General features: G+C 35.9%; 1 protein-coding gene and 4 pseudogenes across 1 annotated transcript; 1 reads left to right on the top strand and 4 right to left on the bottom strand.

Moving 5' to 3' along the window:
• The first annotated feature begins 56,988 nt into the window (after nt 1-56,988).
• On the top strand, nt 56,989-94,189 carry LOC149794341 (rRNA 2'-O-methyltransferase fibrillarin-like). Its single transcript, XM_089968490.1, has 10 exons — nt 56,989-57,084; nt 65,805-65,999; nt 67,633-67,665; nt 73,110-73,157; nt 74,259-74,353; nt 74,794-74,964; nt 78,274-78,406; nt 83,838-83,950; nt 90,137-90,282; nt 92,392-94,189. Exons 1-10 carry the CDS (start codon nt 57,072-57,074, stop codon nt 92,414-92,416), a joined length of 972 nt encoding a protein of 323 aa, XP_089824616.1. The 5' UTR covers nt 56,989-57,071; the 3' UTR covers nt 92,417-94,189.
• An 11,196-nt stretch (nt 94,190-105,385) lies between these two features.
• LOC149794340 (histone-binding protein RBBP4 pseudogene) lies at nt 105,386-106,683 on the bottom strand (annotated as a pseudogene).
• A 10,720-nt stretch (nt 106,684-117,403) lies between these two features.
• Nucleotides 117,404-118,817, bottom strand: LOC149794339 (histone-binding protein RBBP4 pseudogene; annotated as a pseudogene).
• Nucleotides 118,818-129,424: 10,607 nt separating this feature from the next.
• LOC149794338 (histone-binding protein RBBP4 pseudogene) lies at nt 129,425-130,726 on the bottom strand (annotated as a pseudogene).
• Nucleotides 130,727-141,463: 10,737 nt separating this feature from the next.
• LOC149794337 (histone-binding protein RBBP4 pseudogene) lies at nt 141,464-142,765 on the bottom strand (annotated as a pseudogene).
• Nucleotides 142,766-144,179: the final 1,414 nt, after the last annotated feature.

Here is a 144,179-nt window from a genome sequence, read left to right as displayed (position 1 = left end):
TAAGAGTAGCATCTCCATTACCAGTCTTCTGAGAGTAGCATGCCCATTACCATTCTTCTAATAGTAGCATGTCCATTACCAGTCTTCTAAGAGTAGCATCTCCATTACCAGTCTTCTGAGAGTAGCATGCCCATTACCAGTCTTCTAATAGTAGCATGTCCATTACCAGTCTTCTAAGAGTAGCATGTCCATTACCAGTCTTCTAAGAGTAGCATGTCTATTACCAGTCTTCTGAGAGTAGCATGTCCATTACCAGTCTTCTAAGAGTAGCATGTCCATTACCAGTCTTTTGAGAATAGCATGCCCATTACCAGTCTTTTGAGTGTAGCATGTCCATTACCAGTCTTCTAAGAGTAGCATGTCAATTACCAGTCTTGTAAGAGTAGCATGCCCATTACCAGTCTTCTAAGAGTAGCATGTCCATTACCAGTCTTCTAAGAGCAGCATGCCCATTGCCAGTCCTGTAAGAGTAGCATGCCCATTACCAGTCCTGTAAGGTCTCGCTGGATAGTTTCCTATTTTGACACACCCCCTAAATGCCTATGACTTTCATATTAATATTTAAATTCCGTTTCAATTCTATATACATTCAACAAGCGACAAATCCGAGAAAATCATTTGCTGAATCTTTATTTGTCTTTTGGAAAGGTCAAAATCAACATCTCAATCACTAATAGTTTCTAAACCAATACAAACATTCAGGTTATAAAATACCATTTGATGAATAAGCCAGCATGCCATCGTCAAGAAAAAGCCTTATTACGATAATAAATTGTGTCATAGATATACACGAGAACTAATGTACAGTATAGCAGTATATTCAAGTTTATTCAGCCTAGGACATAAATCGTTTATAAGCCTAACGAAGCCTAATATATTGTGTATAGCATTAATGTGAACAACGTTTATACAGTAAAAGCATTTACAAGGTATTGATTCGTTAAGAAAAGAACATTTATCAAACAGTAAACAAAGACAGAGGTAACAAACATATTATGCTATCTCTTATCTAATAAAACACCCCAAACAGTAATGCAATAGCTGGAGTACTATCATTTGATTGGGAATACTTATGTTGCTAATGTAGAACAAATGCAAAAGTACAGAGGTAGATTAGATCTGTTAGGAAGGTCACGCCACAAACAACAAATAAAGATGAAGCGATATTCTTTTTCATTACTAGTTTGAGTATAAAATGCACAAAACATCTCGTCTCTGTATATGTTTCAATAAGGACATAATTCTACAGTAAGATTATGTTATATTATTCCAAAACTAGTAAGAACTATTCTAAATTTGTAATTTATAATTTCACACAGGCATGGATCCAATTCAAAACTGTTTTTATACGAAACACAATAAGTAAATTTTACCAAAAGCGGAAGGGACCCCCTCCGTGATTGTGTACACTCGTCATACAATCATTTTTTAAAATTAGACTAAGAAGTATTACGTAATGATACTGATTCAGCCTTAGCTACGACAGTCCTATTCATCTAGCATGCATTTGATTTAGTAGGCTCAGTTTTGACCGATATAAGTTACCCAGAAGTCGGCATAATTTTTCATCAGAAAGTTAGGAATTACGAATTAATAAAATCCCTGACCATAGTTTTATCATTCGTATTTCTCGTATTATATGAAATGATATTCTACCATGCACTCCACATAATGCATCCAAATATGTGTATATCTTAACTTTCAAGATATTTCTAAATAATTTAAATTGTGCATTTTCCGACTGCTTTGCTGGGCGAAATCCCCATACTGCAATATCATCAATTACTACAGAAGTTACTAACGAACCAAATACGTAAAAAAAAATTGTGATTGGTAGAGAAATATAAAAATACAACTTTTGCAAAGAATATGAACCATGTTTGGTTAAGCGGTTTGTTGTATGATCCAATATCCAAAACATTTATTTACAAAACATAAAACCAAGATATTAAAAAATCGACCACCACCAATAATTAATGCCCTTAATAACAAACAATTAGTTTTGTGTATCCCCTATTCAAAGATCATTGGTTAGATCTATCAGCATTCGCTTGTAAAGCGAATCTATCAAATTAAGTTATAAAATTGTTAGCCATTAATTGTAGAAAATCTTTAGATTCACTAAATGTTACGGATTAACAATACACAAGGATAAAGGTAAATTTTAATAGAAGGAGGCAAAGAGCAAAATAAAACATTCCAGTGATAGATATATCAGTTTATCAACATAGCAAATAAAAAGAAACTTTAAATGAAAGTTTTATTGAAATGAAACTTTTCAAGACAAGGTTGAACCCAATTTTCAATAACAACCAAACTACCACCACGACTACTACAAATAAGCATCGAAATTATCATTATTATCGGGTTTTGTCGTTGTAGTAGAAGTATTATTAACGGCAGCAGTATATTCAAACAACTGGTGTTCTGTCACTACTACAACTACTGCTGCTATTAAATCAGCGTATTAATTACATCATACTAATTATGACAAACGTTAACGCAGTAGTAGTAGAAGTAGTAGTAGTAGAAGTAGCAGTAGTAGTAGTAGTAGTAGTTGGAAAGAAGGGGGAGCTCATGTGCATAGCTCACAAACAGGGACCTATAAGGAGAAATGTTCACATTGTTACATTTTAGTGAATTTCGCGATTTTTGCACTAGATCCTAACAATGTTTTCACTCACTACATTTCTGCCATGTCAACATTTCAATATTGTACACTAGGTGGCTAAAATTAAACTTGGCAGAAATTTCTCCATCTTATATATCTGTTTATCTGATAGATGGACGAAGAAGTCCGTCTTTAATAAGATTACTGAGTGTACAGTTTAGCCTGACCAGCAAGTTTGTTACAGCAGCTTTAGAAAGCACATATGGTATGTGGGAGGCAGCTTCCCTGATTGTGTCAGTGAATCAGATAATATGGAAGTTTTGTCATCCTAATTTCCTTTATAAAAATTGGAGACTTGTTCCGTGAACAAAATTAGTATTTGTGCATTTTTTCCTTTGACTTAATACGAAGTGAGTAATGACGAAGATGAAACGATGTTTTTAAGAGAAGATTAAAACAATTAGCATCTAACGTGCAAATAAAATTGTGGATTGATTTCCAAATGTTTAAATATGCACTTGAACAAATGCACGCTTGTGAATAATCAAACACATTGTACATTGGTTTTAAAGGAGCTAAATGTTCTAGTAAATATAAAGCTTGGATAGGTGACACGTACAAATCATTATTTTGCATGCGTATACTTACATGAAATAACAATGAAATAATGAAGGAATGCATAATAAAATAATGAAGAATACAACAATAAAAGCTCGCAATACAAGGGATGCTGGTATATTTTTTCCCATCAGGATCTCTTTCTCTCCTCACACCATTATCAATAATGCAACTGGGGTTTTCTTGGTGGTTATTTTTGCAGCTTCAACATAATTTTAACACATTAGTAACATGTTTATAAATATAATCATATTTTTGGAATTGATACTAGTAGATTAAAATAAATTAATAAGATAAATTAATTAACAAATAAAGAAGCCAAAAGGTATATTAAAAAAATAAATAAACAGCAAATGATCGTTTAAATTTATGGAGACTTTCAGTTTCAATCCATTATTAACCTAGTTTACTTTTTCGATGCAAAGATTTCGCCATAATTTATTTAATTTTATTGGCACATCTGTAAATGTTTATAAATGACATATGATTGTGTTGCCAAACATACATAAAAATAAATCAAGCAATTGTTACAAGTATAAAAAATATATTGCTTTTATATTAATGCTTTCCCTGATAAATATTCACCGTGAGAGTTAATCATTAGGAAGCACGAGAAAGACAGGCAAGTAATATTGTCCATTTCCCTCAAAAAACTTTGATTAGGTCCATAAAGTCTTCTCTCGTTAATTTGAAAATTGTCTTTCCTGTAAAAAGCTATTGATAAAACCAACAGTCTGATAAATAATTATGAATTTGAGGAGATCGTATCTATTGTAATAAATCTAGGGTATTCGCCATTTCTATTTGCATCTCCATTGTACAGATTTTAGTGATATCTTGTTTCATTATGGGAAGTCTGTCTTGGGGAAATATTCCTCAGCCCGAGTAATAAGCCAGTACTTAGGGGCAAACGTCACAGAGTGCAGTGTTGATGAGATTTCATGATGGCATGGTTCAGTTTCGGAATGTGTTCAGGTAGGAGCTGGATAAGTGGGCCTTTAGCCAAGATGTTCCTATGTACATCTAAAGGTGTTGATTGAATGTTGTTGTTGTTGTTGTTGTAGGGTTTAACGCCATTTTTCAGCACACGATAGGCTATATACGTGGCGGCCAGTATTAATGGTGGAAGAAGAACCCGGGAAATCCCCGGAAAGAACCACCGACCCTCGAGAAGCTACTGGCAAGCTTTCTCACATACCCACATTGGCCGAATCCGAGACTCGAACCCACGTAGACAGAGGTGAGATGGCAGTAATCCGTAACGGAGTGCGCTTTAGACCACTCGGCCACTCGGGGCCCCTGATTGAATGTGTATCATCATGTGAAATATTTGTGATAGGGACTGATATTTTGTACAATGGAATAACGTAGAAAGGACTGCTCCATTATCTGGAGACGCTGTTTATTGTTGTTATAGTTATCATAACTATGGCGGAGAGATATAGGTGACATCAGGTTCATTATCATGATTCGACTGTTCCAGTGATAGAGTATGAAGATAGTTCCCTGTATTGGTACTGGAGTGGTGATTTGTATTTTATGATATTTCTGTACTGGCGCTACATTCCGGAAATCGAACAAGGAGAAACCATACAGTTATGAGGTTGCCATGCAATTGTGACGTTGTGATGCAAATGTGAAGTTGTGATATTTGTGGTTTTTCACTGACTGGAAGAAAATTATTTATGGGCCTGATCTTGGTGCGTTGTTGGAACTTTCAGTAGACAAAGGTTGTTATCGAGAAGTCCTTGGATATAAGGGGAAAATAGCGACTTATAATAGAATTTTACGCGAGTGTTGTATTTGCTTGGTACGAATACCTCTGAGCAGATTACGCTATCATACCGTCATTTAATCGCAAAACTTGGATGAAGGGAAACTCAGATTTATATTTCATGGGATGGAATTAATTCGTATATATAGCAGGGGATCAGAAAGTGAAGTTTCACAAATCATCGTTGGAAACAACAAAAGTTCATCCATGAAAACGATGAGTCTAGGAAAGGATCGTGGTAGCTCGCCTGTGACTGGTTGGATAACGTTTGATCTAGCTTCTGTAGGATCGTCTGGCGAATATATGTTTATCTCTCTCTCTCTCTCTATCTATCTATCTAAACATCTACCTATACACATTTTTGTCTGTACGTTCCTCCATCCATCAATCTAACCATCTGCATATCGACCTATTACAGAACGATAGATTTAATATGGATGAAAACTACCGAAAATATAAACCTACTTTTTATCACCCGAAATAATGTGATAAAAATAGTGAATATAAATTGTAAAACTCCGCTAACTATCTAACTAACTAACTAACTAACTAAAAAATAAATAAATAATACAGGGACTATATTGGTCGTATTCATATATCTTCCCTAACTTATTGGAGTTGGAAGATCAACTAATAATATTTGTTTTTAAACAGTTTTCTTTAAATAGCAAAAGGTTTAGAAAATGCCATAATTTAAACGTAAGTTTATGCAAATGAGAGAGGATGAGAATGATGTTCGAATTATCAAGATCTGAGGAAAAAAGGCAACGCCCATAAAGGTTGTAGCTCTTAACGACGTATTTAATGATTAACGCTTATTGTCAAAATCTGATGTCTGAACCGTCAATATTTGAGACGGATGTGAAGGCCCAGCAAGTTCGTAGCTACTAATAACGTATGGCGTGTTTATCATGTTCTTACAAAAAATAGAACAAGTAACAAAGTTCTAAATAATCAAATAAAGAGCAGATACGTGTAGCTATAACACCAAGACTTAGAATTATTTTGCCTAATTATCCAGTCTAATGGAAACAAGATAGAGACGACTCGGGTCCTGACAACTGCTTTCTTCCCAGTCAAGACAAAGATGAATATAATTGTTTACGTACTTTACGCAACCATCAAATCAAAGAAAGTAAAGAAAAACTAAGAAACGAGCGCAACCTTTTATAATAACGAAATAATGAGATTCATAGTTTTCCTTACATTTTTTACCTTGAGTGCTATTCCTAGTTTTTTCTTGAGGTAGTCTTCTACCTTGCAAATTACTTTGACGTCTGCCAAAAGAACGGTACATTCTCAGTAACAGTCATCCTAAAATATTTTAGCAATTTTGTGAACATTTAACTTTAGGTGGCACCATATAATAACTATCGTGACGACGTGTTGTAAAATGCTATGCATACATACATGCGTGATAATTCGTATTCCAGACAACACAGGATCCATGAATTGGATATTGTCTCATAAACGCCTTTGTAGTCAGTCAATAACACACACAGATTTTATTTTGGCTTTGTACAGTTGCGAATCACTACTGTATCGATTAGCAGCTGATCGTGTGTCCCTTGCAACTTTTTTTATTTTCATTAACGTTTTTTGACTGTGGTGGTTGTGTTGTTCCTAATGTTGCTACTGCTGATAATACTATTTTCTTATTGTTGGGTTTGTTGTTGTCGTCGTCGTTCCAATAATGACCCAATCGTTGGATAATGTGGTTATCTGATGCATTATCTGATGTGTGTTGCACATTGATTTCATGTTCAAATACAAAGTACACTGAACGAAAAGACGTTGAAGCTAACAATATCACTTATTTCAGCTGTCTCTCTTTCTCTCTCAGAAAGTACACGTATTAAAAAAGAACGAAGATGCAAATAATCGGAGTCATTTTCAAGATTATATAGGTTTTGGAAAGAATTGTCCATTATTTGTTTCCCGTGCTGATTTTATTAAAAGAGGACGAATAAAACGGAATGGGACAAAGACGACGAATACATATCCATTCTGGGTTTTTTACATAAGCTAAAGCAGCAGGGAGGGTGAACAGTCCACTTGCTTGAAAGTCCATTTATGAAAAATAAAACTTCATACGAAAATAAAATGAAAAATACAAGGTCAATTACACAAAACCGAAGCCTCTAACCAAAACGGAGAGTTTCTCTAACTGGGTTAGCTAACTTATTACTTCATTTGAGTCATTCGTGTTTTTTCAACATTTTCCATGATCGACACACATTATTACAGCAGTATTTCTTGTCATAAACAAATGAAGAACTATTTTTTTAAAATGTTTCTTGCGGCATGTGCATATTTCATCCCAGATAATAATTTTTGGAATATATTTCCCTCCCATTCGATCAGGAGTCCATTTATCACTCTTCCACCGAAATAAGCTATGTTAAGTATGAGATTTAACTCCTCGTTCGTTCATTTCACTGGCGAGTCTAGGTGTAGGTGTAAAAACAACTATATCAACATAGCTTGAAGAACTCTGATGAAATACTCTAATGAAATAACTCAGTGGCACGTGTTGTTTTACCTGATGGTGCTGATGATAATTTTGATATTCTATTTTTTTTGTAATAAATATTTTTGATTTCAACCTCGGCAGATTCAGAATAATTATCTTTTCTTATTGTAATCTCCATTCGCCCCATGATGCATAAGCACCTATATGTAATTGTTCTAACAATCCTGCGTGTTTTTTATTGATATAAAATGAATCTGTAGCGACCCTAACCGCTGTATCAGAAAATATATTAATCATCGATAATAAATTGATCGAAACATACGCGAGCATTGAAGATCTTAAATGAGCAAACTGCGGTGACACCGCTCCGGTGGCCTAGTGGCTAGAGCGTCCGTCTCGGAAGCGGAAGGTCGTGGGTTCGAACCTCAGCCGAGTCATACCAAAGACTTACAAAAATGGTACTAACAGCTGCCTCACTAGGCGCTAAGCTCAGCATTAAGAGGTTAGAGTTAGGACTGGTCGGCCTGGTGTCAAGATAATGTGACATTCATTTATTTCAAATTTCAGTCTTCCTATCAGTTCAAAGACAGCAAAATTACCGTGTTCAATTCAGTTTATAACGTCTCAAAGTTTATTTATTTAGGCTTTCACTCCATCAGCGCTGCCATGTATTGTCAGTCTTCAAATTCGTTTCAGAAAGAAATTAGTTGTGAACTTTAGTTTCAAATACTGTAGTATCCTTAATTTTGGAAAGGTACTAATTTTCATGGATTTTGTTGATGCCTTTCACCAAAATTGTTATGACTCAAGAAAAAGTTAGTCATATATGATTAAATAAGCCCCTTCTTGTTTACTGTTTTTCATTTCTAGAGATCAACAACACTATTTGATAAATCTGTAATCCGGGTAAAATATTAGCTTCTATACGTATCTATTTTATTGTCACTCTTGCTAAAATAAAATATAGAACTTTATATATATATATATATATATATATATATATATATATATATATATATATATATATATATATATATATATATATATATACGGTAACCGGTAGCCATAATTTCAAACGACTGCCTTAACATGTTGGGATATACGTAAGGATAGAGACAAGGAAAAAACTCATACGGTATTTAATTACTGAAAATGAAAGAAAGAATAAGAAATGATACAATAATTGAAACTTAGATTAAATACTTATTCACATCGATTCATCAATAAGTGAAGCCGTTGTCGAAAAGTTTAATCCTCGGAAAAGAACCTCTAGTTTAATCAATGGATGTTAAATCCCACTGAAAACATGACTGTAAACTACTAAAACTATTACTTGAGGCACAATTACTATTGAAACAGTATGTGTATACATCAATTACTGTAGAGTATTGAAGCCCACACTTCACTGATTTTCGAACAAAACCATTAAACCAACATCACCACACTCAGGGGGACTGGACTGGTCGCACAGATGTTTGTCAGGTACATAAGCTAAATTTGTTGCAATAAACAAGTCCAGACAATTAGGTCTGATCTTTCACCTACTTTCGTGTAAGTCGCAAATTATCCATCGATCATCATCCGGCCTCATTGATGATCTAGTAAATAGAGTGGTATGCTCAAACAAAGGCGTGTTTCCATTGATTTCAATTTGGCTAGTATCTGCGTACTTTGATGGGCTCTGAACAGAGGTGTTTTGTTCATATATAGAATGATGACATAATCCAAAATGACGTGAGCTAACTAGATTTATATCACTCTTAAGCCACTGTGTTAACGCCATGGCAGCCTGAAAGCAGTTGGTGGTGCAGTGTTGTGAACAATGTTTGAAGGAAGAGATCATACACATGTCCTTTAATAACTGATTAGTTGCTAGGTGTTTGTTGGCTGCGTCGGCTCCCTTGGATGCTGAGTGCAAGTGGTTTATATTAAAAGGTTTTCATTTGTTCTCATACAAGTGACTGTACCGTTTTAGGCCTTTAAGTTACCCGTTTGTTTCCTTATATTTTTGTTCTTATTTTGGAGGTACTTGTTGAGGTCAATTCACAAAATGAAATACTTACAAATATTCAAATTTTGACAAGCAAATCTACTAGTTCAAATACCACAAAAATTGAGACCCACGAAAATAAATAATACTAGAGTAATTGAAATCTATTTTCAGTTGTTCGTCCATTTGCCTATTTCGTCAATACTAAATTACAAAAAACCAATGATGTTGACCTCTTCTCGACCAACATATCCCTTTGCGACTGTTTTATATTATTCAGCCTCATCGAACTTATTTTTTGTAAATCTCAGTGAGCGCAGTATCTTGTGTCATTGTGATGTTATGCAGTTGGCAAATCGTTTAATCCCGACAGCAATATGTTTATATCGGTAAGAAGAAGGAATACGTTACGTATTTGATATGTGTAAATATGTAAATTTGTTTTAGGCTAAATTTATTTTACAAGGTCAGTGTACAACAAAGCAACAGAAAACAGATGCAGGTCATGAAAAAAGTAAATTTAAAGGCAAATTACGCAGACTCTGTATATGAGGTAGTTGTTTCATATGAACAGAGGAATGGCAAACTTGGACCTGAAATAATGGATTCTTTGTCGGGTTTTTAATATCACTGAAAGTTTGTCTAGCGTAGCATGTTCTCTACAAGTTTTCATACCGTTTTAAATAGTTCTTATCAGTTTCGACGTAACCTATTTGACAACAGAGTCGAAGTTCGTCAGTAGCTTTGCTACGATTCTGTAAGTACAGTCGCTTAAAAATAAATTATACTAAACTATTGCTTGAGGCACAATTGCTAATGAAACACTTTTATTGTTGGCAAAGACCCTGTTGTAAACTTTATAATGGTCACGTAAACGGAACTAATAGGATAGGAGTTGTATCGTGGTCAGTAGATAGGGCATTATATAATAGGCAGTTGACAGTAGCGATGAGAATTAGACACAACATGGAGGGGGCACAAGAAATGTGGGAAAAGAAGATAATTCCAAATTGGGCAGATGGGGAAAATGAAAAGAACGAGAAAACGTCAGAGAAAGGTACGTTTAATTGCACAGTATGCATTTTTTCACCGCATATAAAAATAAAAGAAATAATATGCTATTACTTTCCATAAGCCATCTGCCATTATGGCCTAAAGAAATATAGTTATATCATAAAAATGAAAAAGTTATAGCAATAGATGGTGGTAACGTGAGTGGGGTTACTAGGGGTAGGCAATTGTTTCCAGGTGCCGTGTCAAAGGGGTGCGTTCGGGAACTTTTTTCTGGTGCTACGGGATACCCACGCCAAATCGTAGGCACAGCATACAAAACAAAATATGAGTATTTTATATTTATTCTTATCTGATGTGAGCTAGTGTTCATTTTTGGGTTGATCATGAACATTTTTTGAAAAGGTTATTGCAAAAAGACGAACTGAATATGCATCTGATAAATAATGGTAGTCGTCTAGACGGTGAACATTAGGTCTGCCCGACAAGTGTCCACTTCGTCTATAAATGGTATCATGCTTGACACCTTTGCCTGCCATACAGCGATACGTTAATTATTTTACCCAAATGCCGGTTGCAGAATTAGTGATTTATCAATGCTTATATTGTCACAAAATACATGTCATTCATGTCGTGTGTGTCACTGGCAGCAAAAGGTTTGTGCGACATGTTTGTTATCAGGGATCATCTCATTTAGAAAAGAGAGCGTTAATGTATCCATGACTTTGATTGCCTTTGCCGCTTTCAAAGAGGAACCGGTGCAGCTTTTGCTCTAATCTGACGTAGAAAACAGATTTATATTGACTACTCTCACAAACAAAAAAGGTTAATATTTGGTTCATGTGTTTATGTGGTTGTTTTGGTGGTTTATGGCACAGGAACACGTGTTACTGCTGAGGCAGTGTATCTTGCCCAAGGACGCAAAAGGTAGCTGACCAAGGCTGGCTGGATGGTAAGATTCGAACGCGCACCCTTTCTGTCGACAGTCTGGCACGCTAACCATTGAGCCGTCGTAGGTACCTTGTATTTACATGTACGCAAAAGAGTTAAATTTAAGTATATTTTATGGCTATAATGATGAAGCAACTGGGATTGGGCAACACGTTGTTCAACTTATGTACTGCTGTTTCCCTCCATAAAGGCACTTACTATAATGAGAATAATGAGAGAGAGAGAGAGAGAGAGAGAGAGAGAGAGAGAGAGAGAGACTGAAACCATCCCATAACTAAACCTCTTAGTAAATAGTAATGCGCCCCCGTGGGCCGTAACTCACTAACTGAATGATGTCGCTCGATACACGCTGATTTTTGTCGGTTAAGAGAACTTACAACTTAATTATATAAATGAATTAACGGACTTTACGTCTTGTCTTAACTACATTACTTGACATAGGCATAGTAAAAATAATCCTTAGCATACATATACATATAATTTAAGACAGATATATAATTCTTACAATTCGTATCAAAGGATTGCATGAAATTTCTACAATACATGATTTATGTTACATCTGCGCAAGGTCATCTGAACAAATTCATGTAATACACGAGTCATATAACATTCGAGACAACTGCATACAAACCCATCGCTTCCAAACTCACGGAGAATCAATGAACGAATTTTAAAACGAAAACATTCAACAAATACAGTAATTAAAAACTTACATCGATGAACATATTTCCCGAAACTGGATACCTTTTCTATGAAGCCGAATCTCTCTTTACGTGTTCCTCAACATTCGCGACAATCCCATCCAATGGAAAATTTATTTAACTTCCTCGGAGTCCCTCAGAGTTCCCTTTCGGCTGAAAAACTTGGACTGGCTTATTTCGCGAGGAAGATTACTTGAAACCGTGGATTCAGTCTGGTAACACTCCCTCGTTTAGCTTAGTCTTTCAGAATTAACTCTCTCAAACCACCAAAATTTTAACACTCCCATCAAAGCCAGAATAATTATTTCTAGCCAGACTATTAATAATTATTCCTGGGCAACATCATTTTATAACACATATTTCAAATGGCAAAAATTATCTCTTGATTGTCTCTACTTTGTCATTTCCTCTACATGACCTTAAAGGAGACTAGAAATCAAAATTTTCCTTTTACGTATGTAATTCTCTACAGATTTTAATTCGACTGCAATGTTTATAAATTAAATATCGTAAGCGGGTAGTGATTATATTGCGTGGAAGATACCACGATTCCGTAAATTGCCGAGTTTTTCCGAGTTTTGATGAGACGACAGATCACGTGGTACCGTGACGCTATACTAGCCAGTCCTCGAATACAAACATAAACATTGGCGAGCGAGGCAGACAGGAGACCACATTTGGGTTGCACATTCAAAAGTTGAATCTGCAATCTGATATAATAGTTTATGTACTGTACTGGTAAGTGCTAAAAGAAATTTGTTAGGCACAGGCCCCGGGCTGGTGACTTAAACAAACTAAAGTCCTGAATGAAATTCCACAAGCCCGGACAGTTCATACCTGTCAACTCTCAAGCCGAGAGAAAAACCTCCCGATTTTGGGGGTATTTCCTCTTCTACCTCCCGATCTCGTAATATCTCTCAATTTTGCGCAGCGAAGTCCCGATTATTACATTATGTCTGTCAATTTTCATTTGTCAGAAGAAAAAAACCCAACCCCAAACCATTTTTAAATATAACATATGCAATCCACAGTCCAAACTGCCACACTGCAGACATCGTAGCAATATGACTGAAAAATTGTTAAAGCTACGTTAAAAATTCAAATCACATGCACACACATCTAAACCGACACTGGACGAAATAATTAATATCATACAACAGTTTTTTTTTCTTTCTTTTTTTCTTCTTCAGTAGATAGAACGTGAAGATTAAACATTATTCAAGTAAATTTCAGATTTTTTAAACAACTACAACAGTACTATAGTATTAAAAAAATTAAAAGAATAAAATTGTCACCAATTAGCTTAAATAAATGATCACTTTGAAATTTTCTCTGCAAACAAAATCGCATCTCCATTTCCGCCAAAGAATCTCGGCCAGTTAACACCTGACATTGCTCTACCGTATATGAAAAGTTTAATTATCATGATTAAATTACAAGGAATAAAACAAAATGTACCATGCATTATATGTGGCCCGAAAGAACTAATTCTGAATAAATATTTTATTCAGCAAACAGTGTTACATGCATTAAGACTTAAACCTAAGGAAATAAGGTGGGACATAAAACGTGAGAAAAACGGTTGCCACAAGTACGGTAACTTGTGACTGCAGATTTGAACTGTTAAAATTAAGTCAATGGCATCGTAAGTAACAACAAAATAGGCATCGTTTATTTGGTAATCAATTGCTGGTGCTTACGCATACACACACTGTTGAACATGGTTTCTTTGAAGTATGTCCGAAGGGCAGTCTTTTTCACAAGATCAATGCAAGGATAAGGATAATGTTCATTAGTCACACCGGCTTTATTGTTTGCGTACTTAAATCAAAACTTTAGCTATTTTGCAATTTAGCCAGAACGGACCAGAATATGCAAAAGGGGCTTGTCATGGGGGAATAATAAGGCGTATCGCAGGGAGAAAAGGCACGTCAAATGGGCGGTCGCACATTGGGGCAAGGGGGGTGGGTCAATAGTCCCCCCCCCCACACGTTCTATTGTCAGACAGTTAATGTGAAACTTTGACCTCTTTTTTTTTAATCGCTGCTTTTTAAACTGCCCGAGGAATAGTTTTATATCAGTTCCAATTATTACAGATTACCGTTTATGCATGCTACATGTATACAATGCATTTTTTAAAAAATTTTTAATTTTTATAAGATTACTGAAAATTGTGTTTTCTCGAAACACGACAGGTTTAGAATCTTATTTTTAGAAAAGTTTCCATGTGATTAAAATCAAATCTAAATTTCACCTAGGACAGTGGTGATTTGATTTAGATTGTGCCGTGTTAAGGCATGTATGTCAACATCTTGAAAATACATTTATTCATTTCACCAACGCAATCAAAGTTTCCTCAGGCAAACAATTTTTGTTTCGACAAGCCTGACGGGCACCTCACTTTGAATACAGGATGGGCCGGAACTTAAACCAGAAGGGGCCCAGGGTGTCGGGCTATCAGATTTGTTTTTAGCACTGCTGTTTATAGATAAAAGATGTGTGGATTGATTGTTGCATTTTGTGGTCACTTACTCGTCCTTCTGCCTGTTTTCGTAACTCACACATTTAACACTTTTCCCAGGATTTAAAATGTTCAAAGGTATGTCTGGAACAGCGCCAACTTTTAGTCTAGGCCTAGCATTTGCGTATCTTTGAGCTGCTATTTTTTCATGATCCCTCCCGTAACATTCCTTTGAGAAATGTAACGAGCACATAGTGCTGTATGGTGTTGCTTTGAAATCGACTCGTTTGTAATAATGTACCCATTCTTTCATTATGCCTTTATCTTTCGGAAAAGAATTTTTTTATTTTTTTATGTCAACAGGCTTTTCTTAATGTTCTATTACACCCGTAAGCAACGCAAAACGGTATTGTCTTTTACTCTGGCAACTCCCACTTGGGCTGCTGGAGTCGCTACTATGACGTCACATCCCGAAAGTAACCGAACAGGCGCGGAAATTTTGCATACGAGGTCACGGAAATTCAGCTCCTAGAAGATAGGCCAATATTTAAATATTGGCATTACGGTCGCAGATGATACTTCAGAATAAGGTTTTCTGCGATAGTACTTTTATTATTATTCTATATTTCCATTGGTTTCTGGTCTCCTTTAAGTTAACATCTCTGTCTGACCTTTACCTAGCGGGTCCTAATTATAATCCAATTATTCCTTCAAATAAGAAAGGTTGACCATCGCAATTATTTATTTATGGCGAGCCTAGCCCATACATCAATCTTAAAGGAAAAGGTGTCATATTGACCACGACAGAGTGTACGGTGGAAATATCTACAAAAATTTGGTACCATTGCAATGATTTTTTTAACGAGGTTTTCCTTTATAACACTATAGTTACTTCTAATTCTTGCATGGTGGTTATAGTATGTATAGTGCAGACGTTCACAAAATTTTAACTTACTAATTTCCCGATAGTGGTTTTCAAATATTTAAATTCAGGTAATACTCGATAGTTATAAGATTGATATACACAATGTAATTATTTAAGATTTTAATCAATATTTATGAACTATAAAAGCGGGATCCAACAACAGTCGTTTACTTTTCTTTGTTTTCAATACAGATATTATTTTCATCAGTATACCTTCAAATTTTCAGCCTCTTGGCGGGGGTGGGGAGAGAGAGAATTTAACCTACATAAGGGAGGTAACCCATTATGAGGAGCCTGTTAATGTATCATTGGCATCGTTAGGGCACTATCAAATATATAATAAAGTTGTTGTTTTATTAGACGAGTGGTCTTTTAAAATAGTCTTTCTTCGCACATGATCAACTATATATGTTTTGATTTAGAAATGCATGATGCTTATATCAGTTCGATGAGCGGTACTTCACTTTTACAACATATCATGCGTTGTATACGAAAAGGTCGCTTCAGTGGTTGCACAAAAAAAAAAAAAGGAGAAACCGTAATGTCATTAGCCACCGTTTTAGAGCCAAATGGATGTGTATGGTTGGAAAAGACCTTGGCAGGTTATCCTATTCAGGTCTGTCAAAATATGAAATTCTGCATAATATGAAGTAATATTAACAAACAAGTTATTGATATAGACACTTCTTTTAAGACAGATTTCTGCTTTCTACTGATACATGTTTATAATGTTTTCTAGATATTCCAAGAATTCCACGCAGTATATCCGTGTCATCTACTAATTGGACTACCGGTGGTGTACTGTGCGTCTGTTTTTTTCCACCTTTTTTTGTAACAGTCTTCTTTGTTTGCTCGTTCACACCCCCTTTCTCTCTCCATCCTCTGTGAATCCAATGAGAATGTTTCCTTTATTTAAAACAAAATAATATTTATCAATGTTGATCGCAAAGAGCGACATGTGAATCGCCATGAGTAGCTGCACATGGATTTTAAAGTATATCATGTCGACTACGTTTCTCATTTGCGTACCACATATTTTGTTTATCTCATATTTTCATTCTAGCAATATTACTGGAACGTCATCAGCAGGTCTCGGACAGGACTGCCACCAGGTTACGTTATACTGCAATCGTCATTTCTTGGATATCTGTTATATCGGCCTTGGGTCTTGGCATTGTAGCAACATGTACGTACCTCTTTCGCAGAATTAATGTTCATCGCGTCGAATATTACAAAAGGACATAACAACTGCCAATTTATCCTTGTCAGTCCTTTATTAGTTCAGTATTACTCCTCCCCATCTTTCTTATAGGTACGGACGACTTTTTTTGTCGATGAGACTACAATATTCGGTAACGGGATGCATGTGTTTGCCACCCATGAAATTATTTAACGGCGTATGTTGATCCCTTAGTGGAAATAATACGACACTGTGAATGCTGTTTGTGAATAATTATAACAACTAGATAGAAAAGACCCTAATGTGATAAGATGAAGAAGTAAATTTGATTAATTTTTTAAAGTGTCTTTCAATGATGATTTTTTGAAAATGTTAATTTTCGTCCATCTCTGTATAAAACTTTAGCGGAACATGTGTATGAAAAATTAGAGGCAGTATCCCAGTCATTTGTAACGCTGTCGTTTCTATCTGAATGTTTCCATCAAATCAGAAAGATACACCTGAAACGTTACTAGCATAAACTGGACATTATTCAACGATTTTCATAAATTTAATATTAAATCATTACCCATTTGAGATTTTGTTTATCACATAGTTTTTATTTTAATGGAAATAGAAAGAAAGAAATTGAAATAATTTCGTTCAATCTGACTCAGAGGTGCAGCTTTCATTTGTTTCACGTGAAACAAAAATAGTCACAAGTCACTTGTCGATTTCCTTGTAAGCTTTACAGTCCATTACAATTCAAAAGCCTATTTTCTTTACAAATTACAATTAAAAGAGCGATCGTCCTTCCTAATGAGAAGAACATTTGACTCAGCATTATTTTTCAACACAGAATGTATATGGCAATGATATAATAATGTACTTTAATATGCAAAATATTAAACTGTGCAAACTATATATATATATATATATATATATATATATATATATATATATATATATATATATATATATATATATATGTAATGTTGTTTTCCAAATTGAAAATAACGCGAAACCTAGAATGCTTCATAAAAACGTACATGCAAGAAAGTTAGTTGAAAAATAGCCTTGTTTATAAAAAAAAATTCCACTGTGCTGTCTTAAATCATTGTATTTTATCTTTGATAGAATGAATAATGCATTGTTTCAGAATAAGTTTAACAATGAGTTTATTGCAATTTTTATTTTTAGTTTTTGCCTGGGAAAACGAGAGTCAGTCTTTGTTTAGCTTTGGGGTAAGTTATATGCATAATGTGGTCCAGACGATTTTTTTTATGTACAATGTACAATGACATCTTGCATGTAATTAAGATTACCTTTAATGGCCTAGGTAAATTCAATAAAACAAACAAACCAAAAACAAAACACGCAAATGTTTGCAATTGCAGTTTTAGAGGATATGTTGTATTGTCCATACGTGGATCGGTTAGTACGATTGCTTGTAATCTGGGATCTATCTAAAGTGTTAGGAGATCAATCGGATTTGTTATAATGTTGCAGATCCCTGATGTAGTCGCAGTGGGGGGGGGGGGGATCGGGAAATGTGAGATATGGGTATTCACAATGGATTCCGCCTCTAGCTTACTTTGCATTCATAGAAGCGAATGTCACAAATTATCTATCCTATAGCTACTTCACGTGTTTATGCGTGTGTGGTGCGGACAATCAAGACCAGGAGAGAGAGAGAGAGAGAGAGAGAGAGAGAGAGAGAGAGAGAGAGAGAGAGAAAGGGGGGAGGGGACCACTTATAAATTTAGTCCTTATGTTTTGAAGTTTTAAACAAACACACTTAAACAAATTAAATTGCCTCGTAGATAGTTTAGGACATGAGATTAATAACTAATAATTACATACAACGCCCATTAACTAATATTATATAATTTGGTCTCTTCTGGTCAATTAATAGCTATGAATTTTAGCAAGGATATATCCACATTTGGTTTGATTAATAATATAATTGAACCCGATAATTTTGAGCATGAATTCATCGGCAAACTTTCGTTTTGAAAAATATTTGTTTTTTCATTTAAACAATCAGTATATGATCGAAGAAGCCACGAGCATTTTTAGAGCTTTCATAACGATTTGGGCACAATACATTTTACAATGTGTGGGGATTAATTTTATCAATTAAACGTCACATTTACATATTTTGCGACAAACGTTTAAAAAAAATGATTACACGAAATGCGAATCAGTTATGATTCTCGGGAAAGAACACGAATATAAATATAATTGGCCTTATTAAACAATTAAACTGTCGCTCCTTGGCTTGAGGCAGTGCTCGCACAGGCTATGATAGCTTACTGAAGTGTTTGGCAATATTTACTACAGCAATATAATTTCGGTGGGGACATTTTTCTAACAGTTTCTGAAATTGTTTCACCGGAAAAAATAGTATAGAACCTTAATCGTCAAGCTGCTCATCTTCTTCGAGGAATCAACTTAAAATGCAAACTGCGGATAAGTAATATTGTATGACTCAGCTTTCCATTATTAGAACCAACGTAAACTATTTGTCAAATTTGAAGAGTAACTATCTTAAAGTAAATGTTTTTCAAAATGAAGAGTAATTCTGCTCACTGTTAAAACAGTGGTTCCCAAACCCTCCGGGTCGCGACCATAATCATAATGTTTTTCTTTCATGGTGGCAAAGCTAACAAAAATGTGGAAACGGGGTTGAGGTACAGAAAAAAAATATTTGGTGGCGGTCAAAAAGTTTTGGAACCACTGTTCTACCAGGTTTGCCTTCGACATTTAGCGTGACGGACTGGCGACTGAAACGTTGTGGCTTCAAATCCTACAGTAGGATTAATTATGGTACAGTAATATGTCGTTGGACAGGGCACTTTATATCAGTTTCCTAGGCACTAAATTACCTACCTGTTTTGCCGTATCGTAAAACATCAAAACCGCCACCACACTTTCTATTCCAGCTTGATGCTCTACTTGACAGCTTCTCTTCGGTGGTAATCTTATGGCGGTTTTATGGCAGCGGCATATACTCCGACGAGAAAGAAAGAAAGTACGTTCAATTTTTACACAGGCATACGTCTAATGTTTTGAAAAGGCACATATATCTGTATGTTCTGTATCGCTTATAAAAAGCAGCATTCAACTTGGTGGTAAATATGATTCAATAGGACACAGTAGGATACAGTGCATTGGTCTAGTTTGGTTTTACGACATCTAATTATTCTTTATGGACGTGTTGGCCATATCAGAATTTCTACATTTAGAGTCTCCATTGTATTCGATATATATTGTAATAAATGTAGGGTAAGCGTCATTTTATATTTACGACTCCATTTTATAAATTTATTAGATAATTTGTGAGTCTTTGTTTGATTATGGGAAGTAGGTTTTGTGGAAATATTTATCAACCCGAGTAATGAGCCAGTTTCTAGGGGCAAACGTCATAGAGTGGAGTATTGATGAGATTTTATAATGGTATGGTTTAGTTTCGTAGTAGAGTTAAAGTCAGAGCCAGGTAAGTGGGCATGAACTAAGTAGTTCCTATTTAAATCTAATGTTGTTGATTGGTTATGTATTTGCGTATGAAATATTTCTGATCTGGACTTATATTTTGCACAATGGAATAATTGAAAAGGGGTTGTCACATTACTTCGAGACGCCTTTTATTGTTGGAATGATGGTAAATAAAGTGTAAGGTCGCATGTGAAAAGAGGCTCAAAATCGTTGTACGACTGACTCAGGAACAGAGTGGTGTTTGAGTTGTGATTTGTATTTTATGGTATTTAAGTACTGACGTTAAGTTACGGAAATATAACAAGGAGAAACCATACATTTGTGAGGTTGCCATGCAATTGTGAAGTTGTGATGCAAATCTTAAGTGCGATATTTTGTGGTCATTGGTTGATTAGAGGAAAATTATTGATATCCTTGTCGCGTTATGAGAACTTCCAGTGGAAAGCAATTATTGTCGAGAAGTCTTTGGAAATAAAGGGAAAACAAGGAACTTATAGACAAGCCCACGCGGGTGTTTGATTCTCTCGGTAAAGAGTCTCTCTTGCGTATATATATATACATCGCAAAGGGCGTGACTGTATAAAGTACATCGTCCCTGTGTCGTATTGGTTATTATTTTCTTTTCTCATTTAGGCCGAATGTTTCTAGCAATTGCTTTCTTTTCTGTTGTGCATTGTGTTGCTGTCAACCGTATTAATGGTACTGGTGATGAAATTCTAAGATGATAATTATTTAAAAAAAAAGCTTTCATTATTTTTTTTCAGAGCATGTGGAGTACTTGGTGTCCTATTTTTAATATCGTTTGGTTTTCTGGCGGGTAAATCCATTTACGCCCTTGTTGTTCACGAAACTATGGAAGGGGTATGTTTATAAATTTCTCCACTTTTTAAAGATCTATTTGTTGCCAGAGTTTGCTTTTTCTAATCTGTGATTAGTAAGTAGACTGACAGAAATAAGAAATACTGATGTTTATGCAAATAGTTGTATTTATAACAGACAATTCAACAAACCAAATTTTAGCTATACTCTTTATTGGACACTATTAAAGTCCATTATAGTCTGATAATACAAACCCGTTTGTTTGTACCCCCTACCGATTTAAATAAAGGAAACCTTTAATGTGATAAAAAGTGCAAGGAACTTAGTTCATTCATTGATTTATAGTTTCTAACTTGACTCTGAGTAGAGTGGCCCTAACACCGTCATCTTATGTGCGTTTCATGTTTAACGGAAGTTTTCAGTGTAATAGACGGACATTCTCTGATCCATTTCCAATTTCTGGACAAGTCCATTTTCAGCAAAGGGGTGTATGACGACTACAGACGTACCTATATAAGTCGTCTAATTCCGATATTTACAATGTTGAATCAAGCAAAGGAAAATAATGACAACTACAAATTTGCTTTTCATGTGGATTTAACAAGCGGTTTAATTTCTATGTTCATATATGCAGAGGGATATGATTCCAAATTCTCAATCTTATGTAATTTACGCAATTATTCAGCAGTTACCAAACAGGATGAACTACGTCATTATGTTGTCTGATGGAAATAAACATGCCTATAGTGTACGCAGTATGACGCTGTGTTAGTATGGAAAGTCGGTTAAGCATGAAATGGTGCAAGGGGATGCCAGCATTAGTGCCATTTTTGGTCACAGTCAGGTTAGAAATCATACATCAATGATTTAATTGACTTAGTTCTGTGCACTTTTTATCACATTAAACTTTCTCGTTTTTAAATCGTTTGGGGTGGGGGTACAAAAAAACGGGGATGTAGAGTCAGACTATTGTAATAAACATAGTTGTGTGGGGTTTCTTTTTGCCAGTTGACGTTAGGACAGATTAGTACATATCGGATACCCAGATTCTGTATCATAATTCCTTTAGTTTGTGCACGTGAGGCCAGTGTGGCTGTCTCAGATCGTTCAATCAGACTCTCGCGTGATTAGGTGAGATTTCCACCAAACGTTTGGCTGACAGATTTCAAGTCTCAAATACGAGTCCAGTTGAAGGATACTTGTGATATGCGTGTTGTGTATGCGTTAGAGGGTTAGCTTACTGTGATACCTTAATAACTTGATCTAACTGTGATTCATTCACGCAACGAACCCTTTACCGTGAAGCACTTTCTGATACTGTCTCGATCTTCAAATTAAATGCGAGCTTTTTGATATAGTAAATCTGTCTTGTATTTTAAATTTTTTGAAGGAAGTTAACAATTATTCCAAGATGTATTGTGAGCAACCTATTTCCTTTGCGTGTTTTTAACCAACATTTGTACTGTCAATCACATTAATTGTCTCTTATTAACTTATTACCTTTTATACACACCATTTACATTCCTCGTTGATTGGAGACATTTATCTAATATCTTCACAGTTTCATCGTTTTGTTTTTGTTTTTTAATTGCAAGTTAATAAGGAACTATTGATCATAAAATAATCATTTATCATTATAGCCTTTTTGTGGCGCCACTGTACTGAGATCAATCAATCAATCAACCAACCAACCAACCAACCAACCAATCAACCAGTCAACTAGTCAATCAATCAATCAACCAATCAATCAATCAATCAATCAGTTGGATGACCCATTCACTGGGCTACTGAGGTCATAGTCGTTTCTTTATTTTCCTAAATTGTAAGTTTTACGAAAAAATACGTTTGTGTCTATCGGAAAAGAAATTATCCGTAGACTTTTATGAGATGGATTTTCTCGTAAACTCTTGGTTAAGCTGTCCCATGATATTCGTCAACCTCTTGTTATGAATAATGATGATTATTTAAGAAATGTCCTTGCCCATGGTGAGAGAGAGAGAGAGAAGAAAAGAGTTATGGGCTCTCTTGAAAGAGGGTGCCACTCATAACGGTGTAAATACCGCTACATGATGGGGAATCTTGGCCTGCGAGGGTAGGGGATCGAGCTGTAAAGACAAAAGTCTGTTTGAGCTTCTGGCCAGCAAAAAAAACTTTATTGAAATACTCAACATATAAAATTATATTCCAATATCAAACTACAACAAGCTCAATTTGCGGATATAAGAAATACATATAAAACTACGTTATTCTTTCACTTATCAACATCATACATTGTATAATATCTGCCGTTTAGAATATAATACAGATACTTAAATATCGAATAAATTCACGATAGCTAAAGAATCTAAAATTCAATATTTCAGACTAATACCGTAATTGAAATATATTTTACTGAATTTATTCTAAAATGTCAACATCTTAAGCTCTATTATTTAAAGAGTATTTTATTTCTAAATTAACTATTACTGAGTATGAAGTTGGTAGCGAATATTGCTTTTACTATAATCAATAATATAATTATAAGTTAATACAAGTTCTTCAAACAATTAAACTTTCCAATACATTATATTAAAGAATAGTAAAGAAATATTAAAATAATCTAATGTTTAAACATACTGATGTTAGGTTAACATCTTAACACTAAAAATTCTTATAACACAAAAAAGTCTTATACTCTGAAAAATTGTACATAGATCATAATCTCACCTGTAAAGATAAAAGTCTGTTTGAGCTTCTGGCCAGCAAAACTGGTGTCAGCCCGTGGCTGGGGCTTTATATGCCAGTTTCTTAAGACAAAGCCAAATATAGCACGCGCCTAGCTCTTTGCGATGGCCAGAATCTCAGAGTGAGGCTTCGTAGTCTCTTGCAGATTATTGTCTAGGTCTATGTACATTATTACGTAGGTACTTCTGCAAGATCAGCGCATTTGCCCTCTAGATAATCTAAGGAATCTGTCTAGTTCATCTATTTACGTAACCTAGTGAATGTACTTTTTGCTGAGTCTGAGATACAGGCAATGTGTGTATAAGACGGTTCGTACCTGATCATAAGAGCGTAATCATTGTTAAATAGTATATAATTGTAATAACGAATAAATGGATTCAATCTCAATCTATTTAAATAGAAATTTACTTTTAATATAATGTATCAACTTACTTTTAATACAATTTGGAGAAAATTTCAATCTTATTACTTGTACTGAAAAAATTCTGTCCTAATATAAGTGCCGAACAATTCTCACATTTAAAGTTAGCCTAGCGACATGGCAATCTTGACAACCTCAGGCAAACTTTATCTTGTAAGTAAATACTTGTGCTCTTTAACTCTTTCAACTTTCCTAGCACACGATTAAGCACAAGCGGGTCAGACGATTAAGCCTCGGTCTGCTACTGTGGTGTGTCTCTGGCTAATGCACTGAACTGCAATGACCTAGACGACATGATATAGCTTTCCTATGTTCCTGTGCCGTAAAACACCAAACCAAAACAACATATAGGTCATAATGGCGATACATAAATTTGCATTTAGCATAAACATTCATAAAATCCTCTGAAGAGTGGGGTGAGGTGTTATTTTGTACTTATCATGATAGCCCAAGTTACCTTTGATTCTCTTCTTTTTGGTTTAGTTAACGTTGACAGGAACGTTAGCAATAGTAGATGGGATCATTTGCTGCATACTTGGGTTCACAAAGATTTACCTCGGCTTTAAACTGGAAAGCAGAGCTCTAAGAACAGACAGTGAGTAGTTACTATAAATACATTGTAACGGGTTGATTGTAATGAGCACACTCATATTCACGCAATACATAGATGATCTCAAATGAGTAACAATTTAATATTGAATTTATGAAAGGAGTTGAATAATGTGCAGCTTTTGTGAGCCTTGGCACGCGAAAGCTGGAATTTAAAAAAAAAAATGAGTTTCATAAATTTAATGTTAAATCGCTACCCATGTGAGATTCTTTTTACCACGTAGTTTTATTTCAGTATAAACTATTTAGATTGAAAGAAGAACGAATAATTACGTTCATTCTGACAGATGCTGTACCTTTCATTTGTTGTGCGAAAAAAATAGTCCCTAACAAAGTTGAAATAGTAAAAGTATATTACACATTTTTGATAACTATAAATCAAATAATAAGCGTCCATCCAAACAAACAGAACATTTTACAAAAGACAAAACATTTGTCAACACAAAATGTCTAATGCGTGTGATGTCACATTGTTTGATACGGTGCACAGTACCGGTTTTGATTTGGCCTATACAACACAGTGACAGTGTTTACGTTGAAATTTGACATCACAACTAAACATTACATTGTTGCGAAATTTTTGTGAAAAGAAGATTTCTGGATTCATAAATACACATATTTACTGTAATCCATTTGTGACCGGATATTTGCAGCAGTGATTTAGAACATTAGAGTGTACAGAAGACATAAACAAATCTCTTTTTGAATCAGACTTAATTCACATATTTACCGCGTAAATATGTTGTGGTTGGATAAAGTTCTGTCAGTTGGGGAGACGGGTTTATGTCTACATTCTCCTGTGAACAAAGATGAGTATATTTACTTCAGTAAGTTCACATTTAAACCAAGTTTGTATATAGGGTAGATTCCATGCTACAGATATACCACCCATCCATTCCAACCCCCATCTTCGTTATCATCTAAGCAATACTGTAGCTTTACTTGTTGTTATTGTTCTTGTCTTGTGGGTTTTGTCATTTGTCATGTTATAATATGTTATACATGACATAACAAACCCCAGTGGGGGTAAACTGGCAGTATTTAAACAGACGAGACCATTTTTTCCTATTCCATTTAGCGAGTCGAATCAAAATATGGCGGCCAAAAGTGTTCAATGAAAACAAAAAATTCCAGAAGACGGGGTTAAAAAAGTTTTTCCACGATCGTAGCCAATCATTGAAGAGTACTGCACACTAATTTCGTGGGCTTATTTGGACCAATCAAAACCACACAAAGTTATATGCTCCCATGTATAATATAAAAATATGAAACTACATACACTGTAGGCAAAGTGTACCGATTATGTGATAATTACATGCAGCACACCATCATTGGATGCAGTAGCGCAACGGTAACATCATTTCTTTGCACTGTCGATGCCCCAGTCGTAATATTTCGCAATATGTCGGGTATTTCAATTGGGTAACATTTTTGTATACATTCTCTGCGAGTCAGCAATTTCAATCACGTGATTTGAATCGCAGCATATCAGTGCTTCTCGATAAGTTTTTTGAAGCAATGCGGACTCAGCGATGTAAAAAAATTCCAAGGTCACTGAAGGCATTTTATCAGTTTTAGATTTGTTATCAGTAGCTTTTTTGTGTCTAGTATTTGACCAATTATATGTTTCGTATGATCAAACTTCAAATGAGGTACAAGGAATAACATTATCTATCTTGAGATTTCTTTCATCAATGCCATCTAGATTTGTGAAGTTAATAATCTCCTATAGATGGAATACAGAACGTAGTTTATGACTTTATATTTAAATCATCGCTGCAAAATAGTAGCTATTGTCAAATGAATTATTTGAAGAAAAACAATTTCGTTGTAGTGCGTTTGTTCGTTGTAAGTATTATTTAGATGTTTTGTTTGTCTCTCACAAAGCTGTAAAACATGCATTTATACAAGACTTTTCTCCATATAATTTGTATAAAAGAATTGAAAAATTAATTTGTAGTACTAAAATTATATAATTTCATAAGTCGTTTTTAAAATAAAAAGAGTTTAATCGAAACAAGATGTTGAAGAGTTTGCAACTAACATATAATTATGAGTACGGTAATCGGCCATTTTGTTGCAAAATGGTGGCAGGTGGTTAGATAAAAACCGAAGAAACTCCTAAAGTGGCAAATAATCACAACATGTTTAAAAAGAAAGAATAGCGTAAAGCTGAATTTAGACAACTGGACAAAAGTGCTTAAGAAAAAACAATTGAACAAGAGCAAGACAAAACTATGTTTGCTAGAGAAGTTAAGATGATAGATGTAGTTAAAACAAAATGTATTACCTGATAGGTGGTATACATACATGATGTATTAGGATTCTGATACCTTGAAAGAGCTAATTTTTTATATAAAAAATATTCCCTTAACAGCAGCCAAATAAACCCCCAAACAAACGGTCAAAAAGAACATTTAAATCCATTTCCTGAAATGGTGCGATAGAGGCAGAATTTTCAGTAGTAAAGAGAGAGAGAGAGAGAGAGAGAGAGAGAGAGAGAGAGAGAGAGAGAGAGAGAGATGATGACGATGATATTCTGTTATTCCTCCATTTTCTGAAGAGTTTAGGACAAAGTATAGAAATGCAATCAAATACATAGAATCACAAAAATAGTGGATTCGTTACTTATGAAGTCCTCTGAATTATTTCCAATAGCAAACGAACAAAAATAGTTCCTAATCGCTTTGCAATCCAGTACAAGCATTTCTTTCCTTATATTCTGTGTGAGTTCTCTATTGAATCGAATATATTATATCCTTTGTCTTAATGAAATACTTGGTAGATAGTCTGATCATATTTATCCATGCCTCAAGTTCTAAACGTTCTGATATGTCATTTAAACCACCAAGTAGTATAATCAGTATAACATCATCGATCTGATCACAGAAATCACGGTGCATCACTGGAGGCATATACGAAAATAGACTTTCCATCAAGTGGTTTCTGTCGTCTAAGGTTAAGGCACAATTCATCGAAATGTGCAAAATACGGTCATGACTCATTTTGCCACATAGGGGACACAGTCCAGGTCATGCTTGCATTCATACAATACGAATTAATGTCCCATATTCCATTTTTCTGCTTGAGTCAGTGTAAGTTGTTTTCGATAAATGATGCATTTTTAGCCCTGGATTAATTTTTAAAAATCTTCTGAATCCCTCTGATGGATTTCTGATACTCATTGCATGTTTTCTCTCCTTAAATATCTGTATTCTTGTCCCAATTAAGTTTTTCCATGTTATCTTGTGTGGAAATCTTCCAGTGAAAATAAAGGCAGATTTTTCAGTAGTAAATAGCAAGAGAGAGAGAGAGAGAGAGAGAGAGAGAGAGAGAGAGAGAGAGAGTAAAGAAGCACTTTTGGCAATACAATTGTAAATAGTAAATTCAGCTTGTACAGTTAGTTTCATCATGCTTTTGAATATGCTTAAGATGTCAATAGATCCATCAACAAGTATGGATTTTTAAGAAGCCATACAATTGATTATTCTGATTTCCTTTGAGTTAATGTACGACTGATTACCTGATAGCACAAAATGAATACTATCATACAAAATGTCTGTTCATGGCAAAATCAACAAAAGGGTAATTATTCAGTACACTGCTCCAAATTGCCACGATATAGTTCTTCATATATGTACTTCCGATGACAGCACCAGTTTGAATACTTCCTCCAACGTAAGAAAATATCATGTCCGTTTATATTTAAGAATGACGTTCTTGAAAGTACCAAGGTATATCTTTCTCACACTAACTTGCATATTTCTTCCAGCGGAAGAAAATACCGACTGGATTATTAATACGAATGGTATTCTTTCTGCAAATTAGCGTCTTTAAAGGTATTCAGTGTTGCCTAAGTCACATCACATATATCCAAATTGAACTAATATAAATGTCTGGAAAATATGACATTTAAAAATAGATATCTATTGTTCGCCAAGTATTGATTTAGTTATTCCACTCTCTGATTGTATGTTTGTTCATCGTTTGTTAACACTAGTGGCTTAAAGTAAGGTGTCAAGAATCTTAATGACTCGGCTTGTCGGACCGTCGTCGCCAAAAAGGAAAACAAATTTTGAAAACTGAGGTTCTGTGTAATGATATCAATGTGAGAATTCATTCGTCATTTCCCGAATGTTTTTACTTTACTTTTTATCGTAGCGCTTACTTGTTAATACCGCATCTGTCGAAGCTCGGGCTTCGCTCTTGAACCCGAGGTAGAGCTACATCACTTGTAGTTCAGAGCCAGTTGTCCACTTTTTAAAGGTCATGGTCGATTGCTCTAGGCCGTAAACGTCAAACCATTTCTTTTTTATTTGGCAGAGAATGTTTTGAGAGCATCTAATAAAAGTCAGTTTTACGTGGACTGTCATCTTTAGGTAACTACCCAGTTTCAACCTTCGGAGCTGTGACTATTTGTCATTTAATGATATCAATACCTTATGGCTGTAAGATACAAACTGACCTTTTGTCTGCAAGGTTAAATGGCGTAGCTTTGTTCTTGAGTTATACTAATTTACTCTTCGGTTATCACCATGAATATTGTTAATATCTTAAAGATATCTCATATATTTTTGCTTTATAATCAAGTGGGTTAATTTTACCAGCAGATGGACGCATAATCAAATACATAGATAGTTGAAAATGAACTTTACAGAATTTTGAGTTAAACATTTCCAAAATCTTTTTTAATGCAACATGTTTCATACAAAATGTTTTACTTGTTTATAGCTAGCGATCATAATGAAACAAATATAAAAAGTAAATGTAAAATATCTAAATAAAAATAAATAATTTTGTGACTTTTTTGTCTCTTATCAGGCGCCATTACTCTAACTGGATCCGTGTTGACCTTCCTGAGTTTAATCTCAATAGAAGTTTATCATTTTAACGAAAGGCTCTGGTACCTTGACGATATCTTCGGGCTGACTTGTAGTCTATTTTTCTTAGGCTACGGATTGTGGTGAGTATTTATACAGTAAACAAAAACAACGCCGTGGATGTATGATAGCGTGCAGGTCAGTTTACTACAAATGCATATGCAATAAATGACCTACTTGTTTTAATGTGCCGTAAAATATCATGACAAACCAACGATAAGGGCTTCTAGCATGCACAGTTAATATAAACTCTAGTTTCTACCTGTATAATTTGAACAGCGTATTGAATGGATATCGTAAATACAACAAAAGATAATTAAGAGTGCACATGGAACACTGCTGAGGATTAATTATTCCTTTATGACCGCTGGGTGTCTAATCAAACTTTTTAAAACTTATCTTCCAAACGAAATCAGGTTAGATTAGATTTTCGACAGAATCTCTAGTGTTGAATCAGAAGTTAAGTTGCGGAAATCTCGACTGCTTTATGACTACTCTATCCTTATAACAGTATCTGAAAACAACGTGTTTGAAACCAGTCTAAATTTCAGGCACCTTAAAAAGACTACTGATGTCAGCAAATGTGTTGTCTCTTATGACCTAGTCATGTTTTTGCTTCTGTGCCAAAGCTACAGTCCATTAGCGGGCAAGACCATCCCACTGTCAACTACCTCTGAATATGTAGACAGTTACACATACTTATGACAAAGGTCATATATATCACCCAGAATGCAAAACGCACGGTGCAGCATAGAGGTTGACAGACATTTGACAGCAGTAAGCACGTCTATACGGTCAGGTACTTTACACACGCTCATCCGAACTCTGGTTTATCCGAAGGTTTTTTCGTATTAAAAAGGGAGTCCATATAAACGAAGCTCTGCCGTATTAATTTTCAAACCAGAAGAATTTTGAATTTTCGGAAGTCTCTTTTCTTTCTACGTGTATCTATAAAAAAAATAATATCTGTACCTAATTTATATACATCTAGCAGCAGGGAAGTTCTACAGACCAGACGGTTCCGCCAAAATAAAGCCTCCTACGAGAACTTTCTCCGTAGAAGCCTCAGAAAGCAGAAATAAAGCTTCCTACGAAAATTAATTTGCGTAAATTCGTCACCGAGTGCAATTTTTGTGTGCAAAATCAATGACTCTGGACAAGGAAAAAACGAAGATTTTGGGGGTGGGGTGGGGTGGGAAATTTATTTGGTGTCGTGGACGTTGTCACGGATGGGCTGCAAATCCTAATTTTACCTCGCATTAAAATAATATACTTGAAAATAATATGAGTCGAAAAGCTAGTAGAGTTGGAGAGCCTCATTCTGCTAGATTAGCGCGAGAAGAATTAGCGGCAGTAAAGAAGCTTATCCCGGTAAAACAATTATTTAAGAAAAAAGTTCGCGATTACGAGGATACGCAATATGGAATTGCCGAGATATCATCGAAATTGTTAAGTCCAGTCACTGGAGTAATCGAACAGGTCCCATACGGTGACAAAAAGAAAGATAAGGAACTTAGGAAGCGTGGGCTTATTCCTATGACGAGAGATATCGAGCAACACACTCGATTAGTACCAGAACAGCTGGGCCAAATTCGTCAAGAACAAACACAAGCGCGGCAAGAAAAAGCACAAGAGCGAGTGCGAGCACAAACACAAAAGCTACAGGGGCAATTGCAGAAGGCACGAACACAAGCACAAGTACGAGCACAAACACAAGCACTGCGAGAACAATTGAAGCAAGAACAAGCACAATTGCCTCAAGAACAACCACAGCAAGAAGAAGAAGAAGAGGAGGAGGAGGAAAGCAGTAGAGAACCTCGGGAAATAATAAAAGATAAATTTACTGATGATGGTTGGAGAACAATGGAAAAGCAATTTGAAATATCTGGTAATGATCTTATTGAACTTGGTGCATTTGCTGAAGATTCATTTAATGTTAGACATAAGTTTTTAACGAAGGATGGATTAAATAAAATTAAAACGCGAGATTCTTGGATCAGGAATCTATACCGAGCTAGATTTAATATACACAGGATACCTAAGGGCGACGCATTTTTTAATGAATTTAGTAAATCGGCACGGGATAGATTTACGTATAATATTAGTCGACCTCGGAGGGTGGAAGAAAAACCTGAATCTTTGAAACCAAAGAAAACACCCCAAATAAAATCCCCTGATACATCTCAGGTACTTCCCCCAACAGATAAAGGAACCAATATCTCAGGAACTTTTCCTCGCACACATTTCGACGAAAGTTCCTCCGATTTTTTCAACAAGGGCGAGGATACTTTAATCGATATTGCCAGATTTGGCTTCGATGATAGAGGCAAATACCTGAAATCGGGACGCGTTGATAAATTTACTAAAGAAAATTGGGCTCCCGCGGTATATTTTGCTTCAAAGAAAAAATCCATCAATCTTGATGACCCGGGTTACCAAGATTTTATTAGAAAAATAATACAAAAAAGGGAAGAAGAAAAAGAGGAAGAGGAGGAAGACCTATTAGGGTGGGATAGTAATTCATCGCCACCTCCACAAGATCCTAAAACAGGAAGCGGATATACCATTTGCCCTGACAGTGTTGTCAACGATGTATCTCGCCTCGAAGTATTAATCGGGGGAAAACGAGCCGGAAATAACTCTCGTGAAATAATCAACGAGGCTTCAGATATTTGTCAGCGATTATTCCGCGGTGGTGTCATAGACTCTCACATTTACAAGGAGCTCATTGATGAACTCATCGATTAAAACAACATAATTGAAATAACATGATTGTTCACAAACATCAACGCAGACCCAAACAGGTCCGCATAGTAAACTCTCGATTGCCCGTGTACAAATATATTCACGGCAACGGACTCGGCGATATTATTGGAAGTCTCGTTACGCGAGTAATACCTAAAATCGGACCAACGGTCAAGCAATTCGCGTCAAAAGCAATAGGAAAGATCGGCGAGACTGCCATCTCTGGTATCGGTAATTTGGCCAGCAAGGGCTTCAATGTTGTCAAAAATAAAATATTAAATTTAACTCGTAAAAAACAACCCGTCAAATTACCTAGCACCAGAGAAATGCCACCCGAAGTCAGCAAAGCCATAAATGACGCGGCAAATAAAAAAATAAACGACCTAGCACAGGAAGTTGCTAAGACAAATCTAGCGCAGGAAGTTGCCAACACAAGTTTCATTTCAGGCGGTGGTCTTCGTTTTAGATGATATTCTTAATAATAAATGTTCGCACAAGTGTCAAACGAAGTGTTCGACATGGACGAGCCTGTAGGTAGGGACACATCCGTGCGAGATTTCCAGTATTTCTCGTACGACGTAGTTGACCCAAATACTCCTAATCGCAAGGAAATTCAAGTCCACGATACAACAAGATATTTTCTTCCATCTGAGGCGTATATCGAATTTGTTGGGAAAGTTGTAAAAAACGATAATACCAACTTTGACACCGATTTTAAGGTAGGATTTGTCAACAACGGTATCATGGCGTTATTCAAGAGCGCCACTTACATGATCGATGGAAGAGAGATCGAATCAATCACGAACAACGTTGATATAGCAACGACGATCATAGGCCTAGCCAGATACTCGGATGATTTTACCAGATCGGCCGGCCCTAGTATGATGTTTGCCAAGGATAATTCTGATGAAGCTGATCATAATCAGTATAATATTGGTATACCGACAAATACCGCTAATACTGCCGCCGCCGATACTTCACCTATAGTGATCGCCCCCAATAACAATTACAATCTTGGATTTCACACGCGAAGGAAAATGTTAATTGGGGATGATCGAAGATTTTCCTGTGCAATTCCGCTATCTCACATTTTTGGATTTTGCAGGCATTTCAGAAAAGTTATTTACGGGGCAAAACATACGATAACTTTCGTTCGAGACTCCCCCGCGGGCGATAACAGAGCCATCTGGCGAGAAACAGGCGCGGGTGCAGGTGATGACGGTAAAATTGTCCTTGAAAAAATTACCTTGTGGATGCCATCGATAGTTCCATCAATGCTCGAGGAAGAAAAATTATTATCATTCATGAATCAAGGCGGAAAGTCCGTCATGTCCTGGCTGACAACGATGACCGATTCCGTCGATAATGTTAATATTAACGGAATATTTACCTGGAGAATTGCGTCACAACAGGGCTTCTCGGCACCTAGACACATCTTTGTTGCTCTCCAAAACGCAAATAGATACGATCAAGAACACAGTCATATGATATTCGATCAATTCGCGGCAACAAACGTATCATTGAGAATAAACGGCCAACAGGAACCATCCGAGGAAATATCAATTGATTTTGCCAACTATTCTACGGCACGCGCGTATCATCGATTGCTAAGTTTCATGGGTCGCGATCAAAATATCGATACCGGATTGCAAATATCACAGTTGGATTTTAATACTCACTATCCTATCTATTACTTTTCCCTGGAACATCTCGATTTGGTAAAACAATCTGTCGTTGATATCCATTTCAAAGCCAGAATTAACACAGGTGGAAATGCAAGAGCCATCGCGGTTATTCTCAGCGATAGAACAATGATCCTGGAAGGCATCAGCGGCAGAATGAGAGTCATCGATGCTCCTGTCGAGAAAATGTAACAAATTCCAAATTTAGATTAAGCGATTATTAATATGCCATACGAACACGTCAGTGTAACTCTGACCCCGGGTCAGATGAAAAAACTCCAATCAGCGATATCAAAGCGATGCGGTATGAAATTAACCCTGAAAAATGATCAAATTCAGGGTGGGCCTAACAAACTATCGCTAACTAAAGGTCAACGTGAACGTTTCTCCAAGGCCAAATCAGCAAATTCCGGTGTTCATGTGAGCCTTTCCATAGGCGCCATCAGAGACATGGTCAAAACAGGTGGATTTCTTCCTTTCCTATTGCCTCTAGCGAAACTTGCTCTTCCGGCGATTGGAAAGGCATTAGGATTAGGCGCGCTCGGAGGTGTGGGTTCTGAATTAGGCTCTACAATAATGCGAAAAATTACCGGAGGAAGATACCGTAAAAAAAAGGGAAACGGCCTTTATCTGAGACGACCCCCGTACGGATCCGGCCTAAGTCGAGCCTACCAGCCTCAAATTTAGATTTAATCAGCGAAGCAAAGAAAAAAAAAATAAAATTTTTCAGAGGCGTATTTATGCGAGATCAACTACCAGAAAAACTAAACCCTACCGAGACAGGAATAATTAATCTTGATGCAAATACCGGCCCTGGCACACACTGGGTTGCCTACGCGATTAATCCTCGCGAAGTTGCTTACTTTGACTCGTATGGATTAGCACCACCAAACGAATTTATCAATTACGTGTCTTCGCTGAAACTTCCGGTTTGGTATTCGACGCTTCCAACACAAACATTAGCTGATCCACCGATATGCGGTCCAGAGTCAATTAATGTTCTTGACGCAATTTCAAAATCATCCGGTTCTTATCACAAAATTGTATTTGAATACGCCGTAGATAAATATCATGGTTGACATTTACGGTAGATCCCTCTTTAGGAAGGAAAAAACAGAAGTAGGCGACATCGATGTATCAAAATTTGCAACCAAGAGTGATATTAATAATCTTCTATCGCTGTCAGAGGTAGATCCTGGCGAAGTTGCTGTTTTTCAAAATGCCGAAGGGCGATTACACACCAGCAACGTCAAAATAACTGATATAATCAAGCGAGAAGAATACCGCGATCACATTAGTCAATTTACTCGCCAATCGGAGATGGTATTAAAATCTATCGCTGATATTAACGATATCATCGCGGAGTTTCCCCCAAAGGCCGATCTCGTGGATATGAAAAAAAAAAATAGCGAGTTATCAGCGGCGTTGCTCCTAAAGGCCGATAAGGCACCAAACGATGATTTCCAGGACAAAATAACAAAAAGATTTAACAACCTAAATCGCGAACTTAAAAAGTTCGATGAAGTATCAACTAAATTTAGCAAAAAAATCGACGAGGATATAAAAAAATTCATCGATGAGTCCTCAACTACACACAATGATCTCATCGAGAGAATAAAATCCATCAACGAGGAAATTACCAAAATAAATACCGCGATGGGCCAGAAAATCGATAAAAAATCAATCGACGAAATCAATGATAGAATAAAATCCATCAACGATGAAATTACTAGTATTCATGGCGAAATTAACGAAGTACATATCTCGTTGGGTCAGAAAACAACAATCGACGATCTCAACAAAAAAATCAGAGAGGAAATTAGTAAACTCAGCGATGTTGTTGCTCCCGAATTTGCCAAGGGGTTTCACGCGATGCGTGAATCGACAGATGAGAAAATAAAAAAAATCAACGATGAAATTAACGTGGTACGTGAATTAGCGCGTCAAAAGGTCGATACATCAGTGTATGACGGAGAAATTCTAGATTTAAACGCGAAACTTACCGAAACAACATTAACCCATAATGACTCTGTAACAAATCTTATCTACGTGAGGGAAGCTATTCAAAATATCGAAGATACAATAACATCAGCGAATCTTCCAAAACTGGGGCGCCTTTATGTGCCAGATCAGGTGGTAACAAAAAATCTACCCTGCAATGTACCATTTGTGTTTAGGATATATAATCTTACCTGGACACCTGTGAATAACGAAATTACTTTTGCCGCGCCAATTACTGGTGTATATCGAGTATATATTATCTCCGAGATAAAATTTAAGGTACGACCAGTACAAGAAAGACAACTAAATTCTGGTTATAAATTCCATGAATTTTACCCCGGATTTTTTTATTATTTCATTAAAAGAAGATAGCAACACATTTTTCATGTTAGAACCACCAGATAGATCTTTCACAGAACAAACTGCCTATTTTGTAATTTTCGAATACATATCCGGGATAAACACAATTGGCATTCCGTAATTGTTATCGTAGATACTAATAAATGACTGCATCGGATTACCGCTACAATCAGGCGCGGTCATGGCAGGATTCGCTAAAAAAAACTCCTCGACGATTATCAAATAAAAATAAAAAAATACCAGCGTAGATTAGTTACCATTGACGTTGCCGTGTACGCGGTATCCGCGGTAGTTGCCGGTGCGGGAATAATTTTATCCGCGGTAACAACAATCGCGCCGATCGTAGCAACGATCATAATATCATCGACAACGACAATCGCTGGTGTTCTCAATATCATCGCGAAAAAAATCTCCTCGTGCACGAGTGAAAAGTTATCCTTGTACAAGAATAAATTATCCCAGGTCAACGGCGCGTATTCGAAATTATCATCGCTGCTTTCTGAGAGTCTCAACGATGGCGTTATCTCCGATCTAGAATTTTCTTCGATGATAAGCATTTACTCGGAGATTGAACAAATGAATATTAATAATGTCCGAACTAGCCCAGATCGTGACAAACACGACACCGCCGACAACAACGCTAATATCGTTAAGTTCAACCAAGCCAGAATTTAGCATTAATTTTTCAACACCAATCAGCGTCAAGGAAATGGCGTTAACACAACTACGCGTCTACAACAGCTGGCCCAATGTTAGATCGACGTCATTCGGTAAAATGTTATCAAATAATTCGCTTGTTTTTGCCAATAAAAACCTCCCTGATGGAACGCCCGATTGGATCGTCGTTGGCATACCAACAGGCAGTTACGAAATTGAGCAACTAGATAAGGAATTTACCAGTAGAATATCAAATATAACCGGCGATGCTACTCCAGGAATAAAAATATCCTCGCACGATCCAACGTTGTCGTCGATAATCGAAGTAAAATCGCCATATATCGTTGATATTTACCAGTCATCGATTAGAACAGTTCTAGGTTGGCCCGAAATCGCACCTCTTGCAAAACCAGAAAAACCAGATTTTATTATTCCAGGTTGGCACGAGGAAGCTCCTCCAGAACTACCGGAACCAAAAAAATCAGATTTTACCACCGACGAAGGATGGTACGGAGATATCAAACACAAGCCTCTGATCGGTAGCGCCATCAACCTCATGAATAACCACAAATTTAACCTGGTAATGTTCGCTTTTACTTTTATTAACGAAAGAATTCTCTCATGGTTGCCTCTTCCTAAAATTTCCCCAGATAAAAAAATTAAAAGGATAATAAAACCCATAGACGGCAGGATAATAGCCCCCATAGACCCCCCCCCGTGTGAAAATCTTCGACGCTACCAACATTAACAGGATAATAGCCCCCATAGACGGTATCTTGGTAAGAAGAACCCTCGACGAATTTATTCAAGAACATATAATACAATTAAATTTATTGCGGGGATCCTTTCATGAATGCATTTTAAATAAATCAGGTTCATGTAGCGAAATTATCAAACGTGTGAAGATTTTAAATCAACTTGCAAATGATATTGAATATTATCACGGTATGTTCATTCAGGCGATAGCCGATGATATATCAATTGCCGATTATGTTCTTCCTATTAGCAAATTCGAGTTGATCAGAAATTCAGGAGAAAAACAAAAATTCATGAGAGTATTTGAATTAACCAAGGAAACGCTACCAAATTTCAAATTTCCCAATTATGATGTTGATGAAATGAGAAAATCCGTCACTGATACCATCGATGATTTATTTCCGAAATTACATGCCGCGTGGATTAAAAAAGTACAATCAGAATCGATTCTCAAATACAATAATGACCCGACCAAAGGTGGAAGGCATATATCGCCGGGTATCGTTAATATAACGGAAGTTATCGCGATTTATCTTCACGCGGATGTTGTCGAGGGCAGCTATAATGTTGATTCGTCAGTGTCAAATCAGGCGCAGCAGGGTTTTATCTTGTATTCGTTTTCGCCTAGCGCATCTCCTGGATATTTGATAATAAAAGAACCAGTGAATCCGTTTTATCTGCGATGTCATAATCGGTTGTTGTCGAGGATAAATTTCAAACTAACGGATCAGAACGGAAATTTACTTGATATACGCGGGGAAACGATAAGTATCAATCTCCTGGTAAGATCGTGAGAGTCAAAGACTCTTGAATCTGTCTGCCAGGGAAAAATGGCCCCAAAAAATAAATAAAATCCAGGGAAATTTTCAAAATTAATATATTTTTTTAATTTTTGTTTTTTTTTGTTTGGGAAAATCTTCAGGAAGATTCAAGAATCTCCGATTCTAACTTTACTTTCATCGACAAGCCTTTTCAGCTGCCTGACGCGCGAGCTTGTAATTTTTTTCGATTCGTATGCATCTGATAAAATCAACCTAGCTTTCTCAACCAACGTCGATAATTTAACGAAATCCTCGATTTGATCATCGCTGACTGTCGCAAGTGATTGATACATCGCAATCTGGATCTTTTTTATTAATTTGTATTCTGATGGCAGCGTGTATTTGTATTCGAGTTTCCCTTGAACAATCGTCTCGAATTCGGATCGAATTTTATTCGTGTCCAACTCCGAGGGAAGATTTATTTTTTTCTTCAGGTCATCGATGGCTTCGATGATATTGTTTATATTTTCCTCATTCATTATATAACAATCCTGTAATTCAATTATTCTTCAAAATCCTCGTCCTCACTCTCCGAATCGAATATTATTGGTATATAATAAAACTCGATCCACTCGCCGAATTTATATGAGAACGTCGCGTTGATTATTCTTTCTGCAGCACGCATGACTGAGGTTGAATTAATACTAAAATGTTTTGCAGCGGCGCTCATTGACTCAAATACAATCTCCTTGCCTGTTTCTCGATTTACCGATTTAACCGCCTTAGGTGGTCGCCGTCCGCCACCGGTATTACCAAATCTTGAATTTTCACTCGGAGTCACTGCTCGGAGATTGGAAAGTTTATTGTTAAGTTTATTTCCATCGATGTGATCGATAACAAGTCCAATTTCTACTGATCCGTTGTAACATTCGAATATAAATTTGTGACATGAATAACTCGTGCATCTTCGTTTTTTGTTTTTGTTGATGGTAAATTTGAGATATCCAAATCTATCAACTTTACCGACATTTTTCCTCGTTCTGATATGTCTGACGGTACCATCCGATGATGCTTCGTATCCCTCGATGGTTGGGTGTGATTTAAACTCGTGTGTGATTGTCATTGCAGGAATCGTCGATTTCAGATTCATTATATAATATTTATCTGTCTAAATCATAATTTGTCTTGAATCGATTAATATAATCCTCTTCGCATGTTATCACCGAGGAAGATTTCTTTTCGTAATATCGTCGTAACTCCCGATAATTTTTCCCTCCACAGGACAAACACAACCGTGTCTTTCCTCGAGTGCCAACTTCACAAACTAAACATCGCTGTGGTCCTTTGCTGCCACGTCGAATCGCGTATATGTGAGCGCCACAATAATCACCTCTGCAGGATTTATCACATGATTTTGTTGATCCGATTGGTATCCATTTGCATTGCATTATATAATTTAAACATTTGTCTAAAATATAATAATGGATGCATTTGATCTTGATGAAGCAGAATATATTATACCCGAGGTTGATCGGGCCAAGAGAGAATTTTTCGATGATGGAGCGATTCACACTTGGTCGACATGGAAAACTAACTCTATTGATGCCACGATGAATCTGGAACGGGCGAAGAAAATAATCGAGCACATAAAAAACTCGCATAACGAAGAGCGATTTATCTTCGGGATAAAATTTATCGCACAAATGCCTGACGATACTTGGATTATTCGCGATAAACGAGATCCCGTGCGTGGCGGTAAGAAAAATGTCGTTCTTGATAAAAATTCGAAGCCAGGATTGTTATTGGGAATTGACGGTCCTTATTATGCTAGGGCGTACCCTTCTAGTGCTGTTGTTTATGGTATTTATCGGCTGAATAATAATCCTGACATGAAAAATCTACCCGCGATGAAAGACTCTACGATGATAAATTGCGTTGCCGAGCGCGTTATCGAGCATATGAAAAACGCTCGACGTGGATCTGGCCTGACCCAGTTGAGGTTGAGTAAAATTAACGCGTGGGCGAAGACAGTTACTGATGGTGCATCGGTGGATGATGTAGCTGTGTTGAGCAAGAAACTTAAATTTCCAATCACGGTGAAAACATTATCGGGAGAAATATTATACTCATCGCCGTATAGATCTCGAGGAGTACCAATCGAGATTGTTGATCATAATTCACATGCATGGTCGCAATCGGTAATGATATTTCCGCGGGATCGTGTTGTTAAATTTTATCCCGTGAAAAATTCTGCAAAGGACAATTCCGATGCCATGTTCAGATATATCAAAATATTAGCCGCGTCTGATCCAATATCGATTTGGTTATTCTCGAGCGAAGAAAAATATGATCAGTTTATCTTGCCGCGCGGAGATATTTACCGTGATGAAAAATTACACGAATCGATGAAAAATATCGCGGTGAAATATTCGTCAAATCCCGATCAGCTACTGACAAATTGTTTTACGATTCCATCTGTTGCCGCTCACGCCGCCAGAGAGAGAAACTCATGGAAACCTACGAGAAACGAATATCTCGCTGATATTCAACTTAGCTGTATCGAATACGGCCATGGCGGATTGTGGAATACCAAGTATTATTTCGAAGACATGATCTCCATTGACATGAGCGCGTGCTATCCTGGAAGTTTCCTCGGATATGGCGATTGTGCGGATTATTTTGCTAAATTTGGTCATCCCACCAACGAGATGACAAGGGTAGCGATTAACGGACCGTTGCCAGATTTTGTTATGACAGGATTCGCTTATGTTACTTCGTTCGAGTTTGCTGAAAATTTACATAAAATCTGTTATATTTGGTTTGGTCGGCATTTATCGCAGCGTCGTTGGGTCCCTACGGTGTTGTTGAGATATATGCTGGATTCGTCAATGTTAATATCGTTGACGGTGAGCGAGGCGATTATATCATACAGGAAACAAACCGAGGTGTGGTTGCCGACGGATTGTGAAAACGCGAAAGATATTGGAAGAAAAATAATTGGCAAATTTACTCAAGGAGGATCCGTTGATCATAAACACAGGCACGCTAGGTTGTTTATCAACGACGCCGAGATGGACTTTATTATCGCCGATACAGTGTCACGAGGGATATTCTGCAACAGAGAGAATATTATCATTGATGGAACAAAGTTAGGTACGGTAATTAGCTACCTCGACGGAGAATCAGCGCAATATACTCATTTGAGGTCATCGATGCTCGCTTATGTGAGTATAAATTTACTGTCGATGATAAATAAATTTTCTGATATCGCGGTAAGGGTCGCAACGGATTCGTTTTATATCGATAAGAAATACCAGTATAGGCTAGAAAATTTAATCGCCGATGGTTCTTGGGGAACTTGGAGGATAAAAAACGAGGATATCCTAGATTATTGCGAAGACGCCGATGTCGAAGATTGCGATAAATTTCATCGGGATAAATGTGAAGAATCTTCGACGGCTGCATCCGCATTTGACCCGATTTCACGTAGTAAATTCGTCTACATGAATGGTCCTGGTGGTAGCGGTAAAACAACGCGAGCGATAAATTTATTTGCAAATTCTGACATGATTGTGTTGACTCCGACACATAGATTAGCGCGAGAAATAAAGCAACGCGGGGTTGGTTCTTGCACGTATCATAGTTATTTCAAGTACAGCGGTGGATTGTGGGATTCGGCTCGCATGGGAAACAAATACATCAACAAGATAATTATATTTGATGAAATTTGCACAGTAAATCTTGTCACGCTAAAATCGATCTTGACCTGGCTGGAGGGGAAAAATACCGCCGTGATAATGTGCGGCGATCACGGCCAACCTGATCCGATTGATGGTGAATCGCCTCATGAGTGGCTCAGAAACTTCGTTGACTATTATGAGGAAATCGACGCCGATTATAGATCCGATGATATTTTACTGACCGAATTTAAAAAATTAATTCGATTACAACCGAATAAAATTCAATGTGATGTGATGAGAAGAATAATCGACGAGACTCCGATGGATATTTTTCTAAATTTGTGGCGTCCCGATCATCTGATTGTTGCTAGTAGGAAAATTGTTCGTGATACTATCCAGGAGATGTTATTCAAGTTGCATTGCGAGAAATTTCCAACGTTGCAGGTGCCGTTGTGTTACAGACCCGCTGATACCAGAAAACAAAATATTAGTGTTACTTTACCCTGCGGAGAGGAAAAGATCTTGGTCTTGAATGATATTATTCTTGTTGATATTAATCTTGTCAATGACGCGATAAACGCAGAAAGATCGCCATGGAAACTAGGATATGCAACAACGATACATTCGTCGCAGGGATTGACTGTATGCGGCCAGGTCTGGATCGTCGATGATAGAATTTCCTGGTCAAATTTAGTGTATCTGGCCGTGTCGAGAGTAAGAAAATTATCTCAGTTAGGTAGAATTCGAGTAAATCACATTAATGACGCTGGCGGTAGTTGAGTATCTTTCGGTATTATTTGTAATTCTTCCTTGGTAAATCCGCGTTGTGGCGCTAGCGAATCTAAGATGTAAATTGCTGGTCTCCCTGACGATCTTGTTACGGCGGATATTTTGTGTGTTGTAACGCTCCAGTTTGGATCGGTTGCTCTTTTTCTTCCTCCTTCAGCCTCGCCTTCTTTATATAAATACCTGACCGTGACGCTACCTAGCACAGGCGGAATTGTGGAATCTCGCTTTAGGGGTATATTCGATTTTGTAATTGCAATTGCAGGTTTCATTGCTATTGTTCTAGTTGTCTCGTTATTTAGCGCGTTAATCACATGAGGCAATCTCGATACCCAATCGTGAGATCGATTATCTTGGATGAATTCACGCGCGTACTGATATCCGAATAATCTTTCCGCGAGTGTTTTATTGAATCTTTCGACGATAGCTTGATTGTGATGAACACCTACAATACCGCGACGGATTTTAACATTATTCTTTTTCATCAGTGAAGTAACCGCGCCAAGAAATTCTCGACCTGGATCAACCTGGAGAAGCTTCGGCCATGTCAACGGGGATCGGGAATAAATTTCGCTATAAGCCTTAGCGATCTCCGTTGCTGTTTTATTCGATAATGGCTCGGCTTCTTTATACCTGCTAGCAATATCAACGACTGTCAGGACATATTTGTATGTGACTCCGTCGACGGTATCGTAAGGAAGAAACATAAGATCAGCCTGATGAACTTCATTAGGTACGCTGACAGAGAAACTCGCGTACGGTATTTTTTTAGGCGGAGGAAGATATATTTGCCAGACTGCCTGTTTCGATAGCCACGATTCAGCAACGGATTGTTTTACTTTAGCGGCCTTGGCAAGTTTGGCTATTGCTGATTTTCCTCGCCAAAAACCTCGCGGAGAATAATATATCTGCTCCATTATTATTTACCGGCACCGAATACTAATTTACCTTTCATTGCGCCTTTTATCAACCAAGTTACCAATTTCTCCTTGAAACTTTTGTCTGGAATCGCGTCTATTGCGTGAATTAGCCTAATATCAGCAAGATGTCTTTGTTGTAAATCCCCGCTACGATACGCAAGATCGTGATAGTAGCACGCGTTATCGATGGCGTTTACTGGTTCTTCATCTTGTTTGGGTTGGCCATTATCATCGAGTCTTATATCGAGCCTTGTTCCGGGTCCGCAGTAATTGTATCCTGGTAGATGCTTCTCTCCGGGATATTTCGCCCAAGGCAGCCCGGGTAGATTTTTCAAGGAGGCGGTAATGTCTCCTCCGGTTCTATTTTTTTTTGTTTTACAAATTTGAACTTGCGTGTGCTACAAACTTCGCATTCGCCCTTGATTGCGTTCCTGTTGTTGCGTGTGACGATTTCGATTGGATTTAGCGTAGCCGTGTGCGTGTGACACTTAACACAATATAGATCCATGTATTCTAGTAACATGAATGTAATTGATTTTTCCGCCACGAAGCAACGCGAGCAAATAAAACATAACGCTGTATTACCAAATTCGATTAGGATGATAATTATTGGCCCGTCTGGTTCTGGAAAGACGCAATTGTTGCTAAATTTGATAATGAGATGGCTAAAATGGGATAAGTTGTATTTGGTTGCGCCGTCCGTTGATGATCAGCGATGTTATCAGGTGCTAAAAGAATTTAGCGACAATACCGACGAAGGCACAATCGAATTTATCACAGACATCAATGAAGCTCCATCCGTGGAAAATCTAGATGGCGATGTTAACAATCTTGTCGTATTCGATGATGTCATGCTGGACAAGCAAACCAACCCGGCTAGGATATTCTCGCGTGGCAGACATAAGAACACCGATGTGATTTACGTGACGCAGCGATATACGCAAATTCCTAAGGTAATTAGAGATAATTGCAATATCTTGTCGGTTTTCAATGGCGTCGATACTCACACGCTGAGAAATATTCATCAGACCTGGTGCAACGGCGACATGGACATAAACAAATTCAAAAATTTCTTCAGCCGCGCTCAGGCAACACCGCACGGTTTTATCACGATCAATCTTCATGATCCGCGTAGTAGATATCGAATCGGTCTTGATCAAATTTATTCATGAGATCCGCAGCCCAATCTTGCAAAATCGCACCGACACCAAATAAATTCCCCCCCCCCCTAAAATCTTCGTTTTTTCCTTGTCCAGAATCATTGATTTTGCACACAAAAATTGCACTCGGTGACGAATTTACGCAAATTAATTTTCGTAGGAAGCTTTATTTCTGCTTTCTGAGGCTTCTACGGAGAAAGTTCTCGTAGGAGGCTTTATTTTGGCGGAACCGTCTGGTCTGTAGAACTTCCCTGCTGCTTACATCTGGATTTTATCTCAAGGATACCATTTGATTTGCCATCGAATTAGCAAATCTCTGCAGTTGCAAGGCATAAAATAAATGTACTCGTATTCTGATTTTGGATTTAGAAAATAAACGCATAATAAAATAAATTCACCGCATACAGAGCGACCTATTTGATCACAGGAGTATGTGACCTCCCTCGTGGCAAGCTGACTGATATTGCAGGAAATTATAAATTATCAAGATTGGAAGCCGCCGTTCTTTGTAAACTTTACTTGATAATAAAACTAACTATATCACTATTTCTCTTTGACAGCAGACTTGTCGACCTTTTTCTAATTTTTTTTTTTTTACAGCAGATAGGGCAGATACGCCATTCTTTTAGAAAGGCTATGGAAGGGATATATTGACGTAATTAGCATTCTTCACAACTAAAGTTTACTACTGTCAGTATGGTCATTTGCCGGGGAATGGGATGTGGGTGTGGGCACTACATGATCCATTCCTCCAGCTCATGTGCTATGATCTAACGGACTGCTAGCATGCTACTCCTGGTCACTTCAGTCCAAATTGCAACAAGCGGACAATATTGCCTCGTTTAATGATGGTTAAGTAGCAACAGCTTCGGTGTTGTGGAGGATAAGCGCCATTTTATAGGCTATACATGGCAACCAGATATACTTTTGGTGGAGGAAGAACCCGAGAGGATCCACCAACCCATGTGAAGTTATTGGAAAGTTTTCTCTTATATCCACGTTGATCAAGCCGAGACTCAAACTAAGGAGGATAGAGGCGGTGAGGTGAGGGCCTTAGACCCTCAATAGACGGTCAACACACATACATGTACGCAGAGATCAGATGATTATTTTTAACACACGCATTCAATATGTATTAAGGGTTGTAATTCTCTTTCAGAAACGTGCTAGTCACCAAATCGGCAACAATGGTCTCTATGAGTTGCACATTTCACGTTTGACAAGCACTGCTGATGCTACGCTAAATCCAAATCGATTGAAAAAGGGTATAATTTACGAGATATTGACTTGGGTATACCAAACTACATGACAGTCAGTGCATCACATACCATGAATAATGCTGACATAAATGTAGACAAACCGACACAAAGATCAGAAAGTGTGTTGATAAAAAAATGAAGATAACAGCTTTACAACAAAGAAATTGACAAGTCGAGAGACAGAGGCAGGCAAAAAGACATGACCATAGATTGGTAGGTAAGTATGTAGCTAGGTAGGTAAGTTGGTTGAATCATTCATTCGTTGATATGAAGTCTACAGACAAGTGGATGAGCAGGCTTACATGCAGATAGTTCTAACGACTTAAGATAAATTGCATGACATGTACATATTGTTGCACGAAAGAAGGCTGACAGCTCACTAGGTAGCTTAGTATGTGCTATATAGGTAGGTGAAATTAAAGGATGCGGGTTGCCATATTTGCCCAAGTATAGCTTTTCATGTTAATATTTACTTCATTTATATTTCAGGGTTCTTTGGATCGTGTTCAGAGCGTAGCGGCAGGCTAAATTGGAAATACTCGAACAAAACTTATTGTTCTAAAATCACAAAAATATATACAGATTTAGATGCTTTTATATCTTTTAAAGACAATTGTTTCATACTTCCTGTTTGAAGGCTAGTTACAATGACAGAAAAGTGATAAGACAAGCGTGATTATGCTAGACTGATTTTTGTATAATATATTGTTTTAAAGACAAAATTATGCTTTTGGAAATCAAAACGGTAGCCATGTGTACAGTGTTATGTATATTTAATTTGTACTGCGTGCTTAACCTTTGTCCATGATTGAGGATAGCGTTTTGGTGTATACCTGTTTTCTGTTATGTTTGTATATTATAAATAGGTTGCCTACCGATTTGAGTTCAAAGTCTATTTTATTACATAGAATGTCCCGGAAGAGATCTCACCCACATCCTGCTCATTTTATTGTGAATTAGGTTTTTATATAAGGATGTTGTTAACAAAATTATTCATTTCTATCTTAAGAACAGTCTGGTGTAATCATTTTTAGTTGTGTTGAGATATAATTTGAGAGGAATCGGGTATTTAATTTTTTAAAAAATTACTAAGTGCTTTTTAACTTTTGGACTAAAACGCTGCTTTGGAATTATTGATGAATCATTCAAAGACATTCTAGATTATATTATTTTGATACATAAAGACCATTGGTACATCAGCTTGTTCAAGACTATTGGTACATAAGCATATTTAGGACTTGGAGTTCATTCGGAATATTTTAAACGTTTGGACTCAAGACAGAACAGATTATTTGGGAATTAAACTCACATTACTGAATTTCTTTTTAAATGTTCACCTTGTATAATAAGGAAATACATTTTTTTATTTTACTTTATTTGCTTGTTTTGCTTCTTCCTGTCACCTTGTTTCAGACCATGTAGTCATAACAACAGTCGCAATCACTAAATTGTTGTCGCCTGTGCATTTCTTTAATGTTACTGCAAAATCCATTAAAGTAGTCACCAAAGCATTGCGGACACCTGTGTTCAAAAGTATATTAAAGAACAATCTTATTTTGAAAATTCAATAATAATGTTTCATTTCGAGCATGACCACTTTCTTTAACCACTATGATTTGTTTGTAACGGAAGACTGTATATTGGGGAAATGAGGAAATGATTCAGTCATTGAATAAAAGAAAAAAAACGAAAAAACGCTTATATTGATGTTTTTTGTTGCTCAGTACTTTGTTTATACATGTGCTGAAATCTATGTAGGAAGAAAACATTTGTTTTTAATACCATTCAATATATCTAGTTAGTTTTACTCAATATATGCTTTAGAGAGCTCCATGTAATGGTTACAGGTTTGATGTGATTACCATAAAATATGTTAAAGCTTATTTCGTCAGATCCTAGGTGCAATGTTAAATTTTAAATCTTAAACTCGATATTCCTTTGTTCGACTTTCTTCGTAGTTGATTTAAGAAGAATAGCTAACATTGACATTTCTCTTGTAGACGAATCATTAACTTTTGCATATTAGGATACATGTTACTCTAGCTGGTCTTCCATTATTCAGATTAAAACAAAATGGTGACATTTTCCGTTTCCCTCGTGAGTTTGAGCATACTACTATATTCTGCCTCGTCCAGTCTAAACATCCGCGGCTTTTCCTGTTGCATGCTCGATGGTATTGGATGGAACAGTGTTTTGAGGCATATCAGCACACAAAAAATGACTATGTAGTGTCAAGAGAAGATTAAGTTTGAAAAGTGTAAAATAAAGATGCATAAAATTTAGAAAGATGATCCCTTCACAATAAATGTAGAGGAAGTTAAAATATAAAAGCTTAAAGACGTTAAAATTCTGTAAAATGCATATAAAATTGACTGAGTAACGGAGCAAGCATCAGCAGGTACGGTTTACCACCCATCAGTACAGTCAACCCACATTCAAGTTTCGGCATAATGATATGTATGACGCACCCCCCCCTCCCCCGCCACCCTTAATTTGTGTTTGCCATGACTCGTATTAAATTCCAGGGCACTGTGAAAGTTGTTCGTGAGATATCTAATATGAGTAATAAATGTTATATCACGGTCGAAAAAAAGTCAAAAGTATTTGCGGTTACTACAGGAACAAAACTACTGTCAAGATCGAGCTTTGGGTGAATACGATGCAATCGGCAGAAATACATGCAGTTATTTTTTTATTACGAAAATTTGAGAGAATTTTCTTCACAAAGAAACATTTGGAAACCCCTTACCCAGCTGAATCCAAATGATATATATGTACAATAATCCATTATTCTAAGATGTAACAGGGAATAGTAACACCTTCTTCACGCTTGCAATTAGCAAACACTTATCCACAAATTCGCAAGCACACGAACCCTGTTTATTTCGCTTGACATTTCAGTCATCTTACGGTTTTGTATGTAAGTAATTTTAATAATGGCGATACACATGTGTACACTCTGCGTTCGAGTAATCATGATGTTAGAATGAATTTCTTGATATTGATCACAACACAATGAATATTTAAGGAACAGAATGTTTTAGCTAGGTCTGAAACGGTTAGTAAATTATCTAACCGGTTACGCTTAATGCATTATTGGAATGTTAACCTCTTAATCGCACTGGACTCAACAGGTCAACAACAAGTGAAATTAAGTTCACATGCTCGGAAAAATTTACCTTACTTCGTTTGCAAGTTGACCATGTTTGCGTCATACCAGAATTTATCATGAATACATTTCTAAAATATGATGTACCAAAGTCAGAAATATGGTAATAATCCGAAAATGAGCTATCTCGGCAGTCCAGTATTTGCATTGTTATAAAACCTACATGGCATGGAGTACTAAAGGAATCAACGTGTCCGGTCCATCAGTCATATTTAGTCGTTTCGTTATTTTGCTGAAAGACGATGATGGCACTGATGCCAATGAACTTGCTTATTACAGGATTCTTACAGACAAGAACAAAATGGATTTCACAAGTGGTTGCCCACGGCACTCTGCAAATAATAGAACTTATATGTATACAACTCTTGCAGAAGATATTGGCTGACTCTCCTGATCCTGAAGTTGTAATAATAGTAGACAAAAGTGAAACTGACTGGTCAGGGCGATGTTTGCATACCGAGGTTAATAATAGTAGACAAAAGTGAAACTGTGACTGGTCAGGCGATGTTTGCATACCGAGGGTAATAATAGTAGACAAAAGGGAAACTGTGACTGGTCAGGGCGATGTTTGGATACCGAGGGTAATAATAGTAGACAAAAGTGAAACTGACTGGTCAGGGCGATGTTTGCATGCCGAGGGTAATCTGGATTAATAGGATAATTATCTGGAAGATTTTGTTCCAGAAAAAGATCGTGCCATAAGAGAGAGAGAGAGAACGCCAGACCTTGATGGTTTTAAGAGATTTTACTCTCTCTTTCTCTGAAGCGAACAATCACACTATTCCAGCGAGAAGCCAGAATAAGAAAAGAGACAACGTCGACTTACACGCTTACTGAAGTGTTGGTGATTACGTGCCAGTGATTACGAAGATCACATTAGTGGTCCTGAACCAACACCCTCTACCTCCTTAGCCACACATTCAAGAGAGTCAATATTCACTGAGAAATGTCGTTCAGCAGCTTCGAAAAATTATTAGTGGCTTCCAGAAATGTAGAGCCACTACTTACACCCACACAGTAAAATCTAATTAGTTCAAGTCTCAAGTGCCACCAGACAAAGCAGCAGGTTTTATTGCAGGGTTATGTGATTCGGTACTAAAAACATTGAAAACGACAGTGCCAAGCTGAGGAGGATGATCGTTGGAAACTCAATATTACTTACGACAGTTTGATGTCTCCTGCCTGGATCGAATATAGCACACCGACAAAAGAATTAACACCTTACAAAGTCATCGACAGAATTCAACACGTACAACAGAGCAATGACGAGCTTAACATCACTGATGGAAAAGCCACACGACAGTTTGTGTTTTGAGGACGAACCAATGCGACACACTTGCCGTACGATGTTGACGACTCTCAAGGACGGCAAACCAAATACAACGATAAGCGTTCGTTGTATCATTGAGTGTGTAAATATGCTTGATTTCTTACCGGTCAAAGCCACTTGTGTTTCCCTTAAGTTGTACGTGCGCTGAAACGTGTTATTAAGACCAAACTTCTTGCCACAAGGATTAAGAACACGCTTTGACAGGAACGTGGTTGACTGTCGAATTATTTCATGCTCTGGACTGTGGTTGTCAACTGTCAAAAACATACCAAATTTGGCACTATCCTACTACGGAACAATATCGTATGGATCGTGGTTGTCAACTGTCAAAAGCATACCAAATTTGGCAATATCCTACCACGGAACAAGATCGTAATGGCTGCGACTCGAGCCCGATGATTTTCTCAGGCTAAGTAACATATTTCTCAGATTAAAACCAGAAAATAGTTTCTATCCATCGTTGTGTCAGACTAAATAAGACAAATGGATATCATCTATGCACCCTCAAACGCTCTGGATACGACTAGCTCATCGAGATGTACAAATAAAATAAGAATACACGTTTTCCTTGACTTTGCTTGAATTTTGTGAAGGAATATTTCCACCTACGAATCCATAGAATTGTGACGATGCTGTGTGTGTGTGTGTGTGTGAGTGTGTGTGTTGGTGACTACTGTTTTCGGTTTCGTTTACCAGCAAATTCATTGTGGACTATTTATGAACAGTACATGCAGCAAGGCATGCCCACCCAATCTTTGTGCACGAAAGACATATTGTGTTTTAAATATTAAAAATAGTGATGAAGACAAGTTTTACCTTCTTGTGAAATTTTCATTTGTCGCATTTTATCCACGCTTCAGACTTAACTAAATGTGTGTATGCCTAGTTGGTTAAACCAACAAATTTATGCTTGGAAAGATGAACGTGGCTGTAGAAGTCCTGGTTTCGATACTTAGATACAAGAAGAGACTGACATTGTGTGGCACTAATCCACGAAAAGAAGTTAACTCATGACCAGTGGAAGAAATAAATTGGAATTGAAGGCAATTTTAGAAACAGCCGATCAAAAACCTGAAATAGAGGAATAAATATTATAAGTCCACTAGAATAGTTGAACTGTTGTACAGATAGAAAAGGATGAGTAAGAAGTGATATTTCTGGATAAATTAGAGACCATGCACTTCACAGAGGCTAGAAAGAAAGTAAAAAACATAGCGTGTACACAGATTTCATGTGACACAAATAGATCGTGAATGTTGTACTCTTGCTTATTTATATGCAGCTTTGGTAATTTTATTCGTGTCTTATTGGCGTAGTTTATGCCATATATGTTTTTGTGTTTTAATTCACGTATACTGAATGGCAATTATGTTTTACACTTTTTTGAAAAAAACATCAAAGGTGTGTAAAATTACAAAACATCTTGCGTCATTGGTGGTAATCTCAGAATTCTCAACACCAAGGTTATGGCTGCATCTTCCTACTCCTCAATTGTCAAAGTGATTGACGAATAGTTAGATCGTCAAATTTGGGAGACCTTATATTTCTCCATAACTTTAGCATATTGAATGTTGGTTTAGGCAAAACCGAATTTGTCGAACGTTTAATCGAACACAAATCACACTTTTTTAATCATCCACCACAACGAACGTATCATGTGGTATTACAAAGAGTGGTGTTACAAAGAGTGGCAATCGGCTTACACATTACTTAAAGAAAGTGAATGAGAATCGATTTCGTTTGTATAAGGCATTCTTGACGAATATGATGGAATGCTAGTGTTATTTATAATATACAAAATTTATTTCAGCAAAGTAAGGCACTTCGCCACATCAGACTCAACGTCCATCATAAGGTATTCTTTAAAAGTCCAAGAGATAAATCTCAAGTGCAAATGTTAGCCACACAGAAACAACCAGCTTCAGTTATGTGCATGACGATGCCACCTAAAGACCTCATGCGTAAGTATTCGTCAATTTAAAACTGACCACTCCTGATTATTTGATATTTTGTACTATATTTTGCTATTGGTGCCACAAAAGAGTACCTGTCATTTATACTTCATCTTTGGCGTCTGTCTGAAGAATTAAACTATAAAATCATCCTGCACTTCTTTTCTTTCAAACAGTTATCAACATGATAGCCTTGAATTTCATCAGCCAAATTTATTCGGGCACTTTATGCACTCTGTCGTAAAATAAATGCACTAGTCTGTATACATCCTTTAGAAGCCAGTTAGAAAAAAGTGTTACAGCACTACTTCAAAGTTTCATTCATTTGTCTCATTAAACCAAACGCCATTTTGCAAAATCTGAAGCAGCGTTGTCACAACTGGCAGATACACGAATATATACTGAGACCAAAAAAAACCCCCCAGATCATTATGAAACCTGGTAGACGTTGCTGTTAAGGAGATATCGTCATTCGTTCATTTTTAAAATTGGATCCTAATGCCGAAGCTAGAACAACAGAAAAGCCAAATGCCCGAAAGACACCAGCAGACCCAAAAGAGGAGCAGCAGTGCAGCAAATTTAAACAGATAAAAGCTCTAAGAAGAAGTGCCCTTAGTGAAAAAATATCATGCCAGAAAGAGGGCTACTGCTGCTACTACTCGTACATGCTCCAACAAAAAAAAAAAAAAAAAAAAAAAGAGGTAATGGAATCTCCTGTCACTTCTATTTCTTCGCCATTCACAATGATGCCTGTCAAGCTTGATTTAATACCCGTATTTCTTAGTTTGATGAAACACTGGAGACTGATTTCTAAAAGAAGTTCTACTTCTACGCCAAAGGACATTCTCTTTACTGCTCAGGAAACTTGTGTTGCAGCTAAAAACAGAAAAAGTGGTCTCCCCCAAAACAAAAGAACAAGATAGAACATGTGTTTTACAAAATTAATGGACTGATGTAAACAAGCACCGTTACGACTTAGTTGAGAATACCTTACCGTTGGGTGGTACCCATAAAGAAGTTGATATGATGTGACGTCAATCAGTGGAGACAAATTCCTGTATAAAAACGAAACGTAAGTTAAGTTCCTCTTCGGTGTTTTTATTTTTGTTTCTGAAACAGATGTCACCACCACCCTGCTCGTCGTCTCAAGACAAAATCTTCCTCTAAAAAAGGGACAAAATAGGGACTCCCTCCTCGGTGAGATAAACACAGATGTTTTGTCAGTACTGGCGAAATCCAATCCTCTGATGTGGAAACAAATCGTTCAAAGCGCACCCAAAGAAGTAATCGATACCATTTGCAAATGTTAAATGAATGTTTTCAAAGGAATGGTACCTTTGTACAAGCGACGGAAACGACGATTAAGATAACATGGGAACATTCATTGCAGAATGGTGAAAAAGAAAACGCCACTCAATGACAAGATAAAGAAAACTGCTCCCTTGTTAGCACGATTAGAGTGACCACCATTAGAAGGAGTCATGAGATCAGGGTGGAAAGAAAGACGATAAAAAGGGCAGCCTTTCCTGGAAAGACATCACGCTTGTACCTTTGGATCTTATGGAAGGAAGAAAACTAATTTTGGTTCCAAAGAAACGATGGATAGAACGCCATCGTTCGTACAAACAACAGATACATCTTTTATCTCCGAATCCTAATTTCACCAATATATCACAACTACAACACAAGTTACGATCGTTGATGGATCGAATCAGTTTGTCAGAAACAGAAAATTGCTACGGTACGAACACTTATTGCAACGTTTTCAACTTTTCACCATGAAGCTTTAGACGAAAGAGATAAACCTACTCCGAGAGATTCCAACGTCATCGTGAATAGAGAGAAGAAAAAGCCAGCAAGACAATTACATCCTGAGGGATGGAAGAAGAAGAGCAACACACGTTTCAAACTCTGTCTGCTTCAATACCAATTAAGCTTACTTGGTGACATCGTCCCCTACTCTCAAACGAGAAGAAACGAAAGATTGGGTCAGTTAGTACAAGCTTTCAGATTGGTTTCGAAACAAAGTGGTCATCACCCTCTCCGGTGGCAAAAGACAAAAATAGTGACTTTCTAAACCAAAAAACTGGAAAATTGGTTCGCATTGGAAAAAAACCACACGTTATAAAAAAGGTTGTTTATCTAACTTGACAACCGAATTGTTTCGCGTCAGTGGAGAAACATGTGAACCTCCTGTCTTTAACATGGAAGGCATGAATGGAGATGTAAGGAAAGGAACTTCCTACTCGCTTGATAACAATGAATGACGAAAATTATTCATCGAAGAAGACGTAAAGTGTGCAAATGCCGACTTCCAAAAGTGAAAAATTGTGGACAGGATATCCACCTAGTTTTGAAACTTGAATGTCTCTTCAGATGTCCTCGACTATAAAAACAAGAAGTGGATATCATTCCGTTAAAAGCAGCAGCTACCTCTCCTTCACAGAGTTCCTCACGTCAGGAACTAAACAATAACCCCATTGGATGTGGTGTGATGAATGTGTTCCTAAAACTCAAATGTTTATCGTGTACTGTGTCAGGGGAACAGCCATTTTCAAATTGAGCTTGCAAAAAGGTGACAAACAATTGTAGCCAATTTTAATTAGCGCTTGTGTTTTGTATCTTCTCAGACCAACTGAATGTTCCTGGAAGGACATATCTGTATGAATATTTCCTGACATGGGGAGTACACAAGAAGGTTATTGTTATTATAGGGTTTAACACCATTTTTCAGCACAAGATAGGCTATATATGGCGGCCAGTATAAATGGTAGAGGAAGAACCCGGGAAAACCCCGAAAAGAATCACTGACCCACGAGAAGCTACCGGCAAACTTTCTCACATACCCACATTGACCTAGATTTGAACCCACGCAGACAGAGGTGAGATGACAGTGATCCGTAACAGTGAGCGCTTTAGACCACTTGGCTACTCTCTGACCCACGAGTTATATTTTCATTTAGTTTGGGAGAACGACGCAAAGTTAATGAGTTAAGAGTTAGATGGAGGAAATGTTGAGCAGTGACAAGGTCCGATTTCTCTACATTATTTACCCTGAATGAAGGAAGAAAGGTTGTTAATGTCGTGAGTAAAAAGTTACCGAATGTTTTATCAGTGTCATTCACAACGTCTCTGTTTATAGTAAAGGGTTCATTGCAAGAAACGCACTCAGATGGGTCTTCAACCTTTAATATGCAAGTGTGGGTTATATAAGTATGATCAATTCTATTCTTTGAATGACTACCTCGTCCTTGCGGATAAAACAATCAATCAATCAGAGTCAAATAGATCTCAAAAAATGAGATATACTAATCATACTTGCCAAACAAAACAAAATGTGTTTTTGTGTTTGTGTGTGCATGTGTTTGTGTATGCATGTGTTTGTGTATGCCTGTGTTGTTTAAAACTAAAACCTAAAACCTCTTAGCCCTTCATGTATGACAATATGTGTGAGTAAGTAAAGCAGCGTGTCTTTAAACAATGCCTACCCTTGTGTGTGATATAATTTGTGTGTGTATGTACGTATACAGTATGCATAAGCACTCTTACACTTTTCGTTGCATAGCAAATATATGTGTCCTTGGATAGCAATCAAAATGCGGGTGCCGGATTGTATGAATCTGTGTTTGAATAGTTTTTAAAAAAATAGGGTGATGAATTATAGAGTGCACCGTAATTAAAAAGCATTTGGTGGATAGTGGAGGGTGTGTTTGGATTGTAGATATAACTAAATTATCATCAACTTCATTTTCTACTCTGTCCTTAAACAGAAGTAAAAAAGTATAGAAGAGTTGTCAGGCAATAAATTAAATAGAAATTGAATTCATTTATAAATTTATTGCCAAAACTGTTCTACAAACATGCCGTATTTAAATTTAAAGTAAATTCCATAGAAACCCTACATAATTACATGGATTGACGTCACTTTTTGGAATACTTTAAACTAATATTAACATTTAACCTGCACACAATTATCTGAGTTTCCTATTTTGTTGTTTTATATATATATATATATATATATATATATATATATATATATATATATATATATATATATATATATATATATATATATATATATATATATATATATATATATTATTTTCTTGTCATGCATGTGCGGGTTTCCGAAACTGACAAGTATTATGTGACCAGTCCAATTATTAGCCCATTCCGTAGGATCCGGAAGTTTTGTTCACCACGTGTTTTTGTATTCTGTAAAGTTGCAATGGGAAGACCAGGTATATTTGATTTATACAACGGTTTGAAACTAATTTCAGTAGAATGATTCTTTAATTCACTGTATTTAGTATTATTAAAATTCCGTTAGGTATGTTAGATCAAAACAATATGTTGTGCATGTGCATCGTTGCAGCAATTCTGCGTTGTGTAAAGTACACGTTTATCATTATATAAATTTCTTGTACTGGCAACTCTGCGACAAAACATCTCAAATGAAGTCGAGAGCTGTTTTGTCCTACAACGTGAGACGTTCACCCAGACAGTTCTAATAGGGATGGATGTAGGTGTGTGTGTGTGTATGTCGGGGTGTAGTCTTACAACGTAAGAGTAAGTTTTGTTCTGGGGGGTGATGTAGTCCTACATGTAAGACTTTGACTAGCAACAGGGGAAGATTTTGTCATAATTATAGAATATATAAAATGGAATGTTTTCTGCGTAATTTGAGTGTGCAGATTTAAAAAATGAACCCATCTTTATGATATCTTTTCAAATAAATTCACAGGAAGCATTCAAACACATGTATCGTCCACCATTTTTAATATCGGTCTTTGGACACAATTCTTGACCTCCTCTTACTTCATGCTGAAAGTTGCATATTTTTTTGCATATAGTTATATATAAATGTGTTGTGAACATTCAGCTTAAAGAATAAATTTAATTTTTCTATGTTCCAGGTACTTCTGAAGACTTTATGTGCCTTTTTATCACACCCCCTAACATTTTTGCTTGCAATAACATAATCATGAGTCATACCAAGTTGAAATTGTATGTTACTCTTAAAACCAATAGTGCATATTCATTACAGTCTTCTTTATTTAGTAAATAACAATTGCTATTTTAGAATTTAGTTATCATAAGATACATTTGGTCTGTTTTTCCACTAAGTTTTCATTCCAGTAAGTCAGGATTTATATAGTGTCAACTTAGGATGGTGCAACATTAAATTTTGGATATCCAAAATTTGCGATATTTTCATAATAATTCTAGCCAATTTTAGCCATTGTTTATAATAATTCTAGCCAATTTTAGCCATTGTTTTAAGCAATATTACATAGTTCATGAAGTAAAGACAATTGTGGTATCAGAAACTGTCACTGAGTTGGTTCTCAATAAATATTTATGATAATGTATTTGTTTTAATTGAGAAATACTACAGATCGATTCTCTGTTCCTTGGCTTATGATGACAATATTCATATTAATATTCACAAAAAATGGCATGACAATTTTAAATCAGTTTGTTTTCATTCTTCAAAATTCTGAAAAATAGTTGAACTTTTACCTCTTCTGTCCCTACTAAACATGAACATTTTAATTTTAATACCAATGTCTCTAGATTAGAACCGTACATAGAACAGATGACCTGATATTGATAATATCTCAGTGATCACAATCACATACATATTATCAATATGTCTAGTATCACTGAGTCTGTGAGTGATACTCCTGTCGAGTCTCTAACTTCGAAAATATATTACACAACAAAAGTTGTACAAATATTTTGTAATAGGTTTGGTATAATGAATGACAGTATTCTGTATAATCTGATTCCTTGCTATAAACATCTACCTTTTCATACAGTCGTGTTTTTGAACCCAAATTATGTTGTAATTGTTTACATTTTGTACGTACCCATGTGCCGGGAAGAGTTATTGTTCTTGTTGTCATGGGTGACCTTTGAAAAAGATGTAATTCATGGGTTTTCCACAAATATTCGCACACATTTTTACCATTATTCTTGTTAAAAGAACTCCAAACTATTTAAAAAGTAGGCATAGGTGAGCGTATATGTTCGTTTATTTAGTTTTTCAGTGTTTGAAAAATTCGTTTCTCATTTTTTTTACCCTGCTGAATAAGAAGAAAAGGCCCAGTGTCGTATATGCTAAATGTAGGTATTTGAACCATGAATACATAATGTTGGCTTTTTACATATTAAAGCAGAGAAGGTACCGGGTGTAATGAGGTTGACATTTTGAGAAACCATTAATCTTGATCATCAGTGCCTTCTAGGGGCATCCCCTGTTGCTACTTTGATGCTGATATTTATGTTTTGGGCGTCAGGGTCGTACTGCCTAACTAACAGCGCTGTGTAGTGAGTTTTGATGTTGACTAACAGTATAACGAAAGTGAAATTTTCAGGAATATTACACATCACTGGCAATCAATAAGGATGCTTTTCTACAAAGTAAAGTTATTATGTTTTAGCCAGACTTTACTTGCCCTGATGTCTTTTCTCTAATAAATTCAGATTCTCACAAAAGAAATGGACCTGTTTTCAAGTTTTATTGGCCTATATTTCATTTGGGGGCCCTGAGTGGTCTAAGGCACTTTCCATTACGGATCACTGTCTATCTCACCTCTGTCTGCGTGGGTTCAAGTCTCGGATTCGGCCAATGCTTGTATGTGAGAAAGCTTGCTAGTAGCATCTTGTGGATCTGGGGTTTTCCTGGGTTTTTCCTCCACCATTAATACTATGTATAGCCTATCGTGTGCTGAAAAATGGCTTTAAACCATACAACAACAACAATAGCATAAATTCACTTGGCTGGAAAGCTGTGAATGCCAAAATCTGGTTAAGTTGAAATATTATTCTTTAACGACATGACGTAACTGTAAGCAATGTTTCATTTAGTTCAAGAAACATCCCCTACATGAACCTACTTAAACATACTTCGGCATGCATCGACTACCATTGCATTGCAACAAATTCACATGTATATCAACGGAACACGAAAATGCATCCATTTGCTAGTGTCATTCCGCCAGCATAAAGATAGCACAGAGTAAGTATATTAATTACACACAAATTAGTGGAATAGTGTCAATATAGGCGGCCATGTTTGTAAGATATTCCTGAATCTTGGACTATTCATTCCAATGTCAGCTGACATCGGAACAGTTTACAACCTGTTGTTTGGGTACTAAGACATAGCACTAAACAAATACAACATGTGCTCTGTTTTATATTGTAGGATTATTCAGAGTCCGGGGTGTTAATGTAGATGTCTAGTCCTACAATGTAAGATGTCGACCCTGAAATTTATGTTTTGGGTGTTGAGGTCTTGCACGCGAAATAATGGGGCTCTGTAGTGTATTCCGACTTCAATTAACATCGGAATTATGATTTAAATTTTCAGGAATGTCACACACTTGGCAGTCCATATTGAAGCTTTTCTACAAATTAAAGTCATACATTTTTTGGTCAGACTTTACTTACTCTGATGTCTTTGTTTTAATATCTTCAAATTTTCACACAACCAGATGGACATGTTTTCAAGTTCTGTTGGCTTACATTTCATTGGCTACAGTGTGATATGAATCATTAATGAAACAAAGCTATGTAAACACTTTCTTCAGCATTAGTATATTTTTTATCCATTTCATTAAAGAAACATGCATCAACTTAATCTAATATCGCATCAAAGCTTCCATCGAAATCCAGCCAACCAGTCTCCCTTGGAAATATTTTTCTTTGCGCCCTGAAATTTGCCAAATTAAAAAATTTTGAGCCACTTGTCAGTCATATGAGCCATTTTATGCTATGATGAAGGGACTTAAATATATGCATAATACACCTCTCCCTTGATAACTCGTGCACAACGGGGTCCACAAACATAGACCGCACTGTAAGAAAATACTTTGCCATTGAGAAAACCGTGTGTGTGTGGTGGCAATAGGGAACTTGGCTGTTTATCGACTGAATCCTCATTTTACAATCACATCGATAATAAATTTTAATGACACTTTTTCTAATGAAGTTGTTCGTTATTCTGTTTCAATAACATTTATTTTCAAAATGTTCAACATATGAAAGATCGTTCCAACTTGTTTCAACAGCCATCACGTGTTCACAGAAAAATCTATGTTTTACATCACTGCTTTTTGTTTTCTTGATGAGTCTGGTTCCCGTAGTGGTGTTTAATATTATCCTGCCAAACCGGTAGTCCACACAGCAGGGAATTAGACTAACTGTTGATTCACCACCAAACAAGATTCCTTTTTTCCTCAAAAACATGCAACATTTATTTTGTGAGACAATCTTCTACTTTGAAACTCAATTTTTATATTGTTCAATTAGTACAATATTGATGTTGTGATTTCATTGGAAGTATTAATGAAACTTCTTATCGTCCTTGAGGATATATCTAAGTGCCAGTTGAAGAATTCTCTGAAACAAGCATGCCCACAATGGTTTTATCTGTGAAATCGAGCTCTATGTTTTGCAAAGTATTCATTTCGCTTGTCTGCCTTGTTATCTTTGATCAGTGATGAAAGAGTCAGTTAATTTAAGATAGTTCATGTTACATACACAACAAAATTTATAAGTGTTTGATTGATCAAATGAAGTGAGTTAACCCGACATACGACCGGGTCTGTTAGATCTGAAATTTGTAGGATTTTTGTGCCTTTTAACTTTTCTTTTATTCCACCTCCTTTATTTAATTCAGTGCAACAATACAACAAATACTTCTGGAAGTCGGTTATCAAAACACGGTCAGCACTTAATTAGGTTCTCAGAGAAATGCTTGTGGACATTCTGTTAGGTAGATTGACACATTTTATTTTTAATTACAAGAGGACACATTGCATTTATGATGATTACACTTAAAAGCAACTAAAAGATAGAACTAGTACACAATTTTCAGTGGATGAAAAATTATTTGATTTATATTTATTTATTAAATTACTACCTCCACTCAGTTTAAGTGACATTTTCATTGATAGAAATTTCCTTACATATCGTTAATTGTTGTGTACTAGAAATGTTGTTTGGAAAGACAATGTAAAAAAAAATGTATGACCTATTTTTTAAATTTGATATTTCAGTGTTGATTAAAATTTTCAGGTCCTATCTACCATTTTTGACTATAAAACGAGTGATGCTTGAAAGTTTCCATTACCAATTTTGATCGCGATTTTCTTCAAGTTCAACAAACGGATCAATTTTTGGGATATTTTCTGTTTTTAAAAAAGGGATCCATGTCTGCCTCTGCGATATAAGCGGGTTCGCTGGTTATCAGGGCAAAAGTTATCGAAAGGGTCGTGTATTATAGTGGCCTTGATTTTAATCTATATAAACATGATAATAAAACAGTTTTACATGTTTTTATTACATTTCAAAATTAATTATTAATCAGTATAACAATAGCATTATATGCATGTGAAGCAGAGATGGAAATTTTCCAGTTTTAGTTGGAAATCAAGTATAATAATGTCCAATTTTCATTTTTTTGGTAAACTTTCTGGTGGATTTTGTTTCTTCTTCCATTTTTTGATATAAAAAAATTTAAAATAGGAATATTTGTTCCTGAAATTAATTCAGGTAGGAAAGAAGGTAATGAAACACCAAGACCCTGTATACCAGAAGTTAATTGGACAGGTGGTAATTGTTCATTGTTTCAGTCATTTATTATGCAGTTTCAAGTAATGTCTTGCACACTCAGATCTTTTCGTGGCTTCTACAGAATTGAAATTTGTTGAAAGAGAAATATGTATGGATATAACTAACTTTTACTAGTCAGTAATAAAATCCGTTCAAATGGAGCTGGCTTGAAGAAAAACATGATCTTTTGGGGAAATTGAAGGAACCAGGACTTGCCTGGTGAATATGAGCTGCAAAGACAAAATTAATTCTGGATCAGCATGCAATAAAGTGCTTCCTAACCATGCTAAAATGATATAGGTGGCGCTCACCACATAATATGTACTTTTGAGAGAGTGACGTATGTAAGGTGAAGTAGTTCGCATTTAAAACATGCACAGTGGAGAGAATGTTTGCATACCTCTATGCTACGTTAATGTAATGTGGATGATATTTCTTTTGGATATTGTACTTTGGGAAATTTTACATGATTTAAGCACACTGCTAACTAAAATGACTGCTCCCTTGTGTTAAAAAATCAGTCTGAATTAGTCTAAAGTACACTATACATAGCAGCTATTAAAATAGGGAAAATGAATTTTGCCAGACTAGACAATACCAGCTTCTGAAAGTGCAATGAATGAATTACCAAATATATAAAATGTAAAAAAAGTTATCGGCTCTTTTTTATACAATTTACCTCTGAAGTTCAGGAAGTGAAAATGACCAAGTAGTGCTAGCACTTTTTTGAAAGGTGCACATTTGAAGTAAGGCCAAGCTGTATACTCTATAACCCATAGTACACCCATCAATCATACACCAAAATAAAGGGAATTAAAGGTTCTTTGCATTATACCTAAGATATACAAGGTCTTTTTTAAATAGCCAGTATAACCAGTGAGGAAAGCCGGGAAATTCTTTTTCTTTAAAATCCTAACCCTATGCAAAATGCGAAACTGTATAGCGCCACCATAGCACAGACAGAGAAGATCAGGTTTACGCAGAAGCTTCCAGCGGTTTTTTATTCGCTTTCTTCTTTGAAAATGGCAGTACCGCCTCAGTGCAAAAGAAATTGTTTCCAGTCGGTTGACCATCACAGTGTTTTGTTGCCGACCATAGCACTTTTTCACCCCAGGGTAGAAAAAAATACTGAAATTTATATGTGCCTTTAATTGAGCTTGTTTAGCTCACTACTTGAAGTGCTTAGTACATTTTATATACTAATCATCGTAGTATATATAATTAAAAAAGAAAATTCCCTAATTTTAAAACCAGTGCAATAGGAATCACATTTATTTTACCTCACAGCAGGCACCCCAAGCTAAAAGAAGGCGGATCAAATTTTCTTACAAGTGACTTGTCAAAACAATGAAAGTCTTCAAGTTAATAAATCATAACAATAAATACTCTTTTCTTTCATGTTTTGATGATTTTGAAAGTGTTGTGCCTGTTTCCAGTTACTTGTGAAATTCTGGACTTCACACATACCCTGGAGATTGAAAATGTTCAGGGTTTTTTTTTAGGCTGTTTCCGTCTCTGGTGAAGTTCAGTGTACAGCAGATGAAAAGCAAGAATGAATAAGAATGTTTCTTTATAACTGATTATACAAAATACTGCTTAGTCGTTATGAGCAGTATCACTGACACTTCATCAATATCTGCCTAAATTTTTCCCAAACCATTTTTTTTATGCCTTCCTGAAATAAAATTCTCAACACTGGGCCCATCAGTAGAAGTTCTCATTAAATTTTTCAGAGTAGACATATCCCATAGAGTTTTGTAAGTTGACTCTGAATACAGATTCTAGGAACTGAACCCCTCACAGTCACAGTAAAAATAGGGGCAACAAGTAACCTGGTAGCTGCCTCAGATGCAGCTGGATATAAATCTTTGTTTTTCAGAGCTAGATTAGCCATATTCTTTGTGCTTGATACAGTCTTGTTGTATGTGGACTTGTTTTGTAAAATAAATTTTTTACTTTTCATTGAGATAAGTGACTCGGGCCCTTTACAGTGAATGACTGGCATCCTTATAGTAGTATCCTGTGTTACTCAGTCAATTTCAGACCACAGAAACATGTTATCTAAGTAAATAATCCCTAAAACACTAAGCAGTCACAAGTGTGGTTCACACTCAGTTTGCAATAAACATAAATTAACACACGTCCAAATGACACTGAATCTTTTGCCAACCTGTTCAACAATAGAGCATATCCCCCGGTCATTCCTTATTTCCTACTAATCATGTTTGAATAATGTCTTATTCATCATCTACCGACATGATCCACTGACTACCGCAGATAGTGAAAACAGGTATTAAGTGGTCAGAGTCACTTATATCATTGAAAAATTAAAAATTTACTTTATAAAAATTTATCGCCAGCAACTGTTGCCAGTCAGTAAAAATAGCACCACTCAAAATTGTTTTTCATTTGGCGACAAATGTGAAGCCTGGCGGAGGCCCTGCCAACTGAAATGTAGGCCAACAAAACTTGAAAACACATCCATTTGCTTGTGATTTTGGGGCTAGATGTCAAGTTTTTTGGACAAAATGTTTTGGTTTAGAGTAAGTTGCCTGACCAAATATCATGAACAGCTGGCTACTCTTGTTAATATTTAAAAAAAATCCTTATGGAATGAAGCTGTCAATAATAACCTCTATGTGGTCAAACCCTCCATAGACAAATGGCCTCCTTTATACAGAACAAACGTAATAATTGCATGAATTAGAACTGGTCATATAACTACAAAATAAAGGGTGAAAATCCATCCAAGTTTTCCTTTTGCGACAAGCCCTTAACCATGAAGCACTTCATGATAGATTGTTTCAGTCTCCAACCTACTGTATACATCATCATTACGACATGTTCAGCACATGAAGCTTTTTGATGCAGTAAATGTGGGTCTGCGTTTTTTTTATGGGGTTTTCCCCGGTTCTTCCTCCGCCATCAAGTATATTCTATCTTGTGCTGAAAAATGGCATTAAACCCTACAAACAACAACAATAATTCTTGAAGGAAGCTAACATTTGTAATAAAATAATAGCTTGTGTGCATTCTACTTCCTATGAGAAATTTTAACCAACATGTGCAATGTAAATCACCTTAAATAATTTTTATTATCTAATTACCCTTTATACATACCATTTACACCCCACTGATTGGGAACCTTCATATATTACCCTTACCATATCATTTTTTTTATTATCTTTGTTACTTTGTTTTTATCTTTTAATTGCTCATTGATGATTAACACTTTTGTATACATGTAAACAATTGTCAGATGACCTTTTGTGGTGTCGTATAGTTGTACAATGAAGGTAAAATCCTAATCAGTCAATAAATCATTTCTTCTCTTCAGGATTTTCTCCACGTGGAGGTGGGGGGGACAGAGGAGGGTTCCGTGGAAGAGGAGGAGGAGGTAGAGGTGGATTTGGAGGCAGAGGTGGAGGTGGAGACAGGGGAGGTTTTAGGGGTGGCAGAGGTGGAGGTCGTGGAGGGTTTAGAGGAGGAGACAGAGGAGGAGGGTTTAGAGGAGGAGACAGAGGAGGAAGAGGTAAAGATAAAGATTTTCATTTTAAGTTAGAGAGGTGGAGGATTTTTATATCACCTGCATAAGTAAAGCAAGATAAATGTATTACTTTTCCAGTGGTGACATTCAGATTGTCTGTTTTTTGTTTTTGCAAGTTAGATACAAGGGAGGGAGGGAGGAATACATTAGCACACCAGGTACAGGTGAGATGTGAATCTGCAGAACACTTGTTTTTAAACAAATTATCAATGTACAGTACTGTTGTTGAGGGTTTAGCATGTGTTTTCCATAGATATGTCTCAGGCGTGAACCACACATAGAAAAGCGTTCGCTGTCAGATCTCCATGCAGTGAAGCAAATTCATATGATGCCCTTGCAGACAGAGAATAGAGCCATTGCAGCATTGAATCAGCATGGGTAGCAACAAATTATCTCTGGCACATCATCTCTAGGGCTGTCAACGGTAACTGGGTACCTGACCGTAGTGAAAACCCGGGCATTGAAAATTAATGATGAGTACCCATTCACAAAAATAATTTGTCAAAAACACAATCAAATTATAATATATCATCAGCAGTATGCTGGTCTGAGTTGCAGCTCCAGTCTATATTTAGGAGTAGGACCACCCATTATGCATCAGCGGCCCACTACTAAATGGCTGCTGCATGCTGGGCTGTGCGAACGGCTTCACAGTTTAAAACAATACTAATATGTAGACTACGCGTGTTAACATATCACTTATAAGTCAGCGAACGACCAACAATGATCATGTACTTATACACTAGGACAGACTGGTATTATTTAGCTTTGATAAATTCTTTCTTGGTTCATAAATTTTTTAGTTTTTAATTCATAAAAACATTCAAAAAATGTTATTTTATTCTAGTTTGAAGTTTTAATATTGTAATGTTTTGCTTACTTAAGTGTAAATCTCCTTTAGTATTCAAGTTCTCAACCGGAAGTTGACTTTCACCGCCATTTGACGTGAATAAGAAATAACAAAACACGCTGTGGAAGTTGTTGGAAGTTTATTAGTGAAATAACATTGTAATGTTAATTCATTATTATTGACAAATCAAACAAATTATTATAGTACAATTTATAGTAGACAATTTTTGAAGTACAACAGGAAAACAAATTGTCTCTGTCGACAGACTATCAGCCGTCTCCCATTGGGTGTGGGTAAAGTGTGAATTGGTAAAATGCGAAATAGTGGATAAAGTGTGGTAAACAATGTGCTAACTGATGTAAATAGTCCGTTCATTTCGCCACCCTACAACAATCCAGGTTTGTGAAAATTTGACAGTGGGGTAACTAGGTTTGTACATGTCTTCCATGTTCTAATGGGTACCCGGTTACCCGTTAAATGGTGCACTGGGTACCCGGGTGAAGTTTTCCGTGGTTTTTGACAGCCATAATCATCTCTTAACTGCTTTAATTTTAGTTGTAGTATTCAGCTATTTATGTTGAACTTAAAAGAAAAAGTTTCAAACAAGCGTTTAAAACTAAAAAGTTTCAAATGAGCAATTTATGTATGCTTCATATAATAAAATCAGATGATCAAATGAATACCATTCTGGTTTGTAGAGCCTAGATTGTTTGGGAAAAGCTGCCATGATTGCACACTAAATAAGTAAATGAATATTCAATTTTTCAGGAGGAAGAGGTTTTGGAAGAGGAGGCAGAGGCGGTAAGATATGAGCTGTTGATTTATATAGATATCACTTTATCTTCAGCAGATGAGCATTAGCAAATGTCAGAATTAGGTTAATGAAAACAATTTTAGCTTTTCATATTAAAAACTGTACATTTCTGCTGATTGCATTGTATTCATGATGATCCAAAGCTATCCCAGATAGTACACACATGTGATGTTCTCATTCACTTTGGGAAAAGTATTATATACAGTTCGATGCCTAGTCACACTGTCATAGAGGTTAATTCTGTACAGTTCGATGCCTAGTCACATTGTCATAGAGGGAAATTCTGTACAGTTCGATGCCTAGTCACACTGTCATAGAGGGTAATTCTGTACAGTTTGATGCCTAGTCACATTGTCATACAGGGTAATTATTAGGCAGATAGAGCAGCCAAAGCTGCCCCTCGGTCACTTGTTTTCAGAATGGAAGATTCCCTATACTGACTTAAAATGTTCTAAAAATCAGCATGTTCATCATACTTGGCAAAATATGTAGAATGAAAATTCCACAAGCAAACTTAAGAACAACAAACCCAGTGTTATCTCTTGTATAAAACAAATCGGAGAGATGAAGTAGTACTGTGGCGGTCTTCAGAGATGGAAATTTTCAGGTTTTGGTCAGAAATATGGTTTTTAATGCCACAAGAAATCTGAATTAATTATTCATGCTAGGTCAGTTGCCTATTACTTGGCGAAGGAGAATATTGCTTCTCTAAAATATTGCTTACTGTTGGATTTTGTTGATTTTCTGGGTGTTGGTGTTGGCAACATGAGAGTAGGAGGATATGCAAAATATTTGTCAGGGGCATCTGTAGAGGAATTTCAGGTAAGTTCTTTATTTTATTTACATTTTTTTCTATTGAATACTAACAAGCACCCAAAACATGATCAGTTAGGTTCCGATCAGTGCATATCTTGAGGAATCCCTTTGTTACTAAAAATAGCACCTAGCTTTGTGATTGGCCAATGAAATTGCATTCGGTAGCTAGTTGTCATAACTTACTTTCAAGGTTTAATGGTGGATAATGTTTTTCTTCTTTAATCAATCTGGATTATTGGTGCCTGTTTCTTTTGTCATGAAATTCTTTCCTGTCTAGACAGGTCACATTTCAGTGTCACTGTAATGAGTTTTCATGTGTTTGAAATGATGATACAGTTGCTGTTGTTTGAATAATTTCCTGAGCATGTAAGGAGTTGCTGTCGACATTGTGATACAGTACAGTAGTCAGACAAATCCTACTGCTTGAAACGTATGTAATGTTTTAGTAAATAAGTGATTATTATTAGACTTCAATTACTGTAGTGCCATATTATTTTAGCATTTAAACAGCTTGATGAGATTTCTTACAACGACCAAATTATCACAAGGCAACATCTTTAGACACTCCATGGTCTTAGGTTAATGTTCTTGCACAATTTGCATCTGAGTTTGGTCATTTACTTTGTTTTTTAAATAATATATTTGTTTTACATTTCTCAAATACTTTAATAATAATAATGATAATAAAATAGTTTTATACTTTGATTTATGAGGGAGGTTTTTTTCCAGGATTGCATAGCAACAATGATAGAATCTGAGTTAATGCAGAAAGTATGATGTAGTCCATTCATTAGTATATTATTTGATGACAGTACAGAGATTTCAAATACCAAGTGGTGGTGGAAAGCCAATCACATACTGCTGAAGTTCTTTTCAAAGAAGTTGTCCAGTTCTTGGAAAAGTAGATTCCTCTTGAAAAAGTTGATGGTTTTGGCAGTGATGGGGCATCAGTGATAACAGGTCGCAAAAGTGGTGTAGCAACACGATTCAAGGAGAAAAGCCCTTACTTGATGTTGATTCATATTTCCAGAAACTGACCAGCACTTTCATTGATAAAATGAGCACTACTTTGGGTAGTCTGATAAATCAACCCCCGCCCCATTCTTTGTTGATACTGATGGACGATATGTGGGTCTGATGTCACCTGTTTGTTAAAATATGCAATTTTGCTGTATGCAGATCATTCCAGAACAATACTGCATACACTTTAAACATGTACTGGTAAATGGTAACAGCCATTTCTAGCCTGAAATTTAAAATGGCCACAGGACAGATGGTTGTGCTATTCCACGTGGATTTACTAGTCACAAACATAGAATTTGCTCTGGAAATATAATGTACCTGTAACCAAAAGAACCTTTCGGCTGATGGTGGCTCCACAGCCATGAGAAGTACTAGTAAGTGTATAAAATGTACATCGATGTGTGCAGATACAAGTGGCTGTGAATATTGCAGCTTTTAATGAATAGGTGGCATCAGCCCCATGCCTGAAAATCAACATCCTCATGGCTAATCTATCAGCCTATACCTCATGCATACATGCCAACCATTACAATTTTTTTTCACTAAATTATGTCTTTCGTGTATCTGTTCAGATTACACGTTTTCAGTATATCTCCCTCCCCAAAAAATTGACGCTTCTACTCCATTCGCATGCAAATGGTTTATGATGCCTCTTCACCATTCTCATGGAGGCACCTTTTGATGCCTGCTGTAAACATCAGCCATTTTGTGGGGGGTTTTGTAGTGCCACCTTTGTGGAAATAAACCCTATTAGATACTACATTCATTGCTTTGAATGGCCTGGTCACATGGTCACTGTTTATGCTCTGGTTGAAATCTGCTATTTAAAGTAACTGGGTCGTATTGTCCAATGGAGGTCGCGGATTTCGTTCAGTACTTGCTCGAGTTTTCATGATTAGAATCACAACTATAAAAGCTTCAATAACTTAGGTATAGGCTCTGATATTGATATAGGCAGCAATTAGTTTTTATAAATTATCAAATTCAGATGACTTGGTGATGTAGACGCAGACAAAGAACTTTGAGTATGAGAAATGGCAGCTACGGTTGGTCACGCGGCTTCACAGACTTGATGGTGAACAAATTCTCTCAAGATTTTAAAGCACATAAAAAAAATCCTACTGTGAAAAATAATTACACAGTTATAACGATTGGACTTTACTCTTAAATTTTTCCATACATAATAGATCTTTAACAAAAATGTAAAATGGTTAAAATTGCTATTAAACATAATATACACTGCACTGCTTAACATTTAACAGGCAGGCATATGTGTATGGAGTTGAATGGGTAACAGGTTTTCTGTTTATAGCGCACTGCACTGGGTAACTTTGCTACATGTGTATCGAAGAGCTAAAAAGCCATACACTCTATTTAGAGTCTGTGTAAGAGACTTTGACAACGAAAAGGGCAAAGTTAGAGTGCTCTTCTTTCATTACCAGAATTAACAGTAGATTTTACTGGAGAAAAGATTTTTTTATTTGCTTGATAATGCCTTGAATAAACATAACTGAGAGATTGTTAAGTATTGTTAACAAAAATAAAACTGAATTCAGATCTAGGCTCATTAAACCAGCACTTAGTGCTCCACTGTGTGCAAAACATTCATAGTCTCAGTTGGTACAAAATGTTTTGAAATGCAATACGAGAGTCTATTGCTTTTTAAAGCTCAAAGTATTATATATGAAAACATGAAGCAGTAATTGATGTTAAAAGTCCAGAGCGATAAATAAATCATTGTAAATATACTCATTGAATTTTTATCATGTTATGTGTGGATTACACTTTTTCCTTGCCAAGGTTTGGCATGTATGCTCAGGGTTTGGTTTACCAGTTTTGATCACTTTTCTTCAAGTTCAAGAAATAAGGGTAAATTCTTTTGGCCTTTTCTATTTTTTTAAAAATGAGATCCACGTCTGCCCATAGGCTTGAGCAGGTTCACCTTGTGAGATAGATGTATTTTGATGATAACTGCTTGAGAATCTGGGGCCCCGAGTGGCTGAGTGGTCTAAAGCGCTCTCTGTTATGGATCACTGCCATCTCACCTCTGTCTGCATGGGTTCGAGTCTAGGATTTTGCCAGTGTGGGTATGTGAGAAAGCTTGCCATTTGCTGACCCTGTTCATAAAAAAGACAAATAAGTTTGAGCCCTTATCAATCATGCTGTCAAAGCTATCAGAACATGTTTTCTATAGCCCTGCATCCATTCAAGAGTGAGTGAACTACACACCCATCCATGAATACAAATTATATGCAATTTCAATCTGATAACATCATGCTCATGATGCAGCTAGGCTTCATTGCAAAGGAATTACTGCCTTCCATTGGTAATATAAAATAACATTTTGTCCACAATTGAGAAATAAGTGAACTTACAGAACCCAGCCTGTGCTTTCAGAATATACCAGTGGGCTGCTTTATTTGCCCTTAATACCAGATTGCAGGGCAGCTTTGGTTGCTTTATTTGCCCTTTCATTACCCTTAATACCAGACTGCAGGGCAGCGTTGGTTGCTTTATTTGCCCTTTCACTACCCTTAATTACCAATATGACTATTCACCCAACAGTACAGAATACTTTTTCCAGATTGTATCAGGAAATCATATTTTTGTAAGGTTTTGAGTATCAGTGTTTTCTCAGATGTCAGCATTTACAAGGTTTCCATGTGGAAGTGGAATTTAGAAAGATGAAAAATATGATTCTTTAGGAGGTTTGAATACGGTTCAAAGGTTTCAGTTTGGCTGCAATATCAGCTGTAAATGAGGTTTTATTGTGAGAAGTGGGGGCCCCGAGTGGTCTTAAGCACTCACCATTCCGGATCACTGCCATCTCACCTCTGTCTGCGTGGGTTCGAGTCCAAGGCTCTGCTAGCATGGGTACATGGGAAAGTCTGCCAGTAGCTTCTCGTGGGTCGGTGGTTCTTCCCTGAGTTTTCCAGGGTTCTTCCTCCACCATTTATACTGGCCGCCATGTATAGCCTATCTTGTGCTGAAAAATGGCGTTAAACTCTAGAACAACAACAACAATTGTGAGAAGTGTGCAGAAAAATCTAAAGTTAAAATGTTTTTAAAAGTGAGAATAACTTGGCATTCAGCTCATATTCTGGTTCAAAAAATGTTGAAACAAAAAGAAATATGAGAAAGCTTGATCAGGATTGTATAATTTTCTTCTTTTAAATTTGAAGAATTACTTTGAATGTTCATTACATTTATGATTGTTTTATTATAGGTATTCAGCCTGGAGGTTGTATAATACTTTGATTCATGCACAGTAGCATGTGCTTTTACTCATTTCACACATATTATTCTATAAAACCAACAATAATGACAGTAAATGTAGTTGGTTTGTACAGAGTAACAGAAAGCAGGGTTATGTTTAAGACATTTTATTTTTCATCAGATTGGGTGAATTGATAAGATATGGGTAACTGTTTGACCTTGATTGTCTCACCTGGTATTAACTTGGAATTGAACAATTGAATCATGTACGGGGATGGGGAGGGGAATAATATTCACTGAGGTGATGAATGTGTTTGACATGTCCAATTGAAACAGCTATCCTATCTGTAACCATTTTCTCCCATTATTTTTGCAGGTATGAGAGGCGGCAAGAAGGTTGTAGTGGAGCCACATAGACATGAAGGTGCTTGTATATTCCTTACTAATTACAGTTTCAAAGTCTTATCTCATTTTCACCTTAAGAAGAATAAGAAAGTATTAGTGAATGTGCTGAAGTTAACAGTAATTGACAGGATACAGACAAGTGAATGTGGGAGGGGGAATCTGACAAATACATAACCATCTTTAAACTTTTGCAATGTTTTTCATGATCTTTGCCTTTTATCTTGACAGTGCTTTCCTAATCAGCCAGAAGCCAGGTAATTTAACTGGCTACCTTTACTGTACACACAGCTACTGTAAAATAAACCTATAATCCCCATTGTTGGAGATCCCACACACTCTCAGCCTAATTTGGCAACTCACCCTTCAACTTTAAATGTAATGGAAGGCACTGTCTTGAATGTCTGCATGTTGACATTTTTGAATTTATAGAATTTTTAGAACTGAGCCACTAATTGGCACTGTGTTGCCATTATTGTGCAGTATGCCATTAAACCCTATACAGACAGACAGACAAAAGAAGCTACAGTTCACCTGTATCAGCAATCATAATGCAAAATAGTTGCATTAAAATCAACCTGTGTGTTATAATTTGCTTCATCTGCCCTCAACTGGAGAAAATGTGCAAATAAAATAGGGTCAAATGATATGTAATCAATATGTATTTCAAAACGCAGGATTCAAGCTATGCACATTGATGTACTTAACAAGAACATAGGGAAGTTGGCAGCTGTACAGGAATTGTGAGATTTTCCAGTGCAACATAAATTATTTTCTTTTCTTGGGCTGAAATTTACATAATGACATCCAATTTCACACATATCATAATAAACAAATATATCTTACTGTCTGTAGGGTCTCTTTCTTTAAAAGAGTTACTTTGTTTAATTTATGTAGGGTAATTTTTATCTAATTCAGAATTTTGCAAATATTTATTTGAAAGGAAAAAATAGTGTACAAATGTTAACATATTAATATTTGTTTCAGAATTTTTTTAAATCTAAAAAGTGTATGGAAACTTATGGACAGTGCAGTGTTTTTACTGGCATTAATTTGTCTACTTTCTTCAGATATTTTGCATTATAATTTTGGCTTCATAATAGGGTTTTTTCTCTATTTTCAGGAGTCTTCATTTCTCGAGGGAAGGAAGATGCATTGGTGACCCTGAACATGGTCCCTGGTGAATCTGTGTATGGGGAGAAGAGGATTTCAGTGGAGGTAAAGAGGCTGTTTAGCAGAAAGCTTAAAATAATGGACATTTTGTTTTCAATTTTGATGACATTTCTTTGATTTCATCATTTGATCTGCATTATTGGACTTTGTTAAGTGAGGAAACCATCCCACTGTCTTTAAGTTCAGTACTCCAACATCACACAAACTATCAGCCGTAAAGGAGATTACACTGAACTTCTGCTTATTTTATCGACAGACTTTCAAGCCATCTCCCAAGAAAATCGTTTCTAGTGAAGCAACTGTTTTCTTTTTATCAAAAGTGTTTAAATTTCTCTAGTTTCAACAATTACTGCTAAAAAGCAAACGATGTAGATGTCTTTTATAATGAGACATCAGGTTTTTGTACACTGTATCATCAGTTGATATGAACATTTAAATATACGGTCTGATTTAGCAGATAACACTTTCCTGTCTTGTCCTTGCAGGATGGGGAAAAGAAGATTGAGTACAGAGCCTGGAACCCATTCAGATCCAAGTTAGCTGCAGCCATCTTGGGAGGGGTGGACAAGATTCACATCAAACCAGGCTGCAAGGTTCTCTACCTGGGTGCAGCCTCAGGCACAACTGTTAGCCATGTCTCTGACATTGTGGGGCCAGTAAGTCTATAGATTTTGGCTTGAATTGATTGGTTGGTAATGAGATTCTACGCCATTAGGCACAATGCAAAATAAGCAACTTCTCAATAAAACTGCTGAACAGAATTTTACGCACAATTTCCTGACATAAAGATCTTTAAGTTTTTGAACCTTGATATAGCAGTTCTTTTACTTTCCCAGTGCTTTTTCGTACTCTTTTGGTTAGAGCGTCCACCTCTGATGTTAGAGGTTGCAGATTCGAACCCCTGCCAAGTCATACCAAAGACTTGTAAAAATGGTACTAATGGCTGCCTCACTAGGTCCTCAGCATTAAGAGGTTAGTGTTATGATTGGTCAGGTTAATGAGACTGGGTGGGACATGATGCTACATGTCTGTGGCATGATGCCCCAGTGCTAGACATCACTATAAGCTGCCACACAGGTGGTGCACTACAGCTTCGTATTTTGCATGGGGTTAGAATTTTAAAGAAAAAGAATTTACCCAGGTTTCTTCACTGGTTATACTGGCTATTTAAAAAAGACCTTGTATATGTTAGGTATTGTTCTAAGAACCTTGAATTCCCTTTATTTTGGTGTATGATTGATGGGTGTAATATGGGTTATAGAGTATACAGCGAGCTCCACTTGGTCATTTTCACTTCCTGGACTTCAGAGGTAATTGCAAAAAAAAGAGTTGATAACTGTTTTTACATATTTGGTAATTCACCCATTGAAACTGGTATTGTCTAGTTGGGCAAAATCATTTTTCCCAATTTTAATAAGTGCTAAAGATGGTATACTTTCAGGGCTGAGCAAATCCCATAGCCCGACGTCCCGGACTAGTCATTTTTGAAGTTGGACAAGTAAAATTTTCCAAGTCGCTAGTCCGGGACAAGTGGGTTTTAAAAAAAGTCAGGCTAGTCCTTATTTTCGTGCTTTAATCACTATATATATATTTGGCCAATCATGCCCTCTGGGCGTACTGAATACTTGATTCTACCCCTCTTCATGTACACATTTACATCCTTTTACCGCTTGACTGCATATTGGGCTAAGCGACCAAATTATTGGCAAATCAAAACACGTCAAACAAAAGAAAGCCAGTATGATCAATTAGCAGTATTGTAAGTGGTTTTGTTGCAATGAGTTTACTCAGTCTAGATCATAACAAGCGGCTCACTATGATTTTAATCTAGCGAGTCGGTGTAATTAAATTAATGAAAGGTACTTTACCGACATCAGTGTTAGTTCCTTTATGAACTGATTAAATGACAGTAATGATTCTTTAATTAAAATTGATTATACAGATGATTAACTTCCACGTGCGATATTGTGTTTGAAACGAAACAATTATGCTAATTAATGAGTTGTTTCAGTTCGTATTTAAAAGAGAAAATTGATGTTATGATCACTTTAGAAGTAGTTGTCAAGCAATCTGATAGTTACTCTCTGGATAAAATGAGTTTGCTAAATTATTTTCGCAAGTAGGGTAATAACGGCGATTTGGTGAAGGTAAATTTGTTTGAAAATGGAGGGATATAACGTAAGATGGATACTGAGTGTGCGGTAACTATTTCTGAGTGTGAACAAGGATTTAGTTCAATGAACACAATCAAGACTTCTTTAAGGATTTCCTTAAACCAAAAGAGTTTACAAATGCTAATGAACATTTCTGCAAATGGACCAGAGCTTGAGGACTTTAACCCAGACACAGCTATCAACTGCTAGCTTAGTGCTGGTGCAGGTGGCAGACATATACATGGACATATTTTCAAATCCATCAGCTAAAACATATATACATGAACCTGAAGAAGCCAAATGTATAACAACCAATATTTTTGAAAAATTAAATTCTTTTAAGAAATATTTATGTTGTATATCGTTTTTTTTCTTTGTTTTTTTTCTATGGATTAAGCACATACATCTCATCAAATCTCGGCAAGTGATTACCATTTTGGGACCAGTGAAAAATAAGGTGGGACTAGTGACGAGTAAGGTGGGACTAGTGAAGAGAAAGGTGGGACTAGTGAATTTTCTGAAACCACTTGTCCTGGACTAGTGGTTTAAAAAAATTTTGCTCACCCCTGACTTTAGACTAATTCAGGGTGTTGTTTTTTTGGCACAAGGGAGCAGTCATTCTTTTATCAGTGTGTTTAGATCATGTACAATTTCCATAAGTACAATATCCAAAGAAATGTCAGCCACATTACATCAAAGTAGCATAGAGGTATGCCAACATTCTCTCCACTGTGCGTGTTTCAAATGCAAACAACTTTACATACAGCACTCTCTCAAAAGTACATAATAACTGGTGAACGCCCCAGATCTTATTCTTAGATACATGCATACACATCCTGAGGTAACTATGGTGTTTAAATTTTTTTTATACCCTAGTAATTTGGTCAGGTTGTAAAATTCATTTGGCCACAGAGTTGTGTTACTTGTTATCCAGATATAAACAATGTGAATTCACATTCAGATATAGCAGTAATTACTAATAAAAGAAATCATTGAAACAACTTCGTCTCAGGAACTGCTGTATGGAATGTGATCAGATTTGACACTCCTGACATAAAGGCTTTCAGGTTTTTGTATCTATAATACTGTTCTGCTGTTGATATGGCAGTAATTACTAAAATGTGCCTCAGTGCTAGACATCACTTTAAACTGTCACACTGCAGACATCGTATAGCGATATGACTGAAAAATTGGTAAAGCTGTGTTAAAAATCCAAATCACACTCACATACACCCACACTAAACTATTAAATAACATCAAAATGACTAAACACACAATGCTGTTGAGAATGTTTACAAATTTGATAGAAATCATCGTGGCATGAAGGTGTTTATAAGTTTTACAAATCATGCTGATACATTATTGAATATGGCCTCAGTAAATATAAACAAGGATTATAAAAGCCAGGAGATCTTGGCCATGGCTTTCAGACAGATGCTTGCCAAGTAAGCAATCTCTAGTCCATTTTTGCCTCATGTTTCAGTATTAGTCGTTTGTCTTTAAGCCTATTACAGCTTGACTAATCAAACTTTATTGTGACCCTATGTTGAAACCTTTTATGTTAGGGTATTTACAAATTTTGTAAAATTCTCTTTTATGAAAGTCTGCATGCCAAAAAGCAATCTGACTGGAAAATATGAACTTGTCCCAAACATAATATCACACCATGAGTAAACAATAAGATAAAATATTATGTATATTTTAAGGAGATCCTGTTATATTTATTCAAACTTGTTTTCTTTTTCTCTTTGTTGCACCTTAATACCATATGCCAATAATTAAAGATATCCAAAATAAAACTTTGTTCCACAGGAAGGACTGGTTTATGCTGTGGAATTTTCACACAGAAGTGGAAGAGATCTAATCAATGTTGCCAAGAAAAGAACCAACATCATCCCCATCATAGAAGATGCCAGACATCCACATAAATACAGAATGCTTGTTGGTAAGATTGGTTATCTGTTCTTTTCTTATAAAGCTTTTTAGCAAAGGTATTGAAGATCTGAATGGATGTTGGGTATTGTAACTGCGTGTATTCACTAGGTGTTAAAGATCTGAATGGCTGTTGGGTATTGTAACTGTGTGTATTCACTAGGTGTTGAAGATCTGAAAGGCTGTTGGGTATTGCAGATACTAAATGCTCAGGATATGTACAGCTGTTACGTATTGTAACTGCCTGCCTTCACTAGGCACCCAGGATATAAATGGCTTTATGGTATTTCAAATGCCTGCCCTCACTAGGTACTCATGATCTATATGGCTGGTGGGTATTGCAAATGCCTGCCTTCACCAGGTACTCTAGATATGAATGGCTGTTGGGTATTGTAACTGCGTGCCTTCACTAGGGGTTGAAGATCTGAATGGCTATTGGATATTGCAAGTTTCTGCCATCACAAGGTATTCAAGACCTGTATGGCTGTTAAGTATTGCAAATGCCTGCCTTCACAAAGTACTCAAGATCTGTATGACTGTTGGGTATTGCAAATGCCTACCTTCAACTAGGTACTCAAGACCTGTATGGCTGTTGGGTATTGCAAATGCCTGCCTTCACAAGGTACTCAAGACCTGTATGGCTGTTGGGTATTGTAACTGCATGCCTTCACTAGGGGTTGAAGATCAGAATGGCTGTTGCGTATTGCAAATTTCTGTCATCACACGGTATTCAAGACCTGTATGGCTGTTGGGTATTGTAACTGTCTGCCTTCACTAAGTACTCAATACCTGTATGGCTGTTGGGTATTGCAAATGCCTGCCTTCACTAGGTACTCAAGATCTGTATGGCTGTTGGGTATTGCAAATGCCTGCCTTCACAAGGTACTCAAGACCTGTATGGCTGTTGGGTATTGCAAATGCATGCCATCACAAGGTATTCAAGACATGTATGGCTGTTGGGTATTGCAAATGCCTGCCTTCACAAGGTACTCAAGACCTGTATGGCTGTTGGGTATTGCAAATGCCTGCCTTCACAAGGTACTCAAGACATGTATGGCTGTTGGGTATTGCAAATGCATGCCTTCACTAGGTACTCAAGATCTGTATGGCTGTTGGGTATTGTAACTGCATGCCTTCACTAGGGGTTGAAGATCTGAATGGCTGTTGCATATTGCAAATTTCTGTCATCACAAGGTATTCAAGACCTGTATGGCTGTTGTGTATTGCAAATTTCTGTCATCACAAGGTATTCAAGACCTGTATGGCTGTTGGGTATTGTAACTGCCTGCCTTAACTAAGTACTCAAGACCTGTATGGCTGTTGGGTATTGCAAATGCCTGCCTTCACTAGGTACTCAAGATCTGTATGGCTGTTGGGTATTGCAAATGCCTGCCTTCACAAGGTACTCAAGATCTGTATGGCTGTTGGGTATTGAAAATGCCTGTCTTCACAAGGTACTCAAGACCTGTATGGCTGTTGGGTATTGAAAATGCCTGCCATCACAAGGTACTCAAGACCTGTATGGCTGTTAGGTATTGAAAATGCCTGCCTTCACAAGGTACTCAAGACCTGTATGGCTGTTGGGTATTGAAAATGCCTGCCTTCACAAGGTACTCAAGACCTGTATGGCTGTTGGGTATTGCAAATGCCTGCCTTCACAAGGTACTCAAGACCTGTATGGCTGTTGGGTATTGCAAATGCCTGCCATCACAAGGTATTCAAGACCTGTATGGCTGTTGGGTATTGCAAATGCCTGCCATCACAAGGTATTCAAGACCTGTATGGCTGTTGGGTATTGCAAATGCCTGCCTTCACTAGATACTCAAGATCTGTATGCTTCCATATTTGTAATGCATTTCCTGGGAGCTATGCACAATGCCATATTGATGGGACTGTATACTAAGGAATATTAAGCTAGGCTGTGTTGTATGCAGAACACCTAATATATTCACTCATGTCAAATGACATAAATATTGGTTCTTCATCAGCCAAGAATTAAAATAAGTAAAATGACAAAAGTTGAAATAATTACTCCAAATTGACCTCTGACTTTAGAATTATTATTTTTTTGTTTTTGGTTCTTCTAGTAATAGACAAAATTAACCTTTATGATGGTTTGTTATCTGCCATCCATCCGTCCATTAGCACAAGTTGTCGCTACTACTCCTGGAGTATTGCTGTCAAGCTTTACACACAATATATAACGTCTAGTTGCTCCTAAAGGAATATGATGTTTCTGGGACATCCAGTGGTGGCCATCATGAAAATCTCTTCCTGTTCAGAGGGTCATGTCAACATAGTGTTTTAACCAAAAGACTTCTTATAATATCTACTTGGCCCTAAATGTACATAGCACTGATCTGCCATCATAACAGGCATCTTTTAAATCTTATTATTAGTGCACTTTCATAATGAATGGTCATATTAACATGAGGTTTGCACTAAAAGACTTTTATATCAAGTTGGTCCTAAGTAAAAATGGTGCCAATCCAACATCCACCAGGCTGCCATAGTGACTATCTTGAAAGACTTGTTAATACTACTCCTCCAGATACTCTTTATAGTTACAGTTGGTTTTCACCAAATATTTCTTATGTCTAAATAAAATTTATGTTCAGGGACATCCAGCATAGCTATCTTGAAAATTGTATTATATACTCATTTTGTCTCCATTAACTTTACATTGTCAGAATCGTGAAATATTTTACGATATTGTACACCTTCATATCGCGTGCCCAATAATTTATTAGGAACTACATTTCGCTTTAACTTTTTCCGATACAATGTTTTGGATTTAGGCTAGCAATTAATGCCAGACAGGTAATAAAATTGCTGGGTCCCTGCAAATAACATGCAAGTGACAAAGCATAAACATGTCTTCATTAGCTGGTGATAAGAATTGCAAAAATATACTTAGTTTTGCATCTTGAAATTTTTCAGAAAGTACTTTCTTAGTTCTGCAAATCCAAATTTACAATTGAAAGACTTTATATTTTTCCCACATTATGATATCAAACATACAATGACAGAACAGAAACATACTTGCAGATCTCAACATGCTGCTCCATTGCTGCTGAAATCAGATGTACATAATATTGAATTGACACACATAAGTCCAGTTCATAATCATGAAATTTAGTAGAATCTACAAAAATACCAAATTCTGTTCATTCCAGACTAAATGGAAAAGCTGTTGCAATGCGCATTCATTCACAATATGACTGTAAATTTCAGTTTTAAGTAGACCAAAATGCCATTTTCTTTCAGAAGTGATGTCTAGTGCATGACTAATTTGAAATTTATCTGGGCAGAGTTATGTGCGCATTAATAATGTTGTTGTTGTGTAGTGATGAATCTGCTCTTGTATATTTAGTTCGGAATACAGAATAAATTAGTTATTTTGTTTCTTGTAGTTTATTGTTGTTTATATAATTAAGCCTTCAGTTACTTTGTTTCTTGAAGTGTGTTTTTGTTTATATAATTAAGACTTATGTAGAATAAGAAAATGAGCATATAATAAAAAGGTTACCGCATTTGTATGGGGAAATATGAACTCGTTTTGTCGGATGAATATACTGCACTCCGAAGGTCATGCAGTATATCTATCCGAAAAAAATGTTCATATTTTCACATACAGATGCAGTAACCAATAATTATTGCTTCTTGAGTGTTGTTGGTCATATCAGCATGAACCTTTCATTGTGTCTAATTCGCAGAAGGATAATTGGTGCCATATGATGGTGGTTCTATCTCACATTCAGTGTGGCAGCCATCTTGAAAATCATGTTGACACTACTTCTCATGAATGGATATATGATTGATAAAAGAAGTTCAGTGATTATATATCCATAATGTCAAAGGCTCTGACAAAGAATTTTGCACTGTGCTTATAAACATGTTAACTTACATTGTCTTGTAAACATGCTAATTTACATTGTCTTGTAAACATGCTAATTTACAGTATCTTGTAAGCATGTTGACTCGGACTTTTAAGAAATTATTTCTGTTGCCAAGTTTGCTATGTTGGATTTTTTCATGAATATCAGATGGTTTCAGTGCAATGCAGTTAAAAGAGAACGAATGGACAGAGGAAACAGTCCTTTTTTTCAGTCTTTAAAATTTTGTCCAGACCGTAGAGCAACAGTTCCATTTATGAAATGTGGGGGTGGGGGGGGCATTGGTTTTAAGCTATACTGGACGTAGGCCAGAAGTGCTTATGGGATAGCCTATTGCCTGTAATCTGCCATCTGTCCATCAATTAGGACATGTCTATTGGTGCTTCTCCTAAACAACTTGGAGGATTACCATGAAACTTGGCATTCCTGCTTGGACATCCAATATAGCCACCAGTTGACATCTTAAAACTCTTGTCACTACTCCTTCAGAATGGGTGGTCCTATCAGCATTTTCACTAAAAGATTCCATAAGTCTAGTTGGTCCTAGATGAAAATGGTTCCAATCTGATGTCCATTATGACCACCATAACATCCATCTTAAAAATCTTTTTCTAAAAGGAAAGCCATATGAACGTGGAGTTATCACCAAAGACTCCTTATGGTGTTTCATTGGTCTTAAATAAAAATGGTGCCAATGTGAGATCTAATATGGCCACAATAGTGGACATATGAAGATCTTGTTATTGCTACTCTCGAATGGATGGTTTTATCAGAATTGGGTTTTCATTAAAATACTTGTGATGTCCAGTTGGTCCTTAATGAAAATTATTTTCAGTCCGACATTCACTATGGTTGCTATGGCAGCCATCTTTAAAATCTTCTTGTTCCTGTTCTTTCATGAAAAATCATTGTAACATGGTTCTGAATTAAAGTGGTGCCAATCTGACCTCCAGCATGTTGGCATCCACTCAGGAGTAGTGACTATTTTAAAAATCTTGTTATTGCTATTTTTTCCTAGATTGATTGTTTTTTCACCAAAAGCCATCTTGTTATGTTTACTTGGTCCTAAATAGAAATGATGCCTGATCTGACAGCCAATACATCCACTATGGCAGTCGTCATGAACATTTTGTCACTGCTACTTCCCCAGAAAAGATGATCATTCAGATGGAGTTGTCACCAAATGATTTCAAGGGACATTTAATTGGTCCTAAATGTAAATGGTGCTGAGATGATACCTAATATGGTTGCCACAGCAACTCATTTGAAAATCTTTAATTGCTGAAGAATATTGGACAAGGTTTCAACAATTTGCAGTTAAAAAGAAGAAATGGTCATAACGTGAATTCCAAGAAATTCTTTTCTGCCAGTAGAACATGGATCCATTCAATGAACTGTTTTATTGGCAATTAAATTTTGTATGTGGCAGTGGTGTGTTACCTGTAAATGCTCAGCACCTTGTTTTTTTTTTTTTTTTTGCAGAACCATTCATTCCACCAAAATTTGATACACCACAAAGTATTTATTTTATTATTGTCACTGTTTCAGGCATGGTGGATACAGTTTTTGCTGATGTAGCACAGCCAGATCAGGCCAGAATTGTGGCAATCAATGCCCACCATTTTCTCAAGAATGGAGGCCATGTTGTAATTTCAATCAAGGTAATGAAAGGAAATTATTTTGCCCATTTCACACAGTAGCCTGTCATCATTTTGTTGCTCATTGAACTGTAGTATAATAAACAGACTGGAGGATGCAGTTTTTATATCCTTCATTGGGGAATGATTTAAGTCTCCCATTTATAACCAGACAGTGGCCCTGAGTGTCTGAGTGGTCTAAAGTGCTTACCATTACGGATGACTGCCATCTCACCTCTGTGTGGGTTCGAGTCTAGAGCTCAGCCAGTGTGGGTATGTCAGACAGCTTGCCATTAGCTTGTCGTGGGTCGGTGGTTCTTTCTGGTGTATTCCCCGGTTCTTCCTCCACCATTTATACTGTTGGCCATGTGTAGCCTATCTTGTGCTGAAAAATGTCATTAAACCCTATAACAACAACAGTGGTAACCAAACAGTGATTCCCCTCTTAAGTCATGCCCATATGCCATGAAAAGATTACTGTATGAATGGGTTTGCTTGTCACGATGGTGGTCATGGTACAGATAAACTATTTTCTTGATTGGCAGGGCAGCATCTCTGTTTCCTCAATTTTACCTAAAGTCATGTCAATAAGTATATTTTGAACCCCTTATATTTATTGGAAACCAATATCTTTTATAGACCAGAATAGGCTATGAGCTGACCTCTTGTCTGTCATCGGATACATGTCATTCATCCATTAACACAAGATTCTTATCACTACTAAACTATTTTGTCGTGAAACCTTTTACACATTCTTTCAATGGTCGAGCTGCCGCTAAATGAAATTTGTGCTGCTTAGACATTAAATATGACCTCAGTTGTGGACATCTTGAAAATCTTTCCCCTGATCCTCTTGAATGGATTATCATATCAGCATGGGCTTTATACAAAAGAAAAACTATGATAGCTAGTTTCAAATTAAATGTTTTTGCTGATTGGCTACCACATTAGCCTTCTTGAATTTTTTTTTATCGCTGCTTCTCCACAATGGAAAGTAATACTGAATGGGATTTTCACCAGGATTTGTATGGCATTGAGTTGATGCAATTGAAAATGGTGATGGGATAATCAAATATGGTTGTTACAGTGGCCGTCTTAAAAGTCTTGGCATTCTCGACTGAAGATTATTTTATAATGTCATGTTGGTCTTAAATGAAAATGTGTGGCTCATACTTCCACCTTCACCACCACGGCAGCTATCATAAAAATGTTGTTATTGCTGCTCAACCTAAATGGAAAGTCATATCAATAAGCAGTTTTCACTTAAAGATTTTTATGATGCCTACATGGTCTTGAAAGAAAATGGTGCTAATATTACTTCAGATATTTCCACAACCAACTTGTAATCTTGTTATTGGGATTCCTACTAAAAAGACAGTCGTATAGACATGGGCTTTTCAATAGAAAACTTCTTATAAACTTTGGTCATTCTTCAATAGAAATGGTACTGATATGGCATCCAGTATGGCCATCTGGAAAATATTGTCCACTACTTGTCCTAAATGGAAAGTGCTATTGACACAAGACTTGTTTTATCTAGTCCATCATAGCCATCATGTTGTTTCTCTTGAAAATCTTGTTACGGCTGAAAAATTTCAGAGATTTCAACGCTGATGAGTTAACAAGAATAAATGATCTTATCTTTCATTTCTAGAAATTCTTTTGATTCATTAGAATAACAATCCTTTCAATATCAATCCTCCATTAAAAATTGCCAAAACTACTAAATGTGGAAATACCTTTAGATTACTTTTCAGAATGTGCCATTAGAATTTTTGACCAAACTGACAGCATCCTGGTATGAAGACCTCTGAATTCTGTACAAATGAAACATATCTGCCATCAAATAGCCACTAGCCACCAAGAATTTCTTAAATGACTTGTCACATATATCACTGAACAGTATATTGCCAGATTTGATAGATTGCATCATGTCACAAAGATATTTCAGTTGTTAACACTTCTGGTGATAGACCAGACACTAATAAGATGGCCTTTTGTCCGTCTTGACTTGGCACAAGATTGTTGTTCTGTAAAATTCTGTGAGGATTGGATCCAGACTTTTCAGACATATCACTCACCCACCCCCACAGTCTGATCGATTCTAAATGAAAATAGTTCCTCTCAGATGTCCAATCTGACTAGCATGGCATTTTGAAAATCTGATTCTAAATCTACTGGTGAATTTTTTTTTCCTCCAGGAATCCAAGATAAATAAAAAAAATTGGTGATGCAAAAAAAATATGATTGCTAATTATAGTTGGTGCACATTGTATCAAATGCAAGTCATTAAATAATTATGTGTATTGAAATACTTACCAGCCAAACAATAAGCTTTTTGGTGTAATCATTACCCTTCTTTCATCTTTCAGCTGTTTACACCTTATTCTTACCTGTATATGGATTGTGTTTAGGTACCATAAATAAGCAACAAAAATGCTTTGTCATTTTTCTTATTATCTCTTTCATCACACACATATACATTACAAGAATATGCTAAGATATTTGATTTATAGATAAGAATATTGTAAGTGTGTGTTTATCAGATGTTGAGCAAAACAGGATTTATAGATGTGGCTCATGGATATTAGAAAACCGAGAAATATTCGAGGGGAGGGATGTTTTTAAACATTAAAACAAGTTATATGAGGAAAAATGAAAATCGGTACTGCCTAACAATTTGTAAAGGAACAATAAGAGATAATTAAATTTTTCACTCATCATTCTCATTGTAGAATTTGTCAATGTTATATTTATGACCATTCAGTATAAGATGGACATGTAGACAAGTTAAAGTGAGCATTGTATATATGTACATAATTTGTCAATATGTTTTGATTTTTATCCTGGTACTAATTACAAGGATTTTGCCCATATGCCACAAGAACAGTAAACAGTTGCAGATACAAGCTAGTAGTAAATGTACATTTTTAATAGTTTATAGTAATTATGGCATGTAATGCATAAATGACACTTTTGGCATGTAATGTATAGGTGACATGTTTGGTGTGTAATGTATAGATTACACTTTTGGCATGTAATGTATAAATGACACTTTTGGCATGTAATGTATAGGTGACATGTTTGGTGTGTAATGTATAGATTACACTTTTGGCATGTAATGTATAAATTACACTTTTTAAAGTTAGATTGTGCTTTTTTTTGCCACCTAGGTTATGCTTACACCTTACTAGGAAGGTATAGAAATGCTGTAAAACTTTGCTATGGTTTATTGCCAACAAGGTTATTTTATATGTAAAAATAAGGTCATACAACTAGTTTGTTTTTGGTAAATGGAGGGGGAAAATTTAGTTTTGAAGAAAAAAATTTCATCAACTAAACTAGTTGTTTTTTTTTAGCAAACCAGGAACACTCATATTTTGTTAGGTCTAGTAATCAGTGTGGCAACTATGTGCTCTAAGCTTCTCTTCAATGCCAGTTTCACTAGAGGTGTAAATTTGCTTTCAAAAGGATATGTTAATCTGTTGCCCAGGTTAGCAGTATCAGGCCAACTTGGGACTCTTGTTTACCAAACTGACAGAAAACATTTTGGCATGAACTTTTTTCACTATTTCTACAAATAATGCTGTTAGATCCACAGAACCATTACTAGAAATAAAAAACATTCAATCTGAATTCTGAAAAAAAAGTTGAAAAGAATTTCACCAAATTTGGCAAAATGCATCATGGTTTACAAACCGGTAAAACTTGTACAAACAACGTGAATCTTCCATCAGATATGGCCACTGTTTCTAAAATTGGAAAAACTATTTTCATTCTCAAAAACCACTTATAGAAATTGACAAAATTTGACAATAAATCCTGGAGTGAAATCATTTGAATTTTATACAAATGATGCTGATCCACCAACAAATATGGCTGTCATTATTAAAAATAGAAAACCCTTTAAATGACTTCTCAATACATGCTCAGCAGAATCTTGAATCAAATTTGACCGAAAACAGTCTGGCATGAAAGCTTTGCAAGTTTAGCAAATGATGCTTATCTAGCATCAAATATAGCTACTTAAAACAGAAATACCTTTAAACAGATGAACACATTTTGATAAGATTTGACATAAAGCAACCTTTGACCTTCTAAATTATGCAAATCTGCCATCAGAATTAAGGAAAAGAATTTTTTAGTGACTTTTCTTGAAAGCACCATGGTTAAAGAAATTTTTCAGTTTTCCACAAAAGATGCTGATCAGTTTTTCAATAAAACCTTTAAATAACTTTTCAGAAACTGAAGTTGACTGAATTTCACAGAATGCTTTCTAGTATAACGTCTTTGAAGTTTGCAGAAATTATGCAGATCCTTGATCTAATAATACAGCTGTCATTACTTTAAAATAATTAAAAACCATTAAATGTTAGAAAGCATCATAGTAACCCAAACTTGTGGTAAACTGCTTGCATTTGGATGCTAGATGTATGCAACAAAAATGCACAGTAAAACCCGCTAGTTTTATTAAAATCGGACATGGACTAATGGTATCAGTCTTGAGATGGTCTGATTCATGACGAAAATGTGCAAAGGACCAAACATCATCGCTATTTAGTATTGGTCTTACGGCAGGTGTTTTATTGGGTGGTTTGACTAATATAGTATCATTTATTTTCATGGGTATCAATTTGCATAGTGTTTGATTTTTTAAATGGCATTTTCATAGTGTTTGATTTTTTAAATGGCATTTTCATAGTGTTTGATTTTTTAAATGGCATTTTCATAGTGTTTGATTTTATAAATGGCATTTTCATAGTGTTTGATTTTATAAATGGCATTTTCATAGTGCTTAAAGTCATTGTTTTGCTTATCAGTGTTTACATAATTGTATTGTAGGTATATACTTTTTTGTATTAACTACTACAGATACCCAAATAAATAACGCAAGAGGATAAAACTATGCCAACAATGAACAACAGCTGCTTTTATTATTAAAAGATTACCACCTGTATGAGAATACAGGTCAAACACCTGTTGGGATCATTCACTTACACTTAAAACCAAAGCAAGCCAATACACACTTAAGATAATTAAAGTACATGTGTGTGATAACTTCTGTTAAATCCTGTCCGTAAAGTTGCACTATCAATTCACCTTCTGATGCCCATGGCATTAACATAATGGTTAAGTTTGACTTACATCCCCAATTTGGATAAGGTTTTGATTCCACCTGTGAACCAAAAATGTGACCAGCTGCCACTTGCTCAGTGCAATTAGCAAACATTGTCAACATTTGATGTGTTCAGAATCCATTAGAGTGCTTGCTGACTAATGTGAAAAACGATTAAATAATTCCTTTGTTTAAATCAACATGTACAAACCCAATTCAGCCACTAGAGTTTACCTAAAACTTCATCAATGAAGTCAGTTCATGGTGAGCGGATAATTGCAGCTCACTTGAAAATGTGTGAAAGATCCGACATGATTTACTGTGGCTTTGAGAATGCTGGACATGTTTTTGAAACATTCCTACAGACACTTGTGTATACCAGTAGACTTGATTGACATGATGTTAATTGGTTGGTTTTGTCTGAAATCATTGAAGTACTTGAATACTCTGCAGTAATTAGTGTATATACCTAGTATTCATTTTGCTTCAAGCAATACTTGTTTTTTCTTTTTTTACAGTTCAATTGGATTAAGCATGCATAAAGTTAACTCTGCCTTCAGGAGGACTGTTTTTTCAGTAACAGTTTCACTTGAATGAAGATTCACTTTGAATAAGTGTTAAATCTAATTTTCATATACAACTATCATTTAATTATCATTTATTTCATTGTCAGCAGCAATTATGTTCAAATACCTAATGCATTTTCTCATTTTTGTCGATCCTTACGATATGACAGATAGATTCATGGCAGTGAGTGCAAATTACAGATACCAGATAGCATATTGAGATATGTGTTTATTGAAACAATATAATATGTTTCATAATTCTTTTTTTATCAAAGTATTAAAGTTTTAAAAAAATGTACACACTAATATTTTATTAATAGATTGTAGAGTTGGCATTGATTTATCAAATAGATTTGTTGATCTCTAATCAGGTTAAGAAGGGGGGTGGCGCTTCTTTATTATATGTGGCTATTTTGTTGCCTGGTTTTTCAAATTCAGGGTTCAGGACAAAACCAAATTCCATGGAATTTGGTACCACATAAAAATAAGTGGTACTAAAGTATTTTAATTTTTCTTCTCTCTTGACAGGCCAACTGCATTGACTCTACTGCAGCACCTGAGGCTGTCTTTGCCGAGGAGGTCAACAAGTTGAAGGCAGAGAAGATAAAACCTCAGGAACAGCTTACACTGGAGCCTTATGAGAGAGACCATGCCGTGGTAGTTGGTTGTTACCGGTAAGTAGATATGTGTGTATAAAATATACTGCAACCATTCCAGATTGTGCCAAATTATAACAATTTCAGTGAAAAATCCACCTTTCAAACCAAATTGATGAATTCTACATAATGAAAATTGTACCAGATAAAACAATTTAATAGGAGTTTCTGTGTGGATGCGAGGGCAAATGTATTTGAGTACCAATATTATAAATTTGTACACAGAGTTTAGTTCCTCAGTGTAAAGGTCAGTATGAACTCAAAATAAAATCGGTCTATTGGACAGTAATTAGGTGAAGTAGCTATGGTACGTCAGTTGGTAAAGCATAAATTCATAATCCTTTGGTTTAATTTTTAAAATATTGTGTTAAGAATAATGAAAACACAAGGTTAATAGCATTCAAGTCCTAGCAAGATTCCTCAGGAATTTTCCATACTGAAATAAACTACTGACTTGTCTGTTCAGTGAAAAAGTAGCATGGTATGTTTAAAGAAAAATAATGTGGTAAACTGGTATACCACTACTACCATGCACATTTTGTGTGTGTATGGTGGTGTGTGTGTGTGTGTGTATGGTGGTGTGTGTGTGTGTGTGTGTATGGTGGTGTGTGTGTGTGTATGGTGGTGTGTGTGTGTATGGTGGTGTGTGTGTGTGTATGGTGGTGTGTGTATGTGTATGTTGGTGTGTGTGTGTATGGTGGTGTGTGTGTATGGAGACAGAGTCATATTTACAGATGTGCAATTGCATATTGAAAAAATACCCAAGACAAGTTGTCACATAAATTCAAATGAATACAATCTCAGTTGCTTGATTGTACCTTCATAAAAAATGGTTTGTAGGACACTTCAGATTGGCATTGAAATCTAGATGTGATTTACTTTTCAAACAATCCAGTTATTTTCAACAATTTCTTCCATAAAAGGTGTCGTCTTTTGGGCTCAGAAGAATGGATGATAAAATGATTTCTGTGTTGTAACAATTTCCTTGACGTAGTTATAGAGTTGGTAAATTCTGAATAAATTTCACCCATTTTTTTATTTTCTGTATTATATGTTGCAACATCGAATACAAGGAACTCAAACTGTTTGATACTCTCCTCATTCGATGCACAGCATTTGTTAAACTGCTAATTCTACAATTTTGGCAATTGAAACATGGCTTTTTTCTTCTCCGTCTTTTAATGCCCATAATTCATCACCCTCATCTTCTGCTATGTACATGAAGGAAGCTGAACCTGACCTGTCTCACTCCCCAGTAATCCAGCTCAATTTAATGTCAGACACTGGTTTGGTCTGACATGGAACTAACAAAATTTGTGTTTTTGGCCATCTCCAACAACAGCTCCTTCTCTCAAATCACTGGACAAGTCGTTGAAATTGGTCCCTTTATGCACTGACTTATAATATGTGCAAATCCCTGCGTGCAGAGAATTTTTTTTCTTTGTACTGTAAATTTTCTGAATCACATGAATTAACATGTAGTCACAGCGAGTCTGCTACAAGTGTGTAACATGACTGATTCATGTGAAAAGCAAAATGCATCTAATTTGAAAACTCGAAGCAGTTACCACAAACAAGAATTATAAAAAGTAAAAGCATCAACATTTTCAAATTTACTCTATGAACTTTCAGGCTTGACTCGACTTTTTGAGCTGAGTTAAATGCATGCAGGTATAATCTTACATATTAATTTAATAGTTCTTCAAAACACAGGTTAATATTTGCCATCAATAAATGTCACTGTTATTGTTGTATATCACAACTGATGAACAAAACTAATATATAATTTGCTTGGCACACTAATGATTTACGTTCTTGTCTGCTGGTGCTTAATTATGTCCAAGTTGATATCCAAAAGCTTCCAGTTTTTAAGCATTATGTTAATCATGCCTTAATTGGATTAGATTTCCAGCATCCACATCTTCATTTGGAGGAGCTTAGGCCCTGAATTACTATTTTCATTTCGCTACACAAGTCTTCTGTTTCTGTTGTCGTTTTTAAGCATGCATTTATCACTAAAAGAGATCCTGAAATGGGTGATTGTACAAAATATGCATTTAGTTTGCATTATTGTCATAAAGTAGCCATAGAAAACAATGTCATATCTCTTTGTCTTTTTTTCTTCAGGCCACCTCCGAAGAAAACTGGGTGAACTTGTGAAAACAGGTCAATCTTGAAATTTGTAGACTCTTGAGACAAGACTGCTGAAAATGATGTCTCATGTTAATCTTGCAGAAGAATTTCCTGAAAGCCCACAAAACACAACATAGACTTTTTATGAAGGACTAATTGGGATGGAAGGTTTTTGTGTTTCAACGAGCTCAGACTATAGTGGCAAGCTTGTGAATTCTGTAACAATTTAATTAAAAAAACCCAAAAAACTTTTCTATTAAATTAGAAGAATAAACCTATTACATTTTTTCATGTGGATGGGTTTTTCAGATATTATTTTACTTGTTGACACTGGTTGAATTCAATGAAATAACTGTAATTGGTCAATAAAGAACATTTTTCTTACTTGTATATTATATAATTTGGTTGAAATGAAGTGAAGAGAAACTTGTTGGTTTTAAAGAAAATTATTCTTTTTACATGGTGTATATTTAGAATTTTTCTCTTTAAGGTTTCACTTCAAAATATTATTTTGCACATTTGGAGTTAGTATCAACTAAAGTTCACTGATTTCTGTTATAACGATAATCTGCTTTTTCAGATCATTAGCCTCTTAGCAAATGGAATGATTGTTTTGAAGGCTCCATTTTTAAAGGAATGTAACAGAAAATCGCATTGTTTTGACCATAAAAGTATCATCTTTAGAAATAAAGCATCAATTTATGAATGTGGCAAAGAGCAAGTAAAAAGAAAATGTTTTCACATGACATATTTATACATTCTTTAGTGAAAGAAATTTTGATCTTACTAAGCACAGTGAAAGATGAATAACTGTAAAAAAATTCTTACTTATTTCAAGTCAAATAAAGTTATTGAGATAAGTTTCTAAAAAAATAATAGAGCTCAGCATTTGCTTTTTTTTATCTGAAGGACATTGGGTTAGCACAAGAAAACCTTCCAAGACAAAAACCTCTGTAACTTGAAATCTTGTAATAAAACTACGTTTCTTGTCCCAAATATTTTCTTTAAATTTCATATAATTATCACTCTATAAACTGAAATCTTTCTTTTTTGAAAACCAAACAAAATGTACAGACCCAAAAGTCAGTTTTATACTTAAATGACTCTCGTAAAAGTTTGTGGCCAATCAATAATATTTATACAGCCTAAAATCAATGTGAAATAAAACCAAATACTATTGAAATAAATAAAAATTCAGTGAAAAAGTCTTTATATCGCAAATACTGTACACAGTCTTACAAGATGGGTCCCATTGCAAACAACGTAGACCCTGATGTGTGAGCATATAATGAACTGGCAGAGAAGGGCCTACATTGTTGGTTACTGCTAACGAGACTACATAGACCCTGAGTTGCTGGTACATTATGCAGCTGACATGTGGGTCTATATTTTACTTTTTCTTGGCCATTAATATTTTATTCAGATGTTTAAAGATTAACTTTTGTATAACCAGACACCTGATCACTTTAATTTCTTAGCTGACAACGAACTTTTAAAACTAAAAAATCCCAACATTTTTTATTTGGTTGCAGATTATTTCAGTTTTTAGATATTTTAGACATTTCACTGTACCATCTTCAGAATATATATGCAAGTAGTATTTCCAAATATCAGAAACTTCAGTGTAAATGATGTTTACATCATAGAATATCATGTTCATCTTGTGTGTGTGTGTGTATGTGACTTTGAATGAAAGAGGGAAGAAGGAAGTGACCTGCATAACATGAAATGTTGGATTAAGATAAAGTTAAATCGTAAAAAAGAAGTCATCGAATATATCAACCATCAGTTATCTGCAGCTTCAGTCTTTTCATTTTCCCTTCCCACAACCACCACACTAGGTAAACAAGTAAAAAAGTTTGTTATATGAATGTTACTACTGTAGTAATCAGATGCTAGTAAAATCTTGACCGTGTTGCTTATCAAGCCCAACAGAATTAAGATTGAGACAAACGTATATGCATAAAACTAGCTTCATGTAAAAACCAAGCTACAGAACAACCTCTCTTTATACCGAAATCATAGTCGGAAATTATTTTATAAAAGGACTATATCCCATAGTTAATCAACAATGCTTTCTCACCTCTACTTTTCATGTAATGCAAGGCAAATACTGACACCAGTTTGCAATTAAAAATAATTTTGATATTGGTCATGATATGAGTGCAAATGCAAGGATACTATAATTGTTATTACAAGGATATTACAAGATGTTATGAGTAATTGCAAGGACCCTATGAGTGTAATTGCAATAATTTTACAAGTGTAATTGTAAGGATACTATTGGTGTAATTGCAAGGATACTATCACTACAATTGCATGGATACTTGGAGCGGATTTACATGCATACTTAAGTGTAATTGCAAGGATACTACAAGTGTAATTATAAGGATACTTTGAGTGTAATTGTAAGGATAATATTGGTGTAATTGCAAGGATACTACAAGTGTAATTGCAAGGATACTATTAATATAATTGCTTGGATACTTCTGAGTGGATTTGCATGGATAGTATAGTGGAATTGCAAGGATACTACAAGTGTAATTGTGATTTGATGATACACTTGTAATTGCAAGGACCCTATGAGTGTAATTACCAGTGTAATTGCAATAATGCTATTAGTGTAATTATAAGGATACTATTAGTGTAATTGCATGTGTACTATTAGTATTATTGCATGGATACTTTGGATTTGCATGGATACTATAGTGAAATTGCATAGATACTATAAGTAATTGCAGTGATGCTACAAGTGTAATTGTAAGGATAGTATTGGTATAATTGCAAGGATACTATGAGTGTAATTGCAATGATGCTACAAGTGTAATTGCAATAATGCTGCAAGTGGAATTGCAAAGATACTTGCACATACAGGAGTGCAAATGGATATAATAACTACATACAAAGTGTGCAAACCTTTCAAAGCATATATCATGCTTTCATTTATTGCATCTTTCCTGCCTTTTTTAATAATATTCAAATGCCTCTAAAATGGATCATTGGGGGACGGGGTGCATTAGAAACTTAGGAAATTAGTATTAAACAAGTTAAAACCGGGCGTGCAGCTCAAATGAAGTTGTTGTAATCAAGAAATAGAAGAAACCTGTTCATGAAATGCCTGAATTTGAAAGGGCAAAAGAAGCATTTTTGCAAAGAAGTAAAGGCCTAGTGTATTTCTAAGTAAGCTGGGTCAGGGTAAATTTGCATGTTATATATCAGATCTGCTGACACTGGCCTAGATTCAAGCACTTGATGACAGTGTCCCGTGTTTTATGTAACTTTGGCATCCAAGCATCCTAATAATATATTTTAAAAAGTTGCAGGGTCTATCTTGACCTTTACTGACAAATTCTTACTAAAACATGAGCTTGCAATTTTAAGAAACAGAATCCCTGACTGGCAAAGTGGAGGTAGCCTTTTTCATTGTTTTGTTTGTTTTTATATTGCAAGGAAAATTAACCTGAAATGGAATGGTGTTGCTTTATTGCTACATATGCGTATCTTCCAGATATCAGAAGTATAAACATGTACACAAACAAAAATACAAACCAGGTTTACCGCTATTTTTTATTTTTTTCCGGCAGTACGTATCACGGTGCTTTTCCACTGTATCCGGTATGTTGGTTGTTTATTTAGTAAGGAATGTACAGATATTCTCGAGAAATCTTGGTACCACATAATTGATATCAACATTGTGTTTTCATTGTTCATGACAACATATTTCAGCAAAGTAACTTTCTTTTTGCAAAGTGGTTGTTTCTATCAGAAGTTAATGGTGAATACTGTTAATTTAGATAACCAAATTCAAGTCCCAATTAATTCGTCAACCTTTGTGTCAACTATCCAGGAGATACCTCTGCGTATTGCATTATTCAATGCCCAGTCAGTAGGACCACCGGAAAAGCGCACAGAAATAGTTAATTTTATCAACGACCAGAATATTGACCTATTTTTCCTGACAGAAATATGCCTAAAAACATCAGGCGATGAGCCCATGTGTGGGGGATCTAACACCCACTGGTTACTCCATCAAGTCGTTCCCCCGAAATTCTCGCGGAGGTGGAATTGCTGTCATCACATAGAACACCATGATAAAACGTCTTAACCACACCACAACATTCAATTTCGACCACACAATATTTGAACTAGTCCAAACCACACTCACACTGGAGCAAAGTTCAGTCCATTTTTCTGCCTATACCGCCCTCCTAGTAGAAAAAACAAGCTGGCTGACTCTCACTTTTTGGAGCAGTTTCCGAATCTCCTGGACTATGGTAATTCGATAGGTGGCAACCTGGTTATTCTTGGAGATTTCAACTTTAACTTTGACTGTACCGGAAACCCAAATACATCAAAACTCATAGATTCCATTAATGTTTTCAACCTGAAACAGTCAGTTAATCAACCTACCCATAAACACTGTCACATTTTAGAATTGATTCTTCATAGACCTGATGATAACATTCTACGGTCCTCCCTAGTATCCCATGACCTTGCATCAGATCACCTCTGCATTATATGCCATCTTGACGTATCAGTCCCTAATCCTCCACCTTTATCTGCTACTAAGAGAAACCTCCATATGATAAATAGAACCAATCTAATGCACGACATCCAAGCTAACTTAACAACTTGCTTACCTCCTACCGCAGAACAACTCGATAACTGCCTGCGTTCATTGCTTGACAAACACATCAGCTACCAAGTGCAGAGTATCAATTCAAAAGTGTTCTCCATGGTATAGCAGTGTTTGGGACCAGCTTCGCGCTGCTAAAAGAGACCGCCGTAAAGCTGAGAGGCTTTGGCTTTCCACCAGACTCATTATTCATAAGCAAATCTATGAAGCCTCCAAGAAGAATATCACAAATATAATCCATGCAGCGAAATCAGCCCACTACACTACTAAGATCATGGAAAGTTCCAGCTGCAAAGAGCTCTTCGAGATTACTAGCAAGCTAATGTCAAGGAACAAATCAACACCACTTCCAACTACCTTCTCTCCAGTCGACCTTCCGGACATGTTTGCAACTTTCTTCCGTGACAAAGTACAGACCATTAGAGATAAGCTTGACACTACAATTTCAATTGACTAGTCACCATACAGTTTGGATACATAATTTGAGCGGCAACCATTAGCAGCATTTGAACCTGTCTCTATGGATTTCGTACGTACAATCGTAATGAAGAGTGCACCAAAGTCATGTGAATTTGATCCAATTTCAACATCACTGTTGCTTGAATGCTTAGATCCAGTATTGCCTTCACTAATTGATGTTATTAATACCTCTCTCTCATCCGGGGAATTACCTTCATTTTTCAAAACTGCCATTGTAAAGCCTCTACTGCCCAGTTTCTAATCTCCTTTTCATATAAAAAAATCTTAGAAAAGGTTGTTTTATCCCAGCTTGTATCTCACCTAAATTCAAACAGTCTTTTTAGCAATGTACAATCTGCATATCGCCCTTGCCACAGTACTGAAACTACTCTTCTAAAAGTAGTTAATGACATTCTCTCTGCGTTGGATAGCAGAAAGATTACAGTCCTCATCCTCCTTGATTTGTCTGCAGCATTTGACACAATAGATCATGATATGTTACTTCACCGTCTACAGCATGTATTTGGCATTCATGATACAGCCTTACTGTGGTTCACGTCCTACTTGGTCAACAGGACACAACTTGTATCTGCAGATGGAATACACTCCTTTGTTGTGGTGTTCTTGGACCTGTTCTTTTCATTCTGTACACTCAGTCGCTCTCAAGTGTCATACATCGTCATCCAGTGTCTCACCAATTGTTCGCTGATGACACCCAAATATACAAATCTAGCCACCCAACTGAAGTTGATGATACCATCCAAGTTGTAGAGAGGTGCATTTCTGATGTGAAATCATGGATGACATGTAACAAGCTGCAGATGAATGATGATAAAACTGAGGCCATTCTGATCACAACACAAAGACTTTCTCATTCAAATCCTTTACCTCAAACAATAAATATTAGCAACACCAACATTAAATTCCCACAATCAGTACGAAACCTAGGTGTTACTCTGGACAGTACTCTCACATTGCACCAACATGTCATGAACATATGCAAGGCTGCATATCTTGATCTGAGACCCATCAGCTCAATCCGCAAATATCTTTCAGTTGTTGCCACTAAAACTTGTGTGTTCATTAGTACTTTCAAGACTGGACTATTGTAACTCAATTCTGTCTGGTTCGTCTCAATATCTGCTCCAGAAAGTTCAAAACACAGTTGCTCGAATCATACTTAGAGTATACCACGATCAGAGCACACCTACCCGCTGCTCTGTACCCTACAATGGCTATCCATTCAATCCAGCATCAAACACAAAATTTGTTCTCTGCTACGTTTCACTGTCGGACTCTAGTCCAACATACCTATCCGACCTGACCCATGTGTACACACCCAAGATACGCTTCCCTTCTGACAATCGTATACTGATTATTCCCACTATGAAAACAGTCATATGGACAGCGTTCTTTTGCATACCAGGGCCCAGCAACGTGGAATGAATTGCCCACTGAACATAGACACAAAGACACAGTGATCACATTCAAGAGAGCTCTTAAAACTCACTTATTTCGACTGCAAGACCTAATAATGTTTCCTACCTTAAATATTCTCAGCATGTATTTTTTAATGTTTTCTAATTTCATGGTGTTTGTTTTTTGTAATCATATTTCTGTTTTTTTTTTTTATCTTATAGGTGTTGTCTAATGTTGTAAAGCGCTTAGAGCTTCTAAAGATTAGGGGCCATACAAAGTCCTCATTGTTATTATTTTTATTACAAATATAATTTTATTACATGCCCATTTAATGGCTGATCTGTATTGAACATCCGTATTGCACACCTAAAATTTCCGTATCTACCATAAACTAGCTTGTATTGTAATGGTGGGAAATTTTTTGATGTGATGTCTGAGGTGATTTTGATTTTTAACGTAGTTTTAACAATTTTTCTATCATATCGCCACGATGTCTACCACTGGGGCATCATGCCGCAGACATGTAGCATGATGTCCCACCCAGTCACATTATCCTGACACCAGGCCGAGCAGTCCTAACACTAACCTCTTAATGTTGAACGCCAAGCGAGGCAGCTGTTAGTACCATTTTTGTAAGTCTTTGGTATGACTCGGCCGCGGATCGAACCCACGACCTCCCGCATCCGAGGCGGACGCTCTAACCACTAGGCGAAATTTTGTAGAGATAATGTTTATTCAATCGTGGTCAGCCTGATACGTCACCACTAAGTTTTTGATGTATGAGCTAGACTTGCAATAAATTGCTGACTGCGAAGGATGGCATCTGCTCTGTTTATGGTATGAATTGAATTTTAATTAGAGTCCGTTCAGTAACGGTCCTACAGCTATGTTAGTGTAAGGTCAATAGCGAAAAATGAGCCGAGACAAACCAGAGCAACAATTTTAGGAAAACTTGGGCCATTTAAAACAGGTGTCATATAATGATATTTTATAGAATAATTATCAATATAGGCAGATTATTCTGACTTCGATGGGAGTGTTAGAAAAGTTTGGTGGTTCGAGAACGTATACTGATTGGCTAATCTAAACGTTGGGTTGTGTGTGTGTTCCCAGACGAAAATCAAGGTTTTAAAAAATTGTCCTCGCGAAATTAATAAATCTAAGCTGAGGCAAGCCAGACTTGAGCTTCGGGAAATAATAAGTATTTATTGTTAGATTATCCAAGGTTTGTGTGACGGAAAGTTTGTTATTTGTTGCGTTGTTAAAGACGGTCACATATTCCACTATCGTTCAACATTTACGTGATACAAATTTTGACTTACTTGCGTCACCAACGATATAGTAATGCCATCCAGCCGCTGACACCCCATTTTCTGCGTTGCCGTAAGCCACGTCATGTAGATGGCACTGTTTTGTCTTGTTGTATAAGAGAGATATAGAAGCCCGGCCAGTAAAGCCTTGTTGTTATAAGATGGTCTGAAAAAGCGGGCTTAATTACAGCGTACGTCGATCAGATAGTTACAACAGCTGTGCAAATCGTTAGCAATACTAACATAATAAGACATTTAACAGTCAGCCTATATGATTTGATGTTAATCATGTTTCCGTTTCATTTAACAGTCAGCCTATATGATTTGATGTTATTCATGTTTCCGTTTCAAAACAAAGTACTACCAAAGTCAGATAAACAGTCATAGCGGTTCAGAATCTGACGCTAAAAGATTGCTCCGTTCTTACAACAACTCCTATTTTTAACGAAATAACTTAAGCAGCCACAGCATCGAAAACCAAGAATTTACAACCATATTTTCATAAAGAAAAGTCAGTCAGTTTCCGTCTATTTATCTCCTACAGCAAGATTAATTGGTTATATCATTTGGAATTTTGGTCGACATTGTCTGTCTTGTATGAGCCTATTTCCTGCTTATGAATAATATCACAGGAATTAAAAATGCCGTACACAATCGATTTGGTGCCACTTTGAATTTTATCTGAATCTTTGCAACCAGTTTAAAAGTTTTATTCCAATAAAATGGCTATAATATAATAAATGCTCGCGACTTCATTGAAAGTAAACAATCCTGGAAGAATATTAGAAAAAAAAAAAAAAAAAAACAGAAAGAAATTCTACTTATTGAAATTACTTTATTCCTGTACGAGATTGCACATCATTCCCAAGTACTTTCAGAAGTTGGCAAAAACATTTACTGAGATCCTCCGTTTTGTGTTTTTACCAAAATACTTAAGGAGGCAATCCCCACCAATACTAGAAACTACTATACCAACATCGATCTCAGTAACATTTTGTTAATTAAACCAATTGGTCGCCTTCTAAAGTTTTTCGCTTCTGAAAGGAATAAAAATCTAATACCCTTTAATAAATTATAACAATATAGAAGATTAAATAACAAATTTTAGTGAGTTTACACCCAGCTATTCGAAGCCTACTAAGTGCAAGTGACTCCTATATATGTGCAAAGTCTTTTCCCATTATACAAAATTTGATCTCCACAGTTGATAATGTCTGACATAACACGGTGATATGAACAAGACAGACTTCGATGGAGTCCATTAGTATTACTCAATCAGGTGAATCAGTAATTAAAAACATGTGCTAAACGTAATCATGAGATAGCTGTGTGAATCGAAATAATATAGTATCACATGAAATTATACCCAGTATCACATGAAATAATACCTAGTATCACATGAAATATTACCTAGTATTACATGAAGTTATTAAAATAATATCCAGCATATATGAAATTATACCCAGTCTCACATGAAATAATACCCAGTATCACATAATGCCCAGTATTAAATGAAATTATACCCAGTATTACATGAAATAATACCCAGTATCACATGAAATAATGCCCAGTATTACATGAAAAAATACCCAAGATTACATTTAATAATACCTAGTATTACATGAAAAAATACCCAATATTACATGAAATAGTACCCAATATTACATGAATTAATACCCAGTATTACATGAAATTATTTGTATAATGCCCAATATTACATGAAATAATACCTAATATTACATTAAATAATACTGAGTATTACATGAAATGATACACAGAATTACATTAAATAATACCCAATATAACACGAAATAATACCCACTATAACACGAAATAATATCCAGTATTATACCATTAAGTTATCAGTAATAACAAAAAGACCAAAAGTGGTTAAGTTTAAATTAACGTAAGATTATGAGTCTGGACTAAAAGCTACAACTGACAGCTCTGTTTTTCTTTTTTTTTTAACAAAGTAACCATGCAGTTGTTCCAACTTGACCAACCACGTATACAAGTTATGGTTATTATTATATGATCAGTTATTAAGTAAATCATTTTCAAAATATCCCCCCCCCCCGAAACATTTAAACAAAACAAAATAACTAACAATAACACAAAAAAGGCAGGCATGCAACAGAAGACAGTGCTTAATTTAACGGAGACGTTGCCCTCGGAACGTGTGGTAACAAAAAGGCAACTAATCTAGACTAGATAATTTAATATGAGCTTGGTAGACTAAAACACACCCTTTACATTTTAAGTTCGATTCCACTCCTAGTTAGAGAATAATATATGGTTTATATTTATGATTAAATATTTAAATTTGAGACACCGCGTGGATTCCTTTCTTCTTTTTTGAGATCTTACAATTTACTTATGCGGTGTTAATGCGAACCTGTAGCTTAAAAGGTCCCATGGAATTTATGGAAGACTAATCAGATGTACAAGCAATAAACAATCGGGCGCATTAATTATGAACGCAAATGCTATAGGTTATGCAATGACTACGACCAATTCAATTTTTTACATGTCATTAGGGGCCCCGAGTGGCCGAGTGGTCTAAAGCGCTGTCCGTTATGGATCACTGCCATCTCACCTCTGCCGCCATGTATAGCCTATCGTGTGCTGAAAAATGGCCTTAAACCCCACAACAACAACAACTACATGTCATTAAGAGGCAACCTGTAGATAAAAATGAATAATAAACGATGGTCAAAATTTAAAGAAAAACCCCCAAAGCCATTGCTTAAATGTGAAAACGTACAATCGGTAATTTATATAACTCAATCTTTTAACTATGACCCTAAACTAAATATAGAAATGAAAACATTTTATATTGCCGTGAGTGGCGGAACCACCATTGACAAATAACGTCTCCACTTCACTTGTAAAATATTTACTTATACATACTCGCACAACATTGGTACTCTCTCTCTCTCTCTCTCTCTCTCTCTCATATTAAATATACTTCATCACATAAACCAAAATAAGATAAAAGATTGACCCACATCCTTGTCATCGTATTGTGTCTTATAGGTTATTACATGAAGTTTTGATAATCTAAATTATTTATTCCAATCTTAGTATCAGTCTTTTAGGTGTGTTCATTTATAATTTGATGGGAATTATTCATTATTATTTATTGGAATTATAAAGTACTCCTCGACATTCTGGGCTTAAATATTAGAGACGGGTGATTGCGAATTCATTCAAAGTTATCACACATTATATCATCGTGGTAGAGAACAACGCAATTAAGACTTGCCAAATAAGCATATTCAAGATTGCAATTCATTCCGAACATTAGGACTTGTGATAGGATTATTTTGGATGTAATTCACAATATATTCCACTTACATTTTCATTTTATTTTATAACAAGATAATTAAATTACGTTTTTAATTTTATAATTGTATTGACTTTGCTATCTGTTATTTTAAGACAATAGAGTCGTACAGCTAAAGACATGTAATGTGTAGATGAAATGCCCACCACTAAATGTAGTACTAGTTTAACGGAATGAATGAATGAATGAATGAATGAATGAATGAATGAAAATAGAGAAAGGGGCGAACAAGTATTATACGGAATATGATACGGAATATGATAGACTAGCATAGAGGAACATGGCCACTGCTACAATGCGAGAGAGACTGGGAGAACATATATGTGTTTTGTATAGAAAATGCTCGAGGGGTACAAGGAATGACGTGTATGCCATGGAGGTAACTCAACAGGCACAAAGCTACTGGAGCTACTGCTTTGGGCCTCACTGGACGTTTACATGGTGAATTTTCATTTGAAAATGACATATTGCTGAAAATAAGAATAACTGTACATTGAAGATACAAATGAAAACAAACTAATGATTTTTGTAGAAAGCAAGCATGTGAGATTTTTACTGGGGTAATCAGGTTAATTCATTATACAACTGGTGTCATTTATATTCAACCAACACTGCCACCTACCCCTCTTTTTTGCATTCATTTTTGACAGCAAAGAGCTATTTTGAATATTTTCCTGTGACAAGGCAGCTAAAAGAATCTGTATGTGCCTTATGCATGAATAAAGTTCACAAATACTATAACAAAAAATTGCATACTTTTAATCGCCCCTCAACCATCTCGATCTTTATATATTTTCCTCTGTAGCAGACATACATAAATACGTGTGCCGAGTTGGCTGTTCATCTGCAGCCCAAGTTACGCATTTGATCTCCTATGCTACTTTAACTGTGACAGGCAGTCACCAAAACAAGCCAACCCATTTTCAAGCCTAACTCAAAGTAAATCTAAACCACATTACAGATTTGGCTTCTGTGTGCATTTATAAATGCTAGGTTTATGATAATAAGATCATGCCTTCTACCTTAAAAATTAGGGAGGTGTCAAAACACGTAACTGTCCAATGAGACCTTCTGCGCGTTCTGGTACAAGAGCTCTCCCCACAATTACGAAAGTGTGGTGCGAATCTAGATTTAAGGTGCAGAGAGTAAAAATGACTGACAGGGAGACTAGACGAGAAGATGACTGGCAAGGACACTAAAGATGAAGATGGATGACAAAGAGACTAGAGGAGAAGATGAGTGACAAAGAGACTAGAGGAGAAGAAGAGTGACAAAGAGACTAGAGGAGAAAATGAGTGACAAAGAGACTAGAGGAGAAGATGAGTGACAAAGAGACTAGATGAGAAGGTGAGTGACAAAGAGACTAGAGGAGAAGATGAGTGACAAAGAGACTAGAGGAGAAGATGAGTGTGAAGGAAAATAGAGGAGATTAAAAATAAACTCTGCTCTGTATTTTTTACTCTGCAACTCTGTTGGAAAAGAGATTTTTAAAATTGTGAGGGAAAGAGAAGAAATGAAAAGTAGGATAGAGAGAAGAATAAAACAAATATTTGGGCCTGAATAAACTACACAAAGATGAATTAAGGTGTAATGAACAATTGTATCAATATTTCAAAACAACATAGTGTAACATCTGAAGAAAACTTATTTTCAAAGATTGACATATCTACAAATTGCTTCATTAGCTATGCACAACTTAATGAAGAGTTACATAAAACCTGAAAATGTTCTTTTCTTAAGAAGAATTCATTGCTATTTCCAAAAGGACTTCATGTTAAAAAAGCCTTACAGTTTCGGTTATATTGTAAACTAAATAGCATTTCCATCCATGATTATTTTAAAAGAAGTTACAGTTGGCATTAACTTACACAATAATAAAAGTCTTGAATTTAATGCGTACATTTTAAAAGTTGTTTATGATAATCGTGTTCAGAAAACTGTGAGATTTGCATGACGTTATCCTCTGTCACAGAACAGATTGCACAGGGTTCAATGAGATTCCATGAGAATTCAAAGATCTCGCCAGTGTGTTCGCAACGAATGAACAGCAGCTCTGGTAGGCTTCTTCCAGCAATATCTACAGATTGTTCATTTCCAAGTCTGCTTGTATCCCAGACATATAACCCCCTATCGCCGCCACTAGATGCCAGGATTTTCTCATTGTGAGGGCACCACTGAACCTGGAATACTGCATCTTTATGAGACTCGATTGAGTACAGCTTCAATTTCAAATTCCTAAGATCCCACAATGCAATAGTCTCATCCGCTGATCCAGTGGCCAGAACAAACTCCTGATAATGATTAAAGGACAGGCAGTGGATCTCAGCAGCGTGAGCATGAACAATGGGACAGGTGTTGTTTAAGCGAATGTCCGATATCATAAGTTTCTTGTCATCGCCCACAGACCCAAACATATTCTGGTATGAGGGATGCCATGCCACATCATTTACAATTGATGTATGCTCTGTAAAAATGGTAATCGCATCAATCACTCCCCTGTCAGCAGACATGGAATTGATATCCCATAAACAAATGACGTGGTCGTCTGAAGCACTAATTAGATGGCCATTTAGAATGGGATTCCAAGACAATCCATATCCTTCTTCTTCGTGACCTTTCAGTGTCAGTTCTGGTTTACATTTTCCACTGGGATCAGGTTCAGATGGTTGCTTTGTGCAGTCAAATACCAGCACATCACTGTAAGATGTCTTTGTTGCAATGATGCACGGATTCTGTGGCATGTAGCAAGCTTTGTTCACCTCGCCTTCATGATTGATTTTCTTCTCTATTTCAATCTTCAAATTAACTGATTCATAGTCGTAATCCAGAGCATTAAACTGAGGAATGTCATTGGGCACCTGCACTGTAGCTATCATCAAGTAGTTTTGCTCATCCGAATTCGTGTGTGTACCCAGTATCAATCTGTGCAAAGAGTAATCTTCTCCCTCTATTCTTCTGACATCGGGCAACCACTGTGCTGTGAGACTTGGCCATTCCAGAGTATGTTTCATCACTAAGCCATTGAGAACAGGTTTGTCTGCCTCTAATGGCTTCTTTTTCTCACAACTCGAGATCTCTTCCGCTGCGTCATGAAAATACCCTTTTTGATCAGTCATGGTTATCAGTTCGAAATATTGTACCTCGAAACGACTTGGGATTTGTCTTTGATGAAAGATTCACACACGCATGAATTTCAGTCACTAGAATTCTTGATACAGATAGAACTAAAATGTAACTGCCATTAATATAACCCATGGACACCCTTGTATTGCTTTATTCATAATTTCGCAAAGAAGCTAATTATACATCAAAGTGACCAACAAGTACGTCAGTTTATAGACGGATTAGTGGTTTTGCCTTCTTGCACATGTCATAGGTCAGAGTAATCACGCACCTTTGTTCGACATCCGTCATGAGTTTCAACTGTTCCGGTCAATTAGCTATAACCCACAATTTCGAAATTCTATCTACATAAACGTGAACCTGTAATACTACTACTACTACTACTACTACTACTACTACTACTACTACTACTATTGCTACTACTACTACTACTATTGCTATTACTACTACTACTATTACTACTACTACTAAAAAAATAATAATAAACAAGATAATTAAATCAAATAGAAGGAATGTTTGATAGTTGATCAAGTATGTGTGCGTATGAAGAACTGGCCGTTTCTGTTCCTTTACTGCTAGTAAATTAAATGTGATGAGAAGTCTACGGATCTGACATTTCTTTTAAAATATAATAAAGTATTAAATTCAACAAGTACGTTGGCAGTTCGGGTTGCAGTGGAGCATAGGTCTATGAATGAAATGAAGTAATTAATTCAACTACTATCGATGATAGAAAGCCTTTTCTTGTTGCGATGTAGCATCGCCCAATGTGTGTGTGTGTGTGTGTGTGTGTGTGTGATTTAGATTTTTAACGTAGCTTTAACACTTTTTCAGTCATATCGCTACGATGTCTGCAGTGTGGCAGTTTATAGTGATGTCTACCACTGGGGCATCATGCCGCAGACATGTAGCATGATGCCCCACCCAGTCACATTATCCTGACACCAGGCAGACCAGTCCTAACACTAACCTCCTAATGCTGAGCGCTAAGCGAGGCAGCTGTTAGTAACATTTTTGTAAGTCTTTGGTATGACTCGGCCCGGGCTCGAACCCGCGGCCTACCGCATCCGAGGCGGACGCTCTAACCACTAGGCCACCGGAGCGGTCATCCCTCAATGAATGAATGAATGAATGAATGAATTAATGAACATGTTCTATATTAAAAGTGTACTGGTGTATGTCTCAACTATTACACATTGCAGGAAGAGAAAAAAACACCAACCGTATTAATATGACGTACATTTATTTCTCTGTACTTTTGAGCTTTTGCACCTAAAAGACGTAATTGCGATCAACCTTAAACATCAACGATCTTCAAAAATAAAATATAGAAGTGCATGTTCTTGATATGCACTAAAATATCTTTGACATTAATTTTTCGAAAGGAATTGAAAATGAAAAGGTATACTCTTTCACTGGGTCGCTTGTTGACGGATTTCGTTTTCTATTAATGTGGAAGCATCTCTGACATCTAGTTACTAAAAATAAGTTATTTGAAGTAATCGCTATACAGTGTCTCCCCTAGGGGAGCAAGACGGAGAGTCAAGATCCTCTTGGTGTCAGAACTGGGGGTCAAATTGAATTGTTAAAAAAAAGTTTCGTGTCAAAATTGCAGGGGGAAACTTAACAGATGAGTGTACAGGAAAAGATTGACCTTGAATAGTAAATCTTCAAAGTGCAGATACCTGTTTGTTAATCGCACCCAACCCCCATGTACAGTATATATAAATGGGATTTTTGTTAAATTTGAAAAGCATTTCAGTCTAGAACAAAATTGTTTTAGGTGTTTTTGATTTGGGTTCCTGTTTCATTTTGAAAGCGACGAACTTGTTTGGATAATTGTTGTTAAGTTTCCATTCGTTCTTTCTCCAAGCCTACATCTGAGTTCAGAATTGGCTTGTACTCCCTCTCTCGGGTATTACGCTTTAAGGTCGGTTTCCCTTATCTTTGTCTAATTTGTTATCCTTACCAGGGATCGATTTATCTTTGTCCTTTTGATGTATGAAAGATTATTATTATTATTATTATTATTATTATTATTAAGTGTTTTGAAATCTAGTTATCTAAATTTAACTATTTAAGATGAGTGAAGGAAAGAAAACAAATATGTTTAAGTTGTCTCGATTTCACGGTAGGGAGAGATTTGTGGGTGGAATATTTGTAGCCTGTGGCGGTGGGTGGGCTGGTAAACGTTCCATCACCCCTAGTGGGACTCATATACCTATTCCCTTCTAGTAACAGGACTCCCACACCATCATCTAGAAAATAGTCTGATTATTTTCTTTTCATTTTGGGGTAAATTTAGTCATGTTCCTTTGTTTGCCTTTGACTTTATCACAAAAAGATGCCACACGTCGGGATAATTTAAGGTAAAATATAAAGTAAATATTAAGGATCTCATAGACACATAAAAAGGAGTGAGTAGTTTTGCTTCTTGTTCTGCATGTATGTTGTTAACTTGCAAGTTTTGTTTTAATTGTTATATTTTAGTTTTTGTAATTTTAGACAGACGTGCTATACCCCATTTTGGCGTGGATGTTTCCAGCGAACTATTTTTTCAGCTCATTTTCATTATTTTGGGGTTATTTGGATTCACTCCCAGTTGCTATATCTTACTCCCCTCCTTTCTCATGCAATCATCGTCCTCCGATAAGTATACATCGACCAATAGCCAAGCATTCGGTATATTTATCAGATATATGTATATGTGTATTTGTTATGTATTGGGCCGTGGAAAATAATGTATCAAATACACACACACACACACACAGACACACACACACATACACACACACACGTTTGCCTAAATATATACGTCCATGTTAACTACAATATTACGATTCTTAATGGTTTTGAAATTGGAAATAGCATGTATTATTTCAAAAGGAAATTTGTTTTTCTTATATCACGAGTTCTGCTAATCTCTTCATGACATAAATATTATGTATATTCAGATAAAGATATTGAATAAGGTTTGTGTTAAGTAATGATTTTGTCCCCAATTTTTATCTATGATTTTAACAATGAGGAACGTTCTTACCGGAACTTTCCCGTGTTTATCCTCTACCCGTCAAATGAAATGACAAATATATGATTTGGGGGATTCGGTAGATATCATAAGCTTATTAACACTCTTTCCCTAACAGTAACAAGATAGTATAACATTAAAGATCTCGATGCTGGTACCATCGGTTTTACATAAAAAATGCATACACTTACATACAAAGCATAACAATGAATAGGAACTAATTCGTTGCGATTCAGATGGTTGTGAGTCAATTGATTATATCTCATAGTCATCCCAATATAATTGTACCCATCTAAAGTTATTTTTGTCTTGTTTTGAAAAATTCACATAGGGTTGCCAAATAATAGTGTTTCATTCGTAAGAGCGAAAGGGAGTGCGTATAGGATCTAATCTCTAAGATTTGATTATTTCGCGTTCCTGATTTTAACGCAGAAGCAATACCTTGAATTTATTTTCTATATTGGTAGATTAAATCCTTCGTTTGCCTTTTCTTTCGTTAGTATTTATCTATTAATATAATGCATTCCTTCCGAATACAATCTAGTACCAATTTGTCTATAACACCTGTTGTGACCTAAAAAAGATTTGTAGTTTTCAATACATACCAATGCTGACTAAGGATACATGTGTTTATTATGTGCACTTTATTATTTGGGCCTTAGATTTTCCTTTTTCTTCCGAAGATTTATATTCTTCTTTTTAATTCTATTTAAAATATGTTTATAGTTAAACAATGTCCAGAGCTTTGAATGTTTGTTTATATATTGGGGTAGGAGGCCTTTGTGGTTTCCTCTTCGGTTTTCAATTAGGAGAACTCTGTTTATGAATGGTTTATTTACGATTCTGGTGCTTTTCGAAATTACTTGTTTTTTTATATTATATTACTTCTCTCCTTTTTTATTCAGTCAAAACGTGCTGCTCTTATTTGCTCTTCACTTGAATTAAAACTCTACATTTTTTTCTCTCATGGGTTTGAGTTTTCCTTTCCGCCTCAATTTTTTTTCTGGTATTCTATTGTGCTCATTTTCCAGCTTTTCCCTTATCACTGTCAAATTTTACCAACTTGTTTAATTAAATGCACAATTTCCGTATTTCTTTTACCCCCACAATATTGTACCATGTCTTTGCTCAGCTGTAATATTGTGTGTATGTTTTAACACTGGTTATTCTTTTCCTTATAGTGTTTTTTAATTTTCTATTGCCTCTGCCCTAATAAGTTCTCTCTTTTTTAGATAATATAATTGTTCCGGAAAATGATCTAGAAGGTGTAATCCTATATAGTACATGAATTAACCTCTGTTTCTAGTGTTTTGTTATATATAAAAAAAATGCATCAAGCCTGCTTTCTTTTTTGTCCTTGCCATAATCACAAGTGTACTTTAATAAACTAGTATTTAATATTCTCAAGATATCGCCTATGTTAATAGGCAAAATTACATTAACTATCTGTCAATCTTTCTCTTGGAGTCCCAAAGTCTTGTTATGGTCAATTAGTATATGTATTAATTTTGTTTTGTTTTGCTTTCAATATTTGCTGATGCTTTTCCAAATTATTTGCGGGTCTTTTTATACATTACACCCCCTCGTATAGTTAAGCAGTCAAAATGTTCTGTCCTTTATTTATTCTCCCCGTCCTTAAACATCTTAAAGGTATGGGTTTGCTTTCTATGTATCTTCATTGTTTTCTATTTAACTGTATCCTTTCTCCAGCTTTTGCTTTATCTTTGTCAATTTTACCAATTTGTTTACTTAAATTCGCAATTTCTTTCTTACTTTATTTTCTCCCCAGCCTTGTATTATGGCTATTCTAAGTTGTAACATTTTGTGTATGTTCCACAATTTTTCTTCAGAAAAATTATTTCTGTAGTATAATGATGTTAATTTTCCATTTTGCCTTTGCACCGTCTACTTATCACTTTCTTAGATAAATATTATTCTTTAGGAATATGATCGAGAAGGTATGATCGAATATATATTATTCGATGTTTTACAAACGAAAAATGTATAAAGCCTGCGGTCGTTTTTTCTGTTGTAAGTATCCCACCCTCTCGTTATTTCTTACATTAACTACACTTATCGCATTCAGCCTATGTTTTGTATGTTTATTTAATTAATTAAAGGATTATAGCTAATGCAGAAGTCCTACCTGTCATTACAAAGGTGTTCACCCCATTCATTATCGTCAATAAAACATGGCTTGCCCATAGGACATGTACTCTGAGGTCAAGATTAGCTAAATAGCGTCTACTACGGATATTACTTTGACACGTGACAAGGACCGACTGTGAGTAGAACCCATATCAGCTGAGTTTATCTCAATCGAAGCTTTGATCAAAGGCCTTGGACTCTTCCGCTTATAAATGACTGACCATCACTCCCTGAGGTTAAGAGCAACTAAAACAGTTCCGTTACAGGTTTTAGTATTATGTAGAAAAAACGAAATAATACAATTATCGATTAAGTAAAGTACACAAGATATCAGACGAAATAAGTATTTTGTAAATTGCACTTGATTGCACAAACTGTATTTCGGTTAAATATTTTTTAAAATAAATTTACAAAAAGAGTGAATTGTTCCAAGAGAAAGATTCCATTAATCAGGAACGGGAGAACAGCGTGTGTTAGGTGTGTCAATTGGGGTGTACGGTGGGTGCGCACCACATCGTGTGACACCATCCCAGGGGGTGACACCAAAATGACTGTCCATAAAAATTTTGGATTTTTGTGCAGGAAGGAGGTACCGCACTAGATGACGCCAACCCTAGTGACGCCACTGGTTTTGTGTGTGTGTGTGTGTGTGTGTGTGTGTGTGCTTGTGTGAATAGCCTGTATGATGTGTCTTGATATACTACAAGTTCTATAATGTTTTCATTAAAAGGTAACCGAGATTAATGATTTCCTCTTTAATACAAAATGTCTCTGTGTGTGTTTGTGATTTAGATTTTTAACATAACTTTAACAATTTGTCAGTCATATTAATATTTTGAACATATCTTTAACAATTTGTCAGTCATATTGCTACGATGTGCGCAGTTTATATTGATTTCTAGCACTGGGGTATCATGCCCGAGACACGTAGCATCATGTCACACCCAGTCACATTATCCTAACACCAAGCCCACCAGTCCTAACGCTAACCTCTTAATGCTGAGCGAATAGCGAGTCATCTGTAAGTACCATTTTTACAAGTCTTTGGTAATACTCTGCCGGGCTTCGAACCTCTCGCATCCGAGGCGGACACGCTAATCACAATGTCACAGCAGCCGTCGAAAACGTATGTAAGGTGTATGTCGAATGTACAGTGTACATATTTTACACATTTTATTTTATACCATATACAAATACACATATTTTTGATCGAACGGAGTTGAAAATTGACTAGAGAATTTGTACACGCGCTCTCTCTTTTATCTGAAGTTGCATTTGAACCGTGTTATTAGTATGCTTCTGATCCGGAGATTTTATATATTTCTATGATAATTATGGGGCTCTCGTATGGAGGGGCATTGCAGCCATGATTCTATGCATGCATTTCCTGTTAGTAAATCGTGTATTTTCTATTTTGGCTTATTCTATTGTCCATTTTCTGTGTGTAACTCAAGATTGCATTGTTACAGCTGCCAATGGTTCTGTCTAAATTTTATATGCGTACTATTGGAATACTGCCATTTCATATCTTCAAATTCCATGTGCATATTGTCAATATTCCACATTTCACCTTTCTACACATCATTATTTCGTTTCTAAGTCTCCTCGTTGTATACTGACACTTTATTTGATTACCTGTTGATCACCATAACAGTAAAAATACATAACATTGTAGATTTTGCAATGTAGCACAGTAAAAGTTACAATTAAGATGTTTCCATAATACAGTGAAGTAGTGTTGTAGGGCTGTATAGCAACAATGAAAATCTCAGTCAAAACGGTGATGGGGCTTCATGGTGATAGTGGGAATTTAACATGAACAAGACCCTGTGCCTGTTAGCGACAAGGGGAATTTAACATAGGGAATATTGCTGGCGCGGTTTAGCGACAAAGGGAATTTAACATGGGGAATACAGGACAGGCACTTTGGGGAGAATACAATCGGACTTTAACATGGGAATATTGGGCCTGTATACGGACAAGGGAAAATTGGGACTGTATGGGGACAATAGGAATGGAAAAGGTGGGGTAACGTCGCAGTACTAACGTACACGTGCACATAATCACACATATACAAACAAACGAACGCGTGCATACAAAAACTCATATATACCCACAAATACAAATACACTTTTTGCTAAGAGATAAGCTTTTTCTTAAGGGAAAGAAACAAACACATGCAAACGTACGCGCGCACACAGACATACACACATACATACACACATTTTTTGAACACAAATAAACACACAAAATGAACGCGTGCATACAAAAACACATACATACACACATACACACAAACGAACGCGTGCATACAAAACACATACATACACACGACAAGTTTTTGTTAAGGGAGAATGTTTTTGTTAAGAGAAGAAGACAAACACACATACAAACGTGCGAACACACACATACACGCATACACTCTTTTGTTAAGGGAGACATTTTTTTGCTAAGTGAAGAAAACAAACACACCTACACTCAAACACATACAAACGTACTAGCGCACACAAACAAAATACACACACAAACTACACACACATACACAAACGAACGAACGAACGAATACAAAAACACATACATATACACACACATACGACCATATTTTTGTTAACAAACATACAAATACACACACATACTTTTTTGTTACGGGATAAGATTTTTTTGCTAAGGAAAGAAAACAAACACACATACAGACACACGCTATCTTACAAAGTCAGAGAAATGAAGTGTTTATAGGCACACTTCTACTTTTTAACCTATAGACAAATATTTTGGCAATTTGACCAGTATCTCTTTTCTAGATGGTTGGGGTATCCCTGAAACGGGCTGTTTTGATCGGGGTTATGGCAATCTTTTATCGTCTAAGATTGCGTAACAGCCTGGCTGCAGTCTTTCCCACTCTTTCTTGTCCACACGGCAGTCTACAAAACCTCTTTCAGGCTCCTGCTGTTGTTATTGTTGCTACTGCTCTCTGTCTTAATTTTTTCGTCCACTTTTCTTGCTCCCTCCTGATTCCTCTCCAAAGACATCTTCTATCAGGTCTTTGGCCACTTTTAACATCTTGACATTCTCTATCTCTTCAGCCTTGGGGGTGTCAGATGTTGCCTGACACGATATAAATTGGCTAATCTTGAACATATTTTCATAGTGGACGAGTCAACAATGGATGGTCAGACAGTAGACTGCCCAACTTGTTATATGGCTCAAGCGCGGACGCTTGACGAAAACTTAGATCGTGTATGTATGTATGTATGTATGTATGCTGCCGATGTCCAGTACCGTCACGTTACCCTACATGTTCCATTTCCCGTATCTATGCGGACCCATGATATATTACTTGATATATTACGGATATATTACGGGATATATTACGGGATATAACGCCTGGCGGACATTGTTGCCAATATCCAGTACCGTGTCCCTAAAGTGGACCAATATTGCCATGTTAAAGTCCCATTGTCCCCAAAGTGCTGGTCCTCTATTCCCCATGTTAAATTCCACTTGTCGCTAAACAGCCCCAGCACTATTCCCAATGTTAAATTCCACTTGACTTTAAACAGCCACTAGGTTTTGTCCATGCTAAATTCCCATTCTCGCCATACAGCCCCATCAACTTTTTGGCTGGAATTTCCATTGTCGCTATATTGCCCCACAACACTACTAATGTAGCACAATGAAAGTTAAAACTCAGATGTTAGCATAATACAATGGAACACAAAAAGTTAAAAATGAGATATCAACACAATGCAAGTTGGAATATTGTTATCAACTCCGCGTGTTGTCCTAGTGGAGCCTTTCTGTATAAACCAGTTCTGACAACAAATGAAGATGTCCGATTAATCACTGATAAGTCAGATTTTTAACAAGGAAGACATAGAAACGGCGCCCCTGTTCTATAAACAACAACAAAGAGAGAGAGAGAGAGAGAGAGAGAGAGAGAGAGAGAGAGAGAGAGATTAATTCTGATGATTTATGATTTATCTTTCCAGAGATTTCAGCCGAACTATTTATGCAAAATGGCATACAGTTTTTTTCAAATGTTTTTATTGATTTATTTTTTTTATATTTTTTTATTTATTTATTTATTTTGTTTCATTTTGTTTTCAAATCGGAAGCCAGAGATTGTTCATTGGAATCTCATCAAAGTCAGATGATGATCAGATATATATGCTCATGTTTAACATGATGTAGAATCCGGCTCAATGCCAGGATGTAGAACCCGGCTCAATGTCAGGATGTAGAACCCGGCTTGAGAAACGGCTCAGTGTCAGGGAATCCTCTCAATTTGCCCCTCTGTGCGTCCGTACATTTGTTTTGGTAATAACAGTTAATTCTAAAATACTGCTGCACATTCACAAAATGTATGTATGTATGTATGTATGTATGTATGTACAAAATATTTACCTATTTAGCATTGCCTGTACAGGCCTTATCAAAGATATTTTTGTATCCAACAAGACATTGCTATGGAAATTAAACCCGACATTTTGGTAGCAAGTAAAAATCGCAACTTTATATAATGAATTATTCATAGCGATACGACATTTATCATATATAATTTCATTGTCTGCTTGCAATATATTGCTGCTGTTACGTATATCTGTATCTTGCATCTATATTTTGTCCATGATTGTTGATTGTAGAGATCAGTTGTAAACAACGTTACACATCTAACTTTTCTCAATACTTGTAGGTATATAATGATCATTTGTTAAGATGTTTGCTTGCATTTGGGTTCAGGACTAGGATTTCTCAATAGTAAATCCACGATGAGTTCACAATATTCTTAAATATTCATTGTTTTCACTTACAGATACAGTCGAAACACTGTTTACTACAAATAGTCAGAGAGAGAGAGAGAGAGAGAGAGAGAGAGAGAGAGAGAGCAGCTGTAGGTGTTTTGTATAAGTTATATCACGGAGAGAGCTTTACAGGTACACCGCTACCGGAACTACTGCTTTCTATCTGCTCTTTATGGAACAAGAACTCTTTCCACAATCACTAGATGAGAGTGAGAATCGATAAGTATGGTGCAGAGATTAAAGATTTATAGTAAAGAGACAAGGGGAGATGATTACAAACAGTAATGATGAACTCTGCATTTGCTCTTATGCAACACTGACTATTGGTTATTTCTTATGTGTAGAAAAATGGAAATATTGAGGGAAAGAGAAAAAAAATGAATAGAATAGAGAGCAGAAGGAAACAACCACTAACCATACTGCTGTTACGATAACATGTCACCTGATTGGAAGTTCTTAATCTGAATGGTTTCTTAAACAACAAACAGAGATATATAAGGGTGTGAAGAAACAACACAAATCTGAATTTTTCAAAAAATAATCAAAATTGTATTAATATTTCACATGAAGATAGGAAACAAATTACTTAATTACTTATGCAGCACTAAAGTCTCTTATTTTCCAAAATGATTGCGTGTTAAAAGCCTTAAAAGTTCACTTATCTTGTAAACTAAATAATATTTCTAACCATGACTTTAAAAGAAGTTACAATTGGCATTAAATTATATAGTACAAAGTCTTGATTTCAGTGCGCAGATTTCAAAAGTTGTTTATAGTAATCGTGTTCAGCCATTTGCCAGATTTGCACTATGTTTTCCTGTGCCACAGAACATATTACGCAGGGTTCATTGGGATTCCAGGAGAATTCCAAGATCTCGCCGCTGTTTTCACAATGAATGAACAGCAGCTCTGGTGGGCCACCTGTAACATTTTCTGTAGATTGTTCGGCCAGAAGTTTGCTTATATCCCAGACATATAGCCTTCTATCTCCGCCACTAGAGGCTAGAATTTTCTCATTGTGAGGACACCACTGAACCTGGAACGTTGCGTCTTTATGTGACTCAATTGAGTACAGCTTTGATTTCAAATTCCTTAGATCCCACAATGCAATAGTCTCATCCGCAGATCCAGTGGCCAGAAGAAACTCCTGATAGGGATTAAAGGACAGGCAGTATACCGTGGCAGCATGGGCATGAACAATGTGACTGGCATTGTATGAGCGAGTGTCCCAGATCATAAGTGTCTCGTCATTACCCACAGACCCAAATGTATTTTGGTGGTAAGGATGCCACGCCACATCATTTACAACTGATGCATGTTCTGTAAAAGTGGTAATCGCATCAATAATTCCTCCTTCTTTAGACATGGAATTGATATCCCATAAACAAATGACGTGGTCGTCTGAAGCACTAATTAGATGGCCATTTAGAATGGGATTCCAAGACAGTCCATATCCTTCTTCTTCGTGACCTTTCAATGTCAGTTCTGGTTTACATTTTCCACTGGGATCAGGTTCAGATGGTTGCTTTGTGCAGTCAAATACCAGCACATCACTGTAAGATGTCTTTGTTGCAATGATGCACGGATTCTGTGGCATGTAGCAAGCTTTGTTCACCTCGCCTTCATGATTGATTTTCTTCTCTATTTCAATCTTCAAATTAACTGATTCGTAGTCGTAATCCAGAGCATTAAACTGAGGATTGTCATTGGGCAGCTGCACTGTAGCTATCATCAAGTAGTTTTGCTCATCCGAATTCGTGTATGTCCCCAATATTAGTCTATGCAAAGAGTATTCCTCTCCTTCTGGTCTTGTGGCATCGGGCAACCACTGTGCCGTAAGACTTGGCCATTCCAGGGCATATCTCACCACTAAGTCGTTGAGAAGATTTTCGTCCCTATCAACTATCTTATTGCCCTCACTGTACGTGAGTTCTTCCTTTGCGTCATGAAAACATCCTTCGTGTTCCGTCATGATTTTAAGCTATAAATATTGCACGCTTTAGTTCAACGAAAATAATTTCACTCAAGATTAAGTCAGCTTCCCTCTGGTGAAATATTCACTTGCTCATGACACACCATCTAAATCTCAAGGATCGCAGTCAATAGAATATAAATACAGAACTAAAATGTTCCTGTCTTTTATAGTATTTTCTAGTCACCCTTGCATGCCCTAATCTAAAACAACTAATTAAACATCAAAGTGACCAATAGTACGTCGATTGGTAGAAAGACTGGTGGTTTCCCGAATATTGCTCATGTCACAGTTCGGAGTAATCACGCCCCATTGTTCAACATCCGGCATGAATTGATTTCCAGTATTAATCTTACTTGGACAATTAACTATTTCGAATAATTTCCAAATTATTTTTGTATAAATGTTAACCTGCAATAATAATAATAATAATAATAATAATAATAAAAAGAAAATTGTATGAAAAAGTAGAAATGTTATATTTTATAATTTGAACAAATTTGTTTTATGTAGACCCGGTTGTTTGTTAGTGTAAATGTTAATGGTTAAACGTGATGAGGAAATCTCTATGGATGAGAAGTTGCTTAAAATAATGTTAAAAATATTATTTAATTCAACTACTATCGACGAAAGAAAGACTTTTCTTGATGCGTCCTAGCATCACTCAATGAATGATGGGTTGAATAAATGCATATAAATGAATGAATGAATGAATGAATGAATAAATGAAAGAACTTGTCCGATATTAGCAGCATAATGACATATATCTAAAATATTACTTAAACAGAAATAACACCTACGATCTGAAAGTTATGTACATTTACATCTCTGTCCTTTTGAACGTTCTGACCTAATTCTGAGAAGTCTTAAACATTAATCGATTTCCACAAATAAAGAATCGATCTTGATATTTTTCTAAAATGTTTTTGGATTTCATATTTCTGAAGGAATTGAAAATAATACTTTATTATCTTTCACAGGGTAGGGTTTAGAAAGAATTGTATTATCAGCTGTTTCTTCCGGATCCTCACCCGCCCCCCTTGTGCATACGTAGTAGTTTTTGTTTTAAATTAAGTCCTAGAAAATGAATAATGTGTATATATTTTTTGGTACTCTTTCGTTTTGATAGCGATGTACTCGTTTTAAAATGTATTTTTCCACTTTTTATGCGTTTCATCCCCAAGCTGAAAGTTGAATTCAGAATTGGCTTGTACTCCTTTCCTTAGGCATTACGTATAAAGGTCGCTTTCCCCAGTATAATTTAATTTGTAAACCTTACTATAGATATAGATATGTTCGTACTTTTCATGGAAGATAATCGTGGTGTATTTATTATTATTATTATTATTATTATCCTCATTATTATTCTCATTATTATTATTAATATTACTATTGTTATGAGTATTATTATTATTATTATTATTATTATTATTATTATTGTCATTATTATTATTAATATTAATATTACTATTGTTATTATTGTTATTATTATTATTATTATTATTATTATTGTTGTTGTTGTTGTTTGTGCATAGTGATATTTAGGTATTTGTCATGGCTGGCTTATTATGATCAACCCTATTAAAGTGTTTTTAATTAATTTCTTTTTGTTTATCGATTTTATATCAGAGAGGGAGAAAAACATATTTGGATCATTTGATTTTCTCGGTAAGGGTAGATGGATGAATCGAATATTTCTAGCCTGTAATGTTGGATGGGCTTTTAAATGTACCAAACAATTGTGGGTTATTTGTGGGTACATCTCCGTTCTCAAGCTATATAAAGCTATCGTACTTGGCGTTGTTCCCCTATGCGTTCCATAGTAAATAAAGTCGTTTTTGTGTTAATTTATCCCCCATTTTATTCTGTGCTTGTCTTTGAGTAAAAAATGAAACCGAATATAGTTTTAAAATATTTTAAATTTTCATTCGAACTTGTGGGGTCTCTGCTTAGAGAATTTTCCACTCTTTTATAGCTTTAACAGCATGTACTGTGTGTGTGTGTGTGTGTGTGTGTGTGTGTGTGTGTGTGTGTAGCTTTTGATAGTTACTCATCGTAAAATATTTAATTTCTGTACTGATTTTTAAACAGTATCAAAACCAGTGTATATCTAAATATAATATAACACACGGAAAATAAATAGCGTTGCATCTTTTATTCTATTATGGTAACTAAGTGACCTAAAGCACACGCCTGTACCGATCACTGCCATCTGGCCTCTGTGCGCGTGGGTTCGAATCTCGGGGTCGGCCAATGTGGGTATGTGAGAATGCTTGCCATAACTTTCCGTGGGTCGGTGGTTGTTAACGGGACTTAATACATTTATTTACGGTGATTTCTGTCTGATTCGAATTGATTATAACAATCTGTAGATATACGATCGCTTCCAGGCGATTTAGTTTAACCTATATTTATTTGAGAAACTTTGTCTAATGCAATTACAAACTTATGATTTCGGGGATTCAGTAGAAAGCATAATCTTATTAGCACGGTCTCCCCAACAGCAACAAAAATTATAACATCAGTGATCTCGAAAACGGTACAAACGGTTATACAGAAAATACGCTGAAAATTGACATTCGACGTATAACAATGAATATAAACAATTTAATTGCGATTCAAAAGGTTGAGAGTTCAGTCAATTATTTAAATCTCTTGGTCTTCATAATATAATTTTGCACAGTTAAAAATATTTGTGTATTTTTTTCTATAGTTTACACAAAGTTGCCAAATAATATTTCCATCGTTAGAGCAAACGCGAGTGTGTATATTATTTTACCTCTAAGATTTCAATATTTTGATCAGTTTAGAAGAAAGTGTTTTGCATACTCAATTTCACCGCAGGAGTAATGCATATTATTAGATACTTGATTCGTATATAAATCGTAATTTAAGTTACTATAATTTGTTCTAATTAATTTGATCTGAGACATTCTAGCACGATCTAAGTAGTAACATGGAGTAATTTGTTTTCCTCAGGCGATTTGTTTTCGTTCAGCTGCATACTTTGGTTGGTTTTTTTATGTTTGAAAAATGCAATTTTCACGGCACCTTTATTCTCCTCATTATTTTTATTACGATGATTTCACTTTCATATTATGATTTTTATTTATTTATGGGTCTATGTTTTGTGTCGCATGCAACTTTTGGATTATTGGTAAATTTCTTCTATAATATTTTTCCTTACTTTGCATGTTTGCTACATTCATGTTACATTCTTTTACAAAGTTTTTTTTAAATTCTATTTATCATTTCGTGTCCTTCATAGATTACTTTCGCTTTTATGAAACCATCAAAACGTATCTGCTCTGTCTCTGTCTTCTCCTTAAAACTCTTTGTGTGGTTGATTTGCTTTCCATTTCCTCCACTCTTGTATCTTCATTATTTTCGAACCTTATTTAGATTTCTTTCTCCAGCTTTCTTCCCTTTATAAAATTTACCAAATTGGTTACTTAATTTTGCAATTATTTTGAAATCTTAAACGAATTTACATCTCTTTATGATTGTATTATTTTTACTAAGAAAAATGTTATCAAACTACTTCGCTTTCGTCTTATTATAGTTTTACGTATATTTCCTTGTACTAGTTGTTATTATTTTTCTCAAGATTGTCGTTTGTGTTAGTATTTTTCTATAACGGGCAAAACAAAATGAAGCAACTTGTGTATTTTCTTATGCTGATTTTGTGTCTCTTAGCTCAGTGTGTTAGTATATGATTGTAATCTCCAGCAGGTCAACAACTACGTTTGACCATGATTTTGAAGATATATTTTTAGTCAATATTGTGACTTAAAATTTCTAACATTAATTAGTACATCGCATTCAACCCAGATTTAGGTTTAATTAAAGGATTAAAACTAACTGAATAAGTCCCACCTGTCATTACAATGACGTTCACCCGATTCATAATTGCAAATATAATATGATTGGACGATAGTTTTTGTATCCTGAGGTTAAAATTAATTAACACACATCTACTACAGATATTACTTGACATGCAACGAGATACTGATTGTGAGTAGAACTCAAGTCAGAAAAGGTTAATCCCAGTTAATCCCTGACACTTCTGTTCACAAGACCGGACATCAAAGAGACTGGATATCACGCACTAAGGCTAACATGAACTATAACAGATCTACTTCATGCTAATAAGTATAAAAAATAACAAATTAGATAAGTATCCATGAAATGAAACTACTTAAAATGTAACGAATCGCTATTAACCAGGAACGTTATTTCAAATAAATATTGCATTGACATATTTACACCTCCCCTCGAAAAAATAGTACGGATCCTTTGAGAAAACATCCAGATTCGCCAATAAATCAACCCGTAACAAAGATTCTCTTAGCAATGAAAAGAAATCGAGCCATCCAGCTCCCTCCAGAACATATGAGAAAAGGAGTGAAAGCTTTAGATATTTTCTCTGGTCAAGACGAAAGAGGAAAAGAATATAGCCACATACATATTCTAAAATTATATGAATACAAATATTTGGGAAGATGAAAATCTAAGTAATTACAAGAAAGATCTATAGTCACCTATGGTATATATTAAACAAGACAAACCTACTTAAAGCCGTGTTAACACAAATATGAAAACATAGTAATAGATTTGCTTCGGTGGGTGGGTGGATGAGTAGGGTATGTAACATATTATATTATAGAAAATTAAGGAATACTACCTGATAAATGTGTTTTCAAGGGCATTTAATCCAAAAGACCGTTTTATACAGGGTTGTTATATTAGTTTAGTTCAGTTTGAACCACATTTATTTGATCACGGCCTAAAACCAGTTTTTCGAGGGCACTGCATCCAAAACGACCGTGTTTGTCAGGATTTAGTTTAATTTAAACCATATTTTAGTGAGAAACGTTGTGATATATAATTACAAACATATAATTCTAGTGATTTTTTTAGGAAACATAAGCTTATTTGTACTGTCTCCCCAACTGTAATAAAAATGAAAGTATAACATCAAGGATAAAGTGAGAAACAATCCTTCAGTACATAAGTGTAAAGCCTATTTGTATCGAGAAAAAGAAACTACGCTGGTGATAGAATGTCTCAGGGTTGCTTAGTTGATCGTATTGTTCAAGAGTTTCCGCCCCTACCCTCACCCTCCCGCAAAAATGTACACACACACACACACACACACACACACACACACACACTGTCTCTTCTTTCCCAACATGATGCAAAAAGACAGCGATATCTGTTTCAAATGACCGGATCTGACAAACCTATGTATTGACAGGGGTTGATACAGAGGCATGTGTACTACTTTGAATGTGCCATTAATAAACCAGGTTTTGGCCATTCCGAGTAGCTCCAGCTACTTGTTAGTGGCAAAGAAGCTCAGGTCACGCTTCCTGCCAACGACGACATCAAATCTTAAGAATTGTTCACTGATGTTCAAACATTTAAAATCTGCTTAGTTAAAGTAGCAAAAAGCTTGGAAGATGATGATCAACACAGTCTCGTGTAATGTATATAATAAAGCGATACTTCTGGATTTAGCATACATCACTTATAAGTAAATGGATTCTAATTTCAGAATGAGAGTAATATGATGTAGAAATAAATATATAAATAAATAAGTAATTAAATAAATAAAAGAATAAATAAATAAACTTGTCAGTATTTATACATGCTGTGTGTTACCATCGGTCGCAAATATCGCAATGTATGGCTTGTTGACGAAGGGTAACTGGTTTTATGCAGCAATTGCACGAAGACATTGTTCTTATTGGTGTGGTCCCTCTCAGACTCCATCATAGAGAGGACACCCTATTGCCGAAAGTAGAAATGGTTTTATGTGTACCTGTTTTCCACACTGTGTGTATCGCGTTTGTGAGGATTGAAAAATAATTTTGTTAAAGGTTTATGAATTTTGATTAGAGTTTAGTACACCTTCCAACTCAATTGTTATAATAGCTCTTCTACCTTGGCTGGTTTCGGAGCTTACTTATAGAGTGTGATCCTTGCCAGGGATCTATGGTGTCCAATGTATGCCCTGTGTTTTTTCTATAGTGTATTGTTTGCTATCCTTGTGTTTTTGTATGGACTAGTTAATAGTCAAATTCAAGTTGTCTGAATTTATAAGTGCTATCTAAAAAATAAAATATTGCGGCTAAGGATGTATGGGTTGGCATGTGATGGTGGTAAGAGATTATTGATCACCCACCCACCCCGCTTCCATCATAGTGGCCTATTTTCCTTCGTTCCTATGCCTATAAAGACGAGAGAGAGAGAGAGAGAGAGAGAGAGAGAGAGAGAGAGAGAGAGCGCATTGTTTTTGTTAACTGTGTGCGGGATGTGTTTGATATACCTCATATTTTTAGCAAAGTGTAATTGTGATCCCGTGTTTGTGTTTTGGTAATGTTATTATTATTCGTCCTACCCCTTGGGGAGTTTCGGTACGATCCGTGCTACCGCGCGTTAGCGAATAGCTTTGGCATCGTACCACCATTTACTCCTTAATAGGTAGGACGATCCCTGTCCCTCTGCATTGCTGCGTTTTTGTTCCTAAATATGTTAGATTATGTTATTTCTTCTGAGGTATTGGTTGTTTTGGTTAATGTGTTGTTATATTAGTTTACAAAAGTAATATAAAAAAATTACAAAGAAAGAGTAATAAAGTACATTTAATTCTTTTCTTGAGGTTTCTAATATCTTGCCTATTTATTTATTCCATAATTATGCCTTTGGGGTTAAACAAAGAAGATAAAATAAAATAGAATATAATAATTTAGTTTAAAAAATTAAAACTTGGAACATATCTTGCCTATTTGTTTTCATAAGTGTGTTAATACATGTGATCAAATTTGTATATGTTCTCTTATCATTAATATCATGTGTGTATAATAAAGTTTTAGCTACTACCCTTCAATTATCTTCACGTATTCTGTTTGTAAGTCTATATCTTTCTTCAGTAGCTTTCGAGCATGTCAGTATGATATGTTCTATTTTTCGAGGGGGGGGTGGTGCACCAGATAGATGCCCCCACCCAATCCCGCCACGAAACAAAAAGTGTTTTATGTGTATGTGTATCGCGTAAATTTATATATGTGTGTGTGTTTGTTTTCTTCACTTAGCCATAAATTGTTCCCTTAACGAAAAAATGGTTTCATGAGTGTGTGTATTAGTGTGTTAGTGTGCGTTCGCCTGTGTTTGTATGTTTGTTGGTATGTATATATATATGTTTGTTTTCTTCCCTTAACAAAAGATTATCCCTTAAAAATTTGTGTATGTGTGTATGTATGTGGTTTAGTATGCATGCAGTAGCTTGTTTGTGTATGTGTGTGTGTGTGCGCGTAAGTTTGTATGTGTTTGTATGTTATCCCGTTATCAAAAAGCTTATCCATTAACAAGAACGTGTGTGAGTAATTATGTATACGTTTTTGTATGCATTTATTTGTGTGTATGTGTGTGTATGTATGTATGTGTGCGCGCGTACTATTGTATGTTTTTGTGTTTATTTCTTTCCCTTAACAAAAAGCTTATCCATGACCTAAATAATGTGTGTTTGTATGTATGTGTTTTCTATGCACGTGTTCGTTTGTATGTATGTATGTATGTATGTATGTATGTATGCATGTATGTATGTATGTTTGCATGTATGTGTTTTTGTATGCACGCATTTGTTTGTGTGTATGTGTCTCTATATGTGTTTATGTGTGCGCGCATACATTTAAATGTAGTTTATCAAAAAGCATATCCCTTGACAAAAAAATGTGCGTTTGTGTATGTGTGTGTGTTTGTATGTATATATTTTTGTATGCAACCATTCATTTGTGTGTATGTGTGCGCGCATACGTTTGTTTGTGTTTATGTGTTTGCTTTTTCTCTTGACAAAGAAACCTTGTCCCTGCTCAATGTTTTGTTTTGTGTGAATGTGGAGTAGTGTGACTATATCCACGAACTTTGGCTGAGATTATTGTAGATAATGGTGTGTTTTGTATATAAAAAATCTCCTTCTCCACAATGTATTGATAGTAAATAACGTGTATTTTGTTAGCATGTGTGTTGTTTTGTATAAAATTGTATTTTAGATTAGCACTCTCATCACTATGGATTGTTTGGTAGTTGATTCTAAGTCTGTAAAGTTATATGTCCCACCTCTCAAAAAGTGATTGATTTTTTTTTCCCGCTGGCCCTGTATTGCCCGATTGAGGTCAGCTACATGCAACATTGCTGCCGATGTCCAGTACCGTCACGTCACCTTACATGTTCCATTTCCCGTATCTATGCGGACCCATTATATATATAACGCTTGGCAGGGCGGGGAACGGAACTTGATAGAATTCTTTGCGGAGCGGGACGTATCACTTAGTAGAACGCCTGGCGGAGCGGGATATATTACTTGATATAACGCTTGGCGGACATTGTTGCCAATATCCAGTACCGTGTCCCTAAAGTTGACCAATATTCCCTTGTTAAAGTCCCATTGTCCCCAAAGTGGCGGTCCTCTATTCCCCATGTTAAATTCCTCTTGTCGCTAAAGAGCCCCAGCAATATTCCCCATGTTAAATTCCCCTTGACTCTAAACAGCCACTAGATTTTGTCCATGTTAAATTCCCATTGTCGCCATACAGCCCCATCAAGTTTTTGACTGGAATTTCCATTGTCGCTATATTGCCCCACAACACTACTAATGTAGCACAATGAAAGTTAAAACTCAGATGTTAGCATAATACAATGGAACACAACAAGTTAAAAAATAAGATATCAACATAATGCAAGTTGGAATATTGTTATCAACTCCACGTGTTGTCCTAGTGGATAATTTCTGTAAAAACCAGTTCTGACAACAAATGGAGATTAATCACTGACAATGCAGATATTAAACAAGGAAGACATAGCAACGGCGCCCCCTTTCCACAAACAACAACAGAGAGAGAGAGAGAGAGAGAGAGAGAGAGAGAGATTAGCTCTGATGATTTATGATTTATCTTTCCAGAGATTTCAGCCGAACTATTTATTTTTTTCAAATGTTTTTATTTATTTATTTATTCATTTTTTAATTTATTTATTTATTTATTTTGCTTCATTTTTTTCAAATCAGAAGTCAGAGATTGTTCATTGGAATCTCATCAAAGTTAGATGATGATATATATGCTCACGTTTAACATGATGTAGAACCCAGCTCAATGTCAGGATGTAGAACCATTCTCAATGTCAGAGATTGAGCAACGGCTCAGTGTCAGGGGATCCTCTCAATTTGTCCTTCTGTGCGTCCATACATTTTTGTTGGTAATAACAGTTAATTCTAAATTACTGCTGCAGATTCACAAAACTCTATGTATGTATGTATGTATGTATGTATGTATGTATGTATGTATGTATGTATGTATGTATGTATGTATGTATGTACAAAATATGTACCTATTTACCATTGCTTGTACAGGCCTTATCAAAGAGATTTTTGTATCCAGCAAGACATTACTATGGAAATGAAACCCGATATTTTGGTAGCAAGTAAAATTCACAAGATGATATAATGAACTATTGATAGCGATACGACATTCATCATATATAATTTCATTGTCTCGTTGCAATATATTGCGGCTGTTACGTATATCTGTATCTTTCATCTATATTTTGTCCATGATGTTTGATTGTAGAGATCATTTGTAAACAACATGTTACACATCTAACTTTTCTCAATACTTGTAGGTATATAATGATCATTTGTTAAGATGTTTGCTTGCATTTGGGTTCAGGACTAGGATTTCTCAATAGTAAATCCATGATCAGTTCACAATATTCGTAAATTTTCATTGTTGTCACTTAAAGAATTAGACGATATGTTTAATGGTACCGATGTTGATGGTTGTGCTTGTTCTGTTACTTTATTTAAGCTGATAGAGTCGAACCACTGTTTACTACAAATAGTCAGAGAGAGAGAGAGAGAGAGAGAGAGAGAGAGAGAGAGGGAGAGAGTGAGCAGCTATGTGTGTTTTGTATCAGTTATATCACGGAGAGAGCTTTACAGGTAAAGCGCTACCGGAACTGCTGCTTTCTATCTGCTCTTTATGGAACAAGAACTCTTTCCACAATCACTAGATGAGAGTGAGAATCGATAAGTATGGTGCAGAGGTTAAAGATTTATGGTTGTTGTTGTTCTAGGGTTTAACGCCATTTTTCAGCACAAGATACATGGTGGCCAGTATAACTGGTGGAGGAAGAACCCTGGAAAACCCAGGGAAGAACCACCCACCCACGAGTAGATACTGACAGGCTTTCCCACGTACCCACGCTAGCCGATCCTTGGTCTCGAACCTACGCAGACAGAGGTAAGATGGCAGTGATCCGAAACGGTGAGCGCTTTAGATCACTCGGCCACTCGCGGCCCCAAAGATTTATGGTAAAGAGACAAGGGGAGATGATTACAAACAGTAATGATGAACTCTGCATTTGCTGTTATGCATCACTGCCTATTGGTTATTTCTTATGTGTAGAAAAAGGGAAATATTGAAGGCAAGAGAAAAAAATGAACAGAATAGAGATCAGAAGGAAACAACCACTAACCATAAGACCGTTACAATAACATGTCACCTGATTGGAAGTTCTTAATCTAAATGGTTTCTTAAACAACAGAGAGATATAAGGGTGTGAAGAAACAACACAATTCTGATGTTTTTAAAAAATAATAAAAATTGTATTAATATTTCACATGAAGATAGGAAACAAATTAATTTATTATTTATGCAGCACTAAAGTCTCTTATTTTCCAAAATGATTGCGTGTTAAAAGCCTTAAAAGTTCACTTATCTTGTAAACTAAATAATATTTCTAACCATGATTTTTAAAGAAGTTACAATTGGCTTTAAATTATACAGTACAAGGTCTTGATTTCACTGCGCAGATTTCAAAAGTTGTTTATAGTAATCGTGTTCAGCCATTTGCCAGATTTGCACTATGTTTTCCTGTGCCACAGAACATATTACACAGGGTTCATTGGGATTCCAGGAGAATTCCAAGATCTCGCCGCTGTTTTCACAATGAATGAACAGCAGCTCTGGTGGGCCACCTGTAACATTTTCTGTAGATTGTTCGGCCAGAAGTTTGCTTATATCCCAGACATATAGCCTTCTATCTCCGCCACTAGAGGCTAGAATTTTCTCATTGTGAGGACACCACTGAACCTGGAACGTTGCGTCTTTATGTGACTCAATTGAGTACAGCTTCGATTTCAAATTCCTTAGATCCCACAATGCAATAGTCTCATCCGCAGATCCAGTGGCCAGAAGAAACTCCTGATAGGGATTAAAGGACAGGCAGTATACCGTGGCAGCATGGGCATGAACAATGTGACTGGCATTGTATGAGCGAGTGTCCCAGATCATAAGTGTCTCGTCATTACCCACAGACCCAAATGTATTTTGGTGGTAAGGATGCCACGCCACATCATTTACAACTGATGCATGTTCTGTAAAAGTGGTAATCGCATCAATAATTCCTCCTTCTTTAGACATGGAATTGATATCCCATAAACAAATGACGTGGTCGTCTGAAGCACTAATTAGATGGCCATTTAGAATGGGATTCCAAGACAGTCCATATCCTTCTTCTTCGTGACCTTTCAATGTCAGTTCTGGCTTACATTTTCCGCTGGGATCAGGTTCAGATGGTTGCTTTGTGCAGTCAAATACCAGCACATCACTGTAAGATGTCTTTGTTGCAATGATGCACGGATTCTGTGGCATGTAGCAAGCTTTGTTCACCTCGCCTTCATGATTGATTTTCTTCTCTATTTCAATCTTCAAATTAACTGATTCGTAGTCGTAATCCAGAGCATTAAACTGAGGATTGTCATTGGGCAGCTGCACTGTAGCTATCATCAAGTAGTTTTGCTCATCCGAATTCGTGTATGTCCCCAATATTAGTCTATGCAAAGAGTATTCCTCTCCTTCTGGTCTTGTGGCATCGGGCAACCACTGTGCCGTAAGACTTGGCCATTCCAGGGCATGTCTCACCACTAAGTCGTTGAGAAGATTTTCGTCCCTATCAACTATCTTATTGTCCTCACTGTACGTGAGTTCTTCCTTTGCGTCATGAAAACATCCTTCGTGTTCCGTCATGATTTTAAGCTATAAATATTGCACGCTTTAGTTCAACGAAAATAATTTCACTCAAGATTAAGTCAGCTTCCCTCTGGTAAAATATTCACTTGCTCATGACACACCATCTAAATCTCAAGGATCGCAGTCAATAGAATATAAATACAGAACTAAAATGTTCCTGTCTTTTATAGTATTTTCTAGTCACCCTTGCATGCCCTAATCTAAAACAACTAATTAAACATCAAAGTGACCAATAGTACGTCGATTGGTAGAAAGACTGGTGGTTTCCCGAATATTGCTCATGTCACAGTTCGGAGTAATCACGCCCCATTGTTCAACATCCGGCATGAATTGATTTCCAGTATTAAACTTATTTGGACAATTAACTATTTCGAATAATTTCCAAATTATATTTGTATAAATGTTAACCTGCAATAATAATAATAATAATAATAATAAAAAGAAAATTGTATGAAAAAGTAGAAATGTTATATTTTATAATTTGAACAAATTTGTTTTATGTAGACCCGGTTGTTTGTTAGTGTAAATGTTAATGGTTAAACGTGATGAGGAAATCTCTATGGATGAGAAGTTGCTTAAAATAATCCTAAAAATATTATTTAATTCAACTACTATCGACGAAAGAAAGACTTTTCTTGATGCGTCCTAGCATCACTCAATGAATGATGGGTTGAATAAATGCATATGAATGAATGAATGAATGAATGAATGAATGAATGAATGAATGAACTTGTCCGATATTAGCAGCATAATGACATATATCTAAAGTATTACTTAAACAGAAATAACACCTACGATCTGAAAGTTATGTATATTTACATCTCTGTCCTTTTGAACGTTCTGACCTAATTCTGAGAAGTCTTAAACATTAATCGATTTCCACAAATAAAGAATCGATCTTGATATTTTTCTAAAATGTTTTTGGATTTCATATTTCTGAAAGAATTGAAAATAAAACTTTATTATCTTTCACAGAGTAGGGTTTAGAAAAAATTGTATTATCAACTGTTTCTTCCAGATCCTCTCCCCTCCCCCTTGTGCATATGTAGTAGTTTTTGTTTTAAATTAAGTCCCAGAAAATGAATAATGTGTATATATTGTTTTGGTACTCTTTCGTTTTGATAGCGATGTACTCGTTTTAAAATGTATTTTCCCACTTTTTATGCGTTTCATCCTCAAGCTAAAAGTTTAATTCAGAATTGGCTTGTACTCCTTTCCTTAGGCATTACGTATAAAGGTCGCTTTCCCCAGTATAATTTAATTTGTAATCCTTACTAGAGATATAGATATGTTCGTACTTTTCATGGAAGATAATCGTGGTGTATTTATTATCATTATTATTGTTATTATTATTATTATTATTATTATTAATACTATTGTTATCATTATTATTATTATTATCATTATTATTGTCATTATTATTATTAATATTACTATTGTTATGATTATTATTATTATTATTATTATTATTATTGTTTTGTTGTTGTTTGTGCATAGTGATATTTAGGTATTTGTCATGACTGGCTTATTATGATCAACCCTATTAAAGTGTTTTTAATTTTTTTTCTTTTTATTTATCGATTTTATATTAGAGAGGGAGAAAAACATATTGGGATCATTTGATTTTCTCGGTAAGGGTAGATGGATGAATCGAATGTTTCTAGCCTGTAATGGTGGATGAGCTTTCAAATGTACCAAACAATTGTGGGTTATTTGTGGGTACATCTCCGTTCTCAAGCTATATAAAGCTATCGTACTTGGCGGTTTCGCCCTATGCGTTCGATAGTGAATAAGTCGTTTTTGTGTTAATTTATCCCCCATTTTATGCTGTGCTTGTTCTTGAGTAAAAATATCAAACCGAATATAGTTTTAAAATATTTTAAATTTTGAATCGAACTGGTGGGTCTCTGCTTAGAGAATTTTCCACTCTTTTATAGCTTTAACAGCATGTACTGTATGTATGTATGTATGTATGTATGTATGTGTGTGTGTGTGGTATGTGTGTGTGTGTGTGTAGCTTTTGATAGTTACTCATCGTAAAATATTTAATTTCTGTGCTGATTTTGAAACAGTATCAAAACCAGTGTATATCTAAATATAATATAACACACGGAAAATAAATAGCGTTGCATCTTTTATTCTATTATGGTGACTAAGTGACCTAAAGCACACGCCTGTACCGATCACTGCCATCTCGCCTCTATGCGCGTGGGTTCGAATCTCGCGCTCGGCCAATGTGGGCATGTGAGAACGCTTGCCATAACTTTCCGTGGGTCGGTGGTTGCTAACGGGACTTAATACATTTATTTACGGTGATTTCTGTCTGATTGGAATTGATCATAACAAGCTGTAGATATACGATCGCTTCCAGGCGATTTAGTTTAACCTATATTTATTTGAGAAACTTTGTCTAATGCAATTACAAACTTATGATTTCGGGGATTCAGTAGAAAGCATAATCTTATTAGCACGGTCTCCTTAACAGCAACAAAAAATATAACATCAGTGATCTCGAAAACGGTACAAACGGTTATACAGAAAATACGCTTAAAATTGACATTCGACGTATAACAATGAATATAAACAATTTAATTGCGATTCAAAAGGTTGAGAGTTCAGTCAATTATTTAAATCTCTTGGTCTTCATAATATAATTTTGCACAGTTAAAAATATTTGTGTATTTTTTTCTATAGTTTACACAAAGTTGCCAAATAATATTTCCATCGTTAGAGCAAACGCGAGTGTGTATATTATTTTACCTCTAAGATTTCAATATTTTGATCAGTTTAGAAGAAAGTGTTTTGCATACTCAATTTCACCGCAGGAGTAATGCATGTTATTAGATACTTGATTCGTATATACATCGTAGTTTAAGTTACTATAATTTGTTCTAATTAATTTGATCTGAGACATTCTAGCACGATCTAAGTAGTAACATGGAGTAATTTGTTTTCCTCAGGCGATTTGTTTTCGTTCAGCTGCATACTTTGGTTGTTTTTTTTTATGTTTGAAAAATGCAATTTTCACGACACCTTTATTCTCCTCATTATTTTTATTACGATGATTTCACTTTCATATTATGATTTTTATTTATTTATGGGTCTATGTTTTGTGTCGCATACAACTTTTGGATTATTGGTAAATTTCTTCTATAATAGTTTTCCTTACTTTGCATGTTTGCTACATTCATGCTACATTCTTTTACAACGTTTCTTTTTAATTCTATTTATCATTTCGTGTCCTTCATAGATTAGTTTCCCTTTTATGAAACCATCAAAACGTATCTGCTCTGTCTCTGTCTTCTCGTTAAATCTCTTTGTGTGGTTGATTTGCTTTCCATTTCCTCCACTCTTGTATCTTCATTATTTTCGAACCTTATTTAGATTTCTTTCTCCAGCTTTCTTCCCGTTTTAAAATTTACCAAATTGGTTACTTAATTTTGCAATTATTTTGAAATCTTAAACGAATTTACATCTCTTTATGATTGTATTTTTTTTTACTAAGAAAAATGTTATCAAACTACTTCGCTTTCGTCTTATTATAGTTTTACGTATATTTCCTTGTACTAGTTGTTATTATTTTTCTCAAGATTGTCGTTTGTGTTAGTATTTTTCTATAACGGGCAAAACAAAATGAAGCAACTTGTGTATTTTCTTATGCTGATTTTGTGTCTCTTAGCTCAGTGTGTTAGTATATGATTGTAATCTCCAGCAGGTCAACAACTACGTTTGACCATGATTTTGAAGATATATTTTTAGTCAATATTGTAACTTAAAATTTCTAACATTAATTAGTACATCGCATTCAACCCAGATTTAGGTTTAATTAAAGGATTAAAACTAACTGAATAAGTCCCACCTGTCATTACAATGACGTTCACCCGATTCATAATTGCAAATATAATATGATTGGACGATAGTTTTCGTATCCTGAGGTTAAAATTAATTAACACACATCTACTACAGATATTACTTGACATGCAACGAGATACTGATTGTGAGTAGAACTCAAGTCAGAAAAGGTTAATCCCAGTTAATCCCTGACACTTCTGTTCACAAGACCGGACATCAAAGAGACTGGATATCACGCACTAAGGCTAACATGAACTATAACAGATCTACTTCATGCTAATAAGTATAAAAAATAATAAATTAGATAAGTATCCATGAAATGAAACTACTTAAAATGTAACGAATCGCTATTAACCAGGAACGTTATTTCAAATAAATATTGCATTGACATATTTACACCTCCCCTCGAAAAAATAGTACGGATCCTTTGAGAAAACATCCAGATTCGCCAATAAATCAACCCGTAACAAAGATTCTCTTAGCAATGAAAAGAAATCGAGCCATCCAACTCCCTCCAGAACATATGAGAAAAGGAGTGAAAGCTTTAGATATTTTCTCTGGTCAAGACGAAAGAGGAGAAGAATATAGCCACATACATATTCTAAAATTAAATGAATACAAATATTTGGGAAGATGAAAATCTAAGTAATTACAAGAAAGATCTATAGTCACCTATGGTATATATTAAACAAGACAAACCTACTTAAAGCCATGTTAACACAAATATGAAAACATAGTAATAGATTTGCTTCGGTGGGTGGGTGGGTGAGTAGGGTATGTAACATATTATATTATAGAAAATTAAGGAATACCACCTGATAAATGTGTTTTCAAGGGCATTTAATCCAAAAGACCGTTTTATACAGGGTTGTTATATTAGTTTAGTTCAGTTTGAACCACATTTATTTGATCACGGCCTAAAACCAGTTTTTCGAGGGCACTGCATCCAAAACGACCGTGTTTGTCAGGATTTAGTTTAATTTAAACCATATTTTAGTGAGAAACGTTGTGATATATAATTACAAACATATAATTCTAGTGATTTTTTTAGGAAACATAAGCTTATTTGTACTGTCTCCCCAACTGTAATAAAAATGAAAGTATAACATCAAGGATAAAGTGAGAAACAATCCTTCAGTACATAAGTGTAAAGCCTATTTGTATCGAGAAAAAGAAACTACGCTGGTGATAGAATGTCTCAGGGTTGCTTAGTTGATCGTATTGTTCAAGAGTTTCCGCCCCTACCCTCACCCTCCCGCAAAAATGTACACACACACACACACACACACACTGTCTCTTCTTTCCCAACATGATGCAAAAAGACAGCGATATCTGTTTCAAATGACCGGATCTGACAAACCTATGTATTGACAGGGGTTGATACAGAGGCATGTGTACTACTTTGAATGTGCCATTAATAAACCAGGTTTTGGCCATTCCGAGTAGCTCCAGCTACTTGTTAGTGGCAAAGAAGCTCAGGTCACGCTTCCTGCCAACGACGACATCAAATCTTAAGAATTGTTCACTGATGTTCAAACATTTAAAATCTGCTTAGTTAAAGTAGCAAAAAGCTTGGAAGATGATGATCAACACAGTCTCGTGTAATGTATATAATAAAGCGATACTTCTGGATTTAGCATACATTACTTATAAGTAAATGGATTCTAATTTCAGAATGAGAGTAATATGATGTGGAAATAAATATATAAATAAATAAGTAATTAAATAAATAAAACAACAAATAAATAAACTTGCCAGTATTTATACATGCTGTGTGTTACCATCGGTCGCAAATATCGCAATGTATGGCTTGTTGACGAAGGGTAACTGGTTTTATGCAGCAATTGCACGAAGACATTGTTCTTATTGGTGTGGTCCCTCTCAGACTCCATCATAGAGAGGACACCCTATTGCCGAAAGTAGAAATGGTTTTACGTGTACCTGTTTTCCCCACTGTGTGTATCGCGTTTGTGAGGATTGAAACATAATTTTGTTAAAGGTTTATGAATTTTGATTAGAGTTTAGTACACCTTCCAACTCAATTGTTATAATAGCTCTTCTACCATGGCTGGTTTTGGAGCTTACTTATAGAGTGTGATCCTTGCCAGGGATCTTTGGTGTCCAATGTATGCCCTGTGTTTTTTCTATAGTGTATTGTTTGCTATCCTTGTGTTTTTGTAGGGACTGGTTAATAGTCAAATTCAACTTGTCTTAATTTATAAGTGCTATCTAAAAAATAAAATATTGCGGCTAAGGATGTATGGGTTGGCATGTGATGGTTGTAAGAGATTATTGATCCCCCCCCGCTTGCATCATAGTGGCCTATTTTCCTTCGTTCCTATGCCTATAAAGACGAGAGAGAGAGAGAGAGAGAGAGAGAGAGAGAGCGCATTGTTTTTGTTAACTGTGTGCGTGATGTGTTTGATATACCTCATATTTTTAGCAAAGTGTAATTGTGATCCCGTGTTTGTGTTTTGGTAATGTTATTATTATTCGTCCTACCCCTTGGGGAGTTTCGGTACGATCCGTGCTACCGAGCGTTAGCGAATAGCTTTGGCATCGTACCACCATTTACTCCTTAATAGGTAGGACGATCCCTGTCCCTCTGCATTGCTGCGTTTTTGTTCCTAAATATGTTAGATTATGTTATTTCTTCTGAGGTATTGGTTGTTTTGGTTAATGTGTTGTTATATTAGTTTACAAAAGTAATATAAAAAAATTACAAAGAAAGAGTAATAAAGTACATTTAATTCTTTTCTTGAGGTTTCTAATATCTTGCCTATTTATTTATTCCATAATTATGCCTTTGGGGTTAAACAAAGAAGATAAAATAAAATAGAATATAATAATTTAGTTTAAAAAATTAAAACTTGGAACATATCTTGCCTATTTGTTTTCATAAGTGTGTTAATATATGTGATCAAATTGGTATATGTTCTCTTATCAATAATATCATGTGTGTATAATAAAGTTTTAGCTACTACCCTTCAATTATCTTCACGTATTCTGTTTGTAAGTCTATATCTTTCTTCAGTAGCTTTCGAGCATGTCAGTATGATATGTTCTATTTTTTCGGTGGGGGGGGGGGAACCAGATAGATGCCCCCACCCAATCCCGCCCCGAAACAAAAAGTATTTTATGTGTATGTGTATCGCGTAAATTTATATATGTGTGTGTGTTTGTTTTCTTCACTTAGCCATAAATTGTTCCCTTAACGAAAAAATGTTTTTATGAGTGTGTGCTTTAGTGTGTTAGTGTGCGTTCGCCTGTCTTTGTATGTTTGTTGGTATGTATATATATATGTTTGTTTTCTTCCCTTAACAAAAGATTATCCCTTAAAAAAATTGTGTATGTGTGTATGTATGAGGTTTAGTATGCATGCAGTAGCTTGTTTGTGGATGTGTGTGTGTATGTGCGCGTAAGTTTGTATGTGTTTGTATGTTATTCCGTTATCAAAAAGCTTATCCATTAACAAGAACGTGTGTGAGTAATTATGTATACGTTTTTGTATGCATTTATTTGTGTATGTGTGTGTATGTATGTATGTGTTCGCGCGTACTATTGTATGTTTTTGTGTTTATTTTTTTCCCTTAACAAAAGGCTTATCCATGTCCTAAAAAATGTGTGTTTGTATGTATGTGTTTTCTATGCACGTGTTCGTTTGTATGTATGTATGTATGTATGTATGTATGTATGTATGCATGTATGTATGTATGTATGCATGTATGTGTTTTTGTATGCACGCATTTGTTTGTGTGTATGTGTCTCTATATTTGTATATGTATGCGCGCATACATTTAAATGTAGTTTATCAAAAAGCATATCCCTTGACAAAAAGTGTGCGTTTGTGTGTGTGTGTGTGTGTTTGTATGTATATATTTTTGTATGCAACCATTCATTTGTGTGTATGTGTGCGCGCATACTTTTGTTTATGTGTTTGCTTTTTCACTTGACAAAGAAACCTTGTCCCTGTTCAATGTTTTGTTTTGTGTGAATGTGGAGTAATGTGACTATATCCACGAACTTTGGCTGAGATTATTGTAGATAATGGTGTGTTTTGTATATAAAAAATCTCCTTCTCCACAATGTATTGATAGTAAATAACGTGTATTTTGTTAGCATGTGTGTTGTTTTATATAAAAATGTATTTTAGATTAGCACTCTCATCACTATGGATTGTTTGGTAGTTGATTCTAAGTCTGTAAAGTTATATGTCCCACCTCTCAAAAAGTTATTGATTTTTTTCACCCGCTGGCCTTGTTTTGTCCGATTGAGGTCAGCTACATGCAACATTGCTGCCGATGTCCAGTACCGTCACGTCACCTTACATGTTCCATTTCCCGTCTCTATGCGGACCCATTATATATAACGCTTGGCAGGGCGGAGAACGGAACTTGATAGAATTCTTTGCGGAGCGGGACGTATCACTTAGTAGAACGCCTGGCGGAGCGGGATATATTACTTGATATAACGCCTGGCGGACATTGTTGCCAATATCCAGTACCGTGTCCCTAAAGTGGACCAATATTCTCTTGTTAAAGTCCCATTGTCCCCAAAGTGGCGGTCCTCTATTCCCTATGTTAAATTCCTCTTGTCGCTAAAGAGCCCCAGCAATATTCCCCATGTTAAATTCCCCTTGACTCTAAACAGCCACTAGGTTTTGTCCATGTTAAATTCCCATTGTCGCCATACAGCCCCATCAAGTTTTTGACTGGAATTTCCATTTTCGCTATATCGCCCCACAACACTACTAATGTAGCACAATGAAAGTTAAAACTCAGATGTTAGCATATTACAATGGAACACAGAAAGTTAAAAAATAAGATATCAACATAATGCAAGTTGGAATATTGTTATCAACTCCACGTGTTGTCCTAGTGGATCATTTCTGTAAAAACCAGTTCTGACAACAAATGGAGATGTTCGATTAATCACTGACAAGGCAGATATTAAACAAGGAAGACATAGCAACGGCGCCCCCTTTCCACAAACAACAACAGAGAGAGAGAGAGAGAGAGAGAGAGAGATTAGATCTGATGATTTATGATTTACCTTTCCAGAGATTTCAGCCGAACTATTTATGCAAAATGGCATACAGATTTTTTTCAAATGTTTTTATTATTTATTTATTTATTTATTTATTTTTTATTTTTTTTATTTATTTAGTTTCAATTTTTTTTTTCAAATCAGAAGTCAGAGATTGTTCATTGGAATCTCATCAAAGTTAGATGATGATATATATGCTCACGTTTAACATGATGTAGAACCCGGCTCAATGTCAGGATGTAGAACCATTCTTAATGTCAGGGATTGAGCAACGGCTCAGTGTCAGGGGATCCTCTCAATTTGTCCTTCTGTGCGTCCATACATTTTTGTTGGTAATAACAGTTAATTCTAAATTGCTGCTGCAGATTCACAAAACTCTATGTATATATGTATGTATGTATGTATGTATGTATGTATGTATGTATGTATGTTTGTATGTATGTATGTATGTACGTACAAAATATTTACCTATTTACCATTGCTTGTACAGGCCTTATCAAAGAGATTTTTGTATCCAACAAGACATTGCTATGGAAATTAAACCCGACATTTTGGTAGCAAGTAAAATTCACAAGATGATATAATGAATTATTCATAGCGATACGACATTCATCATATATAATTTCATTGTCTGGTTGCAATATATTGCTGCTGTTACGTATATCTGTATCTTGCATCTATATTTTGTCCATGATTTTTGATTGTAGAGATCATTTGTAAACAACATGTTACACATCTAACTTTTCTCAATATTTGTAGGTATATAATGATCATTTGTTAAGATATTTGCTTGCATTTGTGTTCAGGACTTGGATTTCTCAATAGTAAATCCATGATCAGTTCACAATATTCGTAAATTTTCATTGTTGTCACTTAAAGAATTAGACGATATGTTTAATGGTACCGATGTTGATGGTTGTGCTTGTTTTGTTACTTTATTTAAGCTGATAGAGTCGAACCACTGTTTACTACAAATAGTCAGAGAGAGAGAGAGAGAGAGAGAGAGAGCAGCTATGTGTGTTTTGTATCAGTTATATCACGGAGAGAGCTTTACAGGTGCACCGCTACCGGAACTGCTGCTTTCTATCTGCTCTTTATGGAACAAGAACTCTTTCCACAATCACTAGATGAGAGTGAGAATCGATAAGTATGATGCAGAGATTAAAGATTTATGGTTGTTGTTGTTCTAGGGTTTAACGCCATTTTTAAGCACATGATAGGCTCTACATGGTGGCCAGTGTAACTGGTGGAGGAAGAACCCTGGAAAACCCAGGGAAGAACCAACGACCCACGAGTAGCTACTGACAGGTTTTCCCTCGTATCCACGCTAGCCGATCCTTGGTCTCGAACCTACGCAGACAGATGTGAGATTGCAGTGATCCGGAATGGTGAGCGCTTTAGATCACTCGGCCACTCGGGACCCCAAAGATTTATGGTAAAGAGACTAGGGGAGATTCTTATTTCTTATGTGTAGAAAAAAGGAAATATTGAGGGAAAGAGAAAAAATGAATGGAATAGAGATCAGAAGGAAACAACCATTAACCATAATACCGTTACAATAACATGTCACCTGATTGGAAGTTCTTAATCTAAATGGTGTCTTAAACAACAAACAGACAGATATAAGGCTGTGAAGAAACAACACAAATAACAGACAGATATATGGCTGTGAAGAAACAACACAAAGCTGAATTTTCTAAAAAATAATCAAAATTGTATTAATATTTCACATGAAGATAGGAAACAAATTAATTTATTATTTATGCAGCACTAAAGTCTCTTATTTTCCAAAATGATTGTGTGTTAAAAGCCTTAAAAGTTCACTTATCTTGTAAACTAAATAATATTTCTAACCATGATTTTTAAAGAAGTTACAATTGACATTAAATTATACAGTACAAGGTCTTGATTTCAGTGCGAAGATTTCAAAAGTTGTTTATAGTAATCGTGTTCAGCCATTTGCCAGATTTGCACTATGTTTTCCTGTGCCACAGAACATATTACACAGGGTTCATTGGGATTCCAGGAGAATTCCAAGATCTCGCCGCTGTTTTCACAATGAATGAACAGCAGCTCCGGTGGGCCACCTGTAGCATTTTTTGTAGATTGTTCGGCCAGAAGTTTGCTTATATCCCAGACATATAGCCTTCTATCTCCGCCACTAGATGCTAGAATTTTCTCATTGTGAGGACACCACTGAACCTGGAACGTTGCGTCTTTATGTGACTCAATTGAGTACAGCTTCGATTTCAAATTCCTTAGATCCCACAATGCAATAGTCTCATCCGCAGATCCAGTGGCCAGAAGAAACTCCTGATAGGGATTAAAGGACAGGCAGTATACCGTGGCAGCATGGGCATGAACAATGTGACTGGCATTGTATGAGCGAGTGTCCCAGATCATAAGTGTCTCGTCATTACCCACAGACCCAAATGTATTTTGGTGGTAGGAATGCCACGCCACATCATTTACAACTGATGCATGTTCTGTAAAAGTGGTAATCGCATCAATAATTCCTCCTTCTTTAGACATGGAATTGATATCCCATAAACAAATGACGTGGTCGTCTGAAGCACTAATTAGATGGCCATTTAGAATGGGATTCCAAGACAGTCCATATCCTTCTTCTTCGTGACCTTTCAATGTCAGTTCTGGTTTACATTTTCCACTGGGATCAGGTTCAGATGGTTGCTTTGTGCAGTCAAATACCAGCACATCACTGTAAGATGTCTTTGTTGCAATGATGCACGGATTCTGTGGCATGTAGCAAGCTTTGTTCACCTCGCCTTCATGATTGATTTTCTTCTCTATTTCAATCTTCAAATTAACTGATTCGTAGTCGTAATCCAGAGCATTAAACTGAGGATTGTCATTGGGCAGCTGCACTGTAGCTATCATCAAGTAGTTTTGCTCATCCGAATTCGTGTATGTCCCCAATATTAGTCTATGCAAAGAGTATTCCTCTCCTTCTGGTCTTGTGGCATCGGGCAACCACTGTGCCGTAAGACTTGGCCATTCCAGGGCATGTCTCACCACTAAGTCGTTGAGAAGATTTTCGTCCCTATCAACTATCTTATTGTCCTCACTGTACGTGAGTTCTTCCTTTGCGTCATGAAAACATCCTTCGTGTTCCGTCATGATTTTAAGTTATAAATATTGCACGCTTTAGTTCAACGAAAATAATTTCACTCAAGATTAAGTCAGCTTCCCTCTGGTGAAATATTTACTTGCTCATGACACACCATCTAAATCTCAAGAATCGCAGTGAATAGAATATAATTACAGAACTAAAATGTTCCTGTCTTTTATAGTATTTTCTAGTCACCCTTGCATGCCCTAATCTAAAACAACTAATTAAACATCAAAGTGACCAATAGTACGTCGATTGGTAGAAAGACTGGTGGTTTCCCGAATATTGCTCATGTCACAGTTCGGAGTAATTACGCCCCATTGTTCAACATCCGGCATGAATTGATTTCCAGTATTAAACTTATTTGGACAATTAACTATTTCGAATAATTTCCAAATTATATTTGTATAAATGTTAACGAATAATAATAATAATAATAATAAAAAGAAAATTGTATGAAAAAGTAGAAATGTTATATTTTATAATTTGAACAAATTTGTTTTATGTAGACCCGGTTGTTTGTTAGTTTAAATGTTAAAGGTTAAACGTGATGAGGAAATCTCTATGGATGAGAAGTTGCTTAAAATAATCCTAAAAATATTATTTAATTCAACTACTATCGACGAAAGAAAGACTTTTCTTGATGCGTCCTAGCATCACTCAATGAATGATGGGTTGAACAAATGCATATGAATGAATGAATGAATGAATGAACTTGTCCGATATTAGCAGCATAATGACATATATCGAAAATATTACTTAAACAGAAATAACACCTACGATCTGAAAGTTATGTACATTTACATCTCTGTCCTTTTGAACGTTCTGACCTAATTCTGAGAAGTCTTAAACATTAATCGATTTCCACAAATAAAGAATCGATCTTGATATTTTTCTAAAATGTTTTTGGATTTCATATTTCTGAAAGAATTGAAAATAAAACTTTATTATCTTTCACAGAGTAGGGTTTAGAAAAAATTGTATTATCAACTGTTTCTTCCCTATCCTCTCCCCCAATCCCCTTTGTGCATATGTAGTAGATTTTGTTTTAAATTAAGTCCTAGAAAATGAATAATGTGTATATATTGTTTTGGTACTCTTTCGGTTTGATAGCGATGTACTCGTTTTAAAATGTATTTTCCCACTTTTTTATGCGTTTCATCCTCAAACTCAAAGTTGAATTCAGAATTGGCTTGTACTCCTTTCCTTAGGCATTACGTATAAAGGTCGCTTTCCCCAGTATAATTTAATTTGTAATCCTTACTAGAGATATAGATATGTTCGTACTTTTCATGGAAGATAATCGTGGTGTATTTATTATCATTATTATTGTTATTATTTTTATTATTAATACTATTGTTATCATTATTATTAATTAGTATTATTATTGTTTTTGTTGTTGTTTGTGCATAGTGATATTTA

The sequence above is a fragment of the Sinohyriopsis cumingii genome, chromosome 8 (genome assembly GCF_028554795.1).
Source record: "Sinohyriopsis cumingii isolate HCF-2022 chromosome 8, ASM2855479v2, whole genome shotgun sequence".
Lineage (NCBI taxonomy): Eukaryota > Metazoa > Mollusca > Bivalvia > Unionida > Unionidae > Sinohyriopsis > Sinohyriopsis cumingii.
This window is presented reverse-complemented; position numbering and strand designations above follow the sequence as displayed.

What these genes read in the sequence shown, in the direction of transcription:
- LOC149794341 (XM_089968490.1), top strand. An exon ending in AGAAGAGGATTTCAGTGGAG is followed by an intron (nt 74,354 to 74,793) that starts GTAAAGAGGCTG and finishes TTGTCCTTGCAG; the next exon opens with GATGGGGAAAAGAAGATTGA. An exon ending in TCTCTGACATTGTGGGGCCA is followed by an intron (nt 74,965 to 78,273) that starts GTAAGTCTATAG and finishes TTTGTTCCACAG; the next exon opens with GAAGGACTGGTTTATGCTGT.